Source organism: Gossypium arboreum, chromosome 3 (assembly GCF_025698485.1).
Source record: "Gossypium arboreum isolate Shixiya-1 chromosome 3, ASM2569848v2, whole genome shotgun sequence".
Taxonomy (NCBI): Eukaryota; Viridiplantae; Streptophyta; class Magnoliopsida; order Malvales; family Malvaceae; genus Gossypium; species Gossypium arboreum.
The window spans coordinates 59,464,912-59,609,090 of record NC_069072.1 but is presented as its reverse complement, the minus strand read 5'-3'; the positions used below and the strand labels follow the sequence as shown (position 1 = coordinate 59,609,090).

The following is a 144,179-nucleotide window of genomic DNA, read 5'->3' as shown; positions in this document are numbered from 1 at the left end:
GGAAAAAGTGGTCGAATAGCCATCGGAATCATTCGACAACATCCGAGGTAAGTTCTTGAGTAATAGAGCTTAAATTATGATTTGATTAGATCATGTTTTAAGCAAATCGAAATCATGCTCTTTGTGTGTGGCTATTGAGCGAAATTGTAAATATGATAAGTGTCTTGTGTTTGAGCTTTGGTAATGAGAATGTAATACTGAATGCGTATTGATTTGTTGATATATGTGCTTGGTTATTCAATGGTATCCGGGCTAAGTCCCAAGGCTTTGTGCTAAGTGACTAAATTCGGTCAATTCCAAGGCATTTGTCGAGTTACCAAAACCGAGTTAAGTCCGAAGGCATTTGTGCGAGTTACCAAAACCGGGTTAAGTCCCAAGGCATTTGTGCGAGTTACTAAATCGGGCTAATTCAGAAGGCAATTGTGCGAATCACTATAACCGGGCTATGTCCGAAGACAATCGAGCGAGTCACTATATCCGGTTAAATTCAAGGTACGTGATTCGGGAATGAGCAATCTTGCTGTAAAATTTCAGTTAATACGCTTGCAAAAATTCCAGCAATGAGGTATGTTCGTATGTGCTTGAATTAGTTGAGCCCTTACATGTAAGTATTCGCTCAGTTGATAAGCGAGCTACCGCCTTTAGCTAAGTTGATCTTTTGTGTATGAACATAAGGGTTGGTAATGTGAAGTAAGTATGATATTGAGAATGTGTGCATATGAAATTATCCATTTAGCTATATGAATGCTATGCTTTTGTTGTCTTGGAATCCCTTGCTCAAAACTTACTAAGCATAAATTGCTTACTCCGTTTCTTTGTTCTCTGCTTTTATAGATTTTGGCTCGTCAGCTATCGGACTCGGGATTTTTGGAAGTCGAAGTCTCCCACACTATCAAAGCCCCCTTTTTGGTAGAAATTTTGGTTGAGATTTGAAATGGCATGTATAGGACTACCCTTTGTTGTTTTTCGAGTACTTTTTGTGATGTATGTGTGTACAGCCATGCGAAAATGGCGCATAGAAGTGGAGTATGGCATTAGACCATTTGTGTTTATGTATATATATATGGTTTCATGATGTGACTATGGATTGGAATGGAAGTGTTGGGCAATGATCAGCCCTTGGAATGGCTAAATATGATCATATGTGGACCTATGTATGACAAAACTCTAGTTGGTCCATGGAAACCACGAAATAGGTAAAGTTTACCTTGAAAACAGATGCTGACAGCAGCAGTGGTGTGGATGTGAAAAATCACTAAAAATAGCAGGAATGGAATTGAATAGTGAATAAATTATTTAAATGAGCCTTGATGAATCTACTTTCATATGAAAGAAACGAAACAGTCATATGAGTTGTATGTTAAGAGATATTTAGGTATTCGTGAAACAGGGCCAGAACGGTTTCTAGATTCCCTGTTCCGACTTTGGAAATACATTATAAATTAACCAGAGATAATTAGGAGACATTCCATATATGTATAGATTTCTCTTTGAGTCTAGTTTCTATAGAAATAAACTGCATCAGTATTGAAGCCCTGTACAGGGAGATATTCAAGTTGTAACGCGCGAAGGTCAGTGTAGCCGACCCCTGTAACATGGGAGACTTTAACTAATAAACTGTACTAATTGGCTTGACCAAAAATTCTATAAAAAACTCTGTAGATGGACATATGAGTCTAGTTTCAGTGAAAATTTTCGAAACTGATTTTCGAGTTTTGAAACTCAAGATATGATTTTTAAGGCGACAGTGATGCAGTAACCAGCTTGTCTGGAATTTTTTTTTATGGACTGTGAAAACAATTAAGTTAAGTCTGTGTGCACCTTGTGTTCGACTCTGGTAACGGACTCGGGTACGGGGTGTTACACACGGTTAAGTTCCAGTATCCTCAGATAGAATTAATTAAATATACTAATTTAAGAAAATATTTTATAAATTTTTATTAAAAAGTAGGCTTATGAGAAAATAAGGGTCAATAATTTGAAGGAGGTTTTAATTCACTCAACTTCACCATCCCAATAGTGCTTGAGACGTTGACCACTCACTTGAAATGTACATCCATGGTTTTTGTACAATCCTACAGCTCTATATGGATAAACTTTATGGATGGTATAAGGTCCTTTCCATCGAGACTTGAGTTTTCTAGGAAATAACCTTAGCCTTGAATTAAACAACACTTTTTGACCTTCTTTGAATTCATGAGGTTGTATACCACTATGATGCCACCTCTTATATTTTTCTTTACACATTTTGGCATTCTCATTTGAAAACAATCTCAACTCTTCCAACTCATCAAGTTGTAACATCCTTCTTTCACTGACTTGCTTACGATCAAAATTCAATTGCTTCAAAGCCCAGTGAGCTTGATTCTCCAATTCAATTGACAAATGACATGCCTTTCCAAAAACTAACTGATAGGGAGTCATTCCTAACGGTGTCTTAAAATCAGTTCGATAGGCCCATAGTGCATCATGGAGCCTTCAAGACCAATTTGTTCTGTTTGGGCGCACTACTCTTTCAAGAATACCTTTAATTTCACGATTCACCCTTTCAACTTGCCCATTCAATTGTGGGTGATAGGCAATAGCAATCTTACGCTTTACATCGTACCTGTCAAGCAACCACTTAAGTCACTTATTTACAAAGTGATATCCTTCATCATTAATTATAGTTCTAGATGTCCCAAACTGTGTACACCATTCGGAGATGAATGGCAGTGGTACAAAATTTTGTCAATCTCACTTACAGCTACGTACTTCCTGATTATGTTATCTGCACATTGTTTAAACAAAAATGTGTCTTCCCAAATCTTCCTTTGTTGGTATTTCATTTCTCAAGAAATTATTCCACATGCTAAGTAGATGGAAAAATAAGCAAACCAAGGTGTTTCATAGATTTGTCTTACCTCAAAGATATGCTCATCAGGAAAATTCTAATTAATTGGAACAAGTAAGGAAGTTACCTCATTATGTTCTGACCTCGAAAGATGATCGACTACTTGATTTTCAACACCTTTTCTGTCTTGGATCTCAAGGTCAAATTCTTGGGTAAGAGTATCTATTGAATTAGCGTCGTTTAGAATTTTTTTCATGAGTAAGTATTTAACGACATCATGATCGGTAAACACTGTAACTTTGGTACCTACAAGATATGAATGGAACTTGTCAAAAGTAAAGGCTATAGCAAAGAATTCTTTTTCAGTTACCGTATAATTGATCTGGGCTCCTGTCAAAGTTCTACTTGCATAGCACATAGGATGAAAGACTTTGTTCCTCCTTTGACCCATCACAACTCTAGCATCAAAATCACTTGCATCACACATTAACTCAAAAGGCCTGTTCCAATTAGGTGTGATAACTATTGGGGCTGAAATTAACTAGCCTTATTTAAATAAAAAACTTGTTTTTCTAAAAGCATAAATAAAATTTAGAAATTTATGAAGGATCATTTCCAGTATGGCCTAAGAAGCTTTGAACTGATTTCACACTAACTGGAGGCGGTAATCTCTCAATTACGTCCACCTTTGCTTAATTCACTTCAATCCCGTTTTTGGAAATCTTATGCCCTAAAGCAATTCCCTCCTTAACCATAAAATGAAACTTCACCCATTTAAGGACAAGATTAGTCTCTTCGCATCTTTTTTAGTACCTTAGCCAAATTATTCAAACAAACATCATAAGTGTTACCAAAAATAGAGAAATCATCCATGAAAACCTCGACATAATTTTCAACCATAGCAATGAAAGTTGCCCTCATACTTCGCTGAAATGTGGTAGGTGCATTACATAAGCCGAAAGGCATTCGACTAAAAGAAAACGTACTATATGGATTGGTAAAAGTAGTTTTATGCTAGTCTTTTGAGGCTACAACTATTTGGTTGTATCCCGAATATCCATCTAAAAAGTAATAAAATGCATTACTTGCTAGACAATCTAACTTTTGATCCATAAAAGGTAAAGGAAAATGATCTTTACGAGTGGCTTTGTTTTGCTTTTTGTAGTCAATATAGTTTCTCCAACGCTATCATGAACAATATGCATTAGCTCATTTCGTTCATTCTCAAAGTCATGATCTTACCTTTCTTCGGTATGCATTGTATCGGACATACCCAAGAAGTATCTGAAATAGGGTAAATAATTCTCGTATTTAACCACTTAATTACCTCCTTTCAAACCACTTCTTTCATGATAGGGTTAAGTCTCCTTTGCCCATCAATCTTACCTTTTTCACCTTCCTTTAAAAAAATTTATGCATTCAAAAGGAAGGACTTATACCTCGTATGTTGCTATGGTCCAACCAATTGCCTTCTTAAATTTCTTTAAGATAGCAATCAATTGCCCCTCTTGATGTTCTATCAGTTCCACTAAAATAATCACAATCAAAGTAAAACTATCACTAAGATAAATATATTTTAAGTCTGATAGAAGTACTTTTAGTTTGAGTTTAGGCGATTCCTCGATTAACAACTTGGGTTGTGTAAATTCTCGAACTTCCAACTCTAGCGATTTGAATCACGGTGGTTGAATATAACTCCTCGGATTGGCTTCCATCAAAGCTAAACCTTCATTACCTTTTTCGTCTTCAAATAGTTCAAACCCTAAGGCATTTTGCTTCCCATAGAAACTAAGGTTTCTAATTCTCCATTACTAAACACTCTTCCATTGAATCAGGAAATTTCATTGCCTTCAGAATATTAAACATTACCTTATCATCTTGAACTCGTATGGTAATTTTACCTTTTTGCACATCTATCAATGTTCTTCCCATGCCTAGGAAGGTTTCCCCAGGATGATCAAAACTTCCTTGTCTACTTCAAAATCCAAAATAATGAAATCAGCAGGAAAAATAAATTTATCGACTCTTACCAAAACATCCTCAATCTTTCCTTTAGGATATGCTAATAATCGATCCGCAAGTTTAAGTGTTACAATAGTGGGTCACTTCACCTATTCCGAATAGCTTGAAAATGGATTTGGGCATCAAGTTGATGCTTACTCCTAAGTCACACAAAGCTTTACCGCAATATGATTCTCCAGTGTTGTAGGGTATCATAAAACTTGCAGGATCCTTCAATTTCGAAGGTAGCTTGTTCTATAAAAATGCACTACACTCTTTCATCAAAGCGACAATCTCATACTCATTAAGTCATTTCTTCTTTGACAAAATACCGTTCATAAACTTTAGATAGTTGGGTATTTGCTCTAAAGCCTCTACCAATGGTATGTTGATATGTAGCTGCTTTAAAACATCCAAGAACTTCTTGAATTGTACCTCTTGTTCCTGCTTGTTCTGTTGAAGTCTTTGAGGATATAGAATTCTAGGTTGATCTGGACAACTTTTCTGATGAGGTAAATATGCAAAAAAGGGTGTTAGCTTTTTAAAATTCACTAGTTTAGGGTTTACCTCATTAGATTTTTCAACATCTAATTTTCTGTTGTAGGAACTTCAACTGTCAGTTGACTTTCCTCTTTTTCTGTAGGCTCATCTTCAACCACAACCTTTTTAGGTTGCAAAATCTTACCACTTCGTAACTCTACCATTTTTCAATGTTCCTTACCCAAATTTATCAGATTTTCTATGCTGTTCGGCAAGGCTCCTTGCGGTCTACAACGAAGCTCAGTAGTTAAATGACCCATCTGGTTCTCCAAATTTTTTAGTGTTTCTTCTTGACTTTGAATGAAGATTTCATTTTTCACCATGCACGCCTTCAACAAGTTCTCCAAACTATTTGATGCTTCAGTTTGAGGTGGTTTCTGGGCTTGTTGGTTAAACCCTTTGGTTTGGTTGGGTTTATGCTATATTTAATTGTTGTTCGGTTTGTTTCCTTGATTACTCTAGGAAAGGTTCGGATGGTTTCGCCACGATGGATTGTAGAAATTGGATTATGGTCCTTGCCTATTTTTGTCTTTGATACTAGTTCCTTATGTTGTACACTGATTCGGGATTCGAAGGGTGATTCTCGAAATAATGACCATCCCCACAGTATACGCAAGAAACTACTTCAACTGACTTGTTGATTGAGCTGCAAAATTATTTAAACCATTAGTGATAAAGGGTTTTAACATATAGGAAATAGAAGATAGCTGAGTAGAGCGTAAAGTCAGTGTGTCCACTTCGTGCACTCCAGCTACACGTCTTCTTAAAACTGCTCTATTTGTTGGCCATTAGTAGTTATTACTTGCGATCCTTTCAATGATCTCATAAGCCTCGTTGTAAGACTTAGACAAAATCGCACCATTCGCAGAAGCATCTACTATTAATCTTGTATGTGTGTTGAGACTGTTATACAATGTCTCCAACTAGATACAATGAGGAATCCCATGATGAGGACACTTATGAAGTAATTCCTTGAATCTATCCCATGCCTCATACAAAGACACATCATCTAATTGTTAGAAAGTAGTTATCTCATTACACAATTTTGCATTCTTACTCAGTGGAAAATATTTTACCAAAAACCTTTCTACTAATTCTTGCAAGGTAGATATTTAACTTGGTGGCAATGAATTCAGCCATGCTCATGCTCGATCTTGAGACTAGTATGGAAATAGTGTCAACCTCAGTGTGTCTTCAGCCAAACCAGCTATCTTGAATGAATCACTTACCTCCATGAACAAATGAAGGTGTAAGTGTGGATCTTCCGTGGGCATACCACTGAACTGGCCCACAATTTGGAGTATTTAAAACATCATTGGTTTCAATTTGAAATGGGGTGCCTCGGTATCCAGCCTTCTAATTCCTGGATTTAACTCATTGAAGAGTACCACATTGTATTGTCTAATAGCATGATCCTTATCATCAGCAATAAGGATTGGGTTGTGCACTTGATTAGCTCCATTACCTTGTCCATCGTTTTAATTTCCAAGGTTCATCTCGGCTTGTCTTTAAGTAGATTTTTCGTGTCTTCTTTGTCTAAAAGTTTGCTCAGTTTCAGGGTCAACGGGTAATAGATCAATGATTCGATCTATGCTCATAAAACAATTAAGAATAAATAAAAAAAGAATATTGAACAAATTAGTAGTGTTAGAAATTAAATAAAATAAATAAATAAAAACCAAATTGTAAAAATAATTCACAAAAAAAATGATTAAGGCAATAGTCCCCCCAAAGATGCCAAAAACTTGTAACGGATTCTAACGTGTTTACGCAAGTGTACATAATCTTTCAAGTAATAAGTAAGTAAAAATGAGTTATCATCTCCACAGGGACTGTATAACCTTAAACAATTAATTACAAAATTATAATTAACAATTTGATGTAAAAAACTCAATAAATTCAGATAGTAATGATTAGATTAATTAAATGCAAGAATGATCCCTAATACAATTTCTAATCTAAATGCAATGTACCTAATTGTATGAATGAAGGCTTTAGCAACAAAAACAATCAACAGTAAATGGGCTATGATAATTACATTAATCAAATCAACTTATTTTCATCATGCTAACATGTTCAGAATTACTTCCATGGCAACTCTATCTCTTATGGGTTTGGAAACCAAATTAAGTCCAATCGGATCTTTTGCCTAATTAAATATGCATGTTACTAATCATATTAGACTTGTAACACCCTGAACCCGGCCTAAACGTTGTGACCGGATCCGACGTGCCACATCGAAGCGCTAAAAACATTTTCTATATTTAGTCCAGAAAATCGTGCTTAGTGTTCAAAGGATGATTTCATTATAGGTTAAAGTGAATGGAAGCTGAGCACCAGGTACGAAACCGGAAAAGAGGAGGTGAGTCCATCGGACTACTTAAGTACCAAGCTCCCTTCGGATCCAATCCTAGACAAGTACACATCCATTGCCACACTTTAAGCTTATTACTTGTCCACGAACAACAAATTAAGTTTAAGTCTATTTAAAATATTTATTTCCTTTGAAAACATTTACGTTGCGGAAGCTTTGCTCGGTTATCGTGATATTTTGAAAATAAGTAACTTTTATAAAATGCGCCTAGAGCTAACCAATTTTAAGGAATCAATTTAAGTGATGTGAATCTCAAGTTGAAAATAATTTAAGTAATTTAAAAACCCAAAATAAAAATAATAGAGCGGCCTTATTACAACTTTAACCAAAATAGAAATAATCAAAAATAAATGCAAAATTTAAAAGGAAGCTAATTGAAACTTATTTAAAAACCAGAAATTTAATCTCCGTGGCCATTCTGAATCCCACCCAGCTCCAAGTCCACTAACTAGGGCTCACCTGCAAGGATGGAAGAGAAAGGGGGTGAGTTTGGAAAACTTAGTGTGTATGGAAAACCCATCCAAAGCCCAAGTCAGCTCAAGCCTATTGGGCCTAAGCCCCATTCAGATAACAATGGTGGTCTTGGTGAAGCCCTTTTCGAATCTGATGGCGGGCCTTAGCCCCTTTTCAGATAATAGTATGGCCCATAGGCCCATTCCAGAACAGAATAGACATATTCGTGTATGCAAACCCAACCCAACCTATAACCAACTGCTACACTCCACCGTACAGCCCTACACTCCATGTGGGATTAGCTCAACCCACCCAAATTTCTACACTCCACAGTTGCGATTGTTGCTCAAATATCGATAGTTGAGGCAAAGCCTCCAGTATGTGGACAAGCCACTTTCAGTACTTCCTCCATCAATAACCCAGTCCCATGCATCAGATAATAATAACATGGCATGCAGTAAATAGGAACAATCAAACATGCATTCAGGTCAACCTTAACCCTAGGGGTATATCAGTAATTTTGCTCCTAGGGGTAAAACTGTAAACTTTCCACCTATAAAGGTATTTCAGCACTTTTATCAGTTTTTAAGGGTTCTCATAAATGTTACGGTCCTTACTAGCCCATTTGTCATCGCAGTAATTTATTTATCTCAATTTCGCAATCTTAGCCATTGGGCCCTAAAACCCCTAATGGGCCCTACAGTGTCCATTAGCAATTTAAGCCCATTTAACTCAAGTTTTATGACCAGTTTCTCTGTTTAAGCAGTTTCAATTCTACAGTCTAACAGAACATACTTATTGCCTATTTTTTATATTATATATTATTATTATTACCCATATGGGCCCGTAAGCCCATTGGGCCTAATTTTAGCATATCGAGGCCCAATTACCGAAGTGCACGAAATTTCACACACAACTAACTTACCACTTTGTGATTTCAGATTTAATGATTTCTAAATGTCTTGCGAGCACTCGCACACTCACAAGCCCACGAAATACCGAAATTTCGGCATTTCGGCTTTTGCCGAATTGAACTATGAGAGGGTGTTCGATAGACACCTATTTCGTGACGACTGCTACTGAGATCCCTTACGATGTCCTACAATTGATTACCACAATTCTTAGATTGCAACCCATAACAACCAATCCCAATATTCAGCAACCCATAATCGAACCATGCCTCTAAAGCCTTTAGAATCTTACCTTTTTGCCGAAAACCGATGACTAGGTCTAAGTCTAGTTGTTCCAAAGATCCAAGCCTTCGATCAAACCTTTAGAAGACACTAATAACCAAAAGAAATCGTTAGTTAAAGACCCTTAAAGCCCTATGCCCAAATCGACAGCCTCCCTAGATTTTAGGGAATTCGGCTCTTCTAAATTGTAAAATAAAACTAGATCTGAGGTGATGAGCACTTACCACTTATTCCTTTTTTATTTCTACGCAGATCTGATGCAGATCTATCCTCTAAACGATAGTAGAACTCGAATCTAGGAGATCTGAAGTTTTGGCTATGAGTCCCTAAATCTATGGTATTTCGGCTTTTTAAGTGATGAAGAAGATGACGATTTGAGGCTATAACTTTGAAGTAATGTTGCCGACATATACTAAGGGTTTAGAGAAGATGAAAGTTAATAAAAAAGAACAAAAATAACTGAAGGATTTTGGCTTGGAGAAATCGGCACAAGAAGTGAGTTTTCAGGATTTTAGCTTTTGTGGAAATCGGCTATAGAGGTTTTGTGGAGGATGGGATTGACAGAGGAGGTGAGTAAGGTGATCAGAAGATTTCGACTAGAATAAAAAGCAAAAAGGAAGAAAGAAAATTGAGGAAAAAGAGAGGAAGAAGAAATCGGCACCAAGGATAAGGAATTTGCGTTTTCGGCTTTTGTGAGAACTCAGAAAGGATGAATAACAGTGAAAGCTTTTAGGTGGCTAACCCTAATTCTCCACGACAGAAAAAGAAAAGAACCTAACCCTAATATCAACTAAAAAAATTGGCCCAACCTCCCTAAGGCATGCCGAAATTCACTTAAGTGATCACATGCTCGGCACCTGCCTAAAATTAAAATGTAACCATATGCCTACCTTGCAACTTCAACCCTGGACCTTTAATTCCTTACCAGACGCCATTTTTTTAGGAACTTAGTGGCGCCACCTTGCCACTTTACCAAGGCCTTATTTGTGTCGTAATTTACGAAGTTCTTCTTAGAAGCCCACTTAACCAAGTCTCTTATTCACTTAAAATCCAACTTGATATTTTACCGTATTTAACTTAAGCTTGGGCCTTCTAAAGGCCCACTAACACATTTAAGCACAATTCTAATATTCAGAACACAAAAATTTCAAAATTTACCAAAAATCACAAAAACCCGGAAAATCCCGAAAATCAGGGCGTTACAACTCTACCCCCTTAAAGAAATTTTGGCCTCGAAAATTACCTGATCCCAATAATTGAGGGTATTGTTGAAGCATAGTCTCTTCTGACTCCTAAGTAGCCTCTTCCTTCCATGATTACGCCACAGTACTTTCACCAACGGAACCAACTTCCTTCTTAAAACTTTAACCTTTCGATCAAAAATTTGCACGGGTTCCTCCTCAAAGGTCAAATCAGTCTTTACCTCAATCTCCTCTATTGGCATAACATGTGAAGGATCCGATCGATATCGCCCCAACATGGACACATGAAAGACGTCATGGATTCTGTCCAACTCCGGTGGTAACTCTAACTGATATGCTACTGGGCCTACCAGTTTAGGAACCCGATAAGGCCCTATAAACCGCGGACTCAGTTTGCCTTTCTTGCCGAACCTCAAGATCTTCTTCCAAGGTGAAACCTTCAAGAAAACCATATCCCCAACAGCGAACTCAATCTCTTTTCACTTTAGATCTGCATACGACTTCTGTCTATCAGATGCCTCCTTTAACTGATCTCTTATCAACTTAACTTTACCTTCAGTACCTGCCACTAATTCTGGTCCAAGCACTTGTCGTTCACCCAACTCTGTCCAACACGTAGCCGTACGACATCTTTGCCAATAAAGTGCCTCATATGGAGCCATCTAAATACTTGCTTGGTAGCTGTTGTTGTACGTAAACTCCGCCAATGGCAAGTAGTCCTCCCAACTACCATGAAAATCGATGATACAACCTCTTAACATATCCTCCAAAACTTGAATAACCCTTTCCGACTATCCATCTGTCTGAGGGTGAAAAGCAGTACTGAAATCCAATCGTGTACCCAACGCCTCCTGCAACTTCTGCCAGAACCAAGATGTAAACCTAGGGTCTCGGTCAGAAATAATCGACACTGGCACCCCATGCAGTCGCACTATCTCCGTCACATACAACTTGGCTAACTTTTGCAGTGAGTAATCAGTACGAACAGGTATGAAATGGGCATATTTCATTAACCTATCCACAACTACCCACACAGAATCTTTCTTGGTGGGTGTCAAAGGTAGCCCACTCACGAAGTCCATAGTTACTCTATCCCACTTCCATAGTGGAATTTTCACCGGTTATAGTAATCCAGAAGGCAATTGGTGCTCGGCCTTAACTTGCTGGCACGTCAGACATTTCCCAACCAATTCAGTCACCTCTCGTTTTAGTCCAGGCCACCAGTACACTTCTCGCAGGTGTCGATATAACTTATTTCCTCCAGGATGCATAGCACAAGGCCCCCCACGAGCCTCTTTTAGAATTGTCCGCCTCAATTTAGGGTCTTTCGGAATACAAACTCTACCATGAAAGCACGTAACTCTGTCAGTATTCAGTCCAAAATCCTCATTCTCACCATTCTTAACTTGCCGAAACCGAAGAACTAACGAATCATCCTTGAACTATTTTTCTTTAATCAGTTTAGTCCAAGTAGGCCTCATTTGCAATTTTGCCAACAGACTTCTATCGTCGAACAGACTCAAACGTGCAAACAAGGCTCTCAAATCAGCAACAACCCTTCGACTCAAAGCATCAACCACCACATTAGCCTTACCTGGGTGGTACTCAATCGAACAGTCATAATCCTTAAACAACTCTATCTATCTTCGTTGCCTAAGGTTTAACTCCTTCTGAGTCAACAGATACTTTAGGCTTTTATGGTCTATGTATATAATACACTTTTATCCATACAAGTAATGTCTCTAGATTTTCAACGCGAAGATCATTGCTGCTAGCTCTAAATCGTGCGTAGGGTAGTTCACTTCATAAGGCTTAAGCTGTCGCGAAGCATAAGCGACCACCTTACCTTCTTGCATCAGTACGCATCCTAACCCCACATGCGACGCATCGCTATACACAGTGAAGTCCTTCCCAGCTCTGGTTGACTCAACACTGGTGCCTCAGTCAATACCTTTTTCAACTGGTCAAAAGCTTTCTGTTGTTTTTCAGTCCAGACAAATGCTACTCCTTTCCGTAACATCAATGGTGCAGCAATCAAAGAAAATCCCTCTACAAACCTTCTGTAATAGCCTACCAGACCTAGAAAACTCTGAATTTTCGATACTGACTTCGGTGGTTTCCATTCCAAAACTGCCTCAATTTTTCGAGGATCCACTCTAATTCCTTCGGCAGAAACCACATGACCTAGAAAGTCACTTCTCGCAACCAGAATTCACGCTTACTAAACTTTGCATAAAGTTGCTTCTCTCTCAGCACTTGCAGTACAATACGTAGATGCTCATCATGCTTCTCCTCATTTTCTGAATATACCAGAATATCATCTATAAAAACGACCATGAATCGGTCCAAGTAAGGTTGGAATACTCGATTCATCAGGTCCATGAAAGCTGCAGGTGCGTTCATCAACCCAAACGGCATAACGAGAAACTCGTAATGACCATATCGAGTTCTGAATGCTATCTTATGAATATCCACTTCCTTTACCCTTAGCTGATGGTATCAAGATCGAAGGTCAATCTTGGAAAATACCGAAGCTCCTTTAAGTTGGTCAAATAGATCGTCAATTCTAGGTAGTGGGTATTTGTTCTTTATTGTCAGTTTGTTCAACTGGCAACAATCGATGAACATACGCATCGTCCCATCTTTTTTCTTCACAAATAGGACTGGTGCTCCCCATGAAGACACGCTCAGTCTAATGAAGCTGTTCCACTAACTCTTAGATTTGAGTTTTCTGTTCCACTAACTCCTTCAGTGTTATCCTATAGGGTGCGATGGACACTGAAGCTGTTCCAGGTAGCAAATCGATTCCAAACTCGACTTCTCGATTCGGAGGTAATCCAGGAAGCTCTTCTGGGAAAACATCTCAGAATTCTCTAACAGTTCTGACTGTCTCCATAGTCAGATCCTCAGTTTCAGCTTGGCTTACAAAAGCCAAATATACCTCGCATCCCTTACGCATTAGTTTCTCAGCCCTCAAAGTCGATACCACATTGGACAAGTAATCTCTTCATTTTCCAATAATCATTACCTCTCCATCCTCGACAGTCCTTAACACCGTCCTCTTAACTGCACAATCTAGAGTTGCCCTATGCTTGGTCACCCAGTCTATCGCTAGAATCAAATCGAATTCTCCGGACGGTAACTCCATCAAGTCTCCACAAAAAATCCTACCTTGAGTCTCTAAAGTCACCCCCTAAAGAGTTTCTCTACCTTATCCGAGTGACCTAAAGGACTTATTACAGTTACCCTACACACAGTCTCCTCAAAGTGTACACCCAATGCCCCAGAAATGTCACATGCAACATATGAATGAGTTAACCCCACATCTATCAGAGTAGTATAAGGTATGCCAGAAATAAAAAACATACCAGTTATGACATCAGGTGCATCACCCTCCTCGCGGCGACGAGCAGCATATACCACAGTTGGCTGACAAGCCTCAACATTAATAGCACCCCTGCCAGGTGCCCCACGTCCACGGCCATTGCCACCGCGACCTTATCCATGACCTCTCAGCGGCGGCGGTCCACCTCACGCAGGTTGCACAGGTTGTACAGCCCCTTGTTTAGCCACCTGAGTCTGGGCTGGCCTCCTAGGACAATCCCTCATCCTATGTTCCCATGACTCACAACGAAGACAAGCCCCAGTACACTTCCAGCATTCCCCCAAATGCACTCTACCACAATCTCCACAAGCTTGTGGTCTAACTGTGTTCACCAGAACTACTCGAACTGGTTCCTCTATCCCAGCTCTTTTAACATTTCGGTTTGCAGCACCAGCTGGTCCAGTATCCCTCCTGAATCAGTTTCGATCCCTATCGCGGTTCTTTCGTTCGGCTTGCTTCACCTCTTTGGCTATCTTAGCCTTCTCTACTAATGCAGCAAAATCGCGCTCTCTCTACGGAACTGTCAGCACCCTTAACTCATCCCTGAGGCCATCCTCAAAACGAACACTGCGCTCATATTCGGTGGAGACAATGCCACTAGTGTACCGACTCAATCGCAGAAACTTTGCCTCATATTCAGCGACGGTCTTACTACCCTGGGTCAGGTTCAGGAATCCCTTTCTTCGTGCGTCCACGTAGCTAGCTCCGACATATTTCACCTTGAAGGACTGCTTGAACAACTCCCACGTTACCCTCTCAGCTGGGGCACCCTCTCTCACAGTGATCCACCACTGATACGCCTTGTCCCGTAGTAACGACACCACTCCTTTTAACTTCTGCTCCACTAAGCAGTCCAGGTCATCCATAATCCGCTCCGTGGCTTCCAGCCAGTACTCAGGAACATTTGGGGCTACTCCAGATACGCCCTTAAAAATCTCCGCTCCGTTGGCTCGAAGTCGCTAAGAAATGGACCCCCTATTCATGGGCCCGACATTAGCTCCGGCCTCTCTTTCCAAAACTCTCAACATGGCCTGGGACAGAGCGTCGTTCCCTGTGGCCCAATCATACGGCCCATTAGCATCCATCGGTGGTGGTCGTGCCTCACCAACTGGCATGTGTTCAAAAGATTCGTCCAGCTTGAGTACTACCTCGGCCTCGACCACGGCCTCTTCCCCGAACAGCTCTCGTACTCATATCGATTTATTTGATTACGAATTTTATGACATTAGTTTACTGTTTCTATTGTTTATTACAGAATATCTTATGAACACATAAAGTTTTAGAGTTGCTCTCGCGCAATCGCAATTTAGCTACTATCTCAGTTTCCTAGGGCTTAGTTTACCCTACAGTCTCAGTTTTGTAGCCTTAATACTACCTTATCTATAGTACCATATCTAAGGCTCAGTACTATCTACAGTATTATTTTTAGTACAGTACAATATATATAGAGCAGAAAGATAATTACAGACTTGGTGCCGGGGATTCAGTGTGCCACCTTATTAGATTTCAGGCAAACGCAAAAGATTTAGGCCTTTTTAAAATCCATTTCTCAAACATTTGATTTAAAGAAACCAAGTTTGAAAATTTGTCTCCTTTAACCAGAAAATTTATTTTCAAAGGTCGAATTTTTCCAAAAATACCCTCTTTGGGCTTAAAGTTTTGAAAACCTTTTTGGACCCGATCCACAGCCGAGTCATTGCAACCTGGCTCTGACTGTGACAACCCGAATTAGGGCCTAATCGGAATAGTGGTTTCGTGACCACAAATCCGAGATAGAAATAATTGTTTTATAAATATTTTGGGGTTTATGATATGATTGCATGATTGTGTGAAAATTTCGTGATGAAATTCTATGCCTAAAGTGTTTAAATTGAAAGTAGGGACTAAATCGAATAAGTTGCAAAATTTGCATACTAGAAATTTTAGTATGAAATTGTTTTGAAATATTTATTAGGAGGTCTTAAATAGCAATTCTACCAATTTTAAGTTCATGGACAAATTTAGGACATGGAGGAATTTTGGAAAGTTTAGTAGTAAGGGTATTTTGGTCATTTTGATATTAAATGAAATAAAATGGGAAAAATAACACAAAATAGTCATCTTCCCATTTAGTTGCTGCGAAACTTCACTCTCTCCATAGCTAGGGATTCTTCAACTTTCAAGCTCCATAGTAAGTGATTCTAAGCCCGTTTTAATGTTCTTTACGTTTTTGGAATCCGGAAGCTCGATTAAGCTTATGCTAGTAATAATTTAACCTAGGGTTCATATTTGGAAAAATACCCATAGGTGAAATTTGTGTATTTTGATGTTTTATGATAGAATATGAGGTTTTAAATTGTGTTAAATAATTTGTGCTACTCGGTTTTAAGTGAAAGCGAGTAAAAGCAGCATAATCGGTAAAAATACCTAATGTTCATAACTATATGATAGAGTGGGAATTTGATGTTGTTGTAGAAGAGAAAATGTTCAGCATATCATAAAACATAAGAATAAGGGCTGAAATTAAATTCCGAGCCTAGGGGCAAAATTGTAATTTTGTAAAAGTTAGGGGCAAAATGTAATTTTTCTACAATGTGATTTTGGATTGAAATAAATAGTATGAGTATTAAATGAGCTAAATGTGTTATTATAGATCAAGAAAGGCGCAGGCCGACCTCGAGCAGGGAAAGAAAAAGTTTTGGACTAAATTGCAAAATTTCCATATTTTGCACCAAGGTAAGTTGTATGTAAATATTACAATAATTTCATGTACATTCTTATATTTCAGCCTATTATATAAATATACTAGCTGATGTTAAAATATAAATTGACTATTGGAAGAATGGAAATAAATCTGAGAGAGAGATCCGGTTGAACATTGGAGATCGAATGAAATAGAGGGCGTAGCTAGGTCACATGTATGATCTTGAGTGCACATCATGTGTAAAAAAAGCTACTGAGACACCTGTAGTAGCTAGGTCACATGCGTGATCTGAGATGTATCCCATGTAGACAAGAGAGCTACGTGAAAGATAAATGTAGCTAGGTGCATGCGTGATTCCAAGTGAAGGACACCATGTAGACAAGAGAGCTACGTGAAAGATAAATGTAGCTAGGTGCATGCGTGATTCCAAGTGAAGGACACCATGTAGACAAGAGAGCTACGAGACAAATCGGCTAGGTCGCATGAGTGGTACTAAGTGTTCCCCATGTGTATAAGAGAGCCGAACTAAATGAAGTATGATGGTGGGGTTTGTGTCTTTGAAACCGTTAAATATCGAGGATTGATCCGAATTGTTCAACGGGATGGTTTTGTGGTGACATTGTGGTTTGGACCTACACTTATAGTGAATGAAATGTGGTGAAAATGAATTGTGGCATATACATATATACGATAAAATGAGGTTAGCATAAAGAATGTGTGAAAGAGTGAAATTAGTATTAAAACTGTTTTTAGATGGCAGCAGTGACGTGATTTTGAAAAATCACCAAAAATAGGAGGAATATAATTAGAGGTTGAATGAGATGTGAAATTAAAGCTTAATGAGTCTACTTTCATATAAAAGAAGCAGGGCAAGCAAAGGAATTCTATATTTTGAGATATTTACAATTGTAACTGACTTGCTCAGGATGAATACGTGATCCCCTGTTTCCACTTTGAAAAATCATTAAAAATTGTACAAAGCAAACTAAGAAATATAGTTTACATGCCTAAATTCCTTATTGAGACTAGTTTTAAATACAACAGACTTCAGGGTTGTTTGAGTTATGTACTGAGAGAAATTTAATTCGTAGTGGACAGAGGTCAGGCCAGTCGAGCTGTGTAACAGGGGAAACTTTAACTAATAAACTGTACTAATCTGCTGAACCAAAAATTATAAAAAAAAATTTATCAAGAAGCTTTATGAGTCTAGATTCAGGGAAATTTTACGGATATGAATTTCGAGTTTTGTAACTCGAGTTATGATTTATTTAGTGAATATGACACAGCAGAGACAGCTTAATCGAAGTGGAATAAGTAGTGAAGTTAAAGTAGACATACTTGAATTGTTGTGTAAACATGTTAGATTCTTAAATTAGTATTTACATACTACTTACTAAGCTATAAGCTTACTTCGTTTTCTCTCTTTTGTCTTATAGTGTTCTCCGACTTGCTCAGAGTCAAGGATCGTGAAGATCTACCGCACTATCATACTTTGGGTATTTGAACTAAATGTTTTGAATTATGGCATGTATAGTAGGCAAAAATTATTTTGTTATGTGTCATATTTGTCTAGGTTTAAAATATTAGTTCTGATGCTCGACCGATTACTTTGTACAAGCCATAAAAGTTGGCTAATATTGTTCAAGATATATGTTATACGATGCATTATCAAATGGGATGACATATTTCTATCTTGGTATATGTTATGTTACGGTAATACCTTGTATCTGTTAAATGACGATAGCGGGTAAGGGTGTTACATTTAGTGGTATCGAGCTATGGTTTAGTCGGTTCTCGGACTAATAAAGTGTGTGTAAAAGTCTAGCTATACATGCCATAAAAATATTGTGATAGTGTGGTGACTCTGATTATTCTAAAGCGTGTTTTGTTTTAATATAGTAATGGATCTGAAGGCTGCGGTGATGATCTTTGCTAATGTCGCCGGCTCCCTTTACAAGGGACCGCTTTGTGGAAAATAGACACGAGACATTGGGACAAGGAGATGAGGCTCGGGCGCCTTTCTCCAAATGATGAACAATTGGTATCTTGAATTTATTCGAGCAAATCCAAATGCTCAACCTCCTCCACCCCTCCTATACCTCGGGCGATTCTGTGGTTGCTCAAGGTATAAATTTGGTAAGAATGAACAAGCCTCCGGTTGACAAGATTCGAAAACAAGGGGCGAAGAGTTTAGAGCAAAGGTTGATGATGATCTGAGAAAGCGGAATTCGGCTTGAAAATTCTACCGTGTATTTGATGAGCTCTCATGTACACGAGGAATGCTTAAAGTGTCTTTGTATCACTTTTGAGAGATTGACTTACCACGGTGGAAGACTTTGGTTGCGATGGTGCCAAAAGAAAAAGTTACTTGGGATTTCTTCCAGGAAGAATTTAGAAAGAAATACATAAGTCAGCGATTTATTGATCAAAAGCGGAAGGAGTTCCTTGAATTGAAGCAAGGAAAAATGTCCATCATGCAGAGTATGAGCGAATTTGTAAGACTCAAAGAAGTATGCCCGAGAATGTGTGTCCACCGAGGCCATTATGTGTAGAAGATTTGAAGATGGGCTGAATGAGGACATTAAAGTGTTTGTAGGGATTTTGGAGTTGAAAGAATTTGTAGTATTGGTTGATCGAGCTCTTAAAGCGAAGAATTGAACAAAGAAAGAAGAAAAGTCGCTATTGAGGCTCGAGATGTCGAAAAAAAACAGATAAGTAAGCCATTTCAATCTCAACCAAAGAGGTCCAAAGAGACAAACCCTCGAATAGCAGTTTCAATTGGGGATTTACAGAGATCGTGGTAGAGCATATTCGGGTCTAAAGCTCAAGCTACTTGGTGGCAAGTGTGGGTAATGTGCGACCTAGAAAGCCCGAGTGTCGACAATGTGGCGAGCAACATTATGGTGAGTGTTGGGGGACCGAAGCGAGCTTGTTTGAGTCTTGAGTTCTCATGAGCATTTTATTAGAGACTGTCCGGAGAAGGTTAAAGAAGAAAGATTTGAGTGTTAGGCGAATACCACCGCTAGTAGAGGTAGACCACCGAGAAATCTTGGAGGTGGGACTAGTAGTAGAAGCTGTGATGAAAGATTTAACGGCAAGATCGAAGCTAGAGCACTGCTAGAGCTTATGCTATCGTGCTTTCGAGAAGATGCATCATCTCCGATGTCATTCTTGGTACATTTTCTCTTTATGATACTATTGTTATTGCATTGATTGATCCGGGTCCACCCATTCCTATATTTGCATGAATTTAGTATCCAATAAAAGTTGCTGTTGAATTCTTGAGTTTACGATTAAAGTGTCGAACCCTTAGGCCAATATGTGCTAGTTGACAAGGTTTGCAAGAATTGCCCATTAATGATTCAAGGTCACTTTTTTCCGCCAACTTGATGTTGTTACCATTTGGTGAGTTTGGCGTTATCTTGGGAATGGACCGGTTAACATTGTATGATGCTAAGGTAGATTGTAAACAAAAGACACTAGAGTTAAAATGTGAAAATGGAGAAATTCTGTGGGTTGAAACAGACGAATCAAATAAATTGCCTATGGTGATTTCGCACATGTCTGCACAGAAATACATGAGAAAAGGGTGTGAAGCTTATCGGCTTATGTAATGAATGTTGAGATGTCTCAACTGAAATTTGAATCGATACCTATAGTCTGTGAGTTTCGGATGTATTTCGGAGGAATTGCAGGGTTGCCTCCAAGCAGAGAGATAGATTTTGCCATTGATTTGTTGCTTGGTCTTGCACCGATCTCGATTGCTCCATATAGAATGGCTCATTGAATTAAAAGAATTGAAGGCTCGATTCGGGAGTTAACGGACAAGGGATTTGTGAGACCGAGTTTCTCTCCTGGGGTGCTCTGTATTATTCGTAAAGAAGAAGGATGGTTCAATGAGACTTTGCATTGATTACCGTCGACAATAAGGTGACTATAAAGAACAAGTACCCATTGCCGAGGATTGATGATTTATTCGATCGGTTAAAGGGGCCACAGTGTTTTCAAAGATTGATTTGAGGTCTGGTTACTACCAATGAGAGTTAAGGAGTCGGATGTCGAAAACCGCCTTTAGGACAAGGTATGGACATTATGAGTTTCGGTGATGCCTTTTGGCTTAACAAATGCTCCACCATATTTATGGACTTAATGAATCGGATTTTCCGGCCATATTTGGATAAGTTTGTAGTAGTGTTTATAGATGACATTTTAATTTATTCTCGAGATGAGTTTGAACATGCGAACACTTGAGAACTATATTGCAGATCTTGAGAGAAAAGCTGTTTGCCAAGTTTAGTAAAAGTGAGTTACGGCCGTGAAATCGGATTTTTGGGGCATATAGTCTCGGTGATGGTATTGGTGGATCCAAGCAAGATTTCTGCGATCGTTGATTGGAAACCGCCCAAGAATGTATCTGAGGTTAGAAGCTTTTAGGCTTGGCCGGGTATTACAGGCGTTTTGTTGAAGGATTTTCGATAATTGCCTCTCCTATGACTAAATTGTTGCAGAAGAATGTTAAGTTTGAATGGACTGATAAATGTCAACAGAGTTTTGAAAAGTTGAAAGCACGATTGACTGAAGCACCAATTTTAGTACAGCCCGAGTCAGGAAAGGAGTTCGTAATTTATAGTGATGCATCATTGACAGGCCTTGGATGTGTGTTGATGCAAGAGGGCAAAGTAGTAGCTTATGCTTGAGGCGATTAAAACCGCATGAGAAGAACTATCCTACACATGATTTGGGCGGCATTGTTGTTTTTACCTTGAAGATTTGGCGACATTATTTATACGGTGAAAAATGCGAATTTTCTTGATCACAAAAGTTTGAAGTACTTGATGAATCAAAAGGACCTAAATTTGCGGCAATGAAGATGGCTTGAATTATTAAAGGATTATGATCTAGTGATTGATTATCATCCGGAAAAGCAAATGTAATTCTTGGCGCTTGAGCGAAAATTTCTTTTCACTTTGAGAGCCATGAACACGGGGTTAGCATTGTCGATGACGGGTCAATTTTAGCGAGATGAGAGCTAAACCGTTATTTCTCCAGTTGATTTGTGATGCTCAAAAGAATGATAGTGAGTTGCGGATCAAGAGAACTCAATGCGAATCGAGTTATGACTCGATTTTTGAGTTGGACGGATGATTGTTTGATGTTTGAGACGAGAATATGTGTCTTGAAAAATGATAAATTGATTGAAAAATATTACATGAGGCGCACAATGGTCATTTATCGATTCACCTGGTAGGACAAAATGTATAATGATTTAAAGAAGTCATATTGGTGGCGGTATGAAAAGGACATTTCGAATTTGTAACTAAGTGTTTGATCATCAACAAGTAAAAGTTTGAACATCAAGTACCTTGAGGATTACTTCAACCGGTAATAGTGCACAGTGGAAATGGGACAAGATTACCATGGATTTTGTAACGGTTTGCCTTTAACTCCTAAAAAGAAGGATCTTTGTTTGGGTAGTGGTTGATAGATTAACAAAGTCAGCCCACTTTATACCGATGCGTCCGATTACTCACTTGATAAATTAGCGAATTATATATTGCTGAAATTGTGAAGTTGCACGAGTACCTATGTCTATAATATCGATAGAGATCCAAGATTTACCTCGAGATTTTGGAAAAAGTTACAAGAAGCTTTGGGTACAAAATTGAACTTTAGTACCGCATTTCATCCACAAACAGATGGTCAAGCGGAAAGAGTAATCCGGTACTCGAAGATATGCTTAGATCTTGTGTTTTAGAATTTGGAGGTAGTTGGGAGAAATATCTATCTTTGATTGAGTTTGCCTACAATAACAGTTATCAATCAAGTATACAAATGGCACCGTCTGAAGCCTTATATGGTCGTAAGTGTCGGACTCCTTTATATTGGACCAAGCTTAGTGAGAAAGCAGATTCACGGAGTTGATCTAGTTAAAGAAACCGAAGAGAAAATAAAAGTAATTGGGATTGCTTGAAAGTCGCTTCAGATCGACAAAAGTCATATCTGATTTAAAAAGAAAAGAGATTGAATTTCAAGTGGGTGATAAAGTGTTCTTGAAGGTGTCACCATGGAAAAAGATTACGAGATTTAGTCGAAAAGGCAAGTTGAGTCCGCGTTTTATTGGGCGTCTGAGATTCTTGAGAGAATTGGACCATGGCATATCGGTTGGCCTTACCGCGAGTTAGAAAAGATTCATAACGTGTTTCATGTATCAATGTTGCGACGTTATCGTTCGATCCTTCACATGTGATTTCCCAACGAAATTGAAATTGATCGGATATGACCTATGAGGAGGAACCAATAAAGATTTTGGCTCGAGAAGTTAAGCAGTTAAGAAACAAAAGTATAGCCTTAGTGAAAGTATTGTGGCACAGGACATGGGATAGAAGAGGCTACGTGGGAACTGAGGAAGCTATGAGGAAGCAGTACCCAAACCTCTTTCTGGGTAAGATTTTGAGGGACGAAAATCTCTAAAGGGGAGAATTGTGACAACCCGAATTAGGGCCTAATCGGAATAGTGGTTTCGTGACCACAAATCCGAGATAGAAATAATTGTTTTATAAATATTTTGGGGTTTATGATATGATTGCATGATTGTGTGAAAATTTCGTGATGAAATTCTATGCCTAAAGTGTTTAAATTGAAAGTAGGGACTAAATCGAATAAGTTGCAAAATTTGCATACTAGAAATTTTAGTATGAAATTGTTTTGAAATATTTATTAGGAGGTCTTAAATAGCAATTCTACCAATTTTAAGTTCATGGACAAATTTAGGACATGGAGGAATTTTGGAAAGTTTAGTAGTAAGGGTATTTTGGTCATTTTGATATTAAATGAAATAAAATGGGAAAAATAACACAAAATAGTCATCTTCCCATTTAGTTGCTGCGAAACTTCACTCTCTCCATAGCTAGGGATTCTTCAACTTTCAAGCTCCATAGTAAGTGATTCTAAGCCCGTTTTAATGTTCTTTACGTTTTTGGAATCCGGAAGCTCGATTAAGCTTATGCTAGTAATAATTTAACCTAGGGTTCATATTTGGAAAAATACCCATAGGTGAAATTTGTGTATTTTGATGTTTTATGATAGAATATGAGGTTTTAAATTGTGTTAAATAATTTGTGCTACTCGGTTTTAAGTGAAAGCGAGTAAAAGCAGCATAATCGGTAAAAATACCTAATGTTCATAACTATATGATAGAGTGGGAATTTGATGTTGTTGTAGAAGAGAAAATGTTCAGCATATCATAAAACATAAGAATAAGGGCTGAAATTAAATTCCGAGCCTAGGGGCAAAATTGTAATTTTGTAAAAGTTAGGGGCAAAATGTAATTTTTCTACAATGTGATTTTTGGATTGAAATAAATAGTATGAGTATTAAATGAGCTAAATGTGTTATTATAGATCAAGAAAGGCGCGAGGCCGACCTCGAGCAGGGAAAGAAAAAGTTTTGGACTAAATTGCAAAATTTCCATATTTTGCACCAAGGTAAGTTGTATGTAAATATTACAATAATTTCATGTACATTCTTATATTTCAGCCTATTATATAAATATACTAGCTGATGTTAAAATATAAATTGACTATTGGAAGAATGGAAATAAATCTGAGAGAGAGATCCGGTTGAACATTGGAGAGATCGAATGAAATAGAGGGCGTAGCTAGGTCACATGTATGATCTTGAGTGCACATCATGTGTAAAAAAAGCTACGAGACACCTGTAGTAGCTAGGTCACATGCGTGATACGAGATGTATCCCATGTAGACAAGAGAGCTACGTGAAAGATAAATGTAGCTAGGTGCATGCGTGATTCCAAGTGAAGGACACCATGTAGACAAGAGAGCTACGTGAAAGATAAATGTAGCTAGGTGCATGCGTGATTCCAAGTGAAGGACACCATGTAGACAAGAGAGCTCTGAGACAAATCGGCTAGGTCGCATGAGTGGTACTAAGTGTTCCCCATGTGTATAAGAGAGCCGAACTAAATGAAGTATGATGGTGGGGTGTGTCTTTGAAACCGTTAAATATCGAGGATTGATCCGAATTGTTCAACGGGATGGTTTTGTGGTGACATTGTGGTTTGGACCTACACTTATAGTGAATGAAATGTGGTGAAAATGAATTGTGGCATATACATATATACGATAAAATGAGGTTAGCATAAAGAATGTGTGAAAGAGTGAAATTAGTATTAAAACTGTTTTTAGATGGCAGCAGTGACGTGATTTTGAAAAATCACCAAAAATAGGAGGAATATAATTAGAGGTTGAATGAGATGTGAAATTAAAGCTTAATGAGTCTACTTTCATATAAAAGAAGCAGGGCAAGCAAAGGAATTCTATATTTTGAGATATTTACAATTGTAACTGACTTGCTCAGGATGAATACGTGATCCCCTGTTTCCACTTTGAAAAATCATTAAAAATTGTACAAAGCAAACTAAGAAATATAGTTTACATGCCTAAATTCCTTATTGAGACTAGTTTTAAATACAACAGACTTCAGGGTTGTTTGAGTTATGTACTGAGAGAAATTTAATTCGTAGTGGACAGAGGTCAGGCCAGTCGAGCTGTGTAACAGGGAAACTTTAACTAATAAACTGTACTAATCTGCTGAACCAAAATTATAAAAAAATTTATCAAGAAGCTTTATGAGTCTAGATTCAGGAAATTTTACGGATATGAATTTCGAGTTTTGTAACTCGAGTTATGATTTATTTAGTGAATATGACACAGCAGAGACAGCTTAATCGAAGTGGAATAAGTAGTGAAGTTAAAGTAGACATACTTGAATTGTTGTGTAAACATGTTAGATTCTTAAATTAGTATTTACATACTACTTACTAAGCTATAAGCTTACTTCGTTTTCTCTCTTTTGTCTTATAGTGTTCTCCACTTGCTCAGAGTCAAGGATCGTGAAGATCTACCGCACTATCATACTTTGGGTATTTGAACTAAATGTTTTGAATTATGGCATGTATAGTAGGCAAAAATTATTTTGTTATGTGTCATATTTGTCTAGGTTTAAAATATTAGTTCTGATTACTCGACCGATTACTTTGTACAAGCCATAAAAGTTGGCTAATATTGTTCAAGATATATGTTATCGATGCATTATCAAATGGGATGACATATTTCTATCTTGGTATATGTTATGTTCGGTAATACCTTGTATCTGTTAAATGACGATAGCGGGTAAGGGTGTTACATTTAGTGGTATCGAGCTATGGTTTAGTCGGTTCTCGGACTAATAAAGTGTGTGTAAAAGTCTAGCTATACATGCCATAAAAATATTGTGATAGTGTGGTGACTCTGATTATTCTAAAGCTGTGTTTTGTTTTAATATAGTAATGGATCCTGAAGGAACTGCGGTGATGATCTTTGCTAGTAATCGCCGCTCTGCACAAGGACCGCTTTGTGGAAAGTAGACACGAGACATTGGGACAAGGAGATGAGGCTCGGGGCGCCTTTCTCCAAATGATGAACAATTGGTATCTTGAATTTATTCGAGCAAATCCAAATGCTCAACCTCCTCCACCCCTCCTATACCTCGGGCGATTCTGTGAGCTGCTCAAGGTATAAATTTGGTAAGAATGAACAAGCCTCCGGTTGACAAGATTCAAAACAAGGGGCAAGAGTTTAGAGCAAAGGTTGATGATGATCTGAGAAAGCGGAATTACGGCTTGAAAATTCTACCCGTGTATTTGATGAGCTCTCATGTACACGAGGAATGCTTAAAGTGTCTTTGTATCACTTTTGAGAGATTGACTTACCACCGGTGGAAGACTTTGGTTGCAGTGGTGCCAAAAGAAAAGTTACTTGGGATTTCTTCCAGAAGAATTTAGAAAGAAATACATAAGTCGCGATTTATTGATCAAAAGCGGAAGGAGTTCCTTGAATTGAAGCAAGGAAAATGTCTGTCATGAGTATGAGCGCAATTTGTAAGACTCAATAAAGTATGCCCGAGAATGTGTGTCCACCGAGGCCATTATGTGTAGAAGATTTGAAGATGGGCTGAATGAGGACATTAAAGTGTTTGTAGGATTTTGGAGTTGAAAGAATTTGTAGTATTGGTTGATCGAGCTCTTAAAGTCAAGAATTGAACAAAGAAAGAAGAAAAGTCGCTATTGAGGCTCGAGATGTCGAAAAAGACAGATAAGTAAGCCATTTCAATCTCAACCAAAGAGGTCCAAAGAGACAAACCCTCGAATAGCGGTTTCAATTGGGGATTTACACAGAGATCGTGGTAGAGCATATTCGGGTCTAAAGCTCAAGCTACTTGGTGGCAAGTGTGGGTAATGTGCGACCTAGAAAGCCCGAGTGTCGACAATGTGGCGAGCAACATTATGGTGAGTGTTGGGGACCGAGCGAGCTTGTTTCAAAGGTTCTCATGAGCATTTTATTAGAGACTGTCCGGAGAAGGTTAAAGAAGAAAGATTTGAGTGTTAGAGAAATACCACCGCTAGTAGAGGTAGACCACCGAGAAATCTGGAGGTGGGACTAGTAGTAGAAGCTGTGATGAAAGATTTAACGGCAAGATCGAAGCTAGAGCACTGCTAGAGCTTATGCTATACGTGCTTTCGAGAAGATGCATCATCTCCGATGTCATTCTTGGTACATTTTCTCTTTATGATACTATTGTTATTGCATTGATTGATCCGGGTCCACCCATTCCTATATTTGCATGAATTTAGTATCCAATAAAAAGTTGCTGTTGAATTTACTTGAGTTTACGATTAAAGTGTCGAACCCTTAGGCCAATATGTGCTAGTTGACAAGGTTTGCAAGAATTGCCCATTAATGATTCAAGGTCACTTTTTTTCGGCCAACTTGATGTTGTTACCATTTGGTGAGTTTGACGTTATCTTGGGAATGGACCGTTAACATTGTATGATGCTAAGGTAGATTGTAAACAAAAGACACTAGAGTTAAAATGTGAAAATGGAGAAATTTTGTGGGTTGAAACAGACGAATCAAATAAATTGCCTATGGTGATTTAGCACATGTCCGCACGCAAATACATGAGAAAAGGGTGTGAAGCTTATCCGCTTATGTAATGAATGTTGAGATGTCTCAACTGAAATTTGAATCGATACCTATAGTCCGTGAGTTTCGGATGTATTTCGGAGGAATTGCAGGGTTGCCTCCAAAGCAGAGATAGATTTTGCCATTGATTTGTTGCCTGTCTCTTGCACCGATCTCGATTGCTCCATATAGAATGGCTCAATGAATTAAAAGAATTGAAGGCTCGATTGCGGGAGTTAACAGACAAGGGATTTGTGAGACCGAGTTTCTCTCCCTGGGGTGCTCCTGTATTATTCGTAAAGAAGAAGGATGGTTCAATGAGACTTTGCATTGATTACCGTCAGCTTAATAAGGTGACTATAAAGAACAAGTACCCATTGCCGAGGATTGATGATTTATTCGATCAGTTAAAGGGGGCCACAGTGTTTTCAAAGATTGATTTGAGGTCCGGTTACTACCAATGAGAGTTAAGGAGTCGGATGTGCGAAAACCGCCTTTAGGACAAGGTATGGACATTATGAGTTTCTGGTGATGCCTTTTGGATTAACAAATGCTCCAGCCATATTTATGGACTTAATGAATCGGATTTTCCGGCCATATTTGGATAAGTTTGTAGTAGTGTTTATAGATGACATTTTAATTTATTCTCGAGATGAGTTTGAACATGCGAACACTTGAGAACTATCTGCAGATCTTGAGAGAAAAGAAACTGTTTGCCAAGTTTAGTAAAAGTGAGTTACGGCCCGTGAAATCGGATTTTTGGGGCATATAGTCTCGGTGATGGTATTGGTGGATCCAAGCAAGATTTCTGCGATCGTTGATTGGAAACCGCCAAGAATGTATCTGAGGTTAGAAGCTTTTAGGCTTGGCCGGGTATTATAGGCGTTTTGTTGAAGGATTTTCGATAATTGCCTCTCCTATGACTAAATTGTTGCGAAAGAATGTTAAGTTTGAATGGACTGATAAATGTCAACGAGTTTTGAAAAGTTGAAAGCACGATTGATGAAGCACCAATTTTAGTACAACCCGAGTCGAAAGGAGTTCGTAATTTATAGTGATGCATCATTGATGTGCCTTGGATGTGTGTTGATGCAAGAGGGCAAAGTAGTAGCTTATGCTTGAGGCGATTAAAACCGCATGAGAAGAACTATCCTACACATGATTTGGGCGGCATTGTTGTTTTTACCTTGAAGATTTGGCGACATTATTTATACGGTGAAAATGCGAATTTTTACGATCACAAAAGTTTGAAGTACTTGATGAATCAAAAGGACCTAAATTTGCGACGGCGAAGATGGCTTGAATTATTAAAGGATTATGATCTAGTGATTGATTATCATCCGGGAAAAGCAAATGTAGTTCTTGGCGCCTTGAGCGAAAATTTCTTTTCACTTTGAGAGCCATGAACACGGGTTAGCATTGTCGATGACGGGTCAATTTTAGCGAGAGATGAGAGCTAAACCGTTATTTCTCCAGTTGATTTGTGATGCTCAAAAGAATGATAGTGAGTTGCGGATCAAGAGAACTCAATGCGAATCGAGTTATGACTCGATTTTTGAGTTGGACGGATGATTGTTTGATGTTTGAGACGTAATATGTGTGCTTAAAAATGATAAATTGATTGAGAAAATATTACATGAGGCGCACAATGGTCATTTATCGATTCACCACGGTAGGGCAAAAATGTATAATGATTTAAAGAAGTCAGATTGGTGGCGGTATGAAAAGGACATTTCAATTTGTAACTAAGTGTTTGATCTGTCAACAAGTAAAAGTGAACATCAAGTACCTTCAGGATTACTTCAACCGGTAATAGTGCACGAGTGGAAATGGGACAAGATTACCATGGATTTTGTAACGGTTTGCCTTTAACTCCTAAAAGAAGGATCTTTGTTTGGGTAGTGGTTGATAGATTAACAAAGTCAGCCCACTTTATACCATGACGTCTGATTACTCACTTGATAAATTAGCGAATTATATATTGCTGAAATTGTGAAGTTGCACGAGTACCTATGTCTATAATATCGATAGAGATCCAAGATTTACCTCGAGATTTTGGAAAAAGTTACAAGAAGCTTTGGGTACAAAATTGAACTTTAGTACCGCATTTCATCCACAAACAGATGGTCAAGCGGAAAGAGTAATCCGGTACTCGAAGATATGCTTAGATCTTGTGTTTTAGAATTTGGAGGTAGTTGGGAGAAATATCTATCTTTGATTGAGTTTGCCTACAATAACGCTTATCAATCAAGTATACAAATGGCACCGTCTGAAGCCTTATATGGTCGTAAGTGTCGGACTCCTTTATATTGGACCAAGCTTAGTGAGAAAGCAGATTCACGGAGTTGATCTAGTTAAAGAAACCGAAGAGAAAATAAAAGTAATTCGGATTGCTTGAAAGTCGCTTCAGATCGACAAAAGTCATATCTGATTTAAAAGAAAAGAGATTGAATTTCAAGTGGGTGATAAAGTGTTCTTGAAGGTGTCACCATGGAAAAAGATTCGAGATTTAGTCGAAAAGGCAAGTTGAGTCCGCGTTTTATTGGGCCGTCACGAGATTCTTGAGAGAATTGGACCGATGGCATATCGGTTGGCCTTACCGCAGAGTTAGAAAAGATTCATAACGTGTTTCATGTATCAATGTTGCGACGTTATCGTTCGATCCTTCACATGTGATTTCCCAATGAAATTGAAATTGATCGGATATGACCTATGAGGAGGAACCAATAAAGATTTTGGCTCGAGAAGTTAAACAGTTAAGAAACAAAAGTATAGCCTTAGTGAAAGTATTGTGGCACAGACATGGGATAGAAGAGGCTACGTGGGAACCTGAGGAAGCTATGAGGAAACAGTACCCAAACCTCTTTACCGGTAAGATTTTCGGGGACGAAAATCTCTAAAGGGGGGAGAATTGTGACAACCCGAATTAGGGCCTAATCGGAATAGTGGTTTCGTGACCACAAATCCGAGATAGAAATAATTGTTTTATAAATATTTTGGGGTTTATGATATGATTGCATGATTGTGTGAAAATTTCGTGATGAAATTCTATGCCTAAAGTGTTTAAATTGAAAGTAGGGACTAAATCGAATAAGTTGCAAAATTTGCATACTAGAAATTTTTAGTATGAAATTGTTTTGAAATATTTATTAGGAGGTCTTAAATAGCAATTCTACCAATTTTAAGTTCATGGACAAATTTAGGACATGGAGGAATTTTGGAAAGTTTAGTAGTAAGGGTATTTTGGTCATTTTGATATTAAATGAAATAAAATGGGAAAAATAACACAAAATAGTCATCTTCCCATTTAGTTGCTGCGAAACTTCACTCTCTCCATAGCTAGGATTCTTCAACTTTCAAGCTCCATAGTAAGTGATTCTAAGCCCGCTTTTAATGTTCTTTACGTTTTTGGAATCCGGAAGCTCGATTAAGCTTATGCTAGTAATAATTTAACCTAGGGTTCATATTTGGAAAAATACCCATAGGTGAAATTTGTGTATTTTGATGTTTTATGATAGAATATGAGGTTTTAAATTGTGTTAAATAATTTGTGCTACTCGGTTTTAAGTGAAAACGAGTAAAAGCAGCATAATCGGTAAAAATACCTAATGTTCATAACTATATGATAGAGTGGAATTTGATGTTGTTGTAGAAGAGAAAATGTTCAGCATATCATAAAACATAAGAATAAGGGCTGAAATTAAATTCCCGAGCCTAGGGGCAAAATTGTAATTTTGTAAAAGTTAGGGGCAAAATGTAATTTTTCTACAATGTGATTTTTGGATTGAAATAAATAGTATGAGTATTAAATGAGCTAAATGTGTTATTATAGATCAAGAAAGGCGCTGAACCCGACCTCGAGCAGGGAAAGAAAAGTTTTGGACTAAATTGCAAAATTTCCATATTTTGCACCAAGGTAAGTTGTATGTAAATATTACAATAATTTCATGTACATTCTTATATTTCAGCCTATTATATAAATATACTAGCTGATGTTAAAATATAAATTGACTATTGGAAGAATGGAAATAAATCTGAGAGAGAGATCCGGTTGAACATTGGAGAGATCGAATGAAATAGAGGGCGTAGCTAGGTCACATGTATGATGCTGAGTGCACATCATGTGTAAAAGAAAGCTACGAGACACCCTGTAGTAGCTAGGTCACATGCGTGATACGAGATGTATCCCATGTAGACAAGAGAGCTACGTGAAAGATAAATGTAGCTAGGTCGCATGCGTGATTCCAAGTGAAGGACACCATGTAGACAAGAGAGCTACGTGAAAGATAAATGTAGCTAGGTGCATGCGTGATTCCAAGTGAAGGACACCATGTAGACAAGAGAGCTACGAGACAAATCGGCTAGGTCGCATGAGTGGTACTAAGTGTTCCCCATGTGTATAAGAGAGCCGAACTAAATGAAGTATGATGGTGGGGTCGTGTCTTTGAAACCGTTAAATATCGAGGATTGATCCGAATTGTTCAACGGGATGGTTTTGTGGTGACATTGTGGTTTGGACCTACACTTATAGTGAATGAAATGTGGTGAAAATGAATTGTGGCATATACATATATACGATAAAATGAGGTTAGCATAAAGAATGTGTGAAAGAGTGAAATTAGTATTAAAACTGTTTTTAGATGGCAGCAGTGACGTGATTTTGAAAAATCACCAAAAATAGGAGGAATATAATTAGAGGTTGAATGAGATGTGAAATTAAAGCTTAATGAGTCTACTTTCATATAAAAGAAGCAGGGCAAGCAAAGGAATTCTATATTTTGAGATATTTACAATTGTAACTGACTTGCTCAGGATGAATACGTGATCCCCTGTTTCCACTTTGAAAAATCATTAAAAATTGTACAAAGCAAACTAAGAAATATAGTTTACATGCCTAAATTCCTTATTGAGACTAGTTTTAAATACAACAGACTTCAGGGTTGTTTGAGTTATGTACTGAGAGAAATTTAATTCGTAGTGGACAGAGGTCAGGCCAGTCGAGCTGTGTAACAGGGGAAACTTTAACTAATAAACTGTACTAATCTGCTGAACCAAAATTATAAAAAAATTTATCAAGAAGCTTTATGAGTCTAGATTCAGGAAATTTTACGGATATGAATTTCGAGTTTTGTAACTCGAGTTATGATTTATTTAGTGAATATGACACAGCAGAGACAGCTTAATCGAAGTGGAATAAGTAGTGAAGTTAAAGTAGACATACTTGAATTGTTGTGTAAACATGTTAGATTCTTAAATTAGTATTTACATACTACTTACTAAGCTATAAGCTTACTTCGTTTTCTCTCTTTTGTCTTATAGTGTTCTCCAGCTTGCTCAGGAGTCAAGGATCGTGAAGATCTACCCGCACTATCATACTTTGGGTATTTGAACTAAATGTTTTGAATTATGGCATGTATAGTAGGCAAAAATTATTTTGTTATGTGTCATATTTGTCTAGGTTTAAAATATTAGTTACAGTACTCGACCAGTTACTTTGTACAAGCCATAAAAGTTGGCTAATATTGTTCAAGATATATGTTATACGATGCATTATCAAATGGGATGACATATTTCTATCTTGGTATATGTTATGTTCTGGTAATACCTTGTATCCTGTTCCGGCGACGGTAACGGGTAAGGGATGTTACACTGACACCACTAAATGTAACACCCTGAACCCAGCCTAGACGTTGTGACCGTATCCGACGTGCCACATCGAAGCGCTAAAATTTTTTTCTATATTTAGTCCAGAAAATCGTGCTTAGTGTTCAAAGGATGATTTCATTATAGGTTAAAGTGAATGGAAGCTGAGCACCAGGTAGGAAATCGGAAAAGAGGAGGTGAGTCCATCGGACAACTTAAGTACCAAGCTCCCTTCGGATCCAATCCTAGACAAGCACACATCCATTGCCACACTTTAAGCTTATTACTTGTCCACGAACAACAAATTAAGTTTAAGTCTATTTAAAATATTTATTTCCTTTGAAAACATTTACGTTGCGGAAGCTTTGCTCGGTTATCGTGATATTTTGAAAATAAGTAACTTTTATAAAACGCACCTAGAGCTAACAAATTTTAAGGAATCAATTTAAGTGATGTGAATCTCAAGTTGAAAATAATTTAAGTAATTTAAAAACCCAAAATAAAAATAATAGAGCGGCCTTATTACAACTTTAACCAAAATAGAAATAATCAAAAATAAATGCAAAATTTAAAAGGAAGCTAATTGAAACTTATTTAAAAACTAGAAATTTAATCTCGTGGCCACTCAATCCTTGACTTCAAGTCCACCAACTAGGGCTCACCTGCAAGGATGGAAGAGAAAAGGGTGAGTTTGGAAAACTCAGTGTGTATGGAAAACCATTCCAAAGCCCAAGTCACTCAAGCCCATTGGGTCAAGCCCTATTCAGATAACAATGGTCTTGGATGAAGCCCTTTTCGAATATAGTAAAGCGGGCCTTAGCCCTTTTCAGATAACAAGATGGCCCATAGGCCCATTCCGAAACAAAATGATATATTCGTGTATGCAAACCCAACCCACCTATAACCAACCGCTAAACTCCACCCGTACCAGCCTTACACTCCATGTGGGATTAGCTCAACCCACCCAACACTCCACATTCCACATTCTTGTCGTCAGATATTAGTAAGTTGAGGCAAAGCCTCCAGTATGTGGACAAGCCACTTTCAATACTTCCTCCATCAATAACCCAGTCCCATGCATCAGATAATAATAACATGGCATGAAGTAAATAGTAAAATCAAACATGCATTCAGGTCAACCTTAACCCTAGGGGTATATCAGTAATTTTGCTCCTAGGGGTAAAACTGTAAACTTTCCACCTATAAAGGTATTTCAGTACTTTTATCAGTTTTTAAGGGTTCTCATAAATGTTGCGGTCCTTACTAGCCCATTTGTCATCGCAGTAATTTATTTATCTCAATTTCGCAATCTTAGCCATTAGGCCCTAAAACCCTTAATGGGCCCTACAGTGTCCATTGGCAATTTAAGCCCATTTAACTCAAGTTTTATGACCAGTTTCCTGGTTTAAGCAGTTTTGATTCTACAGTCTAACAGAACATACTTATTACCTATTTTTTTATATTATACATTATTATTATTATTACCTGTAACACCCCGTACCTGAGACCGTTTTCGGAGTTGAACACAAGGTGCTAACCGACTTAATTAATTTACTTACACAGTCCACTTTTAAAAATTTCTAGGCAGTTGGCTAACTGCGTCACTGTCACCTTAAAAATCATATCTTGAGTTCCAAAGCTCAAAAATCAGTTCCGTAATTTTTTCCTGAAACTAAACTCACATGTACATCTACAGATTTGTTTCTAGAATTTTTGGTTGAGCCAATTAGTACAGTTTATTAGTTAAAGTCTCCCCTGTTTCAAGGTTTGACTACACTGACCTTTGCGCATTATGACTTGGATATCTCCCTGTACTAGGCTTCAATACTGATGCCGCTTGTTTCTATAGAAACTAGACTCAAAATGAAATCTGTACATATATGGCATGACTTCTAATTATCTCTGGTTAATTTATAATGAATTTCCAAATTCGGAACAGGGAATCTAGAAACCGTTCTGGCCCTGTCTCACGAAAACTTAAATATCTCTTAACATACTGTTCATATGATCATTTTGTTACTTTTATAAGAAAATAGATTCATCAAGGTTCGATTACATAATTTATTAACTATTTAATTCCATTCCTACTATTTTTAGTGATTTTTTACATTCAAGTAATTGCTGCTATCAGCATCTATTTTTAAGGTAAACTTTACCTATTTCATGATCCTCCATGGATCAACTGGAGTTTGTCATACATATACCAAAAGTGATCATGAATGACCATTCCCATGGCTAACCGTTACCAACATTTCCATACCTCTCGACAAACAACATACAAAACGATTTTAATGCTATGATCAAAGTATATTTAAGCCATTTTCGCATGGCTATCCAAATTTACACAAAACCGAAGGGTACATGACCAACAACAAAAAGGGTAGTCCTATACATGCCATTTTCAGAGTTCAACCAAAAGTGTACCAAAAGGGCTTTGATAGTGTGGGCGACTTCGACTTCAATAATCCCGTGTCCGATAGCTGACGAACCAAAATCTATAAAACAGAGATTCAAAGAACGGAGTAAGCATTTAATGCTTAGTAAGTTTTAAGCAAAACAAAGTGTTCTCAATCACTATCATTGGTCATTCATTTCAACTGTTCGATGAAGTTAATCTAGAGCTTCATCTCGATCTATAATATCATTAAACGCAACACTTGGCTGCCACATATATACTTTGAATAATAATGACCTAGATGGTCAAATATTTCCAAAGCACATTCTTCATCGATTTTCAACTTTCAATAATCCTTTCCACTTGTTCATAATCACATCCATACTTTTAAGTATTTCAACATGACAAGTACTAAATTACCATAGGCACATAAAGAACCAAACATATTCCTTATCACATATCGTAAGCTTACAAATCATAATCCTTACCTTGTCTCGGCACATCTAGCTCAACCCAACCCATACTCAAATCATAAGGCTTTTGGGCGTAATACGCACTAATACATAAGAATATTTCATCACATACTTTATTATACAAACATACCATTACCAATTAGATCATTCTCATATTTGGAGTTATAATATTAATCACATTTACCTACCTCTTTGATACTGATAATTCACCTCGAAATCACTCCACCAATGAGTAAGTAATACGTACCTGAACATCTTAAATACATAATACTTATTTGATGGTAACTTAATGCAGATACTCAATATCAAAGTCTTACTTGAATCCTAGCATTTAGCCGTCGGGTCTTTAAAGCTCGGATATAGTACGAGCACGAAGCCTACGGACATTAATCAGGATAATATTCTCGCATAAAGCCTACGGGGTTTTAACCCGGATATAGTACTGACACAAATGCCCTTCGGGACTTATCACATTTATACACTTTCACATCCATCACATTGGCCATTCAGCCTTATCACATATATACACTTTCACATTCATCACATTGGCCATTAGGTCTTATCTCATATATACACTTTCACATTCATCACATTGGCCATTCGGCCTTATCACATATATACACTTTCACATTCATCACGTTGGTCACTCAACCCTATCACATATATACACTTTCACATTCATCACGTTGGCCACTCGGCCCTATCACATATATATACTTTCACATTCATCACATTGGCCACTCGGCCTTATCACGTATATATACTTTCACATTCATCACATTGGCCATTCGGCCTTATCACGTATATATACTTTCACATTCATCACATTGGCCATTCGGCCTTATCACATATACATATCTTGTACATCAATTTCATCATAACAAAATTGACTAGGTATACTAGTCATTTGTGGCTTATAGCTTCACTTTAATACGGATTTGGTACTTTGATTACCAATGTTTAATCGATAGCTTATAAGCAACTCAAATGGTTTTATTAAGGTTTACAACAAAATCCCAAATTCAGCACAAGCTGTTTTTCCTGAGCAACAGTCATTAAATTATTCGTAAATGGAGCTACGAAACTCCAAATGAAGTTCCGTTAATTTTCCCTGAAAATAGACTCATACATATCTTATCCAAAAAATTTTCAGAATTTTTGGTTTGGCCAATCAATACCAGATTTTTCTTAAAGTTTCCCCTGTTTCACTGTTTGACTAATCTGACCACTCTTCACTACGAATCAAATTTCTCATTGTACGGAATTCAAAATGTGTTCTATTTGATTTCATTTGAAACTAGACTCATTAAGGAGTCTAAACATATAAATTTTATCTTATAACCATTTTTTTACAAATTAGAATGATTTTCTAAAAACAGAACAGGGGATTTCGGAGTCATTCTGACACAGTCCCACACAACTTTAAATATCTCTTTATAGGAAATTTCTTTGCTTCCATGGTCTCTTTTATAAGAAACTAGACTAACTAAGCTTTGATTACATATTTTATTCAGCCTATAATTCCACGCCAACAATTTATAGTGATTTTCTAAAATCACGTTACTGCCGCTGTCCAAAGCAAATTATTACAATTTGCTCTTAAATTTCCAAGTCCAAACACTTATGAACTTACCTTTTGAGTTTAAGACATATCATGGCCACATCATATCTTATTAACTCAACTCAATATGTCCTATTTTGATTGAATTTACTCAACGTTTGATCACTTAAAACTTACCTCGGAAGTGGTCGACGATTAGGTATCCATGGCTATCCGTTTACATTCTCTTTTTCCCCTATCCGACTTTGATCCTCTTTGCTCTTAAGCTAAAGCCGCAGAGCACTTTCGAACACCATCACTCAGCTTGGATCAAGCATCGGATACAAAAACTTTAACCTTCATGTACATTTAATTTCGCATTCAATCCCTTAAATTTCAGCTTGTAAAACAATTAATAGCAGTTTTAGACATCATAGTCTTCATCCATTTAGACAACATTCTTTAACATCTAAATAGCTCATTTATATATCATTTGTTCATTAACAACTTCAACCATTATTAACATAAATTTACAATCACTTAGATAACATTAATTGTCGTCTAAACAACAATTTTTTGCTACATTAAAACACTAAACAACAGTCCTTAAAACAACATAAATACACCACTATCTGAACGTCATTAACAACACAATATTCAAACAGCATCAATACCACAATCAGATAGCATAAGCAGGGCAGCAATGAACAATACCAACAAGGTAAAATTCGGACAATGATTTAACATTTTCAACAATTGTCAAACACAAGAGAATAAAAGTTCAAGGAAAGCTCACTAAGGTTCCCAACACCGATTCTACCTATTCAATTTGCTCTTTCCCTTTTCTACTACAACCTTCTCCTACCTTGTTAGCTAAATACAATCAACCCCAAAATTACAAAAATGGATTATAACAACACAAGCATTCACTAAATTCTTTTAACACAAGTGAGAAACTCTTCAACTACTAGACATGCAACATTTGCAACTAGAAAAGAAAATCTTCTCTTCTCCCACATATTCGTCAAGCTCAAATCAACAATGCAACCAGAATTTGTCAACGAAAAGCTATCGGCAAGGGAGAGTTTAGAAGAGTTACCCTTCTACTTGAAAATTTTAACTTCTAAGCAAACAAATTTCATGGTTTTCCACTACATGCAGCTGCCCTCTCCTTTCTAGCTTCATTCCTTTCTTCCTCTTTTCATTTCGGCCAAGAAGAATCGATTTCTTCTTTTCTTTCCTTCTCAAGTCACGGCAATGGGGGGGGAACATGGATGAGACAACTTTGTTCTCATCACCCCTCCCTTTTCATTTCTTTATTACTAACCCTTTATTTTATTCTTTCTCCCATAACACACTAACACAACATGTTTCCAACATGTTTCACCCCATAACATTTTGTCCACTCTCATGCTCATGGCCTACCACTACTAATTAGGGGGAAATTGACATGCAAGTCCACCCTTTTTATTTCATGCACTAATAGATCCTTATGTTTTGACCTATCACATTTCAAAAGTGTCACACATAAGTCCTATTGACTAAATTCACATGCAATTTACTAAATCAAAGCTTAAAACTTTCACACATTCGTATTCACATATAATAGTCATAAAATATGACGGCTAATTATTTTTATGACTCGATTTTGTGGTCCCAAAACCACTTTTCGACTAGGGTCAAATTAGGGGTGTCACATTACCCGTATGGGCCCGTAAGCCCGTTGGGCCCAGTTTTAGCCTATCGAGGCCCAATTACAGAAGTGCACGAAATTTCACAGACAACTAACTTACCACTTTACGATTTCAGATCTAATGATTTCTAAACATTTTGCGAGCACTGGCACACTCACAAGCCCATGAAATGCCAGAATTTCGGCATTTTGGCTTTTGCCGAATTGAACTATGAGAGGGTGTTCAATACACACCTGTTTCGCAATGATTGCTACTGAGATCCCTTATGATGTCCTACAATTGATTACCACAATTCTTAGATTGCAACCCATAACAACCAATCCCAATATTCAGCAACCTATAATCGAACCATGCCCCTAAAGCCTGTAGAATCTTCCCTTTTTGCCGAAAACCGATGATTAGATCTAAGTCTAGTTGTTCCAAAGATCCAAGCCTTCGATCAAACCTCTAGAAGACATTAATCACAAAAATAAATCGTCGATTAAAGACCTTTAAAGCCCCATGCCCAAATCGACAGCCTCCCTAGATTTTAGGGACTTCGGCTTTTCTAAATTGTAAAATAAAACTAGATCTGAGGTGATGAGCACTTACCACTTATTCGTCTTTGATTTCTACGCAGATCTGATATAGATCTATCCTCTAAACAATAGTAGAACTTGAATCCAGGAGATCTGAAGTTTCAGCTATGAGTCCCTAAATCTATGGTATTTCGGCTTTTTAAGTGATGAAGAAGATGACGATTTGAGGCTATAACTTTAAAGTAATGTTGCCGACAAATACTAAGGGTTTAGAGAAGATGAAATTTGATCACAAAGAACAAAAATAACTGAAGGATTTTGGCTTGGAGAAATCGGCACAAGAAGTGAGTTTTCGGGATTTCGGCTTTTATAGCAATCGAGTATGGAGGTTTTGTGGAGGATGGGATTGACAGAGGAGGTGACTAAGGTGATCAGAAGGTTTTGGCTAGAAGAAAAAGAAAAAAGGAAGTAACAAAATAGAGGAAAAAGAGAGGAAGAAGAAATTGGCACCAAGGAGAAGGAATTTGCATTTTCGGCTTTTGTGAGAACTCAGAAAGGATGAATGACAGTGAAAGCTTTCAGGTGGCTAACCCTAATTCTCCACGACAGAAAAAGAAAAGAACCTAGCCCTAATATCAACTAAAAAAATCGACCCAACCTCCCTAAGGCATGCTAAAATTCACTTGAGTGATCACATGCCCGGCACATGCCTAAAATTAAAAAGTAACCATATGCCTACCTTGCAACTTCAACCCTGGACCTTTAATTCCTTACCAGACGCCATTTTTTTAGAAACTTAGTGGCGACACCTTGCCACTTTACCAAGGCCTATTTGTGTCGTAATTTACGAAGTTCTTCTTAGAAGCCCACTTAACCAAGTCTCTTACTCACTTAAAATCCAACTTGATATTTTACCGTATTTAACTTGGGCTTGGGCCTTCTAAAGGACCACTAACACATTTAAGCACAATTCCAATATTCAGAACACCAAAATTTCAAAATTTACCAAAAATCACAGAAACTTGGCACCAGTGGCCAAGGCTATGATTTTTTGACCGATCAATCCTGTGCCTATAGAAGTGTAGGCAACGGCTGTAGGACCAAGTTCCTTATATCGGAAAAAGATCTCTTAGGGTGGCTTATGCATTACTTTAGGCTCAAGCTTGGCTTCCCTATTCCCCCATCATATTAAGGATTCCTTGTGCCTCCTAAGTCTGTAACCACATGATCCTGTGTACTTCCCAAGCATGTGCCTGCATTCAAAGTTGCCTGTGACCCCAATATTAAGCCCTTTTGATGACAACGGCTTACTATGGGGCGTAAGTTGAGTTTGTTGGGTTGTTCTTTACTCGACTAAGCCCTAGTGGGATTTTTCCCTTCATAGCTATTGCGCCAAGCTGTTGTGGTGTACCCTCGCTTATTGTTCCTTCCGCTCCCCTACTAATACATTGGTTGGGTGGGTTGTCGGTTGGTGTCTATGGATGCTACTACTAATATGCAATGGGCATATGAGTGGTGTTTTGGTTGTGTGTATTGGTAGGCTCCATGCTACTCACATCAAACTATCAAACCGCACTCCTTTTCATCTCCCTTTGTTCCATATGAACTCTAGGGGTGTGATTGGGATCCTATAATGTGTACCTAATCAGATGGAATTTTGGATGTGTTGTCATCCCTTCTCTATCTTGTTCCCTTTGGGGTGCATGGTAGACATAAACTGTAACCTGTGTCCCACGTGTGTCCCTTTAAATCGACATGGCTGTGTCAGTGCATTGGTGCTCAATCGTGCTTTTAGATGCGAAAAATATTTTTGAGAGTAGGGTTCAATCCCTTATTTGTCGATGCCTATGCATTTTCTCTCGTGACACAAATGATGCTCGCACTCTATTATGACCTCTTTGCTGCTCACGTGGCATGTTGAGGACCATGCAGTGTCGACGAAGGAATGCTACCTGGTTAATCCTGCTAGAAGTCATTTACTTGTCTCAAAGATTAAACCATGCATGTGTAAGTGGCACGAACTTAGATTTTTCCCAAGCAATCCATGTGGCCTTAGGTAGTTTCTTCACTCTAAAAACACCTAAGTCACCCTAACTCCCATTAATTGAGGATTCAACGGAATTCCTCTAAGACACCCACGAAGAACAAGTGGAAGAACAAAAATTGAAAGAACTTAAAAGATGAACAAAGCCACAGAAAAGTAAGAACACTAGAGCAAAAATTTTGAGTGAAGAATTTACTCACTGAATAATTTACAATGAGGGGGAGAGGCTTCTATTTATAGTTGTGCCTCCCCAAAATCAATGGTACAGATCAAAGTATATCAATGGCTAAGGTTAAAAGATATCTACAAATCAAATCTCTAAGATTATAGAATCGTATATTCTAAAGATTACATATCATATCTAAGATTATATATCTTTGAAGATCTCGTTCCTTATTTTCCAAGCTTTGTATATAGGCCTTCAATCTCTTCAAGGAACGGGCTAGTTCGGTTAGGCCAAATGACCTTCTTTGAACATGATTGATCATACAAGTAGGCCATGTTTACAGGCTCCCATATGCAACCCATGACATTCTCCCTTACCTGTTATAGTGACACCTTCGTCGTGTCCTCAGAGAACTGGTGCCACATGTTTAAGGAACAAATAAGTTGCCTCCTTAGTAGGGTACTCTTTGGTAGCTAGAATGAACACTACATACTTTGAAAACCTTTCCACCACAACAAGAATACTTGCAAACCCATCAGACTTAGGCAAACCAACAACTAAACCCATGGATACACTCTACCATGGTCTTTCCAGAATGGGCAAGGGTTGTAGCAAATCGGCCGGAGTCTTTAACTCAACCTCGTCTTATTGGCATACTAGACAATTTTTCACATAGGTCTCCACATCATCACCTATGTGAGGCTGATAGTAATGATCCTCTAAAAGGTCGAATGTGCGGTGCATTCCTAGATGGCCCTCCCATCTCGAGTCCTGACACTCCTTCATGACTTGTACAATTTACCATAATGAGGCATATAAAGACGGTGCCCATGAATGTATAACAACTCACCTTCAAACAAAAATCTCCTTGTTTTCCCCTCATTAGCAAGCTTGATCAAGTTTTTGGCTGTGGGATCATAGGACAATCCCTTTCAAATGGGCTCCAATAAAGACCCATCAGGTTTGATTACCAAAAATTCCATCTTTCAGCTAAGTGCATCAGCCATAGTGTTGGCACTTCCTGACTTATACTCCATCGTGAAATAAAACTCTGCTTGGAAAACCCACCAACGAGCCTATTTGGGAGAACAGTTTTTAGGTTAGAAAATAACTATTGGCAACATTATTGGTAAAGACCACGAACCTGGAACCCAGTAAGTAATGCCTCCATGTGTGCAAGCAATGCACCACAGTAGCCATCTCCTTTTCTTGGACTGTGTACCTCCATTCTGTCTTATTAAGCTTTCAACTCTCGAAAGTAATTGGATGCCCGTGTTACATCAGTACTCCCCCAATGGCATAATTTGATGCATCTGTGCGTACCTCATACGGCTTCGAATAATCCAACAAAGTAAGTACAGGCTCCCTCGTCATCACTTGCTTCAATTGATTAAAGGCTTTCTCGCATTGAGGATCCCAATCTCATACCTTACCCTTTTTCAACATGTTTGTCAAGGGTGCAGTAATTTTGGAGGAGCCTTTTATGAACTGTCGATAATAATTCACCAACCCGAGGAATGATCTCAACTCTATCACCTTGGTTTGTGGGTCCCACTCAACAATGGCCCAAATTTTCCTCTCATCCATTCAAATCTTTCCACCTCCTACAATATGGCTTAGAAATGACAACTCTAGTTGGGAAAATGAGCACTTCGGGATCTCACCAATGAACTTCACGGCTTCCTCGACCTTTAAGGTTGCTAAATAGGAGACTTCATCTCTTCGCACTTCTTTATCAAATTGGATTGCCGACAATATTTTTCCTTTTATGCTTCCATTCCTTTTCATTTTGATCATGCACTGATGGTTCAAATCCAAAATCACCATGTACTTACCAAAAGAAAAAATAGACGTATAAACCTAGTCAAAGAAACTTAATCCAACCTCAAAATCATAGTCATCAAGTGGTATTACCTTAATAGTTGCCTTACCAGTCCCATCGCCAAGTTAGAGATCCACTCGCTTTGCAACCCCCTTGACTGGAACGCTTTTTAAGTTCACCATCTTGATCCAACCAAACTCATTTTGGATCTTGAGACCAAGTTTATGAGTAGCCTCTTCGAACATGAACAAATCAGACGCACCTATGTCAACAAGCATAATCAATTCTCTACCAGCCACCATGATGTCTACAAACATCAGACCATGACTCGTCTTGTCTTCAACACCCCCTAGTATCGAACCAAGATTGTTTTCTGCATTATCTACGTCCTCATTTTCTTTCATATTATAAAGTTCGGCCTTCTTCGGATAGTCCCCGATCATATGCGGACCATCACAATGGAAGAAACTTAAAGACCCATTCTTCTTTTTATCCCAAGGCTTCTGACCATTTCCATTCCTAGCAAGCTTGTCTTTATCTTCACCACTATTGCACTTTGGTTTGAATTTGGGCTTGAAAGACTCAGTCTTGTCTTTATTTCCACAAAGCTCGACAAATAATTCTACTACAATCATGGCATTCGTAAGCCCTTGGACTCCTCGACATTGCAACTCTTGCTTCACCCTTGGTTTCAACTCATATATGAAGGAAAAAATGCCTATTTCTCAACTATATCAGAGATCTGATGCATGAGTTCACTAAACTCCCGCACATACTCCCTCACAGTGCCTTGTTGCGTAAGCCAGTGTAACTTTGCCCAAGCCTTATCCTCGTCATACTTTTGATACAATTGTGATTTGAACTCACTTTGGAACTCCTCCCAAGTCCCAATTTCGTTCCCACTATATCTCACATCCGTGGACCTACGATGCCACCACAACAAAGCAATGTTAGTCAAATACATAACATGTAACATCCCAAATTAGGGCCTAATTGGAACAATGGTTTCGGGACCACAAATTTGACACAGTAAATTTTTTTATTACATTTTTATATTCTACAATTTCATGGGCTGATTTCGTGAAAATTTCGTTCGAAATTTTGACATTTGGGCACTCAATTTAGTCAAAAGGACTAAATTATAAAAAGTGCAATAGTTGAGTTCTACATGTTAGAGGTGTCAAATTGATTTAAAATTTTAAATTTAAGGTCCATAATGGTAATTAGACCATTGGTTAATTTTTTGGAAAAAATAGACATGAAATAGGTGAAATAGAATATTATTAAGTTAGGGGCATTTTGGTCATTTAGTAATTAAAATGAATTAAAAACAAAATTTAAAGCCAATTTTTGTCCATCTTCTACCCCATGGCCAAAACCTGCATGGAGAAGGCATAGCTAGGGTTTTTCAAGCTTCCAAGCTCGATTGTAAGTCCGTTCTAGCCCAGTTTTTAATGATTTTTACGTTTTTAAAATCCTCGTAACAAGATCTATCTATTTCTACCATTATTTTGAGCTAGGGTTCATGTTTAAAAATTTAACCATGAGTGATATGCATGTGTTTTGATGTCTAATGGTAGAAAATGAATGTTGGGTGTTAAATAAACTACTTTCGCTAAGTGATTTTCGGTGAAAATGCTTAAAAGGACTAAATCATAAAAGTTATAAAATTTATTATAAAAGTGTGTTTTAGTGGAAACTGGGGACTGCTATAGTTATGAAAATGATTCGACTAGGCTTAAAGTACAAAGAAATTGAATGAAAATCATTTTACGAGCATTAGGACAAAACTGTAAATATGTGAAAGTTTAGGGTCAAAATGCAAATTTGTAAAAATATGATTTTTGGACCCATATGAATAATGTCATTAATTAGTAAGCTAAATGTGATATTATTGATCAAGGAAAATGAGATTTAGGCATATATTGGAAATGAATTATATTACGGTCCTTATCCACGACGATACGAACAAGTACGATGAAGATGCTATGTGCAATGACGAAAATCCTGTTTGAACCATAGGAATAGTTTAGGATACAAGTGACATGTCACTAGGAATTAAGAAATCCGAGCTCGTTGAGTGGTCCAAATTAATGATATATGAGGCATCTGAGCTCGTTCAGTGGTCCGAGTTCATTATGGATGCGAGCATCCGAGCCCGTTGAGTGGTCTGAGTTCATAATGGCTGCGATACATGTAACATCCGAGCTTGTTGAGAGGTTCGAATTCATTATGGATGCGTTACATGTTATAAGGTAGCTTTGGCTACGTATGTTTATGTGGCACTTATGTACAAGTTTCCGTTTATCCAATAGTATTCCAAGTGTTCAACGGGTATTATAATGGATGATGGGATGAAAGTCCCATGATGAGCATGATAATGAAGGTAAAGTTATTTGGTATGTTATGAGAATGTACAAGTACGTACGTTATACCCATGAGTAATGCCTTGTTACAGGATGAGATATGACGAGAAAGGATATTCGTGTATGTATATATGAATACTTTATTAATGAGCTAGAATGCTTGAATGATGAAAAATCTTGATGGTCATGTTATTATGTCATCATATGATAGTCACCATGATATTGCATTAAAATAGTATTGTACAACAGCAGTTGTGTGACTTTGAAAATCCACCAAAAATTGTGGAAATCGAATTAGAACTTAATAAGACATTAAATTAAAGCCTATTGAGTCTAGTTTTACATAGAGGAGACGGTGTAAGTAAAATAATTATATATATTTGAATTTTTGTGAGATAGGATCAGAGTGATTTCGTGCTCCCTTTTTTTAAATTTGGAAAATCACTAACAATTGTACAAAAACGATTATGGGTTAGAATTTATATGAATAAATTTTAAATGGGTCTATTTTCAAAAGAAATAGACAGGAAGATGATCTAAATCATATACTAAGAGATAAATAAATTTTAGAGAGGAAAGGTCGAAGTTGTCAAATAATAGAACAAGGATAACTTTAAAGATTAAAATGTACTATTGGCTAGACCAAAAATTCTAAGAATTTTATGGTAAGAAGATATATGAGTCTAGTTTCAGGGAAAATTAGCGGATCTTAATTTGGAGTTTCGTAGCTCAAGATATTAATAATGTAGTGACAATGACTCGAGAAAACAGCATGACCAGAATATAAGTAAAAGTATAATTATGGTTATATTACCATAGAATCATGTTGATAATTTGTGTAACACCCCGTACCCGAGACCGTTACCGGAGTCAAACACGAGGTGCTAACCGACTAATTCATTTACTCTCGCAGTCCAATTAAAAATTTGTCCAGACGACTGGCTAACTGCGTCACTGTCACCTTAAAAATCATAACTTGAGTTCCACAACTCGAAAATCAGATTCGTAATTTTTCCCTGAAACTAGACTCATTTGTCCATCTACATATTTTTTCTTAGAATTTTTGGTCGGGCCAATTAGTACAGTTTATTAGTTAAAATCTCCAATATTCCAGGGTTCGACTACACTGACCTTCATGCATTACGAATGGGATATCTCCATGTACAGGGCTTAAATACTGATGTCGTTCGTTTCTATAGAAACTAAACTCAAAGAGGAATCTATACATATATGGAATGACTCCTAATTATCTCTGGTTAATTTACAATGAATTTCCAAATTCGGAACAGGGATTCCACAAACCGTTCTGGCCCTATTTCACAAAAACCTAAATATCTCTTAACATACAACTTATATGACCGTTTCGTTTCTTCCATATGAAAGTAGATTCATCAAGGCTCATTTACATAATTTATTCACTATTTAATTCCATCTCTACTATTTTTAGTGATTTTTCACATCCACATCACTGCTACTGCCAGCATCTATTTTTAGGGTAGACTTTATCTAACACATAGTTTCTATGACTCAACTAACCCTCTTGCATATATAGTCCAAAATATAATCAAGATGAACCATTCTAATGGCTGATCGTTGCCAAACATTTCCATGCCTCTTAATGAGCATATACATATCGAATGATTATAACATTATGCTCAAAACATTTATAAGCCATTTTCGCATGGCTATCCAAAATTATACAAATCCAAAGGGTCCATGACCCACAACAAAAGGGTAGTCCTATACATTGACCAAAATATCCTCTCACTACTAGTCTATTCCATACATGCCATAAGATATTCCAAAACGAAGCAGTACCAAACGGTGGGTAGTGATAGTGTGACTAGTTGTTGACGATCCCCGAGCCCAGTAGCTTCCAATGAGATCTATAAAACAGAGGAAACAAAGTAAACAGAGTAAGCATTACAATGCCTAGTAAGTTTTAAGCAGTGTCAATAGATAACAACCAAATCATAACATAGTTGTTCGTATTTTTATTTCACTCTTCCTTCGGCATACTATCCCTTTTCCGAATATGCACATCTCATCATATACAATAGGCGGATAAACTCTCACATAAAAGTGAGCTCATGTGACATAGATATATCGTATGATTTCACATAACCTCTCACACTAAACCGATGTCACATAATCATAGGAATAGTCCCATAGATTGCTCTCGTGTGCATCATATATAAACTTGGAGTACATACCTATTTAACCTTTCGCATTGCGTATATTTATAAGCAATTCTTATTACGAAGTCTTACCCGAACATAATCTCCACACGTAGTCATCGGGTCTTACCCGGACATAATCTCCACACGTAGTCATTCGGCTTTACCACACATACATATCACACATATATTTCACATTAGCCCTTCGGCTTTACCACATATACATATCACACATATATTTCACATTAGCCCTTCAGCTTTACCACATATACATATCACACATATATTTCACATTCATCACATCGGCCATTAGGCCGTATCACATATATACATCTCATACATATTTCATATTTTTCTTGTACATCAATTTCAGCAATAGCTCATAAGCAACTCAAATAATTTCATCAAAGTTTACAACAAAATCACCTATTCACTACAAGCAGTTTTCTTTTCCTGAGCAACAGTCACTAAATTGTTTATAACTGGAGCTACAAAACTCAAAATCAATTGCCGTTAATTTTCCCCGAATTTAGACTCATGTATCTTTCATCCATAAAATTTTCAGAATTTTAGGTTTGGCCAATCAATACCAGAGTTTTCTTAAAGTTTCCCCTGTTTCACTGTTTGACCAATCTGACCACTCTTCACTACGAATCAAATTTTTCATTGTACAGAATTCATAATGTGTTTTATTTGATTCCATTTGAAAATAGACTCATTAAGGAGTCTAAGCATATAAATCTTATCTCATAACCATTTTTGTACAAATTATAATGATTTTCCAAAAATAGAACAGGGGATTTCGGAGTCATTCCGACACAGTCCCGCACAACTTTAAATATCTCTTTATAGGAAATTCTTTTGCTTCCACGGTCTCTTTTATAAGAAACTAGACCAACTAAGCTTTGATTAAATGTTTTATTCAGCCTATAATTCCTCACCAACAATTTATAGTGATTTTCTAAAATCACATTACTGCTGCTGTCCAAGCAATTTATTACAATTTGCTCTTAACTTTCCAAGTCCAAACACTTATGAACTTACCATTTGGGCTTAAGACATATCATGGCCACATCATATCTTATCAAATCAACTCATTATGTCCTATTATGATTGAATTTACTCAACGATTAATCGCTTAAAACTTACCTCGAATGCGGTCGAACGATTTGGTGGCTATTCGATCACTTCTTCCTTCCTTATCCAACTTGATCCTCTAGGCTCTTGAGCTTAATTAAACAAACAAATTGACTTAATCATTTGAGCATCGAAAAGAGGAATACAAGGCACTTAGCCCATATTTATACATTAGACATTAAAGTCACATACATGTGAAATCATGCATCAACTCAACATATTAACTCACATCCCTTTTAGTCGATTTTCCTAACCAAGATAAAGGCATCAATATGCTTGCCTCTAACCGAAAGCATGCAACACTAATCTTCTCATGTGGCCGAGTATGCATGTATATGTTGAGGCCAATTATGCTCAATACTTCCTACAAGTATGGTTACTCAGATTGATTATATCTCGTTTCATTTCAAATTCAAAACTCGCTAATACGCATTTATACACTAGAAAGCAAATACTAACATTTTGCATTTCATCTTACTACCATGGCCGAATGCTCCTTCCACACCATTTACCTTCACAAAGCATAAATTTCATCATCCAAATTACAAGCTTACAACCTCATGAAGTTTAACCTCATAGTATCTATCAAACTCTCACTCATTAGCTTCTATCATAATCTCCAACAACACCAAATAAACATATACTTCGTGGGTCTATGGTAGAACCAAGAAAGGAACTCATAGATATTAAGATGTAAGCAACTACCATTATTTTGGTCATGATTAAACAAAGAACTTAATGTCTTACTCAAAAATACTAAAAAGAAAGTCCAAGAGCCATCAATCCACCATCACATATATCATTAGCAAGCTTCATATTTAACATGCAATGGCATTAACACAAAATCCACCTTGGCCAAATACCATCCCCATGATATAACAAAGGTTTGAACCATGGGCTAACAAGAGCATCAAGCTATCCACTAAAACATGCATGAATCTCATGGCACAACCTCAATCATACCTTAATCTTGATGCAAGTATAGCCAAACCTCTTCCTAATCCTCTTCCAAACCAAGCATGAAGCAAAATTCCTCCTTCCCTCTAGTATTTTCGGTCAAGAGAGAATGAAAATGGATGAACAATTTTTTCTTTTCTCTTCCTCAATGCACTGCAAAAGGGGGGTCACTCACACACATTTTTTTTCTTTCTTTATTACCCATACTTATTTGTTTATTGTTTCTCCTAATGCACCAACAAAACATGTTTCATGACATGTTTAGCCCATACTCCTTGTCATGGCCGCCACCTCCTATAAAAAGAGGGATATTTGACATGCAAGGCCATTGTTTTGCATGCATGCTTTAATTAGTCATCACACATTTCCCCATCATACTTTCAAAGTTTTCTACTAGGTCCTTTCTAGTGAAATTCACATTTATAACTCTAAATCAAACATCAAAATGTCACACACAATTAACACATATCATAAGCATCAAAATGAGCATTAAATTATTTTATGCCTCGGTTTTGTGGTCCCGAAACCACATTCCGACTAGGGTCAATTTTGGGCTGTCACAACTCTCCCCACTTAAGAAATTTTCGTCCCGAAAATCTTACCGACGCATGGTTTAGGATAACGTCCTCTTATTGAATTACATCCATATGAACATTTCCTCATCGATAGCAATTGTAATTCATTACTGATTTCGCATCGATCAAAAAAAAATCTTTTTCTTATCTTAAAACAAACACATGAACATTTCTACAAGTATGCACATATATCTCATTCTCTTGATTTCATAAGCAATAATCACTTAATTTAATTCACAAATGCATTTCAAACACATATCAAGCACATACTAACATGTATAATTCACATCATCAACCCACATATTTGTAACCCACATTTTCATCCATGTATAAGCTATAACCTGGCCGAAATTACACATATACTCAAACATCCCAATAAATATTCTTTATAACTCCATCGTATCTCAATATTCAACTTCCACACACCTGAACATTTAATTCATTCAGCACATATGAACATACCTCATTGCTGGAATTTTTGCAAGCGTATTAACTGAAATTTTTACAGCAAGATTGCTCATCTCCGAATCACGTACCTTCGGGATTTAACCGGATATAGCGACTCGCTCGATTGTCTTCGGGACATAGTCCGGTTATAGTGATTCGCACAATTGCCTTCGGGAATTAGCCCGGATTTAGTCACTTAGCACAAAAGCCTTCGGGACTTAGCCCGGATACCATTCGAATAACCAAGCACATATATCAACAAATCAATACACATTCTTATTACATTCTCATTACCAAAGCTCAAACACAAGACACTTATCATATTTACAATTTCGGCTCAATAGCCACACACCAAGAGCATGATTTCGATTTGCTTAAAACATGATCTAATCAAATCATAATTTAAGCTCTATTTACTCAAAAACTTACTTCACATTACCAACCCTTATGTTCATACACAAAAGATCAACTTAGCCAAGGGTCGGTAGCTCGTTTATCAACTGAGCAACTACTTACTTGTAAGGGCTCAACTAATTCAAGCACATATAGCTCTTACAATGCCATATCCTAGATATGGTCTTACATATTCTCATATATCGAGCCGATGCCATGTCCTAGGCATGGTCTTACACATTATCTCAAATCAATGCCTTCGTCCCAGACGAGGTCTTACATGAATTCCACTTCACACACTTAGTGCCCACTGACCGATCTCGCACTCATAGTGCTCGGTTAAAGGGATTTACACACACACAGTGCCTTTAATCATTCACACACATAGTGCTCTTATTCATTCGTTATTACACACTGAAATGACTTACCCAAGTCTATAAACATCACGTATGTACACTTTTAAACATATCGTCTCATATAAATTTGAATTCGTATAGTAATGAACACTTAAACTTTGCTCAATTTACCGGCACGAAGCCTACTAGGCACGAAGGCCCGAATACACGTCACCAGCATGATTGCTCTTCGGGACCTAGCCCGGATACATCACTAGCACGAATGCTCTTCGGAACTTAGTCCGAATCCATGACTAGCACGAATGCTCTTCGGAACTTAGTCCGGATACATCACTAGCACGAATGCTCTTCAGAATTTAGTCTGGATACATCACTAGCACGAATGCTCTTCGGAATTTAGCCCGGATATATCATTAGCACGAATGCTCTTCGGAATTTAGCCGGATATATCATTAGCACGAATGCTCTTCGGAATTTAGCCGGATATAACCACAAGCACAATTGCCTTCGGGTCTTAACCCGGATATAACAACTCGCACGAATGCCTTCGGGTCTTAGCCCGGATATAATTACTAGCATAAATGCCTTCGGGACTTAGCTCGGGTATCATTCAAATGCTCATGTACACATATATTAATAATCACGTCACATCCATATTTCATTCTCAATTCTCATGTACATATACACATATAGCAATACACATTAGTATATCATTTACATTACTTGAATACAAACACAACATGCTTATCGACCATTCAACTTCCAGCTCCATAGCCACATACAAAAATCACATATACCCTTAATTCAATCCGAATCGAAATTCAAATACGAGTACATGATACGTACCTGATCAACTTAATAGTTTAGGCATATCTAAGTGAAGTTATATCGCAAATTCTCATAGTCAGAAGCTTGCTACAGCTCCATCGGGATCAAGATTCATTACAATACAGCAACCACCTTTTACTAGTCAAAAATCATCACACTATCATTTTATCACTTTATGGGATGTATAAATAGACTCACGCGTGCTACGTTAGTCCTAGAATCGACTAAACCGTAGCTCTGATACCAATAAAATTGTAACACCCCGTACCCGAGACCGTTACCGGAGTCGAACACGAGGTGCTAACGACTAATTCATTTACTCTCGCAGTCAATTAAAATTTGTCCAGACGACCGCTAACTGCGTCACTGTCACCTTAAAAATCATAACTTGAGTTCCACAACTCAAAAATCAGATTCGTAATTTTTCCCTGAAACTAGACTCATATGTCCATCTACATATTTTTTCTTAGAGTTTTTGGTAGGGTCAATTAGTACAGTTTATTAGTTAAATTCTCCCCTATTCCGGGGTTCGACTACACTGACATTCATGCATTACGAATGGGATATCTCCATGTACAGGGCTTAAATATTGATGATGTTTGTTTCTATAGAAACTAGACTCAAATAGGAATCTATACATATATGGCATGACTCCTAATTATCTCTGGTTAATTTACAATGAATTTCCAAAGTCGGAACAGGGATTCCAGAAACTGTTCTGGCCCTGTTTCACAAAAACCTAAATATCTCTTAACATACGACTTATATGACCGTTTTGTTTCTTCCATATGAAAGTAGATTCATCAAGGCTCATTTACATAATTTATTCACTATTTAATTCCATCTCTACTATTTTTAGTGATTTTTCACATCCACATCACTGCTGCTGCCAGCATCTATTTTTAGGGTAGACTTTATCTAACACATAGTTTCTATGACTCAACTAACCCTCTTGCATATATAGTCCAAAATATAATCAAGATGAACCATTCTAATGGCTGATTGTTGCCAAACATTTCCATGCCTCTTAATGAGCATATACATATCGAATGATTATAACATTATGCTCAAAACATTTATAAGCCATTTTCGCATGGCTATCCAAAATTATACAAATCCAAAGGGTCCATGACCCACAACAAAAGGGGTAGTCCTATAAATTGACCAAAATATCCTCTCACTACTAGTCTATTCCATACATGCCATAAGATATTCCAAAACGTAGCAGTACCAAACGGTGGGTAGTGATAGTGTGACTAGTTGTTGACGATCCCCGAGCCTCGTAGCTTCCAATGAGATCTATAAAACAGAGGAAACAAAGTAAACAGAGTAAGCATTACAATGCTTAGTAAGTTTTAAGCAAAGTCAACAGATAACAACCAAATCATAACATAGTTGTTTGTATTTTTATTTCACTCTTCCTTCGGCATACTATCCCTTTTCCGAATATGCACATCTCATTATATACAATAGGCGATAAACTCTCACATAAAAGTGAGCTCATGTGACATAGATATATCGTATGATTTCACATAACCTCTCACACTAAACCGATGTCACATAATCATAGGAATAGTCCCATAGATTGCTCTCGTGTGCATCATATATAAACTTGGAGTACATACTGTTTAACCTTTCGCATTATGCGTATTTATAAGCAATTCTTATTACAAAGTCTTACCCGAACATAATCTCCACACGTAGTCATCGGGTCTTACCCGGACATAATCTCCACACGTAGTCATCGGGTCTTACCCAGACATAATCTCCACACGTAGTCATCGGGTCTCACCCGGAACATATTTCCAAGTTTCATGTACATTTAATCACATGTTACAACATTCACATTAGCCATTCGGCTTTACCACACATACATATCACACATATATTTCACACTAGCCATTTGGCTTTACCACATATACATATCACACATATTTCACATTAGCCCTTCGGCTTTACCACATAGACATATCACACATATATTTCACATTAGCCCTTCGGCTTTACCACATATACATATCACACATATATTTCACATTCATCACATCGGCCATTAGGCCGTATCACATATATACATCTCATACATATTTCATATTTTTCTTGTACATCAATTTCAGCAATAGCTCATAAGCAACTCAAATAATTTCATCAAAGTTTACAACAAAATCACCTATTCACTACAAGCAGTTTTCTTTTCCTGAGCAACAGTCACTAAATTGTTTATAACTGGAGCTACAAAACTCAAAATCAATTGCTGTTAATTTTCCCCGAATTTAGACTCATGTATCTTTCATCCATAAAATTTTCAGAATTTTAGGTTCGGCCAATCAATACCAGATTTTTCTTAAAGTTTCCCCTGTTTCACTATTTGACCAATCTGACCACTCTTCACTACGAATCAAATTTTTCATTGTACAGAATTCATAATGTGTTTTATTTGATTCCATTTGAAAGTAGACTCATTAAGGAGTCTAAGCATATAAATCTTATCTCATAACCAGTTTTGTACAAATTATAATGATTTTCCAAAAACAGAACAGGGGATTTCGGAGTCATTCCGACACTGTCCCGTACAACTTTAAATATCTCTTTATAGGAAATTCCTTTGCTTCCACGGTCTCTTTTATAAGAAACTAGACCAACTAAGCTTTGATTACATGTTTTATTCATCCTATAATTCCACACCAACAATTTATAGTGATTTTCTAAAATCACATTACTGCTGCTGTCCAAGCAATTTATTACAATTTGCTCTTAACTTTCCAAGTCCAAACACTTATGAACTTACCATTTGGGCTTAAGACATATCATGGCCACATCATATCTTATCAAATCAACTCATTATGTCCTATTATGATTGAATTTACTCAACGATTAATCGCTTAAAACTTACCTCGGATGTGGCGAACGATTTCGCTGCTATTCGATCACTTCTTCCTTCCTTATCCAACTTGATCCTCTAGGCTCTTGAGCTTAATTAAACAAACAAATTGACTTAATCATTTGAGCATCGAAAAGAGGAATACAAGGCACTTAGCCCATATTTATACATTAGACATTAAAGTCACATACATGTGAAATCGTGCATCAACTCAACATATTAACTCACATCCCTTTTAGTCGATTTTCCTAACCAAGATAAAGGCATCAATATGCTTGCCTCTAACCGAAAGCATGCAACACTAATCTTCTCATGTGGCCGAGTATGCATGTATATGTTGAGGCCAATTATGCTCAATACTTCCTACAAGTATGGTTACTCAGATTGATTATATCTCGTTTCATTTCAAATTCAAAACTCGCTAATACGCATTTATACACTAGAAAGCAAATACTAACATTTTGCATTTCATCTTACTACCATGGCGAATGCTCCTTCCACACCATTTACCTTCACAAAGCATAAATTTCATCATCCAAATTACAAGCTTACAACCTCATGAAGTTTAACCTCATAGTATCTATCAAACTCTCACTCATTAGCTTCTATCATAATCTCTAACAACACCAAATAAACATATACTTCATGGGTCTATGGTAGAACCAAGAAAGGAACTCATAGATATTAAGATGTAAGCAACTACCATTATTTTGGTCATGATTAAACAAAGAACTCAATGTCTTACTCAAAATACTAAAAAGAAAGTCCAAGAGCCATCAATCCACCATCACATATATCATTAGCAAGCTTCATATTTAACATGCAATGGCATTAACACAAAATCCACCTTGGCCAAATACCATCCCCATGATATAACAAAGGTTTGAACCATGGGCTAACAAGAGCATCAAGCTATCCACTAAAACATGCATGAATCTCATGGCACAACCTCAAACATGCCTTAATCTTGATGCAAGTATAGCCAAACCTCTTCCTAATCCTCTTCCAAACCAAGCATGAAGCAAAATTCCTCCTTCCCTCTAGTATTTTCGGTCAAGAGAGAATGAAAAATGGATGAACAATTTTTTCTTTTCTCTTCCTCAATGCACGCAAAGGGGGTTCACTCACACACATTTTTTTTTTCTTTCTTTATTACCCATACTTATTTGTTTATTGTTTCTCCCTAATGCACCAACAAAACATGTTTCATGACATGTTTAGCCCATACTCCTTGTCATGGCGCCACCTCCTATAAAAGAGAGATATTTGACATGCAAGGCCATTGTTTTGCATGCATGCTTTAACTAGTCATCACACATTTCCCATCATACTTTCAAAGTTTTCTACTAGGTTCTTTCTAGTGAAATTCACATTTATAACTCTAAATCAAACATCAAAAATGTCACACACGAATTAACACATATCATAAGCATCAAAATGAGCATTAAATTATTTTTATGCCTCGGTTTTGTGGTCCCGAAACCACATTCCGACTAGGGTCAATTTTGGGCTGTCACAATTTGTTATTATTTTCATATGGACTCACTAAGGTTTAAGCTTACTCCCTCCTCCCCATTTCTTTAGTGTTGTTAGGTCAGCTCAGGGTTGGAGATCACCGGAGGCAATATCACACTATCAGGCTACCACCTTCGGAGTATTGTTGAATCTTAATGTCTTCAAGTGAGTGGCATGTATAGGGACTTAGTCATTATGATGTGTACTCTTTTGATTTGGCCAAGATGTTAGCTTAAATTGATTTGTTGTGTTTAGCCATGAGATGTGGCTTGTATGGGTTATGGCTTGTAAGCCTATTTATCCAAGCTATTTATTGATGCCTTGTGATGTGGTCATGTGATTATAATTGTTTAACATGAATTAGTATTACGGTATATATGCTTGATGAATGTTTTATGTCCAAACGAAGTGGTCATAATCAAAAAATAAAAGTGTGATATTGCAATAAGTCAATAATGCTTGAACATGAAATTGGTGTGGAATGACTAAAGCAAGCATGGTATAAATGTATAACTAATAATCAAAATGACATGTTCAATTGATTGTGAATTGGTGTGTTTAGACTTGGTATAAAATGAGTAAACAAAACACACGTATGATGATATATGAATATTATAGTTGGGTCTTAAGGGAGGATGTTTAATCATTTACTTGATGCTACATTGTATGTGTCTATAATGTATTTAAGCATGTGTGGTATTAATGGTAACAAAAAGGCTTGGAAAATAGCCTAAGTGCTAGCCACAAGGGCAAAGACCCGACCATGTGTCTCAACCGTGTGGAGGACACGGCCTAGCACACGGGCGTGTGATTTGGCTGAGTGGTTCAATTTGTTTTGCTGACGTCATAAACAGAGAGTTACACAGCCTGAGGACACGGGCATGTCCATGTGTCCACATGGGCGTGTGACCCTGTTTCATGAAAATTTTTATATGTTTCCCAAAACTTCCTAAAGTTCTTGGTTTAGTCCCAAACCACCCCGATGTACGTTTTAGGCCTCAAAGGCCCGTATAAAGGATGATATACATGTATTTAAAAAGTCTTAAATTTGGGAAAAATTTTGTGACCCGGTTTTGCATGTTTGTGAATTTTTAAATCTGGTAATGCCTAGAACCCTGTCCCGGCATCGGATACAGGTAAGGGGTGTTACATTTAGTGGTATTAGAGCTATGGTTTAGTCGGTTTTCAGACTAACCCAGCATGCATAAGAGTCTAGCTATACATGCCACAAATCGTGATAGTGTGATGTCTCCTGACGCAAATGAGAACCATCCTTTTTGGACAAAAGTGCTCTCCAACTGAGCTATACTAACCATTTTCGATGTGAGGCTAAGGCATTCGGGTAAAGTACAGTCATGATGAGCCTAAACTCAGAAAAGTATAAATAAATGTTCATGATATGTACATGATAACATGTGAGATGAAAGTTGATGTTGTGATGAGTATCTATGCTTGATTGATATTCCTAAGATGTTGTGCACTTGATTTACTTGATTATGTGAATGTGACAAATAAAAATTCATGAAGGTATGAATAAAAGGTTCATAATAACATGATACGGATAAAATGTAATTGTCCTGATTGAACATTGAATGTTGATTGATTGCAATGATATCTTTAAATGAGATAAAGGAATACATTATGATAAGCTTATCATGTTTAGTTGATAATTCTATGATACATATGATCGATTTGCTCTAGTGACTGTATGAATTTGGGTAACTCACAAACCTTATTGATAGAACAAATGTTTGTCTATATTTGTTTGGATAATTATAATGGGAAAACTTGTATAGTTTAAGTAACTGTGCTAAAATTGATTGAATTGAGTTATATGATGGTAATGATATGTATAGGATGATGTGCAAGATAAAAGTTTTGATTGTGACATGCTTATCTATGTTTGTTTGGCCCTCATAAGATGTTATGTGCATGACTTGTTTGATTGAATGAATGAGATAAGTAAAGTTATACAGAATCCATAGAATGCATGCATAAATGCACTTATTTAAATAAGATAATTGAAAAGTTTGTGTCATACGAACATGAGTAATTGTTTGCCTGAAGTGGATGATATGCTTGTGAAAGTATTACTATGATGATAAAATAGTGTTATATGTATATGTGTATGGGAGACGAGTTAGGGACCTTATGACCTCACCCTCTTACCAGAGTGGTGTTTTGTAAAGGATTTTATCAGATCAGTGTTGAATAAGCTCTCAAGTATGAAACCAGAGAGTTCAGCTATAGAGTGATTATAAATATGGTCAAAGATTAAATTGGATTGATAAGTAAAGACAGAACTAGTAGGGTGTGATGTCGAGAAATGTATTAACTGGGATTTCTTCAGAACCGATCTTCTTCAATAAGAATCATAATATGGGATTTATGATGCCAGAAATAGTTGGAGGAATAAATTTTGAAATGTAAGATATCTGAATGTATTAATTTCAGTAAGCAGGTTATGATTGTCTCTCTTGGGTACTCTATGAGTTTATTTGTTCTTGGTGGGGCTATCTATCTTCGGATAAATTATTATTGCACGAGGATGTTTTCTAATCTTGACATTAGACGAATGCATTGATAACCCGATTGGTTTATAATCGGTATTTCTCTATTTCTCTCTGGTATTCTGTTATGTTCTATCTGTTGGGATTTTGTGAGAAATTTCACATGATGTTATAATTCTGTTCCTTCTAATTGATGTTCTATTCGATATACATATATGGGAAGGTATATTATCCTTGTTGCATTTAATTCCAGTGGGTTGGATTGATGTATTCTTTTAGACTTCTTTTTTCTGAAGAATTATCGAGATCTTTCATATTTTTCTTACAAGCTTGTTTTGGATCTTTCATTATGATATTGTATCTTGGATTTCTTTATCTTGGATTTCTTTGTCCTGGACTTCTTTACCTTGATTTTCATGCCATCTTTATTCCATAAATTGTTGATTGTGGCTTATATCTAAAGTGTTTTCTTTGGCTTATGATAACTATGTTAATTATGATCAAGCTTCTGGATGATTATAGTAACGTGGTGATTTCGATATCTGGATTTCACTAAATCTTCGTGAAAATTTTAACATCAGCAAGGACATAAGTGGTGAAAATGCGAATTTCAATTGGTATGGTGGAATTCTTTTCTCAAGTAAGTTAATCAAAGTTGATGCCTTCAGTTGAGATATCCTTGTTACTTGAGTTAATACATTTGAAATGGTTTTTGATTAGCATGATAAATGAACTTTGAATGATTACATGTTGATTCGTTCAATCGACTGGAAGAGAGGATTTCTTGAAATGTCATTTATTGATGATTAAGACCGACTTGGTTGTTCAATCGGTGTTGGTTATTGTTTGAAAGATTAACTGAGATATTTATGTTTGGGAAAACAATTTCATTTCTTTATAGGTAAAAGACGGATAGTCTGAATGAAAAGTGTATATTTCCTAGCATACTTTGATATGTTTTAAAGTTGATATGAATGATACAATTATCACTTTGTGAAAGTTGAACGGTCCATTGCATGTTTGTAGAGCTTAGAACAGACGGGAACATTGTTAATTAGAACATTAGACTTGGTTTAGCCTACATCGGGCTTGAAATTCTTGATTTTTTTGTGATGTGTCGTTCAACGGATTGTGATATGTTTTGGGAAAAAAAGGCAGTTTGATAGCTTAATGTATTTTCTGTCACAGAAAGATTTGAGTTTGAGATAGTGTAGATGACCTGAAATTGTTGTTGTATGATCTTTGAGAAAAGGAAAATATGGTTACAAGTGCTTGGGTAGAAAGTCCAGAGCTTATACAGAGAGTTTGCAAGGAAATTCACGAGAGTAATGTATTGGGGTTCAAGTTTGGAACTCGACATTTCTGCTCTTTGTGTTTGATACATGAAATGTTATCAGGGTTAAAGTTGAATAATAGGTGATGTCAGAATGATTTTCGCCAGTGGTGGTAATTGAATGGAAATGAGAATGAGATTACTATAGATTTCATATCAGAATTATTCCTATCTTTGAAAGAGAAAGATGTCATGTGACTTGTTGTTAAGTAATTGATAAATCTGCAAATAATGTCGGTAAGTACTGAATTCTCGCTTATCAGATTACTCGAGATTGTTGAATTTCTTAAAATGCTAGTCTTTGTTAATTGGATTGAGATCCGAGATTTATATCATGAATTATTAAGAAAGCTAAATGAGGTTCTGAATTTTAATGAAGGCTAGAGGTTGAATTAGCAAATCGCTCGACTGTATAAAATTGTAGAGGGTATAAGGCCATGATAATCGGGCTAGCTATGCCATTTAAATCTAGAAGGATTCAAGTATGTTATGTATGTATGTGCTATGACAGTATGGATCAAACCTTTGAGTACATGAATTCCCCAAGAGAGATCAAGATTTAGTTTATGTGTCGTATAGCGAAGAAATACTCATGACTTTAGTATGACAAATTAAAGAGCTAAGTATTAAGCATAGCCTGAGTAAAATTTCTTTAGTAATGATTATAAGATAGTGGAGTTTATGTGAAAACCGAACCACTCTTCTGGTAAGATTTTCGGGGACGAAAATCCCTAAAGGAGGGAGAGTTATAACATCCCGAATTAGGGCCTAGTAGGAACAGTGGTTTCGGGACCACAAATTTGACCCAGTAAAATTTGTTTTTATTACATTTGTTTGTTTTACAATTCCACAGGGTGATTTTGTGAACATTTTTTTTCAAAAATTTTAACGTTTGGGCACTCAATTTGGTCAAAAGGACTAAATTGTAAAAAGTGCAAAAGTTGAGTCTACATGTTAGAGGTGTCAAATTGATTTGAAATTTTAAATTTGAGGTCCTTAAATTGTAATTAGACCATTTCTTAATTTGTTGGACGAAAATGGACATGAAATAGGTGAAATAGAATATTTTTAAGTTAGGAGCATTTTGGTCATTTAGTAATTAAAATGAATTAAAAATAAAATTAAAAGCCAATTTTTGTCCATTTTCTACCCCATGGCCAAAAATTGCATAGAGAAAACATAGCTAGGGTTTTTCAAGCTTCCAAGCTCGATTGTAAGTCCGTTCTAGCCTCGTTTTTAATGATTTTTACGTTTTTGAAATCCTCGTAACAAGATCTATCTATTTCTACCATTATTTTGAGCTAGGGTACATGTTTAAAAATTTACCATGAGTGATATGCATGTGTTTTGATGTCTAATGGTAGAAAATGAATGTTGGGTGTTAAATAAATGACTTTTGCTAAGTGATTTTCGTTGAAAATGCTTAAAAGGACTAAATCGTAAAACTTATAAAATTTATTATAAAAGTGTGTTTTAGTGGAAACTGGGGATTGCTATAGTTATGAAAATGATTCAACTAGGCTTAAAGTACAAAGAAATTGAATGAAAATCATTTTACGAGCATTTGAGCAAAAGTGCAAATATATGAAAGTTTAGGAGACAAAATGCTAATTTGTAAAAATATGATTTTTGGACCCATATGGATAATATGACTAATTATTATGCTAAATGTGATATTATAGATCAAGGAGAATGTGATTCAAGCATATATTGGAAATGAATGATATTACGGTCGTTATTCGCGACGATACGAACAAGTACGATGAAGATGCTATGTGCAATGAGGAAAATCCCGTTTGAACCATAGGAATAGTTTAGGATACAAGTGACATGTCACTAGGAATTAAGAAATCCGAGCTCGTTGAGTGGTCCAAGTTCATGATATATGAGGCATCCGAGCTCGTTCAGTGGTCTGAGTTCATTATGGATGCGAGCATCCAAGCCCGTTGAGTGATCTGAGTTCATAATGGCTACGATACATGTAACATCCGAGCTCGTTGAGAGGTTCGAGTTCATTATGGATGTGTTACATGTTATAAGGTAGCTTTGGCTACGTATGTTTATGTGGCACTTATGTACAAGTTTCTGTGTATCCAATAGTATTCCAAGTGTTCAATAGGTATTATAATGGATGATGGGATGAAAGTCCCATGATGAGAATGATAATGAAGGTAAAGTTATTTGGTATGTTATGAGAATGTACAGGTACGTACGTTATACCCATGAGTAATGCCTTGTTACAGGATGATATATGACGAGAAAGGATATTCATGTATATATATATATATATATATATATATATATGAATACTTTATTAATGAGCTAGAATGCTTGAATGATGAAAAATCTTAATTGTCATGTTATTATGTCATCCTATGATAGTCACCATGATATTGCATTAAAATAGTATTGTACAACAACAGTTGTGTGACTTTGAAAATCCACCAAAAATTGTGGAAATCAAATTAGAAACTTAATAAGATATGAAATTAAATATTATTGAGTCTATTTTCACATAGAGGATACGGTGTGAGCAAAATAATTTCATATTATGAGATATTTGAATTTTTTGAGATAGAATCAGAGTGATTTCGTGCTCCCCTATTTTAAATTTGGAAAATCACTAAAAATTGTACGAAAATGATTATAAATTGTAATTTATATTACTAAATTTTAAATGGGTCTATTTTCAAAAGAAATAGATTGGAACATGATCTAAATCTCGTACTGAGAGATAAGTAAATTTTACTGAGGATAGGTTGAAGCTATCAAATAGCAAAACAGGGGTAACTTTAATGAATTAAATGTACTTATTCGCTAGACCAAAAATTCTGATAATTTTATAGTGAGAAGATATATGAGTCTAGTTTCAGGGAAAATTAGCGGATCTTAATTTGGAGTTCCGTAGCTCAAGATATTAATAATGTAGTGAATATGACTCGAGAAAATAACATGACTAGAATATAAGTAAAAGTATAATTATGGTTATATTACCATGGAATCATGTTGATAATTTATTATTATTTTCATATGGACCCACTAAGCTTTAAGCTTACTCCCTCCTCTCCATTTCTTTAGTGTTGCCAAGTCGGCTCGAGGTTGGAGATCACCGAAGGCAGCATCAGACTATCAGGCTACCACCTTTGGAGTATTGTTGAATCTTAATGTCTTCAAGTTAGTGGCATGTATAGGGACTTAGTCATTATGATGTGTACTCTTTTGATTTGGCCAAGATGTTAGCTTAAATTGATTTGTTGTGTTTAGCCATGAGATGTGGCTTGTATTGGTTATGGCTTGCAAGCCTATTTATCCAAGCTATTTATTGATGCCTTGTGATGTGGTCATGTGATTATAATTGTTTGACATGAATGGTTAGTATTACGGTATGTATGCTTGATGAATGTCTTATGAGCAAACGAAGTGGTCATAACTAGAAAATAAAAATGTGATATGACAATAAGTCAATAATGCTTGAACATGAAATTGGTGTGGAGTGACTTAGGCAAGCATGGTATAAATGTATAAGTAATAATCAAAATGACATGTTCAATTGATTGTGAATTGGTGTGTTTAGACTTGGTATAAAATGAGTAAGCAAAACACATGTATGATGATATATGAATATTACAGTTGAGTCTTAAGGGAGGATGTTTAATCATTTACTTGATGCTACATTATATGTATCTATAATGTATTTAAGTATGTGAGGTATTAATGGTAATAAAAAGGCTTGGAAAATAGCCTAAGTGCTAGCCAAAAGGGAAAAGACACGGCCATGTGTCTCAACCATGTGGAGGACACGGTCTAGCACACGGGCGTATGATCTGCCCGAGTGGTTCAATTTTTTTTGCTGACATCATAAACAGAGAGTTACACAGCCTGAAGACACGGACGTGTCCCTGTGTCCACACGAGTGTGTGACCCTGTTTCATAAAAATTTTTATATGTTTCCCAAAACTTCCTAAAGTTCTCGGTGTAGTCCCAAACCACCCCGATGTATGTTTTAGGCCTCAAAGGCCCATACAAGGGATGATATACATGTATTTGAAAGGCTTTAATTTTGGGCAAAATTTTGTGACCCGGTTTTGCATGTTTGTATATGTTTAAATCTAGTAACGCCTCAAACCCTGTCCCAGCGTCTGGTACAAGTAAGGGGTGTTACATTTAGTGGAATCAGAGCTATGGTTTAGTCAATTCTCAAACTAACCTAGCATGCATGAGAGTCTAGCTATACATGCCACAAATCCGTGATAGTGTGATGTCTCCCGACGCAAATTAGAACCATTATTTTTGGACAAAGGTGCTCTCCAACCGAGCTATACCAACCATTTTTGATGTGAAGCTAAGGCATTCGGGTAAAGTACAGTCATGATGAGCCTAAACTCAGAAAAGTATGAATAAAAGTTTATGATATGTACGTGATAACATGTGAGATGAAAGTTCATGTTATGATGAGTATCTATGCTTGTTTGATATTCCTAAGATGTTGTGCACTTGATTTACTTGATTAAGTGAATTTGACAAATAGAAATTCATGAAGGTATGAATAAAGGGTTCATAATAACATGATACGGATAAAATGTCATTGCCTCGATTGAACATTGAATGTTGATGGATTACAATGATATCTTTAAATGAGCTACATGAATACATTATGATAAGCTTATTATGTTTAGTGGATAGTTCTATGATACATATGATCGATTTGCTCTAGCAAATGTATGTATTTGGGTAACTCATGAACCTTATTGATAGAACAAATGTTCGTGTATCCTTGTTTGGATAATTATAATGGGAAAACTCGTATAGTTTAAGTAAATGTGCTAAAATTGATTGAATTGAGTTATATGATGGTAATGATATGTATAGGATGATGTGCAAGATAAAAGTTTTGATTGTGACATATTTATCCATGTTTGTTTGGCCCTCATAAGATGTTATGTGCATGACTTGTTTGATTAAATCAATGGGATAAGTAAAGTTATACAGAATCCATTGTATGCATGCATAAATGCACTTGTTTAAATAAGATAACTGAAAAGTTCGTGTCATGCAAATGTGAATAATAGTTTGCCTGGAGTGGATGATATGCTTGTGAAAAATTACTATGATGATAAAATAGTGTTATATGTATATGTGTATGGGAGACGAGTTAGGGACCTTACATGTAATATCCTGATTTTGGGCCTAGTCGGAATAGCGGTTTCGTGACCACAAAATTCGAGATAGAAATAATTATTTTATGATTATTTTGAGGTCTATGATATGATTGCATGATTGTGTGAAAAATTCGAGAAGAAATTTTATGCATAAAGTGCTTAAATTGAAATTAGAGACTAAATCGAATAATTTGTAAAACTTGCATTCTAGAAGTTTCTAGTATGAAATTGTTTTGAAATATTAATTAGGAGGTCTTAAATAGAAATTTTACCAATTTTTAAGTCTATGGACAAAAATTGGACATGGATGGAATTTTTGGAAAGTTTAGTAGTAAGGGCATTTTAGTCATTTAGGGGTAAAATGAATTAAAATACAAAATTAAAAGCCAATTTTGCTCATCTTCAACCCCATGGTCGAATATAGCAAGGAGAAACCATGGCTAGGGTTTTTCAAGCTTTCAAGCTAACAAGTGACATTTCACTAGGATATTTGGGCATCCGAACTCGTTGAGTTGAGTACGAGTTCACTTATGGATGCGAATGTCCGAACTCGTTGAGTTGAGTCCGAGTTCGAGAGATGTAACTAGGCATCCGAGCTCGTTGAGTTGATTCTGAGTTCACTTATGGATACGAACGCCCGAGCTCGTTGAGTTGAGTCCAAGTTCACTTATGGGCGGGTTACATGGTAGCTTGGCTACATATGTAGCACTTATGTGCAAACTTTCAATGTATCCGAATTATATTCCGATGTGTTCAACGGGTAAAATTCTACTCAAGCGGAGGAATACTCGATATGAAAGGGATGTATTGGTAAGTGTTGTGAAATGAATACTTTGAACAGGTATGTACTTAACCCTCGGGTTGAAAACTCGATATAACAACAATATGGTAAGATGATAAATGAAAATGTGATATGAATGTCTTAGTGATGATTATGCAAATGATGTTTTATTTTTGCGTATATAGTTGTGTTACTTGCTCTTTGCATGTGAGCTTACTAAGCATTTATTCTTACTCCCTCCTTTTCATTCCTTGTAGTGTTGACAAGCCAGCTCGGATATCGGGAACGGCCGGAGGCACACTCACACTATCCATATACCATCTTGGCATAATGGCTTGTATATTTTGAGTATGGCATGTATAGCATTATAATCATTTTGTATATATGGTCTTATGATATGGTTATTGAGTGGTATGGAAATGCTTGGTAATGATTAGCTATTGGAACGGCTAATCATGATCATATTTGGTGTTATGTATGCTAAATTGCTAGCTAATCCATGGAAACCATGAAATAGGTAAACTTTACCATAAAATAGATTCAGACAGCAACAGTGATGTGAGTTTGAAAAATCATTAAAAATAGTAGAGATATAATTAGATGATGAATAAAATATGGAATTGAATAATTTTGAGTCTATTTTCATATGGATGGAACAAAACAGGTATATGAGTTATATTTTATGAGATGTTTAAATTTTTGTGAAACAGGTCCAGAGCGATTTCTGGATCCCCTTTTCTGACTTTGGAAATTCACCATAAATTGTTAAAAGATAATTATAAGTCATGATTTATATGTAAAGATACCTTATTGAGTCTAGTTTTATTAGAAACAAACGGAATAGTCATTGAAACTCTGTACAAGGAGATATCTGATTTGTAATACACAGAGGTCAGAGCAGTCGAACCCTAAAACAGGGGAGATTTTAACTAATAAACTGTACTAATTTGCTAAACCAAAAATTTTATAAAACAATTATTAAATATATATATGAGTCTAGTTTTAGGAAAAATTTACGGAATTGGATTTCGAGTTTTGGAACTCGAGATATGAATTTTTAAGTGACTGTGACGCAGATTGCTAGCTTGACTGAAAATTTTAAAAATAAATTGTTTGAAATTTGTTTAAGTAATGAATTAAGTCTGTTAACACCTCGTGTTCGACTCGTGACGGTCTCGGCACGGGCGTTACATTTGGTGGTATCGAGTAGGTTTAGTCGGTTCTCGGACTAACTTAGCATGTGTAAAAGTTTAGCTATACATGCCAGCGATGCGTGATAGTGTGATGTCTTTCGGCGCGCGTCTGAGTACCGTCTTATTTAGGTGGTACTCTCCAACCGAGCTGCTGACCATGTTCAATGTTATGTGAAGGTATTTGAGTAAAATTCTGATTATGATAAATCTCGGTTCAGAAAAGTATGAATAAAAGTTTATGATACATATGTGATAAATATTCATATTTGCTTAATGCTTATATGATGTAGTGTATATGGCTTACTTGATAAGATGAACGGAATAAATAGAAAGTAGTAGAGGTATGAATAAAAGTCATAATATTATGACACGAATGAAAATGTCCTTGTCTTGATTTGGACATCGAATGTTGATGAATTTAATAGATAAAGGATTATAATGAAATGAACTTATCTATGTTAAATTGTTGGACTGAATTATATGATTGTAATGATATCTACATGATGATGCACGAAATGAAAGTTGTGATTGTGATGCAAATATCTATGTTTGTTTGGTCTTATATGATGTCATGAGCATGAATTAATTTAATTAAATGAATGGATAAGTAAAGCTATCTAGAAAACATAAAATGTATGCATAAGTATATTTTCTAAATGGGACAATAGGAAAATTTGTGTAAACCAACATGAATGTTGCATTGCCTAAATGAATGACATGATTTTGATGATGTTGCTATGATGATGGAAGTTGTGTCATATGTGTATGTATAAGAAAGTCGAGTCGAGGTCCTACAACCCTCCCCTTACAAGTGGTACTTATAATGGAATTTCATGAGATTTGTATTGAATAAGTTTTGGTTGAGAACCCAAAGAGTTCAAAGATAGAATAATTATAAGTATGATCGAGATTGAAAATGAGCTGATAAGTAAAGTCGAGCCAAGAAAGTATCGATTGATATAAAGATTATTGGAATTATGCATTGTCCCGATTAGAGAAGGAATTCTCTTTGGTAAATCGAATTACTCAGGTGCAAGGTCGAGAAAAGTGTAAATCAAAATTTATTCAGAACTGACCTTCTTTAGTGGTTTAATATGAAATTTGTGATGGCAGAACTAGTTGGGGAAATGATATTTGAAATGTGAACTATCCGAGTATGACGATTATGATTGGATGATTTAGCGGTCTCTTTTGAGATGTTCTATGTGTTTACCCGTTCTCGAAATATTTCTATGGCTATTGATCTTTTGAAGAAATTCTTGTTATATGGGAATGTCTTCTAATTCTAGTGTTGGATGAAAGCATTGGTAGTCCTGATTGGTTTATAATTTATATTGCTCTATTTCATCGGTATTCTATTCCATTTCGTCGATAAGAATTGATGAGAGAATACATATGATATTATGATTCTGCTTTCTTCTACTTGATGCTTCATCGATATATATGTATGGGAAGATATATTGTTCTTGTTATATTTGATTCGAAAGGATTAAATGATGTTTTCTTTTGGACTTTCTTTCTTTGAAGAATTATCGGGTATTCGTATTTTCTCTATGAGTTTGGTTTTCGATTCTCGGCATAGTATCGTATCTTGGATTTCTTTATTCAGTTTTCTTGTTATCTTTGTTCTATAATTTGTCAATTATGACTCATGTTCAAGTCGTTCTTCACTCGTGATAATCATGTCAAATATGACTATACTTCTAATTTGATCTTGGTAATGTGGTGATTTTAGTATCGGATTTTTTTCTAATTTTGTGTAAGGATTTGACATCGGTAAAGGCATAGGTGATAAAAGCACGAGTTTGATTCGGTATGGTGAATTATTTATTTGAAAGATTTCATGTGACAATTATGTCGGATTATTTTCTCAAGTCGATAATATAATTTCATTTTGTCTTGATAAAAGAGTAAATAGTCCGAACGAGAAGTGTATATTTATTAGAAAGAGTTGGATATTAGTTAAAGTCACTACTGAATGATAAGGTTTTCGTCTTGTGAAAGCTGAAAATTTTATTACATGTTGACAAAGTTTGGATAGATGAGAATATTGGTAACAAAGCGTCTGAACTAGACTAGTCTACATTGAGTAAAGACTTCGACTTTCAAGAATGTACCGTTGTATGAATTGTGATGTGTTTCAAGACGGTGAGGTAATGTGATAGTTTAGAGCTTTCGATGTTACATAAAATCGGAGTTGTTAAAGGGGTTAAAGCCGAGCATTGGAATCTATCAAAATTATCCTTGTCAGTGTTGATATTGGGATGGAAATGAGAAGGATTATTCTTGAGGCCATATCAGAATTAATTTCATAGTAGAAAGAGGAAAATGTGATGTATCCTATTGTTAAATGTTTAGCGAGATCTATAAATCATATCTGTATTGAATGAATTCCTACTCATCAGATTCATGGAATTTTAGGTCTTTTTGATTGTTGGATTTCTTGCAATTCCGGTCTCCATTAATCAAGTTAAGATCCAAGTTTTATGTCATGATATCATGGGAAACTGAGAAGGGTTGAAAATTTAAGAACAGTTGAGAGTTGAGACTGTAAGCTTCAAGATCATATGAGAAATTAAAGAGATGTATTGGAGGTACAGCCTAAGTGAAAGTTCTTCGGCACCGAATATGAGATTAAAAGTGAAGACCACTTTTCTGGTAAGATTTTTGGGGACGAAAATCCCTAAAGGGGGGGAGAGTTGTAATATCCTGATTTTGGGCCTAGTCGGAATAGTGGTTTTGTGACCACAAAATCCAAGATAGAAATAATTATTTTATGATTATTTTGAAGTCTATGATATGATTTCATGATTGTGTGAAAATTTCGTGAAGAAATTTTATGCATAAAGTGCTTAAATTGAAATTAGGGACTAAATCGAATAATTTGTAAAACTTGCATTCTAGAAGTTTCTAGTATGAAATTGTTTTGAAATATTAATTAGGAGGTCTTAAATAGAAATTTTACCAATTTCTAAGTCTATGGACAAAATTGGACATGGATGGAATTTTGGAAAGTTTAGTAGTAAGGGCATTTTGGTCATTTAGGGTAAAATGAATTAAAATACAAAATTAAAAGCCAATTTTGCTCATCTTCAACCCCATGGCCGAATATAGCAAGGAGAAACCATGGCTAGGGTTTTCAAGCTTCCAAGCTCGATTGTAAGTCCGTTCTAGCCTCGTTTTTAATGATTTTTACGTTTTGGAGTCCTTAGCTCGATTAAGCTTATGCTAGCAATAATTCAACATAGGGTTCATATTTGGAAAAATACCCATAGGTGAAATTTGTGTATTTTGGTGTTTTATGATAGAATATGAGGTTTTAAATTATGTTAGACAACTTCTACTACTCGGTTTTAAGTGAAAACGAGCAAAAGGGCTTAATCGGTAAAAACACCTAATAGTCATAAGTACATGTCACTAGGAATTAAGAAATCCGAGCTCGTTGAGTGGTCCAAATTCATGATATATGAGGCATCCGAGCTCGTTCAATGGTCCGAGTTCATTATGGATGCGAGCATCCGAGCCCGTTGAGTGGTCTGAGTTCATAATGGCTTCGATACATGTAACATCCGAGCTCGTTGAGAGGTTCGAGTTCATTATGGATGTGTTACATGTTATAAGGTAGCTTTGGCTACGTATGTTTATGTGGCACTTATGTACAGGTTTCCATTTATTCAATAGTATTCCAAGTGTTCAACGGGTATTATAATGGATGATGGGATGAAAGTCCCATGATGAGCATGATAATGAAGGTAAAGTTATTTGGTATGTTATGAGAATGTACAGGTACGTACGTTATACCCATGAGTAATTCCTTGTTACAGGATGAGATATGACGAGAAAGGATATTCATGTATGTATATATTGATGAGCTAGAATGCTTGAATGATGAAAAATCTTGAATGTCATGTTATTATGTCATCCTATGATAGTCACCATGATATTGCATTAAAATAGTATTGTACAACAGCAGTTGTGTGACTTTGAAAATCCACCAAAAATTGTGGAAATCGAATTAGAAACTTAATAAGACATGAAATTAAAGCCTATTGAGTCTAGTTTCACATACAGGAGACGGTGTAAGTAAAATAATTACATATATTTGAATTTTTGTGAGATAGGATCAGAGTGATTTCGTGCTCCCTTTTTTTAAATTTGGAAAATCACTAACAATTGTACAAAAACGATTATGGGTTAGAATTTATATGAATAAATTTTAAATGGGTCTATTTTCAAAAGAAATAGACAGGAACATGATCTAAATCCTATACTAAGAGATAAATAAATTTTAGAGAGGAAAGGTCGAAGCTGTCAAACAATAGAACAGAGATAACTTCAAAGATTAAAATGTACTTATTGGCTAGACCAAAAATTCTAAGAATTTTATGGTAAGAAGATATATGAGTCTAGTTTCAGGGAAAATTAGCGGATCTTAATTTGGAGTTTCGTAGCTCAAGATATTAATAATGTAGTGACAATGACTCGAGAAAATAGCATGACCAAAATATAAGTAAAAGTATAATTATGGTTATATTACCATGGAATCATGTTGATAATTTGTTATTATTTTCCTATGGTCTCACTAAGGTTTAAGCTTACTCCCTCCTCCCCATTTCTTTAGTGTTGTTAGGTCGGTTCAGGGTTGGAGTTCACCGGAGGCAGCATCACACTATCAGGCTACCACCTTCGGAGTATTGTTGAATCTTAATGTCTTCAAGTGAGTGGCATGTATAGGGACTTAGTCATTATGATGTGTACTCTTTTGATTTGGCCAAGATATTAGCTTAAATTGATTTGTTGTGTTTAGCCATGAGATGTGGCTTGTATGGGTTATGGCTTGTAAGCCTATTTATCCAAGCTATTTATGGATGCCTTGTGATGTGGTCATGTGATTATAATTGTTTAACATGAATGGTTAGTATTACGGTATATATGCTTGATGAATGTCAATAATGCTTGAACATGAAATTGGTGTGGAATGACTGAAGCAAGCATGGTATAAATGTATAAGTAATAATCAAAATGACATGTTCAACTGATTGTGAATTGGTGTGTTTAGACTTGGTATAAAATGAGTAAACAAAACACATGTATGATGATATATGAATATTATAGTTGAGTCTTAAGGGAGGATGTTTAATCATTTACTTGATGCTACATTGTATGTGTCTATAATGTATTTAAGCATGTGAGGTATTAATGGTAACAAAAAGGCTTGGAAAATAGCCTAAGTGCTAGCCACAAGGGCAAAGACACGGCCATGTGTCTCAACCGTGTGGAGGACACAGCCTAGCACACGGGCGTGTGATTTGGCCGAGTGGTTCAATTTATTTTGCTGACGTCATAAACAGAGAGTTACACAGCCTGAGGACACGGGCATGTCCATGTGTCCACATAGGCGTGTGACCCTGTTTCATGAAAATTTTTATATGTTTCCCAAAACTTCCTAAAGTTCTTGGTTTAGTCCCAAACCACCCCGATATAGGTTTTAGGCCTCAAAGGCCCGTATAAAGGATGATATACATGTATTTAAAAAGTCTTAAATTTGGGAAAAATTTTGTGACCCGGTTTTGCATGTTTGTGAATTTTTAATCTGGTAACGCCTAGAACCCTGTCCCGGCGTCGGATACATGTAAGGGGTGTTACATTTAGTGGTATCAAAGCTATGGTTTAGTTGGTTGTCAGACTAACCCAGCATGCATAAGAGTCTAGCTATACATGCCACAAATCGTGATAGTGTGATGTCTCCTGACGCAAATGAGAACCATCTTTTTTGGACAAAAGTTCTCTCCAACTGAGCTATACTGACCATTTTCGATGTGAAGCTAAGGCATTCGGGTAAAGTACAGTCATGATGAGCCTAAACTCAGAAAAGTATGAATAAATGTTCATGATATGTACGTGATAACATGTGAGATGAAAGTTGATGTTGTGATGAGTATCTATGCTTGTTTGATATTCCCAAGATGTTGTGCACTTGATTTACTTGATTATGTGAATGTGACAAATAAAAATTCATGAAGGTCTGAATAAAAGGTTCATAATAACATGATACGGATAAAATGTAATTGTCCCGATTGAACATTGAATGTTGATTGATTGCAATGATATCTTTAAATGAGATAAAGGAATACATTATGATAAGCTTATCATGTTTAGTTGATAGTTCTATGATACATATGATCGATTTGCTCTAGCGAATGTATGTATTTGGGTAACTCACGAACCTTATTGATTGAACAAATGTTTGTGTATATTTGTTTGGATAATTATAATGGGAAAACTTGTATAGTTTAAGTAACTGTGCTAAAATTGATTGAATTGAGTTATATGATGGTAATGATATGTATAAGATGATGTGCAAGATAAAAGTTTTGATTGTGACATGCTTATCCATGTTTGTTTGGCCCTCATAAGATGTTATGTGCATGACTTGTTTGATTGAATGAATGAGATAAGTAAAGTTATACAGAATCCATAGAATGCATGCATAAATGCACTTATTTAAATGAGATAATTGAAAAGTTCGTGTCATACGAACGTGAGTAATTGTTTGCCTGAAGTGGATGATATGCTTGTGAAAGTATTACTATGATGATAAAATAGTGTTATATGTATATGTGTATGGGAGACGAGTTAGGGACCTTATGACCTTACCCTCTTACCAGAGTGGTGTTTTGTAAAGGATTTTATGAGATCAGTGTTGAATAAGCTCACAAGTATGAGACCAGAGAGTTCAGCTATAGAGTGATTATAAATATGGTCAGAGATTAAATTGGATTGATAAGTAAAGACAGAACTAGTAGGGTGTGATGTCGAGAAATGTATTAACTGGGATTTCTTCAAAACTGATCTTCTTCAATAAGAATCATAATATGGGATTTATGATGGCAGAAATAGTTGGAGGAATAAATTTTGAAATGTAAGATATCTGAATGTAGTAATTTCAGTGAGTACGTTATGATTGTCTCTCTTGGGGTACTCTATGAGTTTATTTGTTCTTGGTGGGGCTATCAATATTCGGATAAATTATTATTGCACGAGGATGTTTTCTAATCTTGACATTAGACGAAAACATTGATAACCCGATTGTTTTGTAATTGGTATTTCTCTATTTCTCTCTGGTATTCTGCTATGTTCTATCTGTTGGGATTTTGAGAGAAATTGCACATGATGTTATAATTCTGTTCCTTCTAATTGATGTTCTATTCGATATACATATATGGGAAGGTATATTGTCCTTGTTGCATTTAATTCCAGTGGGTTGGATTGATGTATTCTTCTAGACTTCTTTTCTCTAAATAATTATCGAGATCTTTCATATTTTTCTTACGAGCTTGTTCTGGATCTTTCATTATGATATTGTATCTTGGATTTCTTTATCTTGGATTTCTTTGTCCTGGACTTCTTTACCTTGATTTTCATGCCATATTTATTCCATAAATTGTTGATTGTGGCTTATATCTAAAGTGTTTTCTTTGGCTTATGATAACTATGGTAATTATGATCATACTTCTGGATGATTATAGTAACGTGGTGATTTCGATATCTGGATTTCACTAAATCTTCGTGAAAAATTTGACATCAGCAATGACATAAGTGGTGAAAATGCGAATTTCAATTGGTATGGTGGAATTCTTTTCTCAAGTAAGTTAATCAAAGTTAATGCCTTCAGTTGAGATATCCTTGTTAATTGAGTTAATACATTTGAAATGGTTTTTGATTAGCATGATAAATGAACTTTGAATGATTACATTTTGATTCGTTCAATCGACTGGAAGAGAGGATTTCTTGAAATGTCATTTATTGATGATTAAGACCGACTTGGTTGTTCAATCGGTGTTGGTTATTGTTTGAAAGATTAACTAAGATATTTGTGTTTGGGAATAAAATTTCATTTCTTTATAGGTAAAAGACGGATAGTCTGAATGAAAAGTGTATATTTCCTAGCATACTTTGATATGTTTTAAAGTTGATATGAATGATACAGTTATCGCTTTGTGAAAGTTGAACGGTCCATTGCATGTTAGTAGAGCTTAGAACAGATGGGAACATTGTTAATTAGAACATTAGACTTGGTTAACCTACATCGGGCTTGAAATTCTTGATTTTTCTGTGATGTGTCGTTCAACGGATTGTGATACGTTTTGGGACAAAAAGGCAGTTTGATAGCTTAATGTATTTGCTGTCACAGAAAGATTTGAGTTTGAGATAGTGTAGATGACCTGAGATTATTGTTGTATGATCTTTGAGAAAAGGAAAATGTGGTTACAAGTGCTTGGGTAGAAAGTCCAGAGCTTATACAGAGAGTTTGCAAGGAAATTCACGAGAGTAATGTATTGGGGTTCAAGTTTGGAACTCGACATTTCTGCTCTTTGTGTTTGATACATGAAATGTTATCAGGGTTAAAGTTGAATAATAGGTGATGTCAGAATGATTTTCGCCAGTGGTGGTAATTGAATGGAAATGAGAATGAGATTACTATAGATTTCATATCAGAATTATTCCTATCTTTGAAAGAGAAAGATGTCATGTGACTTGTTGTTAAGTAATTGATAAATTTACAAATAATGTCGGTAAGTACTGAATTCTCGCTTATCAGATTACTCGAGATTGTTGAATTTCTTAAAATGTTAGTCTTTGTTAATCGGATTGAGATCCGAGATTTATATCATGAATTATTAAGAATGCTAAATGAGGTTCTGAATTTTAATGAAGGCTAGGGGTTGAATTAGCAAATCGTTCGACTGTATAAAATTGTAGAGGGTATAAGGCCATGATAATCGGGCTAGCTATGCCATTTAAATCTGGAAGGATTCAAGTATGTTATGTATGTATGTGCTATGACAGTATGGATCAAACCTTTGAGTACATGAAATCCCCAATAGAGATCAAGATTTAGTTTATGTGTCGTATAGCGAAGAAATACTCATGACTTTAGTATGACAAATTAAAGAGCTAAGTATTAAGCATAGCCTGAGTAAAATTTCTTTAGTAATTATTATAAGATAGTGGAGTTTATGTGAAAACCGAACCACTCTTCTGGTAAGATTTTCGGGGACGAAAATCCCTAAAGGAGGGAGAGTTATAACATCCCAAATTAGGGCCTAGTAGGAACAGTGGTTTCGGGACCACAAATTTGACTCAGTAAAATTTGTTTTTATTACATTTTTTTGTTTTACAATTCCACAAGGTGATTTCGTGAACATTTTTTTCAAAAATTTTGACGTTTGGGCACTCAATTTGGTCAAAAGGACTAAATTGTAAAAAGTGCAAAAGTTGAGTCTACATGTTAGAGGTGTCAAATTGATTTGAAATTTTAAATTTGAGGTCCTTAAATTGTAATTATACCATTTCTTAATTTTTTGGACAAAAATGGACATGAAATAGGTGAAATAGAATATTTTTAAGTTAGGGGCATTTTGGTTATTTAGTAATTAAAATGAATCAAAAACAAAATTAAAAGCCAATTTTTGTCCATTTTCTACCCCATTGCCAAAACTTGCATAGAGAAGACATATCTAGGGTTTTTCAAGCTTCCAAGCTCGATTGTAAGTCCGTTCTAGCCTCATTTTTAATGATTTTTACGTTTTTGAAATCCTCGTAACAAGATCTATCTATTTCTACCATTATTTTGAGCTAGGGTTCATGTTTAAAAATTTACCATGAGTGATATGCATGTGTTTTGATGTCTAATGGTAGAAAATGAATGTTGGGTGTTAAATAAATGACTTTTACTAAGTGATTTTCGTTGAAAATGCTTAAAAGGACTAAATCGTAAAACTTATAACATTTATTAGAAAAGTGTTTTTTAGTGGAAACTGGGGATTGCTATAGTTATGAAAATGATTCGGCTAGGCTTAAAGTACAAAGAAATTGAATGAAAATCATTTTACGAGTATTTGAGCAAAAGTGCAAATATATGAAAGTTTAGGAGACAAAATGCTAATTTGTAAAAATATGATTTTTGGACCCATATGGATAATCTGACTAATTAGTAAGCTAAATGTGATATTACAGATCAAGGAAAATGTGATTCAGGCATATATTGGAAATGAATGATATTACGGTCGTTATCCGCGACGATACGAACAAGTACGATGAAGATGCTATGTGCAACGAGGAAAATCCCGTTTGAACCATAGGAATAGTTTAGGATACAAGTGACATGTCACTAGGAATTAAGAAATCCGAGCTCGTTGAGTGGTCCAAGTTCATGATATATGAGGCATCCGAGCTTGTTCAGTGGTCAGAGTTCAATATGGATGCGAGCATCCGAGCCCATTGAGTGGTCTGAGTTCATAATGGCTGCGATACATGTAACATCCGAGCTCGTTGAGAGGTTCGAGTTCATTATGGATGTGTTACATGATATAAGGTAGCTTTGGCTACGTATTTTTATGTGGCACTTATGTACAAGTTTCTGTGTATCCAATAGTATTCCAAGTGTTCAATAGGTATTATAATGGATGATGGGATGAAAGTCCCATGATGAGAATGATAATGAAGGTAAGGTTATTTGGTATGTTATGAGAATGTACAGGTACGTACATTATACCCATGAGTAATGCCTTGTTACAGGATGATATATGACGAGAAAGGATATTCATGTATATATATATATATATATATATATATGAATATTTTATTAATGAGCTAGAATGCTTGAATGATGAAAAATCTTAATGGTCATGTTATTATGTCATCCTATGATAGTCACCATGATATTGCATTAAAATAGTATTGTACAACAGCAGTTGTGTGACTTTGAAAATCCACCAAAAATTGTGGAAATCGAATTAGAAACTTAATAAGATATGAAATTAAATATTAATTAGTCTATTTTCACATAGAGGATACGGTGTGAGCAAAATAATTTCATATTATGAGATATTTGAATTTTTTGAGATAGAATCAGAGTGATTTCGTGCTTCCCTATTTTAAATTTGGAAAATCACTAAAAATTGTATGAAAATGATTATGGGTTGTAATTTATATTACTAAATTTTCAATGGGTCTATTTTCAAAAGAAATAGACTAGAACATGATCTAAATCTCGTACTGAGAGATAAGTAAATTTTACTGAGGACAGGTTGAAGCTATCAAATAGCAAAATAGGGGTAACTTTAATGAATTAACTGTACTTATTTGCTAGACCAAAAATTCTGAAAATTTTATGGTGAGAAGATATATGAGTCTAGTTTCAGGGAAAATTAGCAGATCTTAATTGGGAGTTCTGTAGCTCAACATATTAATAATGTAGTGACTATGACTCGAGAAAATAACATGACCAGAATATAAGTAAAAGTATAATTATGGTTATATTACCATGGAATCATGCTGATAATTTGTTTATTATTTTCATATGGACTCACTAAGCTTTAAGCTTACTCCCTCCTCTCCATTTCTTTAGTGTTGCCAAGTCGGCTCGAGGTTGGAGATCACCGAAGGTAGCATCAGACTATCAGGCTACCACCTTTGGAGTATTGTTGAATCTTAATGTCTTCAAGTTAGTGGCATGTATAGGGACTTAGTCATTATGATGTGTACTCTTTTGATTTGGCCAAGATGTTAGCTTAAATTGATTTGTTGTGTTCAGCCATGAGATGTGGCTTGTCTTGGTTATGGCTTGCAAGCCTATTTATCCAAGCTATTTATGGATGCCTTGTGATGTGGTCATGTGATTATAATTGTTTGACATGAATGGTTAGTATTATGGTATGTATGCTTGATGAATGTCTTATGACCAAACGAAGTGGTCATAACTAGAAAATAAAAGTGTGATATGGCAATAAGTCAATAATGCTTGAACATGAAATTCGTGTGGAGTGACTTAGGCAAGCATGGTATAAATGTATAAGTAATAATCAAAATGACATGTTCAATTGATTGTGAATTGGTGTGTTTAGACTTGGTATAAAATGAGTAAGCAAAACACATGTATGATGATATATGAATATTACAGTTGATTCTTAAAGGAGGATGTTTAATCATTTACTTGATGCTACGTTATATGTATCTATAATGTATTTAAGTATGTGAGGTATTAATGGTAACAAAAAGGCTTGGAAAATAGCCTAAGTGTTAGCCAAAAGGGAAAAGACACGGCCATGTGTCTCAACCATGTGGAGGACACGGCCTAGCACATGGGCGTGTGATCTGCCCGAGTAGTTTAATTTTTTTTACTGACGTCATAAATAGAGAGTTACACAGCCTGAAGACACGGGCGTGTCCCTGTGCCCACACGAGTGTGTGACCCTTTTTCATGAAAATTTTTATATGTTTGCCAAAACTTCCTAAAGTTCTCGGTTTAGTCCCAAACTACCCCGATGTATGTTTTAGGCCTCAAAGGCCTATACAAGGGATGATACACATGTATTTGAAAAGCTTTAATTTTGGGCAAAATTTTGTGACCCGGTTTTGCATGTTTGTATATGTTTAAATCTAGTAACGCCTCAAACCTTATCCCAGCGTCTGGTACGGGTAAGGGGTGTTACATTTAGTGGTATCAGAGCTATGGGTTAGTCAATTCTCAAACTAACCTAGCATGCATGAGAGTGTAGCTATACATGCCACAAATCTGTGACAGTGTGATGTCTCCCGACGCAAATTAGAACCATCATTTTTGGACAAAGGTGCTCTCCAACTGAGCTATACCAACCATTTTCGATGTGAAGCTAAGGTATTCGGGTAAAGTACAGTTATGATGAGCCTAAACTTAGAAAAGTATGAATAAAAGTTTATGATATGTACGTGATAACATGTGAGATGAAAGTTCATGTTGTGATGAGTATCTATGCTTGTTTGATATTCCTAAAATGTAGTGCACTTGATTTACTTGATTAAGTGAATTTGACAAATAGAAATTCATGAAGGTATGAATAAAAGGTTCATAATAACATGATACGGATAAAATGTCATTGCCTCGATTGAACATTGAATGTTGATTGATTACAATGATATCTTTAAATGAGCTACATGAATACATTATGATAAGCTTATCATGTTTAGTTGATAGTTCTATGATACATATGATCGATTTGCTCTAGCGAATGTATGTATTTGGGTAACTCATGAACCTTATTGATAGAACAAATGTTCGTGTATCCTTGTTTGGATAATTATAATGGGAAAACTCGTATAGTTTAAGTAAATGTGCTAAAATTTATTGAATTGAGTTATATGATGGTAATGATATGTATAGGATGATGTGCAAGATAAAAGTTTTGATTGTGACATACTTATCCATGTTTTTTTGGCCCTCATAAGATGTTATGTGCATGACTTGTTTGATTAAATCAATGGGATAAGTAAAGTTATACAGAATCCATAGAATGCATGCATAAATGCACTTGTTTAAATAAGATAACTGAAAAGTTCGTGTCATGCGAATGTGAATAATAGTTTGCCTGGAGTGGATGATATGCTTGTGAAAAATTAATATGATGATAAAATAGTGTTATATGTATATATGTATGGTAGACGAGTTAGGGACCTTGCATGTAATATCCTGATTTTAGGCCTAGTCGGAATAGCGGTTTCGTGACCACAAAATCCGAGATAGAAATAATTATTTTATGATTATTTTGAGGTCTATGATATGATTGCAAGATTGTGTGAAAATTTCGTGAAGAAATTTTATGCATAAAGTGCATAAATTGAAATTAGGGACTAAATCGAATAATTTGTAAAACTTGCATTCTAGAAGTTTCTAGTATCAAATTGTTTTGAAATATTAATTAGGAGGTCTTAAATAGAAATTTTACCAATTTCTAAGTCTATGGACAAAAATTGGACATGGATGGAACTTTTGGAAAGTTTAGTAGTAAGGGCATTTTGGTCATTTAGGGGTAAAATGAATTAAAATACAAAATTAAAAGCCAATTTTGCTCATCTTCAACCCCATGACCGAATATAGCAAGGAGAAACCATGGCTATGGATTTTCAAGCTTCCAAGCTCGATTGTAAGTCCGTTCTAGCCTCGTTTTTAATGATTTTTACGTTTTTGGAGTCCCGGTAGCTCGGTTAAGCTTCTGCTAGCAATAATTCAACCTAGGGTTCATATTTGGAAAAATACCCATAGGTGAAATTTGTGTATTTTGGTATTTTATGATAGAATATGAGGTTTTAAATTATGTTAGACAACTTGTACTACTCGGTTTTAAGTGAAAACGAGCAAAAGGGCTTAATCGGTAAAAACACCTAATAGTCATAAGTACATGTTAGAGTGAGAATTTGATGTTACCATAGAAGGGAAAAATGATCAGCATGTCATAAAACATAAGAAAATATGCTGAAGTTTAATTTACGAGCTTTGGGGAAAAAGTGTAAATATGCAAAAGTTTAGGGGCAAAACTGTAATTTTGCCAAAATATGATTTTGGGTCAATTTCTATAATTTGAGTCCTAATTCGACTATATTTTAAATGATAGAGCAAGGAAAACTAAAATTCGAACTAAAATGGGGAAAATACCAAGTTGTGGACGAAATGGTAAAAGTAGCCATTTTCGCATGCGAGGTAAGTTCATATGTAAATGTTGGTAACATAGTTATTATTTTAAATGTTTTAATGTTATTTAAATGATATGATAATTATTATGAAATATTATCTTTGTGATAATTGTTTGTTAATATGTCAAATTATGTGATATACTTGGAAAATGTGAAATACTACCGAGTATCGAGAATTGGCATTCCGTAAAAGATGGTTGAGACACATGATTGGGAAAAGGTCCCATGAACCTTAGGAATGGATTAGGATACAAGTGACATGTCACTAGGATATTTGGGCATCCGAACACGTTGAGTTGAGTCCGAGTTCACTTATGGATGCGAATGTCCGAACTCGTTGAGTTGAGTTCGAGTTCGAGAGATGTAACTAGGCATCCGAGCTCATTGAGTTGAGTCCGAGTTCACTTATGGATGCGAACGCCCGAGCTCATTGAGTTGAGTCTGAGTTCACTTATGGACGGGTTACATGGTAGCTTGGCTACATATGTAGCACTTATGTGCAAACTTTCCACGTATCCGAATTATATTCCGATGTGTTCAACGGGTAAAATTCTACTCAATCGGAGGAATACTCGAAATGAAAGGGACGTATTGGTAAGTGTTGTGAAATGAATACTTTGAATAGGTATGTACTTAACCCTCGGGTTGAAAACTCGATATAACAACAATATGGTAAGATGATAAATGAAAATGTGATATAAATGTCTCGGTGATGATTATGCAAATGATGTTTTATGTTTGCGTATATAGTTGTGTAACTTGCTATTTTCATGTGATCTTACTAAGAATCTATGCTTACTCCCTACTTTTCATTCCTTGTAGTGTTGACAAGCCAGCTCGGAAATCGGGAACGGTCGGAGGCACACTCACACTATCCGTATACCATCTTGGCATAATGGCTTGTATATTTTGAGTATGGCATGTATAGCATTATAATCATTTTGTATATATGGTCTTATGATATGGTTATTGATTGGTATGGAAATGCTTGGTAATGATTAGCCATTGGAATGGCTAATCATGATCATATTTGGTGTTATGTATGCTAAATTGCTAGCTAATCCATGGAAACCATGAAAAAGGTAAAATTTACCATAAAATAGATTCAGACAGCAATAGTGATGTGAGTTTGAAAAATCATTAAAAATAGTAGAGATACAATTAGATGATGAATAAAATATGGAATTGAATATTTATGAGTCTATTTTCATATGGATGGAACAAAACAGGTATATGAGTTATATTTTCTGAAATGTTTAAATTTTTATGAAACAGGTCCAGAGCGATTTTTGGATCCCCTTTTCTAACTTTGGAAATTCACCATAAATTTTTAAAAGATAATTATAAGTCATGATTTATATTTACAAATTCCTTATTGAGTCTAGTTTTATTAGAAACAAACAGAATAGTCATTGAAACTCTGTACAAGGAGATATCTAATTAAGTAATACGGAGGTCGAGCAATCGAACCACAAAACAGGGAGACTTTAACTAATAAACTGTACTAATTTGCTAGACCAAAAATTCTATAAACAAATTAATAAATATATATATGAGTATAGTTTTAGGGAAAATTTACGAAATTGGATTTCGAGTTTTGGAACTCGAGATATGAATTTTTAAGCGATTATGACGCAGATTGCTAGCTTGACTGAAAATTTTAAAAATAAATTGTTTGAGCTGTTTAAGTAATGAATTAAGTCTGTTAACACCTCGTGTTCGACTCCGGCTAAGGTCTCGAGTACGGGGCGTTACATTTGGTGGTATCAGAGTAGGTTTAGCCGGTTCTCGGACTAACTTAGCTTGTGTAAAAGTTTAGCTATACATGCCACTGATCTGTGATAGTGTGATGTCTTTCGACGCGTATGAGTACCGTCTTATTTAGACAGGTACTCTCCAACCGAGCTTGCTGACCATGTTCAATGTTATGTGAAGGTATTTGAGTAAAATTATGATTATGATAAGTCTCGGTTCGAGAAAAGTATGAATAAAGTTTATGATACATATGTGATAAATATCCATATTTGCTTAATGCTTATATGATGTAGTGTATATGGCTTACTTGATAAGATGAACGGAATAAATAGAAAGTAGTAGAGGTATGAATAAAAGTCATAATATTATGATACTGAATGAAAATGTCCTTGTCTTGATTTGGATGTCGAATGTTGATGAATGCTAATGATATATAATTTTTATGAGATAAAGGATTATAATGAAATGAACTTATCTATGTTAAATTGTTGGACTGAATTATATGATTGTAATGATATCTACATGATGATGCACAAAATGAAAGTTGTTATTGTGATGCAAATATTTATGTTTGTTTGGTCTTATATGATGTCATGAGCATGAATTAATTTAATTAAATGAATGGATAAGTAAAGCTATCTAGAAAACATATAATGTATGCATAAGTATATTGTCTAAATGGGACAATAGGAAAATTTGTGTAAGCCAACATGAATGTTGCATTGCCTGAATGAATGACATGATTTTGATGATGTTGCTACGATGATGGAAGTTGTGTCATATGTGTATGTATAAGAAAGTCGAGTTAGAGGTCCTACAACCCCTCCCCCTTACCGAAGTGGTACTTATAATGGAATTTCATGAGATTTGTATTGAATAAGTTTCCGGTTGAGAATCCAAAGAGTTCAGTGATAGAATAATTATAAGTATGATCAGAGATTGAAAATGAGCTGATAAGTAAAGTCAGAGCCAGTAAAGTATCAGATTGATATAAAGATTATTGGAATTATGCATTGTCCCAGTTAGAGAAGGAATTCTCTTTGGTAAATCGAATTACTCAGGTGCAAGGTCGAGAAAAGTGTAAATCAAAATTTATTCAGAACTGACCTTCTTTAGTGAATGGTTTAATATGAAATTTGTGATGACAGAACTAGTTGGGGAAATGATATTTGAAATGTGAACTATCCGAGTGTGACAGTTATGACCGGATGATTTAGCGTCTCTTTTGAGATGTTCTATGTGTTTACCCATTCTCGTAAATATTTCTATGGCTATTGATCTTTTGAAGAAATTCTTGTTATATGGGAATGTCTTCTAATTCTAGTGTTGGATGAAAGCATTGGTAGTCCGATTGGTTTATAATTTATATTGCTCTATTTCATCGGGTATTCTATTCCATTTCGTCGATAAGAATTGATGAGAGAATACATATGATATTATGATTCTGCTTTCTTCTACTTGATGCTTCATCCGATATATATGTATGGGAAGATATATTGTTCTTGTTATATTTGATTCGGTGGGATTAAATGATGTTTTCTTTTGGACTTTCTTTCTTTGAAGAATTATCGGGTATTCTGTATTTTCTCTATGAGTTTGGTTTTCGATTCTCCGGCATAGTATCGTATATTGGATTTATTTATTCGGTTTTCTTGTTATCTTTGTTCTATAATTTGTCAATTATGACTCATGTTCGAAGTACGTTCTTCAACTCGTGATAATCATGTCAAATATGACTATACTTCTAATTTGATCTTGGTAATGTGGTGATTTTAGTATCGGGATTTTTTTTTCTAATTTCTGTGTAAGGATTTGACATCTGTAAAGGCATAGGTGATAAAAGCAGGAGTTTCAGTCGGTATGGTGAATTATTTATTTGAAAGATTTCATGTGACAATTATGTCGGATTATTTTCTCAAGTCGATAATATAATTTCATTTTGTCTTGATAAAAGAGTAAATAGTCCGAACGAGAAGTGTATATTTATTAGAAAGAGTTGGATATTAGTTAAAGTCACTACGAATGATAAGGTTTTCGTCTTGTGAAAGCTAAGAAGTTTATTACATGTTGACAAAGTTTGGATAGATGAGAATATTGGTAACCGAAGCGTCTGAACTAGACTAGTCTACATTGAGCAAAGACTTCCTGACTTTCAGTAATGTACCGTTGTATGAATTGTGATGTGTTTCAAGACAGTGAGGTAATGTGATTGTTTAGAGCTTTCGATGTTACATAAAATTGGAGTTGTTAAAGGGGTTAAAGCCGAGCATTGGAATCTATCAAAATTATCCTTGTCAGTGTTGATATTGGGATGGAAATGAGAAGGATTATTCTTGAGGCCATATCAGAATTAATTTCATAGTAGAAAGAGGAAAATGTGATGTATCCTATTGTTAAATGTTTAGCGAGATCTATAAATCATATCTGTATTGAATGAATTCCTACTCATCAGATTCATGGAATTTTAGGTCTCTTTGATTGTTGGATTTCTTGCAATTCCGGTCTCCATTAATCAATTTAAGATCCGAGTTTTATGTCATGATATCATGGGAAACTGAGAAGGGTTGAAAATTTAAGAACAGTTGAGAGTTGAGACTGTAAGCTTTCAGATCATATGAGAAATTAAAGAGATGTATTGGAGGTACAGCCTAAGTGAAAGTTCTTCGGCACCGAATATGAGATTAAAAGTGAAGACCACTTTTCTGGTAAGATTTTCGAGGACGAAAATCCCTAAAGCGGGGGAGAGTTGTAATATCTTGATTTTGGGCCTAGTCAGAATAGCGGTTTCGTGACCACAAAATCCGAGATAGAAATAATTATTTTATGATTATTTGAGTTCTATGATATGATTGCATGATTGTGTGAAAATTTCGTGAAGAAATTTTATGCATAAAGTGCTTAAATTGAAATTAGGGACTAAATCGAATAATTTGTAAAACTTGCATTCTAGAAGTTTCTAGTATGAAATTGTTTTGAAATATTAATTAGGAGGTCTTAAATAGAAATTTTACCAATTTCTAAGTCTATGGACAAAAATTGGACATGGATGGAATTTTTGGAAAGTTTAGTAGTAAGGGCATTTTGGTCATTTAGGGGTAAAATAAATTAAAATACAAAATTAAAAGCCAATTTTGCTCATCTTCAACCCCATGGCCGAATATAGCAAGCAGAAACCATGGCTAGGGTTTTTCAAGCTTCCAAGCTCAATTGTAAGTCCGTTCTAGCCTCGTTTTTAATGATTTTTACGTTTTTGGAGTCCCGGTAGCTCGAGTAAGCTTATGCTAGCAATAATTCAACCTAGGGTTCATATTTGGAAAAATACCAATAGGTGAAATTTGTGTATTTTGGTGTTTTATGATAGAATATGAGGTTTTAAATTATGTTAGACAACTTGTACTACTCGGTTTTAAGTGAAAACGAGCAAAAGGGCTTAATCGGTAAAAACACCTAATAGTCATAAGTACATGTTAGAGTGAGAATTTGATGTTACCATAGAAGGGAAAAATGATCAGCATGTCATAAAACATAAGAAAATAGGCTGAAGTTTAATTTACGAGCTTTGGGGAAAAAGTGTAAATATGAGAAAGTTTAGGGGCAAAACTGTAATTTTGCCAAAATATGATTTTGGGTCAATCTGTATAATATGAGTCCTAATTAGACTATATTTTAAATGATAGAGCAAGGAAAACTAAAATTCGGGCTAAAATGGGAAAAATACCAAGTTGTGGACGAAATGGTAAAAGTAGCCATTTTCGCATGCGAGGTAAGTTCATATATAAATGTTGGTAACATAGTTATTATTTTAAATGTTTTAATGTTATTTAAATGATATGATAATTATTATGAAATATTATACTGTGATAATTGTTTGTTAATATGTCAAATTATGTGATATACTTGGAAAATGTGAAATACTACCGAGTATCGGTAACGGCATTCCGTAGAAGATGGTTGAGACACATGATTGGGAAAAAGGTCCCGCTGAACCTTAGGAATGGATTAGGATACAAGTGAAATGTCACTAGGTTATTTGGGCATCCGAACTCGTTGAGTTGAGTCCGAGTTCACTTATGGATGCGAATGTCCGAACTCGTTGAGTTGAGTCCGAGTTCGAGAGATGTAACTAGGCATCCGAGCTCGTTGAGTTGAGTCCGAGTTCACTTATGGATGCAAACGCCCGAGCTCGTTGAGTTGAGTCTGAGTTCACTTATGGACGGGTTACATGGTTGCTTGGCTACATATGTAGCACTTATGTGCAAACTTTCCACGTATCCGAATTATATTCTGATATGTTCAACGGGTAAAATTCTACTCAATCGGAGGAATACTCGAGATGAAAGGGACGTATTGGTAAGTGTTGTGAAATGAATACTTTGAACAGGTATGTACTTAACCCTCGGGTTGAAAACTCGATATAACAACAATATGGTAAGATGATAAATGAAAATGTGATATGAATGTCTCGGTGATGATTATGCAAATGATGTTTTATGTTTGCGTATATAGTTGTGTTACTTGCTATTTGCATGTGAGCTTACTAAGCATCTATGCTTACTCCTCCTTTTCATTCCTTGTAGTGTTGACAACCCACTCGAAATCGAACGAGCGGTCGGAGGCACAATCACACTATCCGTATACCATCTTGGCATAATGTAACATCCTAAATTTGGGGCCTAGAAGAGTTGGGTTTTGAGTGCAGGATTGAATAGAAGAAAACCCGAATAATTAGGAAGTTTTAAATATTATCGTTTAGAAAAAAATTATTTTATTAAATTACCACTAGAAAATTTTTACTGTATTTATTATTACGGATATTTTAAATTTTATGAAATTTTAATTAGTATTATGAGATAAAATTATTATTATTAGAAAAATATTATTGTATGTATGTTTGAAAATTTTTATGAAAATTATTATTATTTATTGTATTATGGATATTTGAAATTTTATTATTAGATATATTTATAAAATTATTATTATTATTGGAAAGGAAAAAAAATATTAGTTGTAACACCACGATTTTCGGGATTTTTTGGGTTTTGTGATTTTAGTAAATCTTGAAATTTTCATGTTCTAAATATTGAAATTATGTTTAAATGTGTTAGTAGACCTTTAGAAGGCCCAAGACTAAGCTAAACACGGTAAAATATCAAGGTGGGATTTTTAAGTGAATAGGAGATTTGGTTAAGTGGGCTTTTAAGAAGAACTGCGTAAGTTATGACACAAATGAGCCTTTGGTAAAGTGGCTAAGTGGCGCCACTAGGGAGCTATGAAGGTGGCGTGTAAGTGTTGGGGAAGACACAGGTTCGATTCCTTTGTTGGCAAATAGATGCATTTATTTTTTAGTGCGGGAGGGGTAAGTGTTGGAGTTCGTGGATTACGCTAGAGGAGAGTTGGATCGGTTTAAATGCTTGGATTAAGGAGTGATAAGGGAGAGATTTAAGGATTGGGATGAGGCTAGGAGTTAGCCGAATGGGGGAATGAAGAGGAAAATCGGCGGGGGATTATGAGGGTAGTATTTCGGCACTTAGGGTATTGTTGGTGCCGCTTTTCTTCCTTTTACACCTTAGGATTTTCTTTTCTCTCTTTTCCTCTCTAGTGAAAACTACCACTTCCCTACTCTTCTTCTTCTATTTTTCTTCTTCAAACTATTCATCATACCTACTATTCATCAACACTTTTGCGAATCCATAAAAGCCGAAATCTGTGATCCTTTGCTTGTGCCGATTTCTTCAAAGCCGTGTTCTCCTATGTTCTTTTACTTTTATTAATTTACAAATTATCTTTTCTTAATCCTAGATTCCTGACCGCAATTCTACTTCAAGGTTGTAGCCCCACACTATCATCTTCTTCATCACACAAAAGCCGAAAAACCATAGAATGGGAGGCTTATAGCCGAAACTTCAGAACTCCGGGAGTCGAGTTTTTACCATCGTTTGAAAGATAAATCTGCACCAGATTGCGTGGAGATCAAAAAGGAGTAAGGGGTAAGTGTTCATCATCTCAGATCTGGTTATATTTTACAAAGTTAGGAAAAGCCAAGTCCCAAAATATAGAGAGGTCATCGAATTGGGCATGTGGCTCTAAAGGTTTTTAATCGGCGTTTTCATCAATGATTAGTGTCTTCTTAAGTGTTGGATTGAAAGCGTGAATCATTGGAGCAATCGGATTCGGAGCTAGCTATCGATTTTGGCAAAAGGTAAGATTTCAAAGGCTTGTAGGGACATGGTTCGATCATGGGTGAGTTAAGTTTTGGAGTTTAGTGATTATGGTTTGTAAATAAGCACTGTGCTAATCAATTGTAGGATATCGGAAGAGATCTCGAGAGCGATCGTCGCAAATCGGTGTGTACGAACACCCTTCTTTAGTTCAATTGGCAAAAGCGAAATGCCAAATTCGGCATTTCATGGTCATGTGGGTATGCGAATGCTCTCAAGTCATAGAATAATTGTTAGATCCGCACCGCAAGGTGGTAAGCACGTTCAGCGTGACGTTTTAGCGTATTTCGAAAAAGGGGCTCGATGGGCAAAACGGGCCCAATGGGCTTACGGACCAATATGGGTAAGAGATGGGCAAATTAGCCTTTTAGGTAGATGGTGGAATCAAATTGCATAAAGCGATAAAATTATCAATCGACATGCGATGGCGTGAGATCACGAAATTACCCTAAAGAGAAAAATTACGAAATTACCCCTAAAGAGAAAAATTACCAATATACCCCTTGTAACACCCCGAACCCGAGACTATCGCCGGTGTCGGACACGAGGGGTTAACAAACCAAGTTCACTTGTTTTGCCCACCAATTTGACATTTCCAGTCAGGCTGGAAAACTGCGTCACCGTCGCCTTAAAAATCATATCTCGAGTTTCAAAACTCGGAAACTGGTTTAGTAAATTTTCCCTGAATTTAGACTCATGTATCCATCCATGGATTTATTTCTAGAATTTTGGTTGGGCCAATTGGTACAGTTTATTAGTTAAAGTCACCCATGTTACAGGGATCGACTGCTCTGACCTTCGCGTTACAACTTGAATATCTCACTGTACAGAACTTTAATACTGGTTCCGTTTGTTTCTAATGAAACTAGACTCAAAATTGAATCTGTACATATAAGGCATGACTCCTAATTCTTTCTGGATAATTTATAGAAAATTTTTAAAGTTGCAACAGGGGACCCAGAAACCGTTCTGGCCCTGTCTCACAATAGCTTTAATATCTCTTAACATGTAACTCCTATGACCATTTCGTTTCTTCCATATGAAAATAGACTCACCAAGGTTCATTTACATAGCTTATTCACTATTTAATACCATTCCTACAAATTTTGGTGATTTTCACATTCACGTCACTGCAGCTGGCAGCATCTGTTTTTAAGGTAGGTCTTACCTATTTGGTAGTCTCCATGAACCAACTAGTCTTGCCATACATAGGTTCATATATGATCATTTTAACCATGCCAATGGCTGATCATGTGACCAACATTCCCATTTCCAATCCATGGTCACATCATGACACCAAATATATACATATACAAACCGCAAATAGTCTAAGTCGATACTTCACTTTTACGAGCCATTTTCGCATGGCCGTACACAAATACATCACAACATATTTAACCAACAAGGGTAGTCCTATACATGCCATTTCAAAGTTCAACCAAAATTTATACCAAAATAGAGACGTTGATAGTGTGGATGACTTGACTTTATTGATCCCGAATCCGATTGCTATCGAGCGAAATCTATAAAACAGAGAGCCAAAGCAACGGGGTAAGCATTTTTATGCTTAGTAAGTCTCAAGGAATATAATCAACTCTAATTACAGCAATACATTCACATAGCCAAATGCATCATTTCATTAATACACATTTTACTTCACACTTCATCATTATATACTTTCACAAAGTATCAATCAATTCAATAACTGAAATTCATTAGTCGATTGAGCGAATGTTGCTCAAACATGTCGACTTTCAATGCACATATAAACGTACCTTATTCTTTGGGCTTCTCGAGTGTACTAATTGAATTTATTACAGCAACCAACACTCACCTCCAGCCCAAGATTCTTGAATATAACCGGATATAACCACGTGCACAAATGCCTTGAGTCTTAGCCCGGATAGAATGTCTCGCACGAATGCCTTGGTCTTAGCCCGGATGTAGCCACTAGCACAATTGCCTTGGGTCTTAACCGGATATAATTTCAGCATAATTGTCTTGAGCTTAGCCCGGATATCATTCAATTTCTCATGCACACATACATCAATAATCATTGGACATACATATTTCATTCTCGTTACTAAGGCTCAAACACAATTATAATCACTAGCATAATCGCCTTCGGGACTTAGCCCGGGCATTATTCGAATACTCATACACACATAAATCAATAATCAATACATCCATATTTCATTCCACATAATTCAAGTAAGGTCACTTCTTGAGGACTTACCTCGGATGTTGTCGAGCGGCTTTTACGGCTATTCGATCACTTTTTCCTTCCCCTTGTCCAATTGTGGCCCTCTTAGCTCTTGAGCTTAATCTTGATGCAAACTTAGCCAAATCTCCTTCTAGATCTCTTCCAAACCAAGCATGAAGCAAAAATCCTCCTTCTTCCTTAGTTTTGGCTCAAAGAAAGGATGAACAAAATTTTTTCTTTCCTTCTCTACAACTCACGGCAATGGGGGGGGGAATACCACACTCACACACATTTTTTTTTTCATTCTTTTCTTACCCATACACCTTTGTTTATTATTTCTCCCTAATGCACCAACAAAACATGTTTCATGACATGTTTTGCCCATCCTCTCTTGCCATGGCGGCCACTTCATGTTGGGGGAAATTTGACATGCAAATCCCTTATTTTTGCATGCATGAGCAACTAGTCATCACACATTTCCCCATCATACTTTCAAAGTTCACTACTAGGTCCTTTCTAGTGAAATTAGCATTTATAACACTAAATCGAAACATCAAAATGTCACACACAAATTAACACATATCATAGGCATCAAAATAAATTTTAAATTATTTTTATGCCTCGGTTTTGTGGTCCCGAAACCACATCCCGACTAGGGTCAATTTTGGTGTCACAACTCTCCCCACTTAAGAAATTTTCGTCCCGAAAATCTTACCGTAAATAGGTTTGGATATCGCTCTTTCATAGAGTTCTCGGTCTCCCAAGTAGCTTCTTCTATCCCATGCTTGAGCCATAACACTTTCACTAGCGGAACCCGCTTGTTTCGCAACTCTTTCACTTCTCGTGATAGGATACGAATCGGTTCTTCCTCATAACTCATATTAGCTTGAATTTCAATTTCTGATGGACTAATCACGTGCGATGGATCGGATCTATAGCGTCGAAGCATCGAAACGTGAAAGACATCGTGAACCTTTTCGAGTTCGGGGCAAAATCAAACGATATGCCACCGGACCGACTCGCCGGATATCTCATATGGCCCAACGAACCTCGGGCTCAACTTGCCCTTACGGTACCAATCGAGTATCTTTTCCAAGGCGATACCTTGAGAAACACTTTATCACCCACGATACTCGATATCCTTACGCTTGAGATCCGCGTCGACTTACGACGATCCAAGGCTATCTTGAGACTTTCACGGATTACTTTCACTTTTGTTCAGCATCTCTAATCAAATCCACCGAAAATCTTGCTTTCACCAAGCTCGGTCAAAACAATGGTGTACGGCATTTACGACCGTACAAAGCCTCGTAGGGTGCCATCTTAATACTTGATTGAAAGTCGTTGTTGTAAGCAAATTCAATCAACGGCAAATACCGTTCCCATGAACCACTAAACTCGAGGACGCAGCATCTTAACATATCCTCAAGTATCCGAATTATCCGCTCGGATTGACCATCGGTTTGGGGGTGAAAGCGGTCTTTGAAATGCAACTTGGTACCCAAAGCTTCTTGCAACTTTTTCCAAAATCGCGAGGTAAATCTCGGATCTCTATCCGACACGATGGAAATAGGTACCCCATGTAATCTCACAATCTGAGAAACGTACAATTCGGCTAATTTGTCCATTGAAAAATCCGTACGTACGGGGACAAAGTGAGCAGACTTAGTCAATCGATCTACCACGACCCAAACCGCATCCTTCCTACTTGCTGACAATGGCAATCCAGACACAAAGTCCATTGTGACTCGATCCCATTTCCACTCGGGTATCGTGATTGGTGAAGTAATCTCAAGGCGATTGATGTTCCGCTTTCACTTGTTGACATATTAAACATCTCAAACAAAGTCGGAGATGTCTCGCTTCATACCATGCCACCAAAACCGACGCTTCAAATCATTGTACATCTTCGTACTCCCCGGGTGGATTGGCATTCGGCTACAATGGGCTTCATTCAGAATTATCGAAATGATCCGAATTCTTTGGAACACACAGACGACTTTTGAACCTCAAACAATCGTCATCATCGATTTGAAATTCGAGTCCTTGTTCGAACACACTCGGCCCGTTTTGCGCCCAACTCGTCGTCGATTTTACGAGCTTCTCGAATTTGATGTATCAACGGTGGTTTGGCTTTCAATTCAGCTACTAACACACTATCGGATCGAATGCACAAGTGCACGTTCATCGCTCGTAAGCGAATAATGATTTACGACTCAAGGCATCCGCAACCACATTCGCCTTTCCGGTGATAGTCAATGACCAGCTCATAATCCTTTAACAGCTCGAGCCAACGTCTTTGTCGCAGATTTAAGTCTCTTTGGGTCATCAAATATTTGAGACTTTGTGATCCGAGTACACATGGCACCTTTCACCAAATAAGTAATGTCGCCATATCTTTAAAGCGAACACGATGGCGACCAATTCGAGATCATGAGTCGGATAATTTTTCTCATGTGGCTTTAATTGCCTCGACGCATAGGCCACAACTCAACCTTCTTGCATCAATACACAACCTAACCCAAGTAGGGAGGCGTCGCTATAGATGACAAACTCTTTGCGGACTCGGGTTGCACTAGAATTGGGGCTTCATCAAATAAGTTTTCGATTGATCGAAACTTTTTGGCATTTCTCCGTCCATTCGAACTTAACATCCTTTTCGAGTAGCCGTCATCGGCGTGGCTATCGTTGAGAAGCCTTTACAAATCGTCGGTAATAACCTAGAAGCCCCAAAAAGTCGAACCTTAGTAATATTTCTGAGGCTTCCAATTAAGTATGGCTGAAATTTTATTGAATTCGACTTGAATACCCGTCTGAGATACCACATGACCCAAGAAGCTAACCTCTCTTAACCAAAACTCACACTTGCTGAACTTAGCATATAATTGCTTATCCCGTAAGATTTACAAACACTAACCGCAGTGTTCAAAGATGTTCGGTCTCATTTCTTGAATAGAACAAGATGTCATCAATGAACACGACTACGAATCGATCCAAATATGGTCGAAGATCCGATTCATTAAATCCATAAATACCGCAGGGCATTAGTGAGCCCAAACGGCATCACTAGGAACTCATAGTGACCATATCTCGCTCAAGAAGCGGTCTTGGGTACGTCCAATCTCGGATTCGCAATTGATAATAGCCCGATCTCAAATCTATTTTTGAGAACACCGAGGCTCCTTCAGTTGATCGAACAAGTCATCGATCGTGGTAACGGATATTTGTTCTTTATCGTCGCTTTATTAAGTCGACGATAGTCGATCTGCAACCGCATGGTTCCATCCTTCTTTTCACAAACAACACCGGGCGCACCCCAAGGCGAACAACTCGGCGAGCAAAACCTCTATCCACCAATTCTTGCAATGAGCTTTCAACTCCTTTAATTCCGTTGGTGCCATACGATACGGAGCTATCGAAATTGGAGTGGTACGGTACCAATTCGATGCCAAATTCTATTTCCGAACAGGTGGTAAACCCGCAATTCTTGGGAAAACCTCCGGTATTCACAAACCAACGACACGATTCGGGTTTCTTTTACGATTCCTTGTCATCGAAAGCACGACGCAAGGTACGCCGCACCCTTTTCTTACATATTTTCGGGCCAACATCGCCGATATTACAATGGCAACCCTTTAAGTCCGTAGACTCAACCCGAATTATTTCATTATTCGCGCACCTCAAATCGATAGTCTTGCTCTTGCAATTTACAACCGCATCGTGCATGGTCAACCAATCCAAACCAAGAATAACGTCGAACTCATCGAGCGACAAAAGCATCAAGTCCGCGGAAAACAAGAACCTTGGAACACTAGGGGACTTTTCTTGCACACTTTGTTGACAAGCACGTAATGACCCAAGGGTTTGACACCGAATTACAAACTCGATGAGACTCAATAGGCAAAGTCTTCTTTGGATGCTAAGGTTTCACATATATATGAATGAGTAGAACCGGGGTCAATCAAAGCAATCACATTTGTATTGAAAAGAGTGAAAGTACCGGTAATGACATCGGAGAGGCAAGATCCTTACGTGCGGCGTATGGCATAAGTCCTTGCAGAGCACGAGCCTCGGATCGATGGTAGCATCTCTAGATCCTCTCGACCGCCACCGACATTGCCCATATTTCTAGGTGGCCTACCTCGGCGGTGGTAGCACCCGGGTTTCCACTCGACTTACATTCTGCTCATGCATCCTCGGGCAATCCTTCATAAAGTGGTCGGCCGACCCACACTTATAGCAGGAGCGATCACGAAACCAACAGCTCCCGAATGCCATTTGCCACAATGTGGACACTCCGCCCTCTCTACGATCATTTCCACCATCAGCGATCGAAGTGACTCGTGTGGTCACAGGGGTCGATCGCGTCCTCGTCTAGAAAAGCCCGAACGCCTCTAGACCGGCTCGCATCATCTCGAAATCTCTTGATGCTTGTTGAAGAGACTTTCCGAGGACCTCTTCGAATTCTCCGGTTCCCACATCACTTTTTGTTTCTCCTTTCTAAGCTCTTGACTTTACAAGCTCGCTCAACAAGTACTACGAACTCTCGTATCTCGAGAATGCCAACGAACATCCTTATATCATCATTCAGCCTATCCTCGAAGCGTTTACATAATGGCCTCGGACGAAATGCATTCTCGCAGCATCGGCTAAGCCTCACAAATTTTCGTTCGTAGTCGATGGCGACATAGAACCTTGCTTAAGGTCAAGGAATTCCCTTCGCTTTTGGTCGATGAATCTCGATGATATACTTTTTTCGAACTTCGGTTTGAAAGAATTCCCAAGTCACTTGCTCTCTAGGTACCACGTAAGTCGAGTACTCCACCAATAGTAGGCGAACTCACGTAGCAAGGAGATGGTACACTTTAAGCACTCATCGGTGTACAGGATAGCTCATCGGCCCTTGGATAGTGTTATCCAACCAAAATTCAGCTCGCTTCGGCATCATCATCATCCGTAGCCTTAAATTCAGTGGCCCCATGTTTTCGAATCCTGTCATTGGGGGCTTACTTGACCTTATTTGGTCAGTCACCGGAGGTATTGTAGGTGCGGGGTTGCATTTGTCGGGAATGGAGGTTGTGGAACAGTAGTGTTAGTTCGAATGTATTGATTAAACCATTCGTTCATCACACTATAAAAGGCTTGCCTAGCCTCGTCATTCGGATTGCTGGCCATAGGTTGAGAGTCCGCCGCATCGTCCCTTGCGCGAGCAGCGCCACACTCTCCACATCATCAGCTATCGCTCGGTTGGGATCGGGATCCATTGCTATAAACAAACACAAAGTCAAATTGTCAGAAATCACCACACTATCGAGTCATCATTTAATGGCATGTATAGCTAGACCCCAAACACATTGCGGTAGTCCTAGAATCGACTAAACCGTGGCTCTGATACCAATAAAATTGTAACACCCCGAACCCGAGACTATCGCCGGTGTCGGACACGAGGGGTTAACAAACCAAGTTCACTTGTTTTGCCCACCAATTTGACATTTCCAGTCAGGCTGGAAAACTGTGTCACCGTCGCCTTAAAAATCATATCTCGAGTTTCAAAACTCGGAAACTGGTTTCGTAAATTTTCCCTGAATTTAGACTCATGTATCCATCCATGGATTTATTTCTAGAATTTTTGGTTGGGCAAATTGGTACAGTTTATTAGTTAAAGTCACCCATGTTACAGGGATCGACTGCTCTGACCTTCGTGCGTTACAACTTGAATATCTCACTGTACAGAAATTTAATACTGGTGCCGTTTATTTCTAATGAAACTAGACTCAAAATTGAATCTGTAAATATAAGGCATGACTCCTAATTCTTTCTGGATAATTTATAGAAAATTTTTAAAGTTGTGACAGGGGACCCAGAAACCGTTCTGGCCCTGTCTCACAATAGCTTTAATATCTCTTAACATTTAACTCCTATGACCATTTCGTTTCTTCCATATGAAAATAGACTCACCAAGGTTCATTTACATAGCTTATTCACTATTTAATACCATTCCTACAAATTTTGGTGATTTTTCACATTCACGTCACTGCAGCTGGCAGCATCTGTTTTAAGGTAGGTCTTACCTATTTGGTAGTCTCCATGAACCAACTAGTCTTGCCATACATAGGTTCATATATGATCATTTTAACCATGCCAATGGCTGATCATGTGACCAACATTCCCATTTCAATCCATGGTCACATCATGACACCAAATATATACATATACAAACCGCAAATAGTCTAAGTCGATACTTCACTTTTACGAGCCATTTTAGCATGGCCGTACACAAATACATCACAACATATTTAACCAACAAGGGTAGTCCTATACATGCCATTTCAAAGTTCAACCAAAATTTATACCAAAATAGAGACGTTGATAGTGTGGATGACTTGACTTTATTGATCCCGAATCCGATTGCTATCGGCGAAATCTATAAAACAGAGAGCCAAAGCAGCGGGGTAAGCATTTTTATGCTTAGTAAGTCTCAAGGAATATAATCAACTCTAATTACAGCAATACATTCACATAGCCAAATGCATCATTTCATTAATACACATTCTTACTTCACACTTCATCATTATATACTTTCACAAAGTATCAATCAATTCAATAACTGAAATTCATTAGTCGATTGAGCGAATGTTGCTCAAACATGTCGACTTTCCAATGCACATATAAACGTACCTTATTCTTTGGGCTTCTCGAGTGTACTAATTGAATTTATTACAGCAACCAACACTCACCTCCAGCCCAAGATTCTTGAATATAACCGAATATAACCACGTGCACAAATGCCTTGGTCTTAGCCGGATAGAATGTCTCGCACGAATGCCTTGGTCTTAGCCCGATGTAGCCACTAGCACAATTGCCTTGGTCTTAACCGGATATAATTTCCAGCATAATTGTCTTGAGGCTTAGCCGGATATCATTCAATTTCTCATGCACACATACATCAATAATCATTGGACATACATATTTCATTCTCGTTACTAAGGCTCAAACACAATTATAATCACTAGCATAATTGCCTTCGGGACTTAGCCCGGGCATTATTCGAATACTCATACACACATAAATCAATAACCAATACATCCATATTTCATTCCACATAATTCAAGTAAGGTCACTTCTTGAGGACTTACCTCGGATGTTGTCGAACGGCTTTTACGGCTATTCGATCACTTTTTCCTTCCCCTTGTCCAATTGTGGCCCTCTTAGCTCTTGAGCTTAATCTTGATGCAAACTTAGCCAAATCTCCTTCTAGATCTCTTCCAAACCAAGCATGAAGCAAAAATCCTCCTTCTTCCTTAGTTTTGGCTCAAAGAAAGGATGAACAAAATTTTTTCTTTCCTTTTCTACAACTCACGGCAATGGGGGGGGGAATACCACACTCACACACATTTTTTTTTTCATTCTTTTCTTACCCATACACCTTTGTTTATTATTTCTCCCTAATGCACCAACAAAACATGTTTCATGACATGTTTTGCCCATCCTCTCTTGCCATGGCGGCCACTTCATGTTGGGGGAAATTTGACATGCAAATCCCTTATTTTTGCATGCATGAGCAACTAGTCATCACACATTTCCCCATCATACTTTCAAAGTTCACTACTAGGTCCTTTCTAGTGAAATTCGCATTTATAACACTAAATCGAAACATCAAAAATGTCACACACAAATTAACACATATCATAGGCATCAAAATAAATTTTAAATTTTTTTATGCCTCGGTTTTGTGGTCCCGAAACCACATCCCGACTAGGGTCAATTTTGGGCTGTCACACCCCTAGGGTTTAAATTGGCTGAACTGCATGATTGATCAATGTTGTATTTTACATGATATGCTTTTATTAATATCTGTTGCATGGGGTTGGGGTATTAATGGAGGAAGTACTGAAAGTGGTTCATCCACGTACTGGAGGCTTTGCCTCAACTGACTGAATTTGAGTGCTGCGTTCTTTTAAGCTGTGGTGTGTAAATTTGGGTGGGTTGAGATATTCCCACATGGTGTGTAGGGTTGATGCAGGCGGTGTAGCGGTTGGTGGGTTGAGTAGTCTCCCAGATGGGCTTGCATTCATTATTCTGTTGTTACTCATGCTCTTGAACGGGCCTATGGGCCACATTGTTATGTAAAAGGGGCTAAGGCCTTGCTCAGATACGAAAAGGGCTTCACCTCTCTGTGTCTTGATTATCTGAATAGGGCTTAGGCCCAATGGGCTCGAGCTGAATTGGGCTTTGGATGGGTTTCTGTATACACTGAGTTTTCCCAAACTCACCCCCTTCCTCTTCCATCCTTGCAGGTGAGCCCTAGAATTGGTGGACTTGGAGTGGCGGGATTGAGTGGCCATGAAGATTGATTGCCGATTTTAAATAAGTTTAGCATTTATTTTGGATTATTTTTATTATGTTTAAAGTTGTAATAAGGTCGCTCTTTTTAATTACTTATATTTTGGGGATTATTAAACTGGCTAGCACTAGGGTTCGTTTTATAAAATCTACTTGTTTTAAAAAGATCACGATGGCGCACAAAGTTTCCATAAAGTAAATGTTTTCCCAAGAAAATAAATATTTTTAAGCAAACGATTTGCAACCTTAATCATTTTCTTAAGTGGTCATAATCAAACGGTTTTCTCAAAATTATACGAGATGTTAGAGTGTGGCAATGGCGGTGTGCATGTCTAGGATTGGATCCGAAGAGAGCTTGGTACTTAAGCGGTCAAGCGGACTCACCTCCTCTTCTTCTGGTTTTCCTACACAGTGCGCGACTTCCATTCACTTTAACTTACTTTTAAAAGTGTCTTTACAACACCAACTCAACTTTTCCAAACTAAGTGTTTTGAGCGCATCAATGTGGCGCATCGATCCGGTCATAACATCCGGTAGGGGTTTGGGGTGTTACATTTAGTGGTATCGAGCTAAGTTGCAACAACTCGGTACGTGGATCGGTCCGAAAATCTTTTCAAAAACTTGGTCCTAAGAAGGGTATTTTCGGAAATAGTAAGTTTTTTGAAGATGTTCAAGTTTTTCTATTTGTTAAATGGGGTTAAATCAATAGTTTTAAAATAAAAGTGTTTTCAAATCAAATCTTTTTTTTCGATAAAACAAAACCATGGGTTTTATGGATGATCGAGAAGTGGCACTGCTTGAATCCCCAGCACCAAGTCTAAGTATTTACATTCCTCATATTACCTTTGTATTAAGATATTATTGTAGATAGAACTGAGACCATATCATGACATTATAACTAGGGTAACCCTAAAAACTCTAGGATACCGAGACTGTAGCTAGGCTATGATTCTATGAAAATAGAAACTTTAAAATACTATCTTTGCATAAGACATATGAATAAATAGTAAAATATTTGAGACTTTTGTAGTTATTTGATATGTGTACTGGTAATGTAGAGCATTGATATGGATTCTGCGGGTAAGCAAAGTCTGCCAACTTCGGGTAGCGGTAACTCAGAGCTTGGTACTGAGGCACTGGCCGAGTTAGTAAGGAAAGTGGTAGAGGAAGTATTGGATACAAAAATTAAGGAAATTAGGGAAGCGCTTCAAGCAGGGTGCTTGGAGTGTAAGAAAAGGAAGGATTCTAGTTCTCAGAAAACCAAGCCTCGTTCTGTGAAACATGTTAAGGCACGACCAAACTATCCAATGCAAAATCGCAGCGGACGTCATTGGGTGAATGCCATAGGAAGACAGGGAGCATGTCGTAGATGTGGGTCCAAGGAGCATCGAGCTCGGGATTGCCAAGTTTGTTTTATTTAAATATATGTTACGAGTTGTATGCGTGCACGATAAGCGTTTCTTTATTTCATAAATTGGATGTTCGGGTCATATTAAAATTATTTAGATCGAGTCTTGCATGTATCATAGTGGCATAGTGGTTTGACTTATACAGTTAATTGATAGTTGGAAATTTCGAGGACGAAATTTTTTAAGGAGGGTAGAGTTGTAACATCCTAAATTTGGGGCCTAGAAGAGTTGGGTTTTGAGTGCAGGATTGAATAGAAGAAAACTGAATAATTAGGAAGTTTTAAATATTATCGTTTCGAAAAAAATTATTTTATTAAATTACCACTAGAAAATTTTCTTGTATTTATTATTACGGATATTTTAAATTTTTATGAAATTTTAATTAGTATTATGAGATAAAATTATTATTATTAGAAAAATATTCTTGTATGTATGTTTGAAAATTTTATGAAAATTATTATTATTTATTGTATTATTGATATTTGAAATTTTATTATTAGATATATTTATAAAATTATTATTATTATTGGAAAGGGAAAAAATATTAGTTATAGCATACGATTTTCGGGATTTTTTTGGGTTTTGTGATTTTTAGTAAATCTTGAAATTTTCATGTTCTAAATATTGGAATTATGTTTAAATGTGTTAGTAGACCTTTAGAAGGCCCAAGACTAAGCTAAACACGGTAAAATATCAAGGTGGGATTTTTAAGTGAATAGGAGATTTGGTTAAGTGGGCTTTTAAGAAGAACTAAGTAAGTTATGACACAAATGAGCCTTTGGTAAAGTGGCTAAGTGGCGCCACTAGGGAGCTATGAAGGTGGCGTGTAAGTGTTGGGGAAGACACGGGTTCGATTCCTTTGTTGGCAAATAGATGCATTTATTTTTTTAGTGCGGGAGGGTAAGTGTTGGAGTTCGGTGGATTACGCTAGAGGAGAGTTGGATCGGTTTAAATGCTTGGATTAAGGAGTGATAAGGGAGAGATTTAAGGATTGGGATGAGGCTAGGAGTTAGCCGAATGGGGAATTGAAGAGGGAAAATCGGCGGGGGATTATGAGGGTAGTATTTGGCACTTAGGGTATTGTTGGTGCCGTTTTCTTACCTTTTACACCTTAGGATTGTTCTTTTCTCTCTTTTCCTCTCTAGCAAAACTACCACCTCCCTACTCTTCTTCTTCTATTTTTTCTTCTTCAAACTATTCATCATACCTACTATTCATCAACACTTTTGCCGAATCCATAAAAGCCGAAATCCTGTGATCACTGCTTGTGCCGATTTCTTCAAAGCCAGGTTCTCCTATGTTCTTTTACTTTTATTAATTTACAAATTATCTTTTCTTAATCCTAGATTCCTGACCGCAATTCTACTTCAAGGTTGTAGCCCCACACTATCATCTTCTTCATCACACAAAAGCCGAAAAACCATAGAATTGGAGGCTTATAGCCGAAACTTCAGAACTCCGGGAGTCGAGTTTTTACCATCGTTTGAAAGATAAATTTGCACCAGATTGCATGGAGATCAAAAAGGAGTAAGGGGTAAGTGTTCATCATCTCAGATCTGGTTATATTTTACAAAGTTAGGAAAAGCCGAAGTCCCTAAAATATAGAGAGGCTGTCGAATTGGGCATGTGGCTCTATAGGTTTTAATCGATGTTTTCATCAATGATTAGTGTCTTCTTAAGTGTTGGATTGAAAGCGTGAATCATTGGAGCAATCGGATTCGAAGCTAGCTATCGATTTTGGCAAAAGGTAAGATTTCAAAGGCTTGTAGGGACATGGTTCGATCATGGGTGAGTTAAGTTTTGGAGTTTAGTGATTATGGTTTGTAAATAAGCACTTTGTGCTAATCAATTGTAGGATATCCGAAGAGATCTCGAGAGCGATCGTCGCAAATCGGTGTGTCAAACACCCTTCTTTAGTTCAATTCGGCAAAAGCGAAATGCGAAATCCGGCATTTCATGGTCATGTGGTATCTGAATGCTCTCAAGTCATAGAATAATTGTTAGATCTGCACCGCAAGGTGGTAAGCACTTTCGTGACGTTTTAGCGTATTTGGAAAAAGGGGCTCGATGGGCCAAAAGCTGGGCCCAATGGGCTTACGGACCAATATGGGTAAGAGATGGGCAAATTAGCTCATTAGGTAGATGGTGGAATCAAATTGCATAAAACTGATAAAATTCTTGAATCAACATGCGATGGCGTGATCACGAAATTACCCTTAAAGAGCAAAATTAAAAATTACCCCTAAAGAGCAAAATTACCAATATACCCCTAGGGTTTAAATTGGTGAACGCATGATAGATCAATGTTGTATTTTACATGATATGCTTTTATTAATATCTGCTTGCATGGGGTTGGGGTATTAATGGAGGAAATCTTGAAAGTGGTTCATCCACGTCTTGGAGGCTTTGCCTCAATGACCGAATTTGAGTAGCGTTCTTTAAACTGTGGTGTGTAGGTGGGTGGGTTGAGATATTCCCACATGGTGTGTAGGGTTGGTGCAGGCGGTGTAGCGGTTGGTGGGTTGAGTAGTCTCCCGGATGGGCTTGCATTCATTACTCTTCGTTGTTACTCATGCTCTTGAATCGGGCCTATGGGCCACACTTTGTTATGTAAAAGGGGCTAAGGCCTTGCTCTCAGATTCGAAAAGGGCTTCACCTCATCGTGTCTGTATCTCGAATAGGGCTTAGGCCCAATGGGCTCGAGCTGAATTGGGCTTTGGATGGGTTTCTGTATACACTGAGTTTTCCCAAACTCACCCCCCTTCCTCTTCCATCCTTGCAGGTGAGCCCTAGAATTGGTGGACTTGGAGCTGGGCGGGATTCAGAGTGGCCATGAAGATTGATTGCCGATTTTAAATAAGTTTAGCATTTATTTTGGATTATTTTTATTATGTTTAAAGTTGTAATAAGGTCGCTCTTTTTAATTACTTATATTTTGGGGATTATTAAACTGGCTAGCACTAGGGTTCGTTTTATAAAATCTACTTGTTTTAAAAAAGATCACGATGACGCACAAAGTTTCCGCAAAGTAAATGTTTTCCCAAGAAAAATAAATATTTTTAAGCAAACGATTTGCAACCTTAATCATTTTCTTAAGCTGGTCATAATCAAACGGTTTTCTCAAAATTATACGAGATGTTAGAGTGTGGCAATGGCGGTGTGCATGTCTAGGATTGGATCCAAGAGAGCTTGGTACTTAGCGGTCCGACGGACTCACCTCCTCTTCTTCTGGTTTTCCTACAGTGCAGCTTCCATTCACTTTAACTTACTTTTAAAAGTGTCTTTACAACACCAACTCAGATTTTCCAAACTAAGTGTTTTGAACGCATCAATGTGGCGCATCAGATCCGGTCATAACATCCAGGCCGGGTTTGGGGTGTTACACATAATGGCTTGTATATTTTGAGTATGGCATTTATAGCATTATAATCATTTTGTATATATGATCTTATGATATGGTTATTGATTGGTATGGAAATGCTTGGTAATGATTAGCCATTGGAATGGCTAATCATGATCATATTTGGTGTTATGTATGCTAAATTGCTAGCTAATCCATGGAAACCATGAAATAGGTAAAATTTACCATAAAATAGATTTAGACAGCAACAGTGATGTGAGTTTGAAAAATCATTAAAAATAGTAGAGATACAATTAGATGATGAATAAAATATGGAATTGAATAATTATGAGTCTATTTTCATATGGATGGAACAAAACAGGTATATGAGTTATATTTTATGAGATGTTTAAATTTTTGTGAAATAGGTCCAGAGCGATTTCTGGATCCCCTTTTCTGACTTTGGAAATTCACCATAAATTTTAATAGATAATTATAAGTCATAATTTATATTTACAAATTCCTTATTGAGTCTAGTTTTATTAGAAACAAACGGCATAGTCATTGCAACTCGCATGCGGGAGATATCGATTAAGTAATACACAGAGGTCGAGCGGTGAACCACGAAACAGGGAGACTTTAACTAATAAACTGTAATAATTTGCTAGACCAAAAATTCTATAAACAAATTAGTAAATATATATATGAGTATAGTTTTAGGGAAAATTTACGGAATTGGATTTCGAGTTTTGGAACTCGAGATATGAATTTTAGCGACTATGACGCAGATTGCTAGCTTGACTGAAAATTTTAAAAATAAATTGTTTGAAATTGTTTAAGTAATGAATTAAGTCATTAACACCTCGTGTTCGACTTGGCGAAGGTCTCTGTGCAGGCGTTACATTTGGTGGTATCAGAGCAGGTTTAGCTGGTTTTCGGACTAACTTAGCATGTGTAAAAGTTTAGCTATACATGCCACTGATCTGTGATAGTGTGATGTCTTTCGACGCGTATGAGTATCGTCTTATTTAGACAGGGTACTCTCCAACCGAGCTGCGCTGACCATGTTCAATGTTATGTGAAGGTATTTGAGTAAAATTATGATTATGATAAGTCTCAGTTTAGAAAAGTATGAATAAAAGTTTAAGATGCATATGTGATAAATATCCATATTTGCTTAATGCTTATATGATGTAGTGTATATGGCTTACTTGTAACACCCCTAACTCGTGACCGACGCCGGTGTCGGACACGAGGGGTTAACGGCCAAATCCTCTCAAGATACCAACCAATTTGACATTACCAGTCAGGCTGGAAAACTGCGTCACCGTCGCCTTAAAAATCATATCTCGAGTTTCAAAACTCGGAAACTGGTTTCGTAAATTTTCCCTGAATTTAGACTCATATACCCATCTATGGATTTATTTTTAGAATTTTTTGTTTGGCCAATTGGTACAGTTTATTAGTTAAAGTCACCCATGTTACAGGGATCAACTGCTCTGACCTTCACGCATTACAACTTGAATATCTATCTGTACAGGGCTTTAATACTGGTGCCGTTTGTTTCTAATGAAACTAGACTCAAAATGGAATCTGTACATATAAGGCATGACTCCTAATTCTTTCTGGATAATTTATGGTAAATTTTCAAAGTCACGACAGGGGACCCAGAAACCGTTCTGGCCCAGTCTCACGAGAACTTTAATATTTCTCAGTATACTGCTCATATGGTCGTTTCGTTTCATCCATATAAAATAGATTCATCAAGGTTCAGTTCCATAATTTACTCACTATTTAATTCTACTTCTACTATTTTTAGTGATTTTTCAATCTCATCTCACTGCTGCTGTCCGCAACAGTTACTGCAGTAGACTATGCCAATTTCATGAATTTTTCCTTGGCCTTAATCATCCATCATACATGACACAAATTATGGCCACCTTATCAAAATTTGAGTTTCTAAGACTCGTGGCTATAGGTTCTAGCATCCCACTCGACGACCACATAGGCCATTTTCGCATGGCTTAAAGTTTACAACCCACAATTCGACAAAATATAATAGCCTATACATGCCAAATGTTCTACAACAACAAAAACAATACCACAAGATTTCAGCCGTTGTGATGACTTCAGCGACGGTCCCGATCACGCAAACAATACGAGTCCGAGAGACCTAAAATGGGTGACAAGAAAAACACCGAGTGAGTTTACAACTCAGTAAGTCATAAGCATTCATCAATCCACTGATAAAGTTACTACTACATGTACAACAAATGAGGCTAGGTACTCGTCCATATCGAATCTATACCATAATACCTCGGACCTTTCAGTCCAATCTCATACCAATTCATACATCCACATTTCATATCCTACACAACAAGATAATCGAAGCATTTTTACACATTAACTCATTTTCCAGCACAACCATACACATTTCAATCATCACATAGATTTAAGGCTTACCAATTTCAATCCCCAAGCATGAACGAATTCTCTATTCGTCATGAGCTCGAGGTACTTACCCGATCCGCTGTCCATACTCAATTCAATGGAGACACACCTCCATATATATAGAGTACGCACACACAGTGCTTACTACTCGATTTCGCACACTTAGTGCCACGTAATTTAAGCTCGCACACAATGCCATACCCTCCGAGCTCGCACACCCAAAGGCCGTATTTTTCCAGCTTGCACACTTAGTGTCAAATATTTCCAGCACGCACACTTAGTGCCAATCTCGTCACCATACACCGTATTGCCCTTTACATAGTGCCGAAAGCAAACTTTCTACACATTCCACTATTTCTTTTACATTCAACAATTATCCTCATTCCATACACATACAATTTCATTTATACATATATATATAGCATTCCATTAAACACAATTGCATAGATTTTCCAATCATTTAAGCAATATCAAATATATGCGCAATGACTTACCTCGGATGTTGTCGAATCGACTTCAACGGCTATTCAATTACTTTTTCCTTTCCTTTATCGGATCTAGTTCCCTTTGCTCTTGAGCTTAATATTAACAAATAAATTGATTTAATCATTTTGAATATCAAAGGGGAAATTCAAGGTACTTAGCCCTTATATATTAGGCATTAGAGTCATATATGTATGCAATCATGAATCAAATTCCACATATTAGCCAATATTCTCCTTTAGCCGATTTTTCTAAGTCAAGATTAAGCCACCAATATGCTCACTTATAGCCGAATACACGAAATCACCCATCTATGTATTCAATCATGTGGCCGAATGTGCATGTTCCAATATAACACCATTTCCATTTCGTTTAACACTTAACATTTACCACATATAAATTTAGAGACTCTACTAACCCATCATACATCCGGCAATAGTCTATAGCTCTCTCGGCCACTCCTTTCACAACATAATAAAACTTAATTTCAAAATCATTAGTGAGCATTTTATTTAGGCATGTACATCTACAACCGAATTCATCATATAAACATCTTTGAATTCACTCAAACATTCTCAATACAACACATTGCCCATTAGCAATTAGTTCATCAAACCAACATTTGACCCTATTTCCTTTAACACCATTGCATTCGGCAATGACCACATCATTAACCAACTAAATAATAAACCACAACATTTGAATTCATCTTATTCTTCTCCCATTTGACCGAATGAATATCAAATGCAACTCAACTAACAACAACATTTTTTTTCTTTCTAAAATGTATATACACTCTTACGACCGCTTCCAATTTGTACCTTTCGACCATGAATCCTACTCATCCAAGCATCAATTAAGCTACTTAACAAGTAATTAACATCCCAAAGAAACTTATCAAAATGACACTAATTTAGCACTTGCGAATGGATATTGAGCTATGGACTCATGAAATTAAACCATAGGTCAAATAAGCTATGTACTTATCCATTTAGTCTCATAGTCAATTAAAAGAAAAATCACCATGCATACCTTAAACTAGGATAGCCATGGCGAATACCTTGGTTTCTCCTCTTCAAATTTCAACTTTTTTTTCTTCTTCTTTAGGAATTGGCTAAGCTAGGAAGAATATGAACCAAACTTTTTTTTGTTTTCTTTGCTCAATTCACGGCAATGGGGAAAAGATGAGCATTCTTTTTTTTTCTTTTCTTTTCTTTCTTTACTAACATTATTTTATCTCCAATGACCCATTCCTTATTATAAAAATCTAATTAAACATATATATTGCCCATCAATATCCTATCTTGGCCGCCACCATTAATAAATTGGGCAATTTGACATGCAAGTCCACCTTTGTGTTAACATGCACTAATAAGCCATTTAAAATTAGCCTATCATATTTCACCATGTCTCACATTGATCCCTATTTAATAATTTCTCATACAATTGGTAAAATTAGAGAATGAAACTTCCACATGTGCATGTACACACACAATAAGCATAGAATATAACAATTAATTATTTTTATGACTCGGTTTTGTGGTCCCGAAACCACTTTCCGACTAGGGTCAATTTTGGTGTCACAACTCTCCCCACTTAAGGAATTTTCGTCCTCGAAAATCTTACCGGTAAATAGGCTCGGGTATCGCTCTTTCATAGAGTCCTCGAGTTCCCAAGTGGCTTCTTCAATTCCGTGTTTATGCCACAACACCTTTACTAACGGGATTTTCTTATTGCGCAACTCTTTTACTTCACGCATCATAATGCGAACGGTTCCTCTTCATAGCTCAAATTAGGCTGAATCTCAATCTCAGATGGAGCAATTACGTGCGATGGATCAGACCTATATCGTCGAAGCATCGAGACATGAAAAACATTGTGAATCTTTTCGAGCTCAGGGGGCAAAATCAAACGATACGCGATCGGACCGACTCGTTCGGATATCTCATATGGCCCGATGAACCTCGGGCTCAATTTGCCTTGCGGCCAAATCTTAGCACTTTCTTCCGGTGAGACTTTGAGAAATACCTTGTCTCCAACCTGATATTCAATATCTTTTCTTTTCAAATCCGCATACGACTTTTGGCGATCCGGCGACTTTCAAACTTTCACGAATTACTCGAACTTTTGCTCGGCATCCTTAACCAAATCAACCTCAAGATTTTCCTTCACTAAGTTCACCCCGAATAATGGGGTGCGGCATTTACGATTGTATAAAGCCTCGTAAGGCGCCATCTTGATACTTGATTGAAAGCTATTGTTGTGGCGAATTCAACCAAAGGTAAATACTGTTCCCATGCACCACTAAACTCAAGGATGCAACATCTCAACATATCCTCGAGTATTTGAATTATCCGTTCGGATTGACCATCGGTTTGAGGGTGAAAAGATTGCTAAAATGCGTTTGGTACCCAAAGCCTCTTGCAATTTCTTCCAAAACCGCGACGTAAATCTTGGGTCTCTATCCGACACGATAGAAATAGGTACCCCATGCAATCGAACAATTTGGGAGACGTATAATTCGCCAACTTATCGGCGAATAATCCGTGCGGACGAGGATAAAATGAGCGACTTGGTCGATCTATCAACAATGACCCAAACCGAGTCTTTCTTATTACGAGTCAATGGTAACCCGGACACAAAGTCCATTGTTACTCGATCCCATTTCCATTCGGGTATCATGATCGGTGAAGTAATCCCGATGGCACTTGATGTTCCGCTTTCACTTGTTGACATATCGAGACACCTTGAAACAAATTGAAATGTCTCGTTTCATACCGGGCCACCAAACCGACGTTTGGTCATTGTACATTTTAGTACTACCCGGTGGATTGACATTCGACTCGGACTACCTCATTATTTGTACTCCTCAAATCAATGGTTTTCCTTTTGCGATCCACCATTTGCATCATGTACTGTCACCAATCCATACCAAGAATAACATCGAATTCATTAAATGGTAGAAGCATCGGATCGGTAGGAAAAGCAGATTCTCGAATTATTAGGGGCATCTCTTGCACACTTTATCAACGAGCACGTATTGACCCAAAGGGTTTGACACTCGAATTACGAACTCGAGAGACTCAACGGTAGAGTCTTCTTGGATGCTAAGGTTTCACATACATATGAGTGAGTAGAGCGGGGTCAATCAATGCAATCACAATAGTATCAAAGAGAGTAAAAGTACCGTGATAACGTCGGGGAGGATGCCTCCTCTCGTGCGCGGATGGCATATGCTCTAGCAGAGCACGGGTCTCGGATCGGACAGCCGTATTAGAGGCTCCTCTCGATTACCACCCCTACCTCCAGAGATTCTCGGGGCCTACCTCCACCGTCGTTCCACTAGGTCTTGCACCTTGCGTCTTATTCCTTTCATCTAGCTCCGTGCAATCTCTAATGAAGTGGTCCTTGAACCGCATCCATAACAGGCCCTATTAATGACTTACCCCAACATTCACCTAGGTGTCGTCTTCCACATTGGGGCATTCAGGTCTCTCTTGACGATTATTGCCCACACTAGCTATGAAGTAGCTCGAGTCCGTCAATGGTCGGGCTCTAATGGAAATTCCCGCGATCGTCCTCGACTTCTTGGTGTCCTCCACGAACCTCTTTACAGCCGAGAACGGAGCTTTACTCGTCGATCTTTTACGGTAATCTCTTGCTTCAAATTCAGCCTTCTTCTTCTCCTTCCCAAGTTCTTCCGCCTTGTAGGCTCGTTCGACTAGTGTCACGAACTCCTTTATCTCCAAAATTCCCACTAGTAACTTTAACTCTTCGTTCAATCCTTCTTCAAATCTTTTGCACATCGCAACCTCATCAGCCACACACTCCGAGCATACCGACTAAGTCTTACGAACTCATGTTCGTATTCGAGATCTGATCATCCGCCTTGCTTGAGTTCCAAGAATTCCTTACGCTTCGATCGATGAACCGTTGACTAATGTATTTCTTTCGAAATTCGGATTGGAAGAAATCCCAAGTAACTCGTTCATTTGGGACTATGGAAATTAAAGTCCTCCACCAATAGTAAGCTGAGTCTCGTAACAAGGATATAGCACACTTAAGACATTCATCGGGTGTGCATGACAGTTCATCTAACACCCTAATGGTGTTATCGAGCGAAACTTCGGCCTTTTCGGCATCATCGGTAACTATGGCCTTGAACTCCTCCCCACGCTTCCTAATCAAGTCCACGGTGGTTTACTCAGCCTCACGGGATCGATGAATCGGAGGCATTGCGGGCTCTTGGGGTGGAGTATTTAAATTCGGGAATGATTGGACAGCCGGGTTGGTTCGGGCATATTGCGCGACCCACTCATTCATCATAGTGAAGAAGGCTTGTTTCGCCCCTTCATTTTGATTATTCGCGGATGATCGAGGCTCAACAGGCGGTGTCCCTTGCGCAGAGCAGCCGCTACACTTTCAACGTCATCCGCCAAGGGTCTCTCTACCGGGTTCCATTGCTAATCAAAATAAAAATTCCAACCGTCGAAGTCATGACATTATTAAGCGCTAACAATTTGGCATGTATAGCTAGACTCACACGCTATGGTAGTCCTAGAACCGACTAAACCATAGCTCTGATACCAATAAAATTGTAACACCCTAACTCGTGACCGACGCCGTGTCGGACACGAGGGGTTAACGCCAAATCCTCTCAAGATACCAACCAATTTGACATTACCAGTCAGGCTGGAAAACTGCGTCACCGTCTCCTTAAAATCATATCTCGAGTTTCAAAACTCGGAAACTGGTTTCGTAAATTTTCCCTGAATTTAGACTCATATACCCATCTATGGATTTATTTTTAGAATTTTTTGTTTGGCCAATTGGTACAGTTTATTAGTTAAAGTCACCCATGTTACAGGGATCAACTGCTCTGACCTTCACGCATTACAACTTGAATATCTATCTGTACAGGGCTTTAATACTGGTGCCGTTTGTTTCTAATGAAACTAGACTCAAAATGGAATCTGTACATATAAGGCATGACTCCTAATTCTTTCTGGATAATTTATGGTAAATTTTCAAAGTCACGACAGGGGACCCAGAAACTGTTCTGGCCCAGTCTCACGAGAACTTTAATATTTCTCAGTATACTGCTCATATGGTCGTTTCGTTTCGTCCATATAAAATAGATTCATCAAGGTTCAGTTCCATAATTTACTCACTATTTAATTCTACTTCTACTATTTTTAGTGATTTTTCAATCTCATCTCACTGCTGCTGTCCGCAACAGTTACTGCAGTAGACTATGCCAATTTCATGAATTTTTCCTTGGCCTTAATCATCCATCATACATGACACAAATTATGGCCACCTTATCAAAATTTGAGTTTCTAAGACTCGTGGCTATAGGTTCTAGCATCCCACTCGGCGACCACATAGGCCATTTTCGCATGGCTTAAAGTTTACAACCCACAATTCGACAAAATATAATAGCCTATACATGCCAAATGTTCTACAACAACAAAAACAATACCACAAGATTTCAGCCGTTGTGATGACTTCAGCGACGGTCCCGATCACGCAAACAATACGAGTCCGAGAGACCTAAAATGGGTGACAAGAAAAACACCGAGTGAGTTTACAACTCAGTAAGTCATAAGCATTCATCAATCCACTGATAAAGTTACTACTACATGTACAACAAATGAGGCTAGGTACTCGTCCATATCGAATCTATACCATAATACCTCGGACCTTTCAGTCCAATCTCATACCAATTCATACATCCACATTTCATATCCTACACAACAAGATAATCGAAGCATTTTTACACATTAACTCATTTTCCAGCACAACCATACACATTTCAATCATCACATAGATTTAAGGCTTACCAATTTCAATCCCCAAGCATGAACGAATTCTCTATTCGTCATGAGCTCGAGGTACTTACCGATCCGCTGTCCATACTCAATTCAATGGAGACACACCTCCATATATATAGAGTACGCACACACAGTGCTTACTACTCGATTTCGCACACTTAGTGCCACGTAATTTAAGCTCGCACACACAGTGCCATACCCTCCGAGCTCGCACACCCAGTGCCGTATTTTTCCAGCTTGCACACTTAGTGTCAAATATTTCCAGCACGCACACTTAGTGCCAATCTCGTCACCATATACCCGTATTGCCCGCACACATAGTGCCGAAAGCAAACTTTCTACACATTCCACTATTTCTTTTACATTCAACAATTATCCTCATTCCATACACATACAATTTCATTTATACATATATATATAGCATTCCATTAAACACAATTGCATAGATTTTCCAATCATTTAAGCAATATCAAATATATGCGCTTAATGACTTACCTCGGATGTTGTCGAACGTCTTCAACGGCTATTCAATTACTTTTTCCTTTCCTTTATCGGATCTAGTTCCCCTTTGCTCTTGAGCTTAATATTAACAAATAAATTGATTTAATCATTTTGAATATCAAAGGGGAAATTCAAGGTACTTAGCCCTTATATATTAGGCATTAGAGTCATATATGTATGCAATCATGAATCAAATTCCACATATTAGCCAATATTCTCCTTTAGCCGATTTTTCTAAGTCAAGATTAAGCCACCAATATGCTCACTTATAGCGAATACACGAAATCACCCATCTATGTATTCAATCATGTGGCGAATGTGCATGTTCCAATATAACACCATTTCCATTTCGTTTAACACTTAACATTTACCACATATCAATTTAGAGACTCTACTAACCCATCATACATCCGCAATAGTCTATAGCTCTCTCGCCACTCCTTTCACAACATAATAGAACTTAATTTCAAAATCATTAGTGAGCATTTTATTTAGGCATGTACATCTACAACCGAATTCATCATATAAACATCTTTGAATTCACTCAAACATTCTCAATACAACACATTGCCCATTAGCAATTAGTTCATCAAACCAACATTTGACCCTATTTCCTTTAACACCTTTGCATTCGGCAATGACCACATCATTTAACCAACTAAATAATAAACCACAACATTTGAATTCATCTTATTCTTCTCCCATTTGACCGAATGAATATCAAATGCAACTCAACTAACAACAACATTTTTTTTCTTTCTAAAATGTATATACACTCTTACGACCGCTTCCAATTTGTACCTTTCGACCATGAATCCTACTCATCCAAGCATCAATTAAGCTACTTAACAAGTAATTAACATCCCAAAGAAACTTATCAAAATGACACTAATTTAGCACTTGCCGAATGGATATTGAGCTATGGACTCATGAAATTAAACCATAGGTCAAATAAGCTATGTACTTATCCATTTAGTCTCATAGTCAATTAAAAGAAAAATCACCATGCATACCTTAAACTAGGATAGCCATGGCGAATACCTTGGTTTCTCCTCTTCAAATTTCAACTTTTTTTTCTTCTTCTTTAGGAATTGGCTAAGCTAGGAAGAAGATGAACCAAACTTTTTTTGTTTTCTTTGCTCAATTCACGGCAATGGGGAAAAGATGAGCATTCTTTTTTTTCTTTTCTTTTCTTTCTTTACTAACATTATTTTATCTCCAATGACCCATTCCTTATTATAAAAATCTAATTAAACATATATATTGCCCATCAATATCCTATCTTGGCCGCCACCATTAATAAATTGGGCAATTTGACATGCAAGTCCACCTTTGTGTTAACATGCACTAATAAGCCATTTAAAATTAGCCTATCATATTTCACCATGTCTCACATTGATCCCTATTTAATAATTTCTCATACAATTGGTAAAATTAGAGAATGAAACTTCCACATGTGCATGTACACACACAATAAGCATAGAATATAACAATTAATTATTTTTATGACTCGGTTTTGTGGTCCCGAAACCACTTTCCGACTAGGGTCAATTTTGGGCTGTCACATTACTTGATAAGATGAACGCAATAAATAGAAAGTAGTAGAGGTATGAATAAAAGTCATAATATTATGATACGAATGAATATGTCCTTGTCTTGATTTGGACGTCGAATGTTGATGAATGCCAATGATATATAATTTTATGAGATAAAGGATTATAATGAAATGAACTTATCTATGTTAAATTGTTGGACTAAATTATATGATTGTAATGATATCTACATGATGATGCACGAAATGAAAGTTGTTATTGTGATGTAAATATCTATGTTTGTTTGGTCTTATATGATGTCATGAGCATGAATTAATTTAATTAAACGAATGGATAAGTAAAGCTATCTAGAAAACATAGAATGTATGCATAAGTATATTGTCTAAATGGGACAATAGGAAAATTTGTGTAAGCCAACATGAATGTTGCATTGCCTAAATGAATGACATGATTTTGATGATGTTGCTATGATGATGGAAGTTGTGTCATATGTGTATGTATAAGAAAGTCGAGTCAGAGGTCCTACAACCCCTCCCCCTTACCGAAGTGGTACTTATAATGGAATTTCATGAGATTTGTATTGAATAAGTGTCCGGTTGAGAACCCAAAGAGTTCAAGATAGAATAATTATAAGTATGATCGAGATTGAAAATGAGCTGATAAGTAAAGTCGAGCCGATAAAGTATCAGATTTATATAAAGATTATTGGAATTATGCATTGTCCCAGTTAGAGAAGGAATTCTCTTTGGTAAATCGAATTACTCAGGTGCAAGGTCTAGAAAAGTGTAAATCAAAATTTATTCAAAACTGACCTTCTTTAGTGAATGGTTTAATATGAAATTTGTGATGACAGAACTAGTTGGGGAAATGATATTTGAAATGTGAACTATCTGAGTGTGACAGTTATGGTGGATGATTTAGTAGTCTCTTTTGAGATGTTCTATGTGTTTACCCGTTCTCGAAATATTTCTATGGTTATTGATCTTTTGAAGAAATTCTTGTTATATGGGAATGTCTTCTAATTCTAGTGTTGGATGAAAGCATTGGTAGTCCGATTGGTTTATAATTTATATTGCTCTATTTCATCGGGTATTCTATTCCATTTCATTCGATAAGAATTGATGAGAGAATACATATGATATTATGATTTTGTTTCTTCTACTTGATGCTTCATCGATATATATGTATGGGAAGATATATTGTTCTTGTTATATTTGATTCGGTGGGATTAAATGATGTTTTCTTTTGGACTTTCTTTCTTTGAAGAATTATCGGGTATTCTCGTATTTTCTCTATGAGTTTGGTTTTCGATTCTCCGGCATAGTATCGTATCTTGGATTTCTTTATTCAGTTTTCTTGTTATCTTTGTTCTATAATTTGTCAATTATGACTCATGTTCGAAGTACGTTCTTCAACTCGTGATAATCATGTCAAATATGACTATACTTCTAATTTGATCTTGGTAATGTGGTGATTTTAGTATCTGGATTTTTTTTCTAATTTCTGTGTAAGGATTTGACATCAGTAAAGGCATAGGTGATAAAAGCACGAGTTTCAGTCGGTATGGTGAATTATTTATTTGAAAGATTTCATGTGACAATGATGTCAGGATTATTTTTCTCAAGTCTGATAATATAATTTCATTTTTGTACTGATAAAAGAGTAAATAGTCTGAACGAGAAGTGTATATTTATTAGAAAGAGTTGGATATTAGTTAAAGTCACTACGAATGATAAGGTTTTCGTCTTGTGAAAGTTTAAAATTTTATTACATGTTGACAAAGTTTGGATAGATGAGAATATTGGTAACCGAAGCGTCTGAACTAGACTAGTCTACATTGAGTAAAGACTTCCTGACTTTCAGTAATGTACCGTTGTACGAATTGTGATGTGTTTCAAGACAGTGAGGTAATGTGATAGTTTAGAGCTTTCAATGTTACATAAAATCGGAGTTGTTAAAGGGGTTAAAGCTTAGCATTGGAATCTATCAAAATTATCCTTGTCAGTGTTGATATTGGGATGGAAATGAGAAGGATTATTCTTGAGGCCATATCAGAATTAATTTCATAGTAGAAAGAGGAAAATGTGATGTATCCTATTGTTAAATGTTTAGCGAGATCTATAAATCATATCTGTATTGAATGAATTCCTACTCATCAGATTCATGGAAATTTCGGTCTCTTTGATTGTTGGATTTCTTGCAATTCCGGTCTCCATTAATCAAGTTGAGATCCGAGTTTTATGTCATGATATCATGGGAAACTGAGAAGGGTTGAAAATTTAAGAACAGTTGAGAGTTGAGACCGTAAGCTTTGGATCATATGAGAAATTAAAGAGATGTATTGGAGGTACAGCCTAAGTGAAAGTTCTTGACACGAATATGAGATTAAAAGTGAAGACCACTTTTCTGGTAAGATTTTCGGGGACGAAAATCCCTAAAGGGGGGGAGAGTTGTAATATCCTGATTTTGGGCCTAGTCGGAATAGCGGTTTCGTGACAACAAAATCTGAGATAGAAATAATTATTTTATGATTATTTTGAGGTCTATGATATGATTGCATGATTGTGTGAAAATTTCGTGAAGAAATTTTATGCATAAAGTGCTTAAATTGAAATTAGGGACTAAATCGAATAATTTGTAAAACTTGCATTCTAGAAGTTTCTAGTATGAAATTGTTTTGAAATATTAATTGGGAGGTCTTAAATAGAAATTTTACCAATTTCTAAGTCTATGGACAAAAATTGGACATGGATGGAATTTTGGAAAGTTTAGTAGTAAGGGCATTTTGGTCATTTAGGGTAAAATGAATTAAAATACAAAATTAAAGTCAATTTTGCTCATCTTCAACCCCATGGCCGAATATAGCAAGGAGAAACCATGGCTAGGGTTTTCAAGCTTCCAAGCTCGATTGTAAGTCCGTTCTAGCCTCGTTTTAATGATTTTTATGTTTTTGGAGTCCGTAGCTCGATTAAGCTTATGCTAGCAATAATTCAACCTAGGGTTCATATTTGGAAAAATACCCATAGGTGAAATTTGTGTATTTTGGTTTTTATGATAGAATATGAGGTTTTAAATTATGTTAGACAACTTGTCTTGCTTTGGTTTTAAGTGAAAGCGAGCAAAAGGGCTTAATCGGTAAAAACACCTAATAGTCATAAGTACATGTTAGAGGAGAATTTGATGTTACCATAGAAGGGAAAATGATCAGCATGTCATAAAACATAAGAAAATAGGCTGAAGTTTAATTTACGAGCTTTGAGGAAAAAGTGTAAATATGCGAAAGTTTAGGGCAAAACTGTAATTTTGCCAAAATATGATTTTGGGTCAATTTGTATAATGTGAGTCCTAATTAGACTATATTTTAAATGATAGATCAAGGAAAACTAAAATTCGGGCTAAAATGGGGAAAATACCAAGTTGTGGACGAAATGGTAAAAGTAGCCATTTTCGCATGCGAGGTAAGTTCATATGTAAATGTTGGTAACATAGTTATTATTTTAAATGTTTTAATGTTATTTAAATGATATGATAATTATTATGAAATATTATAATGTGATAATTGTTTGTTAATATGTCAAATTATGTGATATACTTGGAAAATGTGAAATACTACCGAGTATCGGTAACGGCATTCCGTAGAAGATGGTTGAGACACATGATTGGGAAAAAGGTCCCGCTGAACCTTAGGAATGGATTAGGATACAAGTGACATGTCACTAGGATATTTGGGCATCCGAACTCGTTGAGTTGAGTCCGAGTTCACTTATGGATGAGAATGTCCGAACTCGTTGAGTTGATTCCGAGTTCGAGAGATGCAACTAGGCATCCGAGCTCGTTGAGTTGAGTCCGAGTTCACTTATGGATGCGAACGCCCGAGCTCGTTGAGTTGAGTCTGAGTTCACTTATGGACGGGTTACATGGTAGCTTGGCTACATATGTAGCACTTATGTGCAAACTTTCCACGTATCCGAATTATATTCCGATATGTTCAACGGGTAAAATTCTACTCAATCGGAGGTATACTCGAGATGAAAGGGACGTATTGGTAAGTGTTGTGAAATGAATACTTTGAATAGGTATGTACTTAACCCTCGGTTTGAAAACTCGATATAACAACAATATGGTAAGATGATAAATGAAAATGTGATATGAATGTCTCGGTGATGATTATGCAAATGATGTTTTATGTTTGCATATATAGTTGTGTTACTTGCTATTTGCATGTGAGCTTACTAAGCATCTATGATTACTCCCTCCTTTTCATTCCTTTTCATTCCTTTTCATTCCGTATACCATCTTGGCATAATGGCTTGTATATTTTGATATTATAATCATTTTGTATATATGGTCTTATGATATGGTTATTGATTGGTATGGAAATGCTTGGTAATGATTAGCCATTGGAATGGCTAATCATGATCATATTTGGTGTTATGTATGCTAAATTGCTAGCTAATCCATGGAAACCATGAAATAGGTAAAATTTACCATAAAATAGATTCAGACAGCAACAGTGATGTGAGTTTGAAAAATCATTAAAAATAGTAGGGATACAATTAGATGATGAATAAAATATGGAATTGAATAATTATGAGTCTGTTTTCATATGGATGGAACAAAATAGGTATATGAGTTATATTTTATGAGATGTTTAAATTTTTGTGAAACAGGTCCAGAGCGATTTCTGGATCCCCTTTTTTGACTTTGGAAATTCACCATAAATTTTTAAAAGATAATTATAAGTCATGATTTATATGTACAAATTCCTTATTGAGTATAGTTTTATTAGAAACAAACGGCATAGTCATTGAAACTCTGTACAAGGAGATATCTGATTCGTAATACACAGAGGTCAGAGCAGTCAAACCCTGAAATAGGGGAGACTTTAACTAATAAACGGTACTAATTTGCTAGACCAAAAATTCTATAAAAAAATTAGTAAATATATATATGAGTATAGTTTTAGGGAAAATTTACATAATTGGATTTCGAGTTTTGGAACTCGAGATATGAATTTTTAAGCGACTATGACGCAGATTGCTAGCTTGACTGAAAATTTTAAAAATAAATTGTTTGAGCTGTTTAAGTAATGAATTAAGTCTATTAACACCTCGTGTTCGACTCCAGCGACGATCTCGGGTACGGGGCGTTACATTACAACCCCAACCCATTACCGAAGTGGTGTTTTGTAAAGGATTTTATGAGACCAGTGTTGAATAAGCTCCAAAGTATGAGACCAGAGAGTTCAGCTGTAGAGTGATAATAAATATGATCAGAGATTAAATTGGATTGATAAGTAAAGACAGAACTAGTAGGGTGCGATGTCAAGAAATGTATTAACTGGGATTTCTTCAGAACCGATCATCTTCAATGAGAATCATAATATGGGATTTGTGATGGCAGAAATAGCTGGAGGAATAAATTTTGAAATGTAAGATATCTGAATGTGGTAATTTCAGTGAGCAGGTTATGACTATCTCTCTTGGGGTACTCTATGAGTTCATTTGTTCTCGATGGGGCCATCTATCTTCGGATAAATTATTATTGCACAAGGATGTTTTCTAATCTTGACATTAGACGAAAGCATTGATAACCCGATTGGTTTATAATCGGCATTGCTCTATTTCTCTCTGGTATTTTGTTATGTTCTATCTGTTGGGATTTTATGAGAAATTGCACATGACGTTATAATTCTATTTCTTCTAATTGATGTTCTATTCAATATACACATATGGGAAGGTATATTATCCTTGTCGCATTTAATTCCAGCGGGTTGGATTGATGTATTCTTCTGGACTTCTTTTCTTTGACAAATTATCAATATATAACACCCTGATTTTAGGCCTAGTCGGAACAATGATTTCGGGACCACAAATCCAACGATGAAAATTTTATTTTTTATTATATTTTTATGATCTACGATTTCATGAAATAATTTCGTGAAAATTTCGTTTTAAAATTTTGACATTCGGGCACTTAATTTAGTCAAAAGGACTAAATTGTAAAAAGTGCAAAAGTTGAGTTCTACATACTAGAGGTGTCCAATTGTTATGAAATTTTAAATTGAGGGTCCTTAAATCATAATTAGACCATTGGTTAACTGCTGGAAAAAAATAGACATGAAATGGATGTAATAAAATATTTTTAAGTTAGGGGTATTTTGGTAAACTAATAATTAAAGGAATTAAAAATGGAAATAAGCCAAATTAGTTATCATCTTCTTCATTCAACCGTTTCTACCACTAGCAGCAGTGGTTAAGGTTTGTTCAAACTCCCAAGCTCGATTGTAAGTGCTCTTTAGCCCCGTTTTTAAAGTTCTTTACATTTTTTAAATCCCGGTAACTTGGTTAAGTTTATTCTAGCAATAATTTAACCTAGGGTTTATATTTGGAAAAATACCCATAGGTGAAATGTGTTTATTTTGATGTTTTATGGTAGAAAATGAAGCTTGAAATTGTGTTAAACAACTTTTACTAAGCGATTTTACATGAAAAGAGTAAAACGACATAATCGGTAAAAATACCTAATGTTCATAAGTACATGTTAGAGTGTGAATTTGATATTGCTATAGAAGGAAAAAACGATTAGCATGTCATAAAACATAAGAAAATAGGATGAAGTTTAATTTACAAGCCTAGGGGAAAAAATGTAATTTTGACAAAGTTTAGGGGCAAAATTTTAATTTTTCAAAAATATGATTTTTGGTCAATTTGAATAATGTGAGTCCTAATTAGGCTATATTTGTAATGATAGAGCAAGAAAAATTCAAATTCGGGCTAAAATCGGTAAAATACCAAGTTGTGGACAAAATGATAAAAATGGCCATTTTCGTATACGAGGTAAGTTCGTGTGTTAATAATAATGCAATACCATACTTGAATTGTAATTTTCTATTGTTATGGCATAAATTGTATGATGTAATATGTTTAGGAGAAGTTGATGGATGGAGTGTATGATATGGAAAATGTGATGCTTGTTGTGCAATGTGAAATTGAATGGCAAATTATTGTTACATGAATTGAATGTTAAATTACTATTACATGGGTTGTATGAATTGTTATACGATTGTACCTGATGAGATTTTGACAAGTTTGTACGTAAGTAATTTATCGTTTCTTTTTATTTTATTATATTTTGATATCATATGAAATGTGGCTTCCTATAGAACGATTATTTGTTGTAAATTGCAAACTGAAAAAGGACTATGAATAAATTTGTAACATGTTGGAAAGTGAGGAATTTCCCGGTTGAGCCTTCAGAATAGAAATGATATGAATGATCTATTGTGAGGTCACATGTGTAGTACTAAATGCAGGCTACTACGTGTACTGGATAATTGGACGCATGTGTAGTACTAAGTGCAAGCTACTAGGCGTACCTGATAACTTCGATCACGTGTGTAGTGATAAGTGCAGGCTACTACATGTACTAGATAATTGGTCACATGTGTAGTGCTAAGTGCAGGCTACTATGCGTACCGGATAGCCTTGTCTACAAGTGTGAAAATATGTGCAGGCAACTGAGTATCAGTTATTATTTCGAAGAGCTCAACGGGAAAATCGATTAAGTAAAAATACATGTTAACATGATTATATGATGAATAAGTGCAGGTATATGTTTATGAAAATTATGAGCAATGTGCTCGATATTTGAGTGAACTTCGATAAGACAAAATGGATTACGTGAAATTATGTAAGAGTGAATTTTAGTAGTAAAACAGTGTTGGACAGCGGCGATTCGTGACTTTGAAAATTCACCAAAAATTTTGTAAGTTGAATTAAATTTCAAAAAATTATGGAATTAAATATTAATGAGTCTATTTTCATATAAAAGAAACAAGGGAGCAAAAGAGTTCTATTTATGTGATATTCTAATTTTTGTGAGACAAAGGTCGAATGAATTGAGATCCCTATTCTGACTTGGAAAAATCGTTAAAAATTGTAAAAAAATAATTATGAGTTATAATTTATATGAATAGAATCCTAAATAAGTCTACTTTCAGGAGGTAAATAATTTTTAGTGAAGAGAGGTCAGAACTGTTGGACAACAAAACAGGGGAAACTTTAATGAATAAACTGTACTAATTGGCTCAACCAAAAATTCTGGAAATTTTCTGGGAGAATGGTATATGAGTATAGTTTCAAGGAAAATTAACGAAACTAAATTTGGAGTTTTTTAGATCTAGATATGAATAATTTAGTAACTATAACTCGATAAAATAGCTTAACCTGAACATGTGTAATTGTACAATTATAGTGTTTTATCTTGAAAAGCATGTTAGTAATTGCTTATTAATTTCGTATGGACTTACTAAGCGTAAAGCTTATCTGTCTTCTCCATTTCTTTAGTATTGGCAGGTTGGCTCGGGGTTGGAGATCGTCGGAGGGAAAATCACACTATCAAACTATCATTTTTGGGAGAATTAATTCAAATATTAGAAATATTAAGTGAGTGGCATGTATAGGAAGTTGGTTTGTGATATGTATTATTATTATGACTTTGACCATACGTATCAGTCTGCATTGAGTTATCGTATATGATCATGAGATGTGGTCCTTATCCATTATGGTTTATAAGTTTAATTAATCATGTTGTGTCCTATGTTTTGATGTGATGATATAGTTAGCTTTGTTTGTTATGCATGATTGGTAATAGATCAGGTAAGTTAAATGTAGGCCAGTGGATCATGAATTAAATGGAAATGAGTAATGTTGCCTTGAATATGGATGTTTAATGGACAAATTTTAACTAGATTATGATGGTATAAAATGAGAATAAGATTTAGAATGTCTAGTTCTAGTTAATGTAAGAATGTATATTATATACAGCATGGAAAGCAAATATGTTTAAAGTGAATGACATGTTATTGCATGATTATGGATGTGTAAGTGCTCATTTATGCCACGTTATATGTCTTTAAATATGAGTTTATGCATGTGTTCGAAAAGTTTTGAATTAAATGAAATTTTATGGCCCGGTTTTCATCTATGTGTATGGTTAAGTCTGGTAATGCCTTGTACCCTGTTCCGGCTTTGGATACGAGTAACGGGTGTTACATTTAGTGGTATCAGAGCTATGGTTTAGTCAGTTCTTAGACTAACCTATCATGTGTAAAAGTCTAGTTATACATGCCACAGATCTGTGATAGTGTGATGTCTCTCGACGTGTAAGAGCACCGTCTTATTTAGACAAAGGTACTCTCCAACCTAGTTGCACCGACCATGTTCAAGGTGATTGAAGGTATTTGAGTAAAATTATGATTATGATAAGTCTCGGTTCAGAAAATTATGATTCAAAGTTTATGATATATATGTGATAACACGTGATATGAAAGTTTATGTTGTGATAAATATCTATATTTGCTTAATACTCATATGATGTAGTGCACTTGAATTACTTGACAAGTTGAATGGGATAATTGGAAAATTGGTGTAAACCAACCTGAATGTTTTATTGCCTGAAATGAATGACATGATTTCGACGATGTTGCTATGATCATGAAAGTTGTGTCATATGTATATGTATAAGAAAGTCGAGTCAGAGGCCCTACAACCCTGCCCCCTTATCCAAGTGGTGCTTATAATGGAATTTCATGAGATTTGTACTGAATAAGTTCCCGATTGAAAAACAAAAGAGTTCAATGATAGAATAATTATAAGTATGATTAGAGATTGGGAATGAGTTGATAAGTAAAGTAAGAGCTAGAAAAGTATCGGGTTGACATAAAGATTATTGGAGCTATGCACTGTCCCAATTAGAGAATGAATTTACTTTGGTAAATTGAATTACTTAGGTACAAGGTCGAGAAAAGTCTAAATCAAAATTTATTCAGAACCGGTCTTCTTTAGTGAAAGGTCTAACATGAAATTTGTGATGGCAGAACTAGTTGTGGGAAATGATATTTGAAATGATTCATATTTGAGTGTGACAGTTACGGCTGAACAGATTTAACAGTTTCTTCTGAGATGTTCTATGTATTTATCCGTTCTTAGAAAAATTTCTATGGCTGTTGATCTTTTGAAGAAATTCTTGTTGTATGGGAATGTTTTCTAATCTTGATGTTAGTTAGAAGCATTGGTAGTCTGACTGGTTTATAATTTGTATTGTTGTATTTCCTCGGGCATTTTATTACATTTCGTCTGATAAGAATTGATGAGAGGATATGTATGATAATATGATACTGTGTCTTCTACTTGATGCTCCATTTGATATATATGTATGGGAATATACATTGTTCTTGTTATATTTGATTCCAGTGGGATTAAATGATGTTTTCTTCTGGACTTCTTTTCTCTGAGGAATTTTCGAGATCTTCCATGTTTTCCTATGAGTTTGGTTTTCGATTTTCTGGCATGGTATCGTGTCTTGGATTTCTTTATTCGGTTTTCTTGTTATCTTTATTCCATAATTTGTCAATTATGACTTATGTTCGAAGTGCGTTCTTCAGCTTGTGATAATCATGACAAGCATGACTATACTTTCAATTTGATCTTGGTAATGTGGTGATTTTAGTATTGGAATTTCTCAAATTTCCGTGTAAGGATTTGACAATAGTAAAGGCATAAGTGATAAAATCGCGAGTTTCAACCGGTATGGTGGATTACTTCTCTCAAGTAAGTCAATTATAGTTAATGTCTTCAATTGAGATATTTTGGTTACTTGAGCTAATGCAATTGAGATGGTTTTGATTACATAAGGAATGAATAGTAAAGGACTGCATGATGAATTGTTTAGTAACTAGAAGAAAGGATTACTTCAAATGTCATTCAACGGTGTTTAAATCGGCTTGAGTGTTTAATCTGTGTGAATTATTTATTTGAAAGATTTCATATGAAAATTATATCAGGATCATTTTTCCCAAATCTGATAATAGAATTTCATTTCTTTACGGGTAAAAGGCAAATTGTCTGAACGAGAAGTGTATATCTCTTAGAAAATTTTGATATGAGTTAAAGCTACTAAGAATGATAAAGTTTTCATCTTGCGAAAGCTGAAAAGTTTATTACATGTTAGCAAGGTTTGGACAAATGAGAATATTGCTAACCAAAGCGTCTGAATTGGACTAGTCTACATTGAGTAAAGATTTCCTAATTTTCAGTAATGCACTGTGGAATGAAGGGTGATGTGTTTCAAGAAAATAAGAAAAATGTGATAGTGAGTAGTAAACTAAAAAAGTACAGTGAGGATCAACTTCTGATGTTGAATTTCAGATTGGATCTGATTCATGGTATTATTATTCCGAGGCTTATACAGAAAGAACTGTATGAAGCTCAGACTGAAAATTTGCATATTTATTTAGAGAGTAATGACGTGTACTGTAATTTGATTCAGATGATAGTGGATTATGATTTATCGATGATAAAAATCTGTATGATTATTTTGGAATAGTGCAGGTCCCTTTGATTGTTGGATTTCTTGGAATTCTAGTCTCCATAAACCAAATTGAGATCCGGGTTTTATGCCATGATATCATGGGAAACTGAGAAGCCTTTGAAAATTTAAGAACAATTGGGAGTTGAGTCCGTAAGCTTTCAAATCATATGAGAAATTAAAGAGATGTATTGGAGGCACCGCCTGAGCGAAGGTACTTTGGTATTGAGTATGAGATTCAGGAATCTATGTAAAGACCACTTTTCCGGTAAGATTTTCGAGGACGAAAATCCCTAAAGGGGGGGAGAGTTGTAACACCCTAATGTTGGGCCTAGTTGGAACAATGGTTTTGGGACCACAAATCTGACGATGAAAATTTTATTTTTTATTATATTTTTATGGTCTACGATTTCACAGAATAATTTCGTGAAAATTTCGTTTTAAAATTTTGACATTTGGGCGCTTAATTTCGTCAAAAGGACTAAATCGTAAAAGGGGCAAAAGTTGAGTTATACATACTAGAGGTGTCCAATTGTTATGAAATTTTAAATTGAGGGTCCTTAAATGGTAATTAGGCCATTGGTTAATTTCTGGACAAAAATAGACATGAAATGGTTGTAATAAAATATTTTTAAGTTAGGGGTATTTTGGTAAACTAATAATTAAAAGAATTAAAAAGGGAAATAAGTCAAATTAGCTATCATCTTCTTCATTCAACCATTTCTACCAGTAGCAGCCATGGTTAAGGTTTGTACAAACTCCCAAGCTCGATTGTAAGTGCTCCTTAGCCCCGTTTTTATAGTTCTTTACATTTTTTAAATCCCGGTAACTTGGTTAAGCTTATTTTAGCAATAATTTAACCTAGGGTTTATATTTGGAAAAATATCCATAGGTGAAATGTGTTTATTTTGATGTTTTATGGTAGAATATTAATCTTGAAATTGTGTTAAACAACTTTTACTAAGTGATTTTACGTGAAAACGAGTAAAACAACATAATCGGTAAAAATACCTAATGTTCATAAGTACATGTTAGAGTGTGAATTTGATATTTCTATAGAAGGGAAAAATGATTAGCATGCCATAAAACATAAGAAAATAGGATGAAGTTTAATTTACGAGCCTAGGGGCAAAAATGTAATTTTGACAAAGTTTAAGGGCAAAATTGTAATTTTTCAAAAATATGATTTTGGGTCAATTTGAACAATGTGAGTCCTAATTAGGCTATATTTGTAATGATAGAGCAAGAAAAATTGAAATTCGGGCTAAAATCAGCAAAATACCAAGTTGTGGACAAAATGGTAAAAATGGTCATTTTCGTATACGAGGTAAGTTCGTGTGTTAATAATAATGCAATACCATACTTAAATTGTAATTTTCTATTGTTATGGCATAAATTTTATGATTTAATATGTTTAGGAGAAGTTGATGGATGGTGTGTATGATATAGAAAATGTGATGCTTGTTGTGTCATGTGAAAATGAATGGCAAATTATTGTTACATGAATTGAATGTTAAATTACAATTACATGGGTTGTATGAATTACTGGACGGTTGTACCTGATGAAATTTCGACAAGTTTGTACGTAATTAATTTATCGATTCTTTTTATTTTATTATATTTTGTTATCATATGAAATGTGGCTGCCTATAGAATGATTATTTGTTGTAAATTGCAAATTGAAAAAGGACTATGAATAAATTTGTAACATGTTGGAAAGTGAGGAATTTCCCGGTTGAGCCTTCAGAATAGAAACAATACAAATGATCTATTGTGAGGTCACGTGTGTAGTACTAAGTGCAGGCTACTATGCGTACCCGATAACTTCGATCACGTGTGTAGTACTAAGTGCAAGCTACTAGTGTATCAGATGGTTAGGTCACGTATGTAGTACTAAGTGTAGGTTACTACGTGTACTGGATAATTGGTCGCATGTGTAGTACTAAGTGAAGGCTACTATGGTACCAGATAGCCTTGTCTACAAGTGTGAAAATATGTGCAGGCAACTGAGTATAAGTTATTATTACGAAGAGTTCAACGGGAAAATCGATTAAGTAAAAATACATGTGAACATGATTATATGATGAATAAGTGAAGGTATATGTTTATGAAAATTATGAGAAATGTGCTCAATATTTGAGTGAACTTCGATAAGACAAAATGGATTAAGTGAAATTATGTAAGAGTGAATTTTAGTAGTAAAACAAGGTTGGACAGCAGTAGTTGCGTGACTTTGAAAATTCACCAAAATTTTTTTAAGTTGAATTAAATTTCAAAATAAATTATGGAATTAAAGATTAATGAGTCTATTTTCATATAAAAGAAACAAGGGGAGCAAAAGAGTTCTATATTACGTGATATTCTAATTTTTGTGAGACAGTGTCAGAATGAATTCGAGATCCCCTATTCTAACTTGGAAAAATCGTTAAAAGTTGTAAAAAATAATTATGAGTTATAATTCATATGAATAGAATCCTCTATAAGTCTACTTTCAAGAAGAATGGACGGGAACATCATTCGAGTTCCGAAATATGAGATAAATAATTTTTAGTAAAGAGAGGTCAGAACTGTTGGATAGCAAAATAGGATAAACTTTAATGAATAAACTGTATTAATTGGCTAAACTAAAAATTCTAGAAATTTTATGAGGGAAGGTATATGAGTCTAGTTTCAAGGAAGGTTAACGAAAATAAATTTAGAGTTTTGTAGCTCCAGATATGAATGATTTAGTAACTATAACTCGATAAAATAGCTTAACCTAAACATGTGTAATTGTACAATTATAGTGTTTTATCTTGAAAAGCATGTTAGTAATTGCTTATTAATTTCATATGGACTTACTAAGCATAAAGCTTATCCATCCTCTCCATTTCTTTAGTAGTGGCAGGTCGGGTAGGGGCTGGAGATCGTCGGAGGCAAAATCACACTATCAAACTATCATTTTTGGGAGAATTAATTCAAATATTAGAAATATCAAGTGAGTGGCATGTATAGGAAGTTAGTTTGTGATATGTATTATTATTATGACTTTGACCATACGTATCAGTCTGCATTGAGTTATCGTATATGATCATGAGATGTGGTCCTTATCCATTATGGTTTATAAGTTTAATTAATCATGCCATGTCCTATGTTTTCATGTGATGATATAGTTAGCTTTGTTTGTTATGCATGATTGATGTGATGATATAGTTAGCTTTGTTTGTTATGCATGATTGGTAATACATCATGTAAGTTAAATGCAGGCTAGTGGATCATGAATTAAATGGAAATGAGTAATGTTGCCTTGAATATGGATGTTTAATGGACAAATTTTAACTAGATTATGATGGTATAAAATGAGAATAAGATTTAGAATGTCTAGTTCTAGTTAATGTAAGAATGTATATTATATACAGCATGGTAAGCAAATATGTTTAAAGTGAATGACATGTTATTGCATGATTATGGATGTGTAAGTGCTCATTTATGCCACGTTATATGTCTTTAAATATGAGTTTATGCATGTGTTCAAAACTTTTTGAATTAAATGAAATTTTATGGCCTCGTTTTCGTCTATGTGTATGGTTAAGTCTGGTAATGCCTCGTACCCTGTTCTGGCCTTGGATACGGGTAAGGGGTGTTACACGAGATCCTTTATTTTTTTCTTATGAGCATTTTTCTGGTCTTGCATTATGATATCATATCTTGGATTTCTTTATCTTGAATTTCTTTTTCCTGGACTTCTTTATCTTGGTTTTCATGTCATCTCTATTTCGTAAATTGTCAATTGTGGCTTATATCTAAAGTGAGTTCTTTGGCCTATGATAACTATGTTAATTATGATCATGCTTCTGGTTGATTATAGTAACATGGTGAATCCGATATTTGGATTTCTTTAAATCTTCGTGAAAAATTTGACATCAATAAGGACATAAGTGGTAAAAATGCGAATTTCAATTGGTATGGTGGTATTCTTTTCTCAAGTAAGTTAATCTAAGTTGATGCCTTCAGTTGAGATATCCTTGTTACTTGAGTTAATACATTTGAAATGGTTTTTGATTAGTATGATAAATGAGCTTTGAATGATTACATGTTGAATCATTCTATCGACTAGAAGAGAGGATTTCTTGAAATGTCATTTATTGATGATTAAGACCGACTTGGTTGTTCAACTAGTGTTGGTTATTGTTTGAAAGATTAAATGAGATATTTATGTCTGGCAATAAAATTTCATTTCTTTACGGGTAAAAGACGGATAGTCTGAATGAAGAGTGTATATTTCCTATTATATTTTGATAGGATTTAAAGTTTCTATGAATTATAAAGTTATCACCTTGTGAAAGTTGAACGGTCCATTGCATGTTAGTGAAGCTTGGAACAAACGAGAACATTGTTAGTCAGAACATTAGACTTGGTTTAGCCTATATCGGGCAAGAAATTCTTGATTTTTATGTGATGTGTTGTTAAACGACTTGTGATACATTTTGGGACAAAATGGCAGTTTGATAGCTTAATGTTTCTACTGTCATAGAAAGATTAGAGTTTAAGATAGCGTAGATGATCTGAGATTGTTGTTGTATAATCTTTGAGAAAAGGAAAATGTGGTTACAAGTGCTTGGGTAGAAAGTCCAGAGCTTATACAGAGGGTTTGCCAGGAAGCTCACAGGAGTAATTTATTAGGGTTCAAGTTTGGAACTCGACATTTCTGATCTTTGTGTTTGATACATGAAATGTTATCAGGGTTAAAGTTGAATAACAGGTGATGTCAGAACAATTTTCGCCAGTGGTGGTAATTGAATGGAAATGAGAATGAGATTACTATAGATTTCATATCATAATTATTCCTATTTTTGAAAGATAAAGATGTCATGTGACTTGTTGTTAAGTAATTGATGAATCTGAAAATCATGTCAGTAAGTACTGAATTCTCGCTTATCAGATTACTGGAATTATGTCTTTCAAAGATTGTCGAATTTCTTAAAATGCTAGTCTTTGTTAATTGGATTGAGATCCGGGATTTATATTGTGAATTATTGAGAAAGCTAAATGAGGTTCTGAATTTTAATAACGGTTAGAGGTTGAATTAGCAAATCGTTCGACTGTATAAAATTGTAGAGAGTATAACGCCATGATAATCGGGCTAGCTACGTGATTTAAATTTGGAAGGATTCAAGTATGTTATGTATATATGTGCTATGACAGTATGGATCAGACCTTTGAGCACATGAATTCCCCAATAGAGATCAAGATTCAGTTGATGTGTCATATAGCAAAGAATTACTCATGACTTTTGTATGGGAAATTAAAGAGCTAAGTATTAAGCATAGCCTGAGTAAAAGTTTTTTAGCAATGATTATGAGATAGTGGAGTTTATGTGAAAACCGAACCACTCTTCTGGTAAGATTTTCGGGGACAAAAATCCCTAAAGGGGGGAGAGTTGTAACATCTCGAATTAGGGCCTAGTTGGAATAGTGGTTTCGGGACCACAAATCTGACACAGTAAAATTTGTTTTTATTACATTTTTATGTTCTACAATTTTACTATATGATTTCGTGAAAATTTCGTTCAAAAATTTTGACGTTTGGGCACTCAATTTAGTAAAAGGGCAAAATTTTAAAAAGTGAAAAACTTGAGTGGTCCAAGTTCATGATATATGAGACATCCGTGCTTGTTGAGTGGTCCAAGTTCATAATGGATGTGACCATTCAAGCTTGTTGAGTGGTCCGAGTTCGATATGGATGCGATATATGTAATATCCTAGCTCGTTGAGAGGTCCGAGTTCATTATGGATGTGTTACATGTTATAAGGTAGCTTTGGCTACGAATGTTTTTGTGGCACTTATGTGCAAGTTTCCATGTATTCAATAGTATTGCAAGTGTTCAACAGGTATTATAATGGCTGATGCGATGAGAGTCCCATGATGAGCATGATAACGAAGGTAAAGTTATTTGATATGTTATGAGAATGTACAGGTACGTACATTATACCCATGAGTAATGCCTTGTTACAGGATGATATATGACGAGAAAGTATATTCATGTATATATATATATATATATATATATATATATATATGAATACTTGATTAATGAGCTAGGATGCTTGAGTGATGAAAAATCTTGATGGTCATGTTATTATGTCATCCTATGATAGTCATCATGGTATTGCACTAAAATAGTATTGGACAGTAGCAATTGTATGACTTTGAAAATCCACCAAAAATTGTGGAAATCGAATTAGAAACTTAATAAGATATGAAATTAAAGATTATTGAGTCTAGTTTCACATAGAGGATACAGTGTAAGCAAAAGAATTTCATATTATGAGATATTTGAATTACTGTGAGACAGGATGAGAGTGATTTCATGCTCCCGTATTTTAACTTTCGAAAATCACTAAAAATTGTAAAAAAAAATTATTATGGGTTAGAATTTATATGAATAAATTCCCAATGAGTCTATTTTCAAAAGAAATAGACAAGAACATGATCTGAATCCCGTAATTATAGATAAATAAATTTTAGTGATGATAGGTCGAAGCTGTGAAATAGCAGAATAGGGGTAAATTTAAAGAATAAACTATACTTATTGGCTTGACCAAAAATTATGAAAATTAAATGGCAAGAAGATATATGAGTCTAGTTTCAAGTAAAATTAACAGATCTTAATTTGGAGTATCGTAGCTCAAGATGTTAATAATGTAGTTACTATGACTCGAGAAAGCCGCATGATCAGAATATAAGTATAATTATGGTTATATTACCATGGAATCAAGTTGATAATTTGCTTATTATTTTCATATGGACTTACTAAGCTTAAGCTTACTCCCTCCTTTCCATTTCTTTAGTGTTGTCAAGTCGGCTCGGGGTTGGAGATCACCAGAGGCAGCATCACACTATCAGGCTACCACCTTTGGAGTATTGTTGAATCTTAATGTCTTCAAGTGAGTGGCATGTATAGGGACTTAGTCATTATGATGTGTACTTTTTTGATTTGGTCAAGATGTTAGCTTAAATTGATTTGTTGTGTTTAGCCATGAGATGTGGCTTGTATTGGTTATGGCTTGCAAGCCTATTTATCCAAGCTATTTATTGATGCCTTGTGATGTGGTCATGTGATTATAATTGTGCCATGAGACACATGCCCGTGTCTTTGCCAGTGTGCCCAATTCTAAGCATTCTGTTTCTCAAAATTAAGGTGCAAGGGACACACAGCCTAACCACATGCCCATGTTACCAGGTCGTGTGTCTCACATGGTCTAGAATCGCCCATGTGTCTCCCCATGTGGACAAAATGAAGCCATTTCTAGCTCTATTTCTCACCCAAATTTTCACCCAAGACTTGCACTTGAAACCCATAACCAATACGAACCAATTCATTCATTTAAAATAAACAAACTTCATCATTCAATAAGGTATATCATTACATGCATATATGTGTATAAACTTACGTTGGTTTAACTAGGGCAATAACAACATTTGGTCACGTATATTTATCTTAACATGTGTGTATATATATCATAATGACCTATATAGTAATATCAAAATGATCTATTACTAGCCATTCCAATGGCTAGATTACAAAACATCATTTTTAAGCCACTATTGGCCAAGTTGTCCTACACATGCCATTATACCAAAATGATTTTACTATATATACCCAAGATAGCTAGTTGATAGTGTGACGATGCTCCAATGATCTTCCAACCTTCATGAACTTTCAAGCACTATAAGATAAGGGAAAAATAAAAAGAGTAAGCATTACATGCTTAGTAAGTTTGTATAATGGAAATTAAACTTACCAATCTTAATTATTAAATCTAAACATATAATAACATATTTCCATCCATTTGGCTAAATTTGCCTAAGCACATACATTCAATCAAACATATTAGTCACCAAAATCTTCATATAAATCAAGTAACATAGATGAGCTCATCAAGCAATATTCTATGTAGTCATTACTATTTCATCTCAAGGTTTTCATGCTAAGTCAAGAGTTATATGTCCTTTGAATCATTGAATTCTAAAGAATGCTCAAGTAGTACACTCGAAGTGTACGATTCAACAATTCGTCAATTTCTTATTCAAGGGTACCCATTAGGGCACTTAACCAAGAAACATTCTTTGGAGCCACATATCGTTTAATAAGATTACCAGACCAGGCTAAATCCTTTATATAACGTATGCTCAGGGGAGGATTACCAGTCCAGGCAAAATCCTGATCATAATGTATGCTCGAGAGGTATTATATCGGGATTACCTGTCTGGGCTAAATCCTTTTTATAACAAGGTCAATGGGATTACTCGCCTAAGCTAAATGTTGTCCGCAACAAATGCAGGACCTTATCCATTTCGGGAAAGTGCATAATCATCGGTATTCAACATTCAATCAGGACTAACCCTTTATCATCATTTCAAGTACGTATAAATTTCCATCATAACATACATATAAGGCACATTATATAAATCACATTACATATAATATAACATTCAATTAACATACTTGCATATCTGATTAAGTTACACGAACTTACCTCAACAATTGTTCGCGTAAAAGTCTACTAATCCGAAATATTTTCTTTTCCTCAATCTAGCCTCTAGTTTGTGTTTTCTGGATCTATATAAATGAATTTAATCATCAATTTCATACATTTCATACTTAAACAGACTGAATTTATGCCCTAGGTAAAATTACCATTTTGCCCTCAACTTTTTTAAAAATTCCATTTTCGTCCCTAGGTTCGGAAAATGAAACTTGTACAAATTACTCCCTATTCCAAGCCTAACCAAAGCCCCATTACAAATTTTTCAGCACAGGCATACCTAAAATTTTAAAATTTTTCTTCAAATTTTATAACTTTTCATTTTAGTCCCTAATCAAGTTTTCATAAAAAATCACCTTGTAAAAGTTATTTATCTATCAATAATCTTTCATTTTCCCCCATTAATCATCAAAATACAAACTTATTCATCATGGGTAACATTTTAGACTTTGTCTTTCTTTCAAATTAGTCCTTGAAATTGCTAAATCAGGTTACAACGATCTCAAAAATTTAAAAATCATTAAAAATAGGATAAGAACGGGCTTACAATCGAGCTTGAAAGCTTGGCCAAACCCTAGCTATGTCTCCCTTGTGAATTTCGATTATGGGGACTAATTTGAAGAAGATGACATCTTTTATTTTAGTTATTTTGTTTTTATTTACCAAATTACCTATTTGCCCTTCACTTAAACATTGAAATTTTTAGCTAACCATGTCCATTTTTGTCCATATAAGGTATAATGGTCTAATTACCATTTACGGACCTCCAATTTAGAATTTCATAGCAATTAGACACTTTTAACTTATGGAATTCAAGTTTCTGCACCTATTGCAATTTAGTCCTTTTAGACAAATCGAACACCCAAACGATAAAATTTCAGAACAAAATTTTCACACAATTATTCTATCATACTGTAGACCTTAAAGAAATAATAAAGAAATATTTTTTCTTCAAATTTGTGGTCCTGAAACCACTGTTCCAATTTCACTGAAAAATAGCTGTTACAACTCTCCGCCCTTTAAAGATTTTCATCCTCGAAAATTTTACCAGTAAAAAGATTCAAGTATTGCTTTCTCATTGTATCCTCTGGTTCCCAAGTAGCCTCTTCTACACCATGTCGTTTCCAAAGAACTTTTACCAAAGCTGCCTTTTTATTTCTTAACTTTTTCATTTCTTGAGCTAAGATTTTGATTGGTTCCTAACCATATGTCATATCAAACTGGATCTACCTCTGTCGGAGAGATAACATGTGAAGAATTAGATCGATACTACCGTAGCATAGACAAATGAAAAACATTATGAATCTATTCAACCTCTGGTGGTAAAGCTAATCGATATGAAACCAGTCCAATTCTTTCTATAATCTCATAGGGTCTAATGAACCGTGGACTCAATTTCCCTTTATGACCAAACCGGAGAACTTTCTTCCAAGGTGACACTTTCATGAATACCTTGTCAGCAACCTGAAATTCTATTTCTTTTCTCTTCAAATCACCATAAGACTTTTTTCGGTCAGAGGCTGCTTTCAGGCAGTCTCGAATTACCTTCACTTTTTCTTCGGTTTCTCGGACCAAGTCAACTCCGTGTAACTTTTTCTCACTAATTTTGTCCAATACAATGGAGTTTTACGTTTACGTCCATTCAAGGCTTCATATGGTGCCATTTTAATACTAGACTGATAACTGTTATTATAATCAAATTCAACTAGAAGCAAATACCTTTCCCAGTTACCTTCAAACTCATGTGTACAACACCGAAGCATATCTTCCAAGATCTGTATTACCCGTTTAGATTGACCATCTATCTGGGGATGAAATGCAGTGCTAAAATGTAATTGAGTACCTAGAGCTTCTTGCAATTTGCTCTAGAATCGAGATGTAAACCGAGGATCTCTATCTGAAATGATGAAGATAGGCACTCAATGCAATCTATCTATCTCTGAAACATATAACTCAACCAATCTATCCAAGGAAAAATCCATACGTACTGGAATAAAGTGTGCAGACTTTGTCAACCGATCAACAATTATCCAAATAACATTTGTCTTCTTTGGAGACAGGGGCAATCCCATTACAAAGTCCATAGTAATTCTTTCCCATTTCCATTCTGATATCGTAACCGGCTGCAATAGTCCAGAAGGCAACTGATTTTTAGCTTTTACTTGCTGACATATCAAGCATTTAGATACAAACTCAGAAATATACTATTTCATTCCCGACCACCAGTATATCTTTTTCATATCATTACACATTTTATTACTACCAGGATGAATATACATGTTACCATTATGAGCTTCATTCAAGATCTTCTATACTAGTTTGGAACCTTTCGATACACATATTTTGTCTCTGAATAACAAACAACCATCAGTCCCGATTTGAAATTCTGAATCAGGAGTCGATTCACTCTATACCCGTCTTGCTTGCAACTTGCTATCATTTTTCTAAGCTTTAGAAATTTTCTGTAAAAACATTGGTCTAGCTTTTAACTTAGCTATGATTGAACCATCATCAGACAACGACAATTCTGTGTTCATTGCTCACAAAGCATACAAGGATTTTCTGCTCAAAGCATCTGCCACTATATTGGCTTTCCCTGGATGGTAGTCAATAACAAGATCATAATCTTTCAGAATTTAAGCCATCTGCGCTGTCTCAAATTCAAATATTTCTATGACATCAAATATTAAGACTTTTGTGATCTGTGAATATGTGACATTTTTCACCAAACAAGTAATGCCGCCAGATTTTTAATGCAAACACTATGGCTGCCAATTCAAGATCATGTGTCAGGTAGTTATTTTCATGTGGTTTTAGTTGTCATAAGGCATAAGCTACCACTTTACCATCTTGCATCAAAACACAGCCTAAACCATTTAACGATGCATCACAGTAAACTATAAATTCCTTACCCAATTCTGCCTGAACCAACACTGGAGCTTCTGTCAATAAAGCTTTTAATCTATCAAACCTCTACTAGAATTTATCAGTCAACCCAAATTTCACATCTTTCTACAACAATGGGGTCATCAGAGAAGCTATCATTAAAAATATTTTTACAAATCTCCGATAATAACTAACTAGTCCCAGAAAACTTCAGACTTCAGACACATTCTTCGAGACTTCCAATTAACAATGGCTAAAATTTTATTCGGGTCTACCCTGACACCTTCAGCAGATACTACATGCCCAAGGAAGCTAACTTCTCTTAGCCAAAATTCACATTTAATGAATTTGGCATACAGTTGTTTCTCTCGCAGAGTTTGCAACACTATTCTCAAATCTCAGCATGCTCATTTTCATTTAGAGAGTAATGCAAAATATCATCTATAAATACCATAAAAAACCTATCTAAATATGGGCTGAAAATTCTATTCATCAAGTCCATAAACACTGCAGGTGCATTTGTCAAGCCAAATGGCATCACAAGAAACTCATAGTGTCCATACCTGGTTCTAAAAGTTGTCTTTGGCACATCCAATTCTTTTACTCGTACTTGGTAGTAACCAGAACGGAGATCAATCTTTAAAAATACAGTGGAACACTTTAACTGGTCAAACAAGTCATCAATACAAGGCAATGGATACTTGTTCTTTATTGTAACTTTGTTGAGCTGTCTGTAATCAATACACAGCCTCAACAATTCATTTTTCTTCTTTACAAATAGAACTGGTGAACCCCAAGGTGAGTAACCAGGTCGGGCAAAACCTCTGCCAATCAATTCTTGCAACTATACCTTCAGCACTTTCAACTCAGTAGGAGCCATTCTGTATAGTGCTATGGATATTGGTGTCGTTCCCGGAACAAGGTCTATAGAAAATTCCACTTCTCTATTCGGAGGTAAACCAGGAAATTCTTCTGGGAATACACCAAGAAATTCACATACTACTGGCACTGATTGATTCTTTGACTCAATTACTTTTGTATCATCACATACGCAAGATAAGCATCATACCCCTTTCTGACATATTTTTGTGCTGATATTGCTAAAATCACATTAGGTAATCCATCCAGTTTATCAAATTCAATATGAAGTAATTCACTATTTTGACATTTCAATACAATATATTTCTGCTTACAAGTCACCACTACGCCATACCAAGTTAACCAATCCATTCCCAATATCACATTAAACTCATCAAATGGAAATAATATCAAGTTAGCCAAAAAAAAATAACATTTTACCACCAACGGACAGTTCTTACAAACTTTGTCCACCATAACGCATTGGCCCAAAGGGTTTGAAACTTTAACCACAAATGCAATGAATTAATAGGTAAATTTTTAACAGACACTAGGTTCGTACCTATATATGAATGTGTAGAACCAGGGTCAATCAATGCAGTAATATTAGTATCAAGTAGAGAAAATGTAGCAGTAATGACGTCTGGCGCAGAAGCATCTTCTCTAGCACGAATAGCATATTTCCTCGTAAGTGCTCGTGCCTCAGACCTAATTGTCATATCCTTGGTAGTACCTCGACTACCACTAACATTATCGGGGTGATGTGGTGGCTGCCTCTCGCAACAGGATTGGTCGACTTTAGGGCTGGTTCTATCTCCGTTTCAACTCTTTCGGGACAGTCCCTAAGAATATGGTCAAGTAAGCCGCATCCGAAATAAGCTCCACTTCTAGACCAAAATTCACCATGATGACACTTGTTACGATGTTTACATTTTAGTTTGGGATTACCGATACTACCCACACTGGTCACAGATGGAGTTGAAGACCTCGGGTTAGATCGTTGAGAGCCCAGCTCCCTTCTAGAATATCCCATGAAAGTGGTCACACGATCATAATACTTCTTTAATTTCTTAGAAGCAAATGATTATGACTTACTCATAGCTCTTTTTCTAGAAACCCGAGCCTCTCTTTCAGCTTGTTTCTTTTCTTTACTCAGTTCCTCAACTTTGTGTGCTCGGCCGGCTAACGTCGCAAAATCTCTTATCTCAAGAATCTCAATCAATAACTTGATATCTTCATTTAGGCCCTCTTCAAAACATTTACACATTTTAGCCTCAGTTAAAACCCATTTTCTGGCATACTTACTTAGTCGAAAGAATTCCAGTTCATATTCAGATACAGTCATGCTTCCCTGCTTGAGTTCCAAAAATTCTTTCTTTTTTTAATCCATGAACCTCTGACTAACATATTTTTTTTTGAATTCGGTCTAGAAGAATTCTCATGTAACATTCTCTCTCTGTACTATCGAAGTTATGGTATTCCACCAATGATAAGCCGTATCTTTCAGTAGAGATACTGCACATTTCAGGCACTCGCAAGGTGTGCAGGATAATTCTCATTCGGTACTATCGAAGTTATGGTATTCCACCAAGAAGGCTTTTTTCCTTCTCACTTCGACCCTCAGAAACGGGCTTTTCACTACTAGGCGTGGAGGCGACTCTTTACACTTAAGCTGAAGCATTGCTCTCAGCTTCCCCGGATTCAGCTCTAACATTAATATATCAAATACACATTTAAAAATGATCAAGAGTCATCACACTATCACAATTTATATAATGGCATGTATAAATAGACTCATGTTTGCTACGTTAAATCCGATAATCGGCTAAATTGTAGCTCTGATACCACTAAATGTAACACCTATTACCCGTATTCAACGCTAGAATAGGGTACGAGGCATTATCGGACTCACATAACCTATAATCGTACAATTCCAAACCATAAATTTGCATCCAATTAAAACCATTTGTAATTAACCATAAAGTCCCTAATATGAGCCCAAAACATGCTTTGGAAGGGGTTCGGGACTAAACTGAGAACTTTAGAAATTTTTATAAAATTTAGAAAATTTTGCACTATACAGGGGTCACACGCTTGTGTGAATATGGGACACACTCGTGTGGGCAAGCCATGTGGTCACACACGTCTATGTCCTGACCCCGTGTAACTCACTAACTTGTAACTCGTTAACAAATTGAGATCACAAGGCCAAGTCATGTGTCCGTGTGCTAGGCAGTGTGGTTAATTAATATAATTCGAATTAGATGCATGTTTCACACGGCGAAGACACACGCCCATGTTCTAGGGCGTGTAGAACACACGGTTGAGACACACGCCCATGTCTCTGCACGTGTGCCCAATTATGAGCATTCTGTTTCTCAAAATTAAGGTGCAAGGGACACATGCCTAACCACATGCCCGTGTTACTAGGCTGTGTGTCACGCACAGTTTAGACACACGCCCGTATGTCTGCCCATGTAGACAAAATGAAGCCATTTCTAGCTCCATTTCTCACCCAAAATTTCACCCAAAACCTACACTTGAAACTCACAACCAATACCAACCAATTTAAGTATTCAAAATAAACGAACTTCATCATTCAATAAGGCATATCATTATATGCATATGTGTTTATAAACTTACCTTGGTTTAACTAGGGCAATAACAACATTTGGTCACATATATTTATCTTAACATATGTGTATATATATCATAATGACCTACACAGTAATACCAAAATGATCTATTACTAGCCATTCCAATGGCTAGATTAAAAAAACATCATTTTTAAGCCACTATTGGCCAAGTTGTCCTATACATGCCATTATACCAAAATGATTCTACCATATATACCCAAGATAGCTAGTTGATAGTGTGATGATGCTCCAATGATCTTCCAACCTTCACGAGCTTCTGAGCACTATAAGACAGGGGAAAATAAAAGAAGTAAGCATTACATGCTTAGTAAGTTTATTTAACGAAAATTAAACTTACCAATCTTGATTATTAAATCTAAACATACAATAACATGTTTCCATCCATTTGGCTAAATTTTCCTAAGCATATACATTCAATCAAACATGTTAGTCACCAAAATCTTCATATAAATCAAGTAACATAGATGAGCTCATCAAGCAATATTCTATCTAGTCATTACTATTTCATCTTAAGGTTTTCATGCCAAGTCAAGAGTTATATGTCCTTTCAATTATTGGATTCCAAAGAATGCTCAAGTAGTACACTCGAAGTGTACGATTCAACCATTCGTCAATTTCTTATTCAAGGGTACCCATTAAGGCACTTAACCAAGAAACACTCTCTCGAGCCACATATCATTTAACGAGATTA

General features: G+C 36.1%; 1 non-coding gene across 1 annotated transcript; it reads left to right on the top strand.

The window, feature by feature from the left end:
* Positions 1-6,313: 6,313 nt before the first annotated feature.
* On the top strand, positions 6,314-6,420 carry LOC128291005 (small nucleolar RNA R71). The gene has a single exon (XR_008280783.1). It is a non-coding gene; the product is annotated as a small nucleolar RNA R71 (small nucleolar RNA).
* The last annotated feature ends 137,759 nt before the right edge of the window (positions 6,421-144,179 follow it).